General features: G+C 43.1%; 6 protein-coding genes across 8 annotated transcripts; 3 read left to right on the top strand and 3 right to left on the bottom strand.

Moving 5' to 3' along the window:
• Positions 1-14107: 14107 nt before the first annotated feature.
• NPY4R2 (neuropeptide Y receptor Y4-2) lies at positions 14108-15241 on the bottom strand. The gene has a single exon (XM_074155052.1). It carries the CDS (start codon positions 15239-15241, stop codon positions 14108-14110), a length of 1134 nt encoding a protein of 377 aa, XP_074011153.1.
• Positions 15242-34957: 19716 nt separating this feature from the next.
• On the top strand, positions 34958-35323 carry ELOB (elongin B). Its single transcript, XM_074155109.1, has one exon. The coding sequence runs from the start codon at positions 34958-34960 to the stop codon at positions 35321-35323; it is 366 nt and encodes a 121-aa protein (XP_074011210.1).
• A 5956-nt stretch (positions 35324-41279) lies between these two features.
• On the bottom strand, positions 41280-48310 carry LOC141469425 (beta-microseminoprotein-like). Its single transcript, XM_074154947.1, has 4 exons — positions 48254-48310; positions 43783-43891; positions 42515-42617; positions 41280-41409 (listed from the first exon to the last, which is right to left on the bottom strand). Exons 1-4 carry the CDS (start codon positions 48308-48310, stop codon positions 41280-41282), a joined length of 399 nt encoding a protein of 132 aa, XP_074011048.1.
• LOC141469609 (beta-microseminoprotein-like) lies at positions 47641-53687 on the bottom strand. Its single transcript, XM_074155158.1, has 5 exons — positions 53556-53687; positions 53315-53431; positions 49826-49925; positions 49447-49549; positions 47641-48924 (listed from the first exon to the last, which is right to left on the bottom strand). Exons 2-5 carry the CDS (start codon positions 53315-53317, stop codon positions 48795-48797), a joined length of 336 nt encoding a protein of 111 aa, XP_074011259.1. The 5' UTR covers positions 53318-53431; positions 53556-53687; the 3' UTR covers positions 47641-48794.
• A 6133-nt stretch (positions 53688-59820) lies between these two features.
• Positions 59821-96764, top strand: LOC141469109 (WASH complex subunit 2-like). 3 transcript variants are annotated; one of them, XM_074154432.1, is made up of 31 exons: positions 59821-59880; positions 59988-60101; positions 60558-60722; positions 62615-62680; positions 63777-63950; positions 64622-64715; positions 65111-65169; positions 65934-65981; positions 67197-67301; positions 67840-67927; positions 69083-69151; positions 69526-69638; positions 71704-71770; positions 72527-72583; positions 74565-74723; positions 75240-75376; positions 76457-76549; positions 77025-77129; positions 78712-78828; positions 80278-80441; positions 80930-81035; positions 81939-82124; positions 82656-82838; positions 85207-85335; positions 85537-85632; positions 86686-86805; positions 88397-88459; positions 89139-89351; positions 91619-92224; positions 92822-92996; positions 96281-96764. In XM_074154432.1, the coding sequence occupies exons 1-31, from the start codon at positions 59836-59838 to the stop codon at positions 96415-96417; spliced, it is 4053 nt and encodes a 1350-aa protein (XP_074010533.1). In that variant the 5' UTR covers positions 59821-59835; the 3' UTR covers positions 96418-96764. The 3 variants fall into 3 exon arrangements, with proteins under 3 accessions (XP_074010533.1, XP_074010534.1, XP_074010535.1); XM_074154433.1 differs by lacking the exon at positions 72527-72583 and having other exon boundaries at positions 80930-81026; XM_074154434.1 differs by lacking the exons at positions 72527-72583; positions 88397-88459 and having other exon boundaries at positions 80930-81026.
• A 3002-nt stretch (positions 96765-99766) lies between these two features.
• Positions 99767-121588, top strand: ZFAND4 (zinc finger AN1-type containing 4). The gene is given in 11 exon segments (XM_074154458.1): positions 99767-99799; positions 100741-101043; positions 107239-107314; positions 107410-107477; positions 108223-108410; positions 108412-108453; positions 113071-113250; positions 114026-115207; positions 115820-115874; positions 118467-118581; positions 120653-121588. Coding segments are annotated over 10 exon segments (2226 nt in total). The 5' UTR covers positions 99767-99799; positions 100741-100859; the 3' UTR covers positions 120789-121588.
• Positions 121589-121896: the final 308 nt, after the last annotated feature.

Consider the following 121896-nt stretch of genomic DNA (forward strand, 5'->3'; position numbering starts at 1 on the left):
AAAATTCTCAGCAGTCATGGAATCACTTAGGAATGGAAATCTGGGCAGATCTCAACTTAGAGTAGGTGGAAAAGGACCGCTATTTTGACAGAACAAACATAATTTGTAACAGATGCACTCGGCGATGTGTATGTAGAAAAAAAAACAACCTATTTGTTCATGCCTGAGCTCCCAATTCAGGATGCCCCAGTGAAATGAAGACTGAAACAATCTGCTAAATGTGCTCCAGGATGGTTCAAAATTGGCTGGGCCTGGACGGGGACCGAGCTTTGGCCCAGCTCCCCCCACGATAACGACTTCGTAGAGCTGCAGAATTCATTTCCCTTCGCGCAAGCGGGGCCTGTTTCACTGACTCCGACAGTGCTCTGCTCCTTCGCAGCAGCTGAAAATCTGGTTTTAATTCAACCAGATGTGAATTCCCAAAGGCTGGGCAAGTCCTGGCTGCCTGGAAATAGGCTCTTTTAAATAAAACACTCTTCCAGCCGCCCCTACTGGGGTAGCTGCCGCTTCATCTATCATAACTTCTGCCCCGCTTTCAAGATTCTTGCGAGGCTTCATTAATGCTTGCAAAAAATTGCCTCATGTTTTGCAGAAAGTAGCTCTTTTAACTCTAATGCACTTTTACTATATTTAACACTGAAAAAAAAAAAAAAAAGTCATAAAAGCACATTAATTGACGTTTATTGGGAACACCCCGAGTGTAAAATCACCAGCTGAGAGATCAGGGAATTGAGAGGTGAGAAAAATCAAAGTTCATGGTAATTGATTAAGGGTTAATTGCTAGGGAGGGGCCTGGGAGACTTGTCTTTCATTTATGTTATTTAAGGGCATGGGGCTCTCAGGTGAGTTTGAAAAGAGGCAGGAAATGAGTATATTGTTTATTACTGTAAGCCTAGCACATTTCCCCACAGAGTAACTGTTGTTGGGGATCTAACTAAAAGCTCTCTACCATTTGGGTTTTGGTGCTTTTTTTTTCTTTTAGGATTTCTATTCTGGGACACTTGATACTTACAGAAATTTGCATTTGGTGATCTGGAAGCCTCAAGGTATATTTTTATAAAAAAAAAAAAAAAAAGAAATATTTCCTGCCTTTACCTGAAGGGTGCAGGGAGTGATTGTTGTGCTGCTGTCAGCTGCCAGAAGATTTATGATGGTTCCTGAAAAAAGAGGATGTCCTAAGCTAGTGACATCTCGGGGAAGGTTGCCTACAGGTACCTTCTGTAGAATTGTTAACTTTTTTCTGTGCACCACAGAAAGATATATGGAGAGGTTAGAGACTGGGCAGGTTGCAGAAGGGAAGGAGACCTCAAGCAAGGCTGGCACTGAGGTGGTCAGGGATCACAGCTGCCTGGCAGGACTGTAAGAGCTGGCCCACAGCTACCATCTGCTACAGCACCAGGTAAGCTTCTTCCTGGCTAACCAGGTTTTATTCTTACAGGTAATATGGTTAGGAAGTGCCTCAAGGAAAGCCTTCCAGTTTCAAGCCTTACATTAGCTTGTTTTCATGCTAACTTTGCCACTTCACCTGAACTGCCTGTTCTTTCTCTCTGACTTAATTTGCCTAATGCAGGTACAAATGGCAATTGCAGCCTGAATAGCAAAGCTCTTCTAGTCATTTTTGTTATATAGATTGGCCGTTTCTCTGATCCTAGTAGTCTTACTTTGCAGCTTGGCCTGGTTTCTGTAGCTCTTTCCTCAATGTGGGTCTCTGTATTCTGCAGGAGGTCCTTGCACAACCCCATATTTGCTCTACCCATCCTCAGATTGTGTGTGTTCTTCTCATAGCTGCCTCGTGTCATGAGCTCACTGTAATGCTGGAAGGGCTGTCATCTAGCAGCACCAGTAACCGCTGGTTTCTTCCCAGGATGCTCTAGTATCTTCTAATGGTACCTCAGAAGATGGACTCAAGGCATCTGCCTTGGTGTTGTGGAGAGCAGCACCTCAATGCACCTTGTGCAGCTGGATTATAAATATTCCCAAGCCTGTGCAGGGATCAGACTCTGCTCCTCAGGGTTGTGGTAGAGAGCTTAAAGACTCCACATCCACCCAATATTGGACTAATATTGAATAAAAAGATATTGCAGTATCTCTATAGCATTCACGTGCTCAGACGTGACAATGGCAGGACGATTAGGAGAGATGTAGAGAGCTGTTAGACATGCTCGCTGGAATAATGATTGGTGGTGGACTTTGCCAATTATTCTGTTCAATGATAATTTATCAGCTCATGGCTGCTTATATATGTATTCACTCAGTTCTTATCAACTGAGTATTTGAGCTTCATGTTGCCTCCTCGTTTCTGCTCTTTTGTCACTAAAAGGCCAAAAAAAAAAAAAAAGAGTAATTTTAATAACTAAATATGTTTTTCAGATTGTTTATCCAACTCTCATTCCTTACTGAGAGTTACTTAACATCTTCCCTACACTGTTGTGTAGGACAAACTAAAAAATGAGGCTGTCATACTCTACTGTGATCCAGAGAGGAACTGAGCCAGCCAAATGCGATTATGCAAGCTGGAACACGAACAGCATCCAAAACACACAGTCGGAATTCCCCCTGGCACAGTAGCACTCAAAAGCCATGCCATACATTTGCAATAGCTGCAGAAGGTCAGGATCTCAGCTTTACAACTCATCGGAGAAAAAGGACTTGCAAGTTTATTCTCATTAGTGCTTATGCCAGGCTATCTGGCTTCTTGTGTGATGCTCAGTATGGTAAGCTGAGAAAAATCCATGGTGTCACGAGAGGAATGAAACTCTTCCAGAACTTATCATGCAAAAGTTCAACATGGGATAGTTTTCCCCCATTTGGTATGGAACTTAAACCTTCCTTTTAGAAGCTTCTTCAAAACACGCTTTGGGGTGCGCTCGTGATCATTTGCAGGCATTTTGCTCGGAGCAGTCAAAAGATTTCATCCAAATGCCATGCTATGTACCTTCTGCCTCATTGTGCCATCGTCTGCGCTGTCGGTACGGTGCGGAATGTCTCATTTCCTGCTCTGAAGGACTATTTAGCTCTACTGAACGTTGTCAAACAGATGTAGCATTTCACCCAAGAGCTGGTTGTGTTTCAATTCTGGATAAAGTGGTTCCTGTAAATAAGGCTTGCAAAATGCTTTCCGTCTGAACAAAACTATGGGCCAGTTTTTATTACATGCTATTATTATAATTATAGGATCTTCTGCTTAATCAGGATGTGCTTAATTAGGATAGCCATTTAATTGGGACATCTCCCAAGGAACCAATTTAGCTTAATGTTATTAGTACTATCTAATCAGGGCAGCTTAGGAAAAAATTTTTGCTTTTAAAAAATAAGACCCCAGCAGAGGAAAGAGATAAGCTGACGTTTTGCTGGTCTGATGCATCCAGTCTGTGCCCTAAAGGTTTGGATTGCGGCACTGCCCGAGCAGCTGTAGGGATGGTCTCCTTAAACTAACAGAAGACAAGCACTATCCTTCTGCTATGAAAGTACCAGATGTGGCCTTCACTCCTGCTGTTGACTGCCATGTCCTTACACCAGAATATCCTGGTAAATGAGCCCCAGGAACCCCACATTGTACCCAACAGGGGGAAAAGTCTCTGATAAATATAAACAGCAAAGCAGAAAATGCCACTGCAACTTAATAATGGAGGTATTTGCAAGAATATGTAATAAAGCAACAAGTAACAGGTCTTAAAAGGAGAGTTGTTCAAACGAAGGTCCCCAATGAAACAGTTTGTCACTGAGCTTTTGTTCATACTGTGGTGAAAAAAAAAATCTATCTGTTCTATCTTGGGTTTCAATGTTAATGTTATTGCAATTATACATTGGGCATTGCCCAGTGAGATACCACCACCAAACAAAAGCTGCTTCTGTAAGGAAAGATAGAATCGTGCAAGTTAGACATAAATTTCAATAAGAAGTTCAAAGGTACTGTCTTCTGTGATCAAACATGAGACTCTGTCATGGCTTGTGAGCTAACGTGATCCCAGATGGGCAATGTGAGCCTGCAGCTGAACTAGGGCTGAATCTGAGGTTTCAAACACTAGTGAGAAACCTAGAGTGGAAAAAAAACCGAAGTAGGGGACAGATTCCAGTTAATGTAAACCAGTGTCATCCCACTGTAATTGGTGCAGACGTACTGGTCTTCATGTGATGAAGATTGTAGCTTAAGATAGTGAGATGAAGTAGGTGTTTGTGCAAAGTGGGAGCACTGGAACAAGGTTGCCCAGAGAGGTGGTGGAATCTCCATCCATGGAGATATTCAAAACCCATCAGGACATGGTCCTGGGTAACTTGCTTATGGTGACCCTGCTTGAGCTCAGGGGTTAGACAAGAGGACCTCAAGGGATCCCTTCCAAACTCAGCTGCTCTGTGGTTCTGTGAAGGTTCTGACCACACTCCCTTCAGTGTGGGTAAAGGATGAATCCAGAGACTGAAGGTTTAATTGGGCACGATGTTGACTTTGGTGAAGCTGGCTTAAGAAATCCCAGTCCCCAACATTCCCCCTCCTCTGCCTTTTCCCATGCTGCAAGGTCAGGGTCTCTTTACTTCTGGCGATACAACTATTTATAGGGCCACAGCATTAACTGGATCAATGATAAGACAAGATTAAAAATAACGATTTTCTTTTTTTTTAGAATGTTTATTTTTTTTTGAGAGTTATTTTTAAATGCATGTCAGGTCAGCTATCCAGTTCCCAGCTCTGCTGGGACATACTGTCACAGCACATGAGATGATGAACAAGTGGATGGGGAGAAAGCTGGGAAGAGACCAGAATGATGTGTGGATCCAACATGTTGTATAATTGCACACTGACTTACACTGTCTCTTGCTGAAAGCAGGAATAGCTGTTACTTGATGTTAATGGATTAAAAAAAGAATCAGGTCTCTGTCTTCAGCTGAGTGTACCTCTTGGGTAGCCTTCATATAGGGATAGGCAGATACAAACCCAGGTGTGCTTTCTTTAGGTGCAGTTGAGGAGGTCTAACAGTTAACCACGTAAGAATTAATATTGCCTGAACGTATATCCAGCAAGTTTTGCACAGGTACATGTTCCTCAGGGGCTGGATGGCTTATTAGTATGACAGAGCCTACAAGAGGTGAACTCATTCAAACTAAGTTAATTATAAAACCAAGTGACTCCCCAAGAAGGGGAACTGTTCTAATTGCGTGAGTACCTATCCTTATTCAGGTCACCTTGTACAGCCCCATCTCCTTTCCAGTGCTCCTACTCCCTGAGTCTATTCTGGATTGAAGATGCTGGGGCTGCAGTTTTTGGAGGCTCAGGTACAATTTAGATGGAATCGGCTTATTGATTGGTGTGTTGGTGTGGGACTGGGTTCAACATCTGCTCAGTTACAGACTCCCTCCATGACTTTGACACATCACCTTGGAGCTGAATTTACTATCAGTAAATTGAGGACAGGTTGAGAGAGATGGGGTTGTTCAGCCTGGAGAAGAGAAGGCTCCAGGGAAACCTTAGAGCACATTTCAGGCCCTAAAGGGGCTCCAGGAGAGATGGGGAGGGACCCTTGATCAGGGAATGGAGCCATAGGACAAGGGGGAACGGTTTTAAATTGAAAGGAGGGAGATTTAGATCAGATCTTAGGAAGAAATTCTTTCCTGTGAGGGTGGTGAGACACTGGAACAGGTTGCCCAGAGAAGCTGTGGCTGCCCCATCCCTGGAGGTGTTCAAGGCCAGGCTGGATGGGGCTTTGAGCAACCTGGTCTGGTGGGAGGTGTCCCTGCCCATGGCAGGGGGGGTTGGAACTTGATGGTCTTTAAGGTCCCTTCCAACCTGAACCAATCTATGATTTAGATGGAGCTTGGGCATCTATGTTCTAAAATGAGATCCACAGAACTCTCCCTGACTTTAGACTTCTGCATTGTGCCACTTCCCTGGCCCACCTGAAATACTGCTATGGCCATGTCCAGAATCCCCTGGGTCTCATCACCACCGGTGGGAAGGTGAAGGGCTCGGTCCCTGCCGCTGTTGGCAGAGCAGGAGCTGCCCAGATGGTGCTTCCCCAAAGGCCTGCTCCATTAGATTTATATCAGCAGCTTGGGCAAGGCGATACCCTTCCCCTGAACAAATTTTAAGAAAAACTATCTACCTGTGTCTTCAGGTCTCTGAGAAGAGAAAGGTAAGGCATAAACTTATTTAATTTGCTTGTGCATTCTGTTCCCAAGGGTTAATTACCTGTGCATCATTGCTGTCTCATGTGACAAAGGGTAGGTGCTGTGGGCTTGGGGCATGTAGGAAAACGTCCAGTGGTGTCCAAATCAGAGTCTCCTCCAGCTGGAAATTGAGCTCTATGTGGCCTGCACCTAACTTCTGTGCAGCATGATGGCACTGGGAGGCCTGGAACTCCTTGTGGGAGATGCTGCTGGTAGTTATTCACAATAAATGCATGTTAACAGAGGATGCAGCACAGATATTCTTTCCTGACGGAGCAGTGATTTGTAGACCTCTATTAAAACACTTGACAGTGTTTTCCTGAATAGATATTATGAATGCCGTTTTAAAAAAAGTTTGCTAAAGAATGGATGTTCCTGGAAGCTGGTACTACTTACTGGCCCCATACCTCTTATTAGCTTTTATTTAGTTATAAAAGGAAATATTAAACATAATTTGCTCTTAGTATAAAATGGGAGATTGCCGCTGATAAGCACACTTAAAATAAGCATCACTGTGGTTATTTTCATTCCCTAAATATAATAAGAGACTGTGGAGACAAAAATGGATGCAGCCAGTCCAGCCGATGGCTGAATCATAACAGCAGCATCAGTTGACTTGTTTCCAGGTCTAAGAAAACTAATAAAGACTTCACGTAATCTCCTAGGTACAAGAGGATTAAGGTTAATGTCTTAAATCTGTTCCCTATGCTCTGTACACACAGATGCCTGCAGCTGCCTCTTTCATGTGAATTCTATTTGTAAAAAGTGATACTGAGTTAAGCTGCTTCAAATAAAGGCATGTTCCGTCTCATTATATTTAAGAGAAGCTATTAGCTGTCCTGTACTGCACAAAATCATGCTATTTATTTACAGCCCGGTCACAATAGTGCATTTGTGTGCTTTACAGTGTTTATCATTACTGTATTGTTTCTTTATGTTCTTTCTAGTGACACAAATGCATTAACCGAGGAAGTACTGCATAGTAGGAAGTCTCAAACCAAGCTACTTCTATTCCTGGTGCAGTTAACAAATTTTTTTTATGCATTCAACCTGTTTGCAGAACGAGGGACTGTTTTTCACCCTTGTACGGTGTTGCTTGGAAGTTGTCAAAATAGAAAAGTGGATTTTCGTAGCGAGTGGTTTTTATAACGTGTAGTGTACTCTTGTTCCATGGCCCAGATCCTGAGAAATCATATGGACATGCGATCCATCTTGTATATATTTTAATCTTGGAATGCTTTGCACATTGTTTTAAGAGATTATGGTTTGTGGAAATGTTTTGAAGCGTAGAGCCTCACATTGTCCCCACTTAAAGCTTAACCTTTGCAAATCGGGCATGGAGTGTATTCGTGTTGCAGTGCAAAGAACTGAGCGTGTGCCGGATTAGGGTCTTGCTTGCGAATATTCTGCCTGTTGCTCTGAGTACAGGTAGAACAATTCCTTTTGTTTCAGCCAAATAATTCCCTCCTTCCTCCCCACAAATAGTGAGATACTCCTTATTTAGGACTTCTCTGCCCGGCTGTCTGTAAGCGGCTCACCCAGACACAGAAATGCAGCTACGCTGCCACAAAGCTTTCCCTTGCCATGCATGGGGAATATACTCATCCTGCTCAGAGCCACGTTTCATAGGCTGTTTTTGAAGGAGAGGAACTATATTAGCAGTTTTTAGATTTAATAGCAGACCTTCTGGTCTGGCTTGTGGAAACGTGGGTTATTATGAAAGGACACGACAATTTGCGACAGTGTGGCTGTATTTCTGATTAACGGATTTAGGCGCACACTGAATTTTAAATGGCACCGGTGTTGTTAGATGATTTAATTGGCTTTAAAAATCTTAACCAAGGTGCCAGCCAGCTTCTGTTGTCTTTGAATCCCAAAACATAGGCCTGGGGGGTATACACGCATTCTGCTCCTGAAGCAGTCTGTCTATTTGCCCTTAATTTAAACAAAACTCTCTGCTTGACTGTATTAATTCCTGTGAGTTTAACATAAATGCCAAGGAGTCCAGAACTTTCCAGTATTTTTCTGCTGTGAACGCGGTGTGTTTCAGAAAGTGGTTACGTTGGTCTTTAGGACACCAGGAACTCTTTTACAATCTGTCTTGAAATGAAAGAAATACTTGACACGTGTAATTGCTTTTAGTCATTAAGTAAGCCTATCAGGTAGATAAATCAGTGCTCATTACCTTACTACAGACATAGCTCGGGAATAATAAAATGGAAGAATAAAATTCCATAATAAAATGGCATCAAGGCAAATATTTATGAATGATGAGGTAGTATTTGCCCACTAGCTGCCGACAGCAAGGCTTTGTATTCCTATAGTCTGGATAACAGGCTCAGTAATACATGAACTAAAATTATTATATTCAAAGGACAGAAATTTTTACCTTTTAGAACAAAACTTTGCCCTGTTTTTAAGAGTTGAAGTACAAGATTCGTGTTCTGGATGGCATCATAGCTTTGACCAAACCTTTCTTTCTACTGCCAGAAGTTGCATTTTGACGCTGTATTTATATTTGTGACACTACAAAAAAATTCTTATTCCTACTATTATGATATCGACATGTCTAGCATAGGCCATTGTATTTTGCCAATAGGTAGAAAAAAAACATGCAGAGCTATATTTTGTGTATCACAACTACATTTTTTTTATTATTATGGGTGGTAATCTGCATCATAGAAAATACCTTGTTCAATAGCAACTATCATATGGGATTAATATTATAGCACTACCTAACTAAGCAATTTTAATAAATGGGTGGTAGGGTCTCGTCAATTTAAGTTCTAAAAAAAAAAAAAAATTAGATCTCTGGAATTCCATTTCATCCCAGGTTTCCATTGTATAATCTCTGCACTGCTACTGGACTTCATGTTTACTAAGCATTTATTGGAAGGACAACAAAACAATTCTGAATAAGGCCTAATGAGCATTGTCTGGCAGGAAAAAGCATTATACAAAAGTATAAATCTCAGGCTTATTCTACTTATGACTTCCTGAGTTCCAAGAAGTGCCTCTGTAAAGCAAACTGAGAAAGTGAAGGAAGGTCATAAAAGCTCCATGGATGTGGATGCTCATAAAATATAAACCCAGACTAGCCATGGTGCTAAGCAGCAACAGTTTCCATTGAAATCCATACCGGCCTGAAAATCAGGCCAGTGTTTCATGAATGAGAAATTTTGGAGAGAATGGCCGGTAATGAAACATCAGGTGATCTCGTGAGAAAACGCACAGGTCAAAGTAAAAGAACCCATTGAGAGGTCCTTCAGATATGATGTCTTAATTTACAATAAGCTCTGTTGGACTGTCACGCTTCATATATGTGTGTGTGTGTGTGCTGCATTTGCAAATAGCAAACCTACAGAGCTGACCCTGATTCCTGTCACGACATTGTTACTGACCCTTGATGATGATGGTTACATCCCACTTATGCCATACATCAACATGCCAGACAGGCAGCAGATACGGCCATTAGCTCTTTCAGTGTGTGTCAGTATAATCATAGAATGGTTTGGGTTGGAAGGGACCTTAAAGATCGAGTTCCAACCCCCTGCCCTGGGCAGGGACACCTCCCACCAGACCAGGTTGCTCAAAGCCCCATCCAGCCTGGCCTTGAACCCCTCCAGGGATGGGGCATAATAATAAATGTAACCTGGTTACAGCACAACCTATGGTCACCTCTAGTACCTTGGGTTACTTTCTGTTGAGGCAGGTAACCCAGATCAGAGAGATTTACCCATTCTTTTAACCCAGTCAAAGCATTTCTGAGGTTCAATAAAATTTTGATAGATGTCCCACGTTAGTTTTCATCTTCTAGGAAGTCTCGGTTGCTTTCTGCTTCTGGCCAGGGTTCAGGACAGTTTGCTGTGTGGGACCCAGTTTCCTGTGCAATCGGGGAAGTCTGTGGAGGTGAGCTGAGTCCTGCCATCAGAATATTCAAATGTCCTACAATGAATTTTTGATACTTCACCTGCCCTCTCCTCCTCAACTGCCTGTGCTGCACGTTTAATGCCTGAAGCCATTCATCCTTTTTATATCAGTGGCTCTTATCATACAGGATAACTTGCTTTCTCTTCATAAACACTAATTGAGAACTAAATTTTAAGTACTTTATACTGGGAATAGCATTATGCACTTTACAGAAGCAGGCACAGAGTGAAGTAACACAGGCGATATTATTTTTATTCAACTCGCCATAGAATGCCACATACCACAGCAAAAAGTTGTTTTCCTGCTCTATAAACCTTACTGCTTTCCTACAACATGTCACAAAAGGCGAGATTATAAAAAGATATTAAAAAAAAAAAAAAAAGTCAGAGTAAGGTCTTAGAATTGTATGAATTCATTATTTACACAAATCCTGCATATTACATTGCTTTTGTAACTCAGTAGCAGAACTTTGTAAAGAGCATACTCGAAAGCATCACTGTACACAATGAACACCAGAATGCTTGATCCTTCTTAGGTATGAACCTTATTTGTTGTTTACAAATGGGTAAGACACATGTAAGCTCTTTCTGTTCTGTTACCCTCTGCTGGGACTGAAGAGCCACAAGCTCCTCTTGGTTGCGTTAAAGCCTCAAAGTGACAAATAAAAGGGCTCTTTTGCCCATGGAGGCATAATTGCATCCAGCCTTGTGCTTCTGCCTTCAAAGGGAACAGTTGCTAGAGCAGTTCTTAAAAACAGGAAGCATGATGTCCTCTACTGCATTTCTGCCCAGCTGCGTAAGCCTTGATGTCCACACAGAGAGAAGAAGCAGTGACAAAGGCAACTGGCCTCTGACAGCTCTTTGTGACAGCAGGATGTGTCCCGCTTTGGGCAAGGATGCCTACTGTGTAAATAAAAACAGGGCTTACACGTGGCATAGATACTTAGTCCTTTGGAATTTAGATTTTTTTATTATTTTTTTTTTTCCTGGGTTTACTCTAAAGTTTATTTAGTTAGCTGGGGAATTTCAGAGGTTGAAAAACGTGTACCTCAGGATGGAATGTGAGTAGATGGATAGGCAGCTGCTGGTGGGGAGTTCTGAGGATCTGCAGTTTTGCAGTTAGATGTATGGGTGCGGTTTGGGGGCTTTTAGGGTTCAAATCCTTTAGTTTATCCAGTCCAAAGTCCTGTTAGCAATAAATAGTACTTGACTCCAGACTTGACACTTCCCTTAATCACTAGAGGAAGATACATCTGTTCGTGTCTGTCTGGGTTACTGTACAGTTGGATCTGCTCACTTTGTATATTTACTTGTGATCATGGACACAAATGGCCACGTGAATTACGGTTAAACTAAGAATTACCTGTATTCCACTAATATTTCTACCCTTCGCAGAAAGAATTGGCACCCAATGCTCAGTGCAAATGCCCAGCCCTAGTGGAGGTCTCTGACATACTCCAAGGTTTCTATCAAAAAGCGGCAATGGAAGTACAAATTCTAAAGGTAACTGTGATTCCATTTAAGACACCGGTGCTTGAGACTTTGTATACTTAAGATCCTAAATTGGATAATCTTCTATGTTCATGTGTAGCAGAGTATTCTTATGATAGCTTGACATGCATCTTAGTTAATTAAATATTGGAATTATAACAAATGCAGGGAACAGGCTGAATTACTCAAGGCTACTTGGATTACTTTGATCCTAAATACAAAAACACTATGAAGTGTAAGCAGTATTTAAACCTTCTAACAATAGGACACAGTTTTGCTATCAATCAAGTTGATGAGGAGGAGTCACTGTATTTTGTACTCCTCAGCATCGCGTGGTTGTTTCAGTTACAGTACCAGATTTCACACTGCAGATAAGGTAAAACGAGAGTCCTCTTGTTCTGTGTCTCTAATAGACTCAATGTCCAGTCTAGAAATGACGGGGCACACAGACAAACAAAGAGAAACAACTTCTTATCACACTGTGGAAAGTAACAAAGGAAAAAAAAAAGGAAAGTAGAAGTCCACTCGAAAGAAGCAAAAAATGTCTTGTCAGATAATTGAGGAAGATACAAAAGGTAATCTCAGGTGAAGTGTCTTACTGAGATATGCAGGCTCTGCCCAGAAGTAGAAGGGTGGCTGCACAAAGGTGCCTTCTGCCTTAAGACTCTGCACACAAGAATTCAAGTCCAAACTTGAAGTTTTTCCACTGATTTCTGTGCCCCCAGCTCATGGCAAGGGATTAACTCTCATTTCTGCCAGCTGAGGGGATGATCTCATACTTGTTGGTAGCTCTTGCCACCCTATAGCACAAGGTTTTGCTCTTGCCTTCAGATACTCTGTCCGATATCCATATTGTCAGACCACAGCACGGAAAGAATTTTTTCCTCACCTACTTATTTACCGATGTGTCTAATCAGAGGGCTTCCAGCTAAGAGTTTTCCAGCTGTCTGCATAACTATACGCTGGATAACTTCAACTCAATGCAAGCCCATTGACTACAATGAGTAATGACTGCTTACTATAGCATCATTCAGGTTGGAAATTACCTCAGGTGGTGACCTAGTCCAGTCTTCTGCTAAAGTTAATTTAACAACTCAGATCAGAATATGCTTCTGTATTTCTTTAGCATTGACCTGGTTGGGCTCCTTTTTACACTTGCTGCCTTATTGGGTTTTTAATCCTTTCCTCAGTATGGGCTGCTTGGACGTGCCTGCTTCTTGGTTTCTCAGTAGTCACTGAGCAATGTCTTTGGCTCCAGAGGTTAAAATGAGTTTATGGTTTGTAGGTTTTGCGGACAAAGATTAAAAATACTACAGATGTGAAAAAGCATGACCGTCACTTCAGTAGAGCAATTGACAAAACTACATGTTTACATGTAGTTTGGCTTCGAGGTACGTGTCTCCACCTGAGCTGGATGCCACTTGTGTATTTTCTTTGGCCTTCTCCTGATTAGATGGAACTTCAGCTTTGCCTCTGTGGCTGACGCCGGTGAGTGGGACTGGTATCTGACATCTGGTTTGATTTTAATGGGAAACTGGAAGCCTCTGTGTATGTGCTTATTCCTTTGGGAGTGTACCCCTTCTGACACCGTTTCTACAAACATATTTTCATGCCCGTTCTGGCCTTCTGAATGAGATGCTTTGCAATTGAAGTAGCCAGAAGCTGCTGAAGCAGAAGTGACATCTTGCTGCCAAGACCTTGAACGACTCCAGCAACCCAGCCGCCTTGTGCCACCATGGCACGCAGTTTTAGCGTTGCAGAGCTTTGCAACTGACCACAGCAGGAATTAAAACGTCAGCCTAGTTTCCATGTAGATTTACAACTGTTTTTCATTTGCTTAAAAATAGCGCTGAGTGTGATCTCAATGTGTTTTAAGAGCTTAATCCACTTTCATCTGCCACCATCCCTCAATATGTAACTGTTTTCTTTACGTACTGGGGCCGTTGTTCTGTGTCCCCATTGCAGAGGCAACGGCTCTTCACAAGCCTATATGACAGAGAAGTTTCATCCAAGCATCCAGTTGCTTGACGTGAACTAGATCTGCTGAAAGTTTACTGTTGCCTAAAGGGGTGTGAGAGTTGGTAAAGCACAAAAAATTTATATATTTACATAGCTGTTCCACTGGTGTGTCAGCTGTGCGTAAAAAGTCTTACTAATACTGAAAAAACTGGAAAAGTCTTCTCTACTGCAGCTTTTGGCAGCCTCCAGTGTTGAAACTGGAGGTCTGGGTTTCTCCCACAGCCGTGTGAGCTCAGCTGAGGAACCCCATGTCAGTCTGTGTCCAGCCACAGCTCCATTACTGATCAGCTGTGGGTGCATCAGCCCAGTCTCCTCAACGGTTCCACCATCTCAATGGCATGAACCACTTGTGCACCAGAGGAGCTACTGTAAGCTTTTACGACCTTCCTTTGCCTGTTCTTCCAAAAATCAGGCAGTAATGGGTTCCTGTTGACGTCCCAGCTATGGCACCACCAGGTAATAGCTGGTGTGTGGTTGTCGGTGCACCCCTCTGAAATGTTTTCTGCTCGCTAAATCGAATTATGTCTGCAGTTCAACACCAGTGAGCCCTTGGAGATTTCAGTCTGCATGGTGGATAAAGGCAAATGATCATATTCCTCCATCGATGCAGTTACTGAATTATGCTGGCAGCTCAGAATCAGTGACTTCACCTCCTTTTTGAAGTTGCTGTTGAGGAAACCGTAGATAACAGGGTTGACACAGGTGGAAGCCATGGCTACCAGGTGGCACAATGAGAAGATCAGGTTATGGTGGCAAGGCGAAATGATTTTGTAATTCCAGTCCACGATAGTGTTGAAAACATGCAGGGGTAGCCAGCACACAGCAAAAGCAGCAACCATTGATGCTAACAAAATATTTATCCTCCTCAGCTGAACTGCTCGGTTGCTGTATTCGCTCTTCTCAAACATGTCCTTTCTCTTCTGTAGACGTAAGTAGATACGTAGGTAGCAAAGTATAATGAAGAACAGTGGGATGCAATATTGCAAGAGCAGCAAAGTGGTGGTGTAGATAAGTCTGTGTTGCTCGGAAGGCCAGGAATCGATGCATATGGCCTTGTCAGTGGAGAAATTCATGATGTGTGATAGCTGCTCGTACAAATCATTAGACAAGATGGATGTGGTCAAAAAGGGCAGGGACATGAGACACGCTAAAATCCAAATTACTCCAATTCCAAGATAAGCTTGGGAGATGCTTGGCCTCCAGCCAGTTGGGTTTATGATGAGCTGGTGTCTTTCCAGAGCAATAAGGACGAGGGAAAGAATTGACACTGTCACAGATGTGCACTGGGTGAAAGAGGTCATTTTGCACATGACTTCCCCAAATATCCAGTAGTCCATCATGGTGTAAACAACGGTGAAAGGCAGACAGACCAGACACATAAACAAGTCTGAAATGATTAAATTGGAAATTAAGATGTTGGTGACGTTGGCCTTTTCCTTCTGCCTGGCGATGACAGCAATCAGACAGATGTTCCCCACAATGCCTAGGACAGTCTCCAAGCTGTAAGAGGTGGCCAGAAAGACAGTAAGGTCAGTGATGTTCCTGCACTGATTAGAAATGTGTGCAGAGAAGCTTCGATTTGAGCTCCAGTTCTTACTGTTCAGGAAAGGAAAACCGTCATTAACAGCTCTTGTCTTATTCATCCTGTACCCCAAAACGCTTGTCCAAAAAGGTGAGAGTTAATCAGAATCTGGGTCTTCTGGGGCCAGCCTAAAAATGTTTCTCTCTCTTCTGTTTGGCTGTGCAAGATCTGGGTATGTCTGCAGAGGAAAGGAAAAAAGATTCCTTAGTAATGCCACAAGAAATAGTCAAAAGTGTAGTGGGGGAGGCAGGGAAGCAAACACCAATGATTCTGTGTGTCTTTTTCAGTTCCCTTTTGTATAGTTTATTAGATCATAAAATGGAACCATTGGCTAAAGTGTGGTATGGAAGTCTGTGTGGCTCTACTGAGTCATGATTGCATTTACTAGTTGGGAGGTTATCCCATGGATTTAAGAGTATCTTCGCTTCATCATTTAACTCAGTGCAGTATCTTGATCATCACTAATACAGTAGAGTGGTGCTTCAGGAAAACTGGATCAAAACATGCTTGGGGGTAAAAATTGTGTGTACTTCTGGTTTTGCAAGGTTCTGAGCAGAAAAACTGAGCAGAAGACACGTTGTGGGGCTGTGTTTACCTTCAATCAAGCTAAACATCAATGTGAAAATTAAGGCGTATGAGACGCATAAAGTCAACACTAAAATATCTTATGTGAGTTAATCTGTGACATGCATTTGTGATTGCAGCCAGAACCCACGTTTTCTTGAGACAATTACCATGCAAAAATTCAGGCTCATATCCTCAGGAGGGATAACATGGGACAACTTTGAAAAAGTCTAGAAGAATTCAAAAACCTTTTGACATTTTTCAGCTTCAACATAGCTGCGATAGGTCATGGGAACTGCAGTCCAAATTCCTTGCTTCCCCATTCTGGATGAACTCCGGTGCCCATGAGACATGGATGTCTCCCCCTGGGTGGCTAGTGTGGCCATGAGAGGGTTTATCAGAAATATAGTCCAGTCTCTGGATTTTGCCTGTAAGAGTGGGTGATTTTGACAATTTACATTAATTCCTTATAAGAAGCTTATTATTGATTCTTCCTCAGCATAACTTTGGTGTTTTTAACCAAGGGAGTTCAAATGTTGTATCAGGATGTGCTATCCCCTGGATAGTGTTTCTGTCTTAGCCACTGCTGCAAGCCCCGAGCATTGGTTTTCAATGGGGTCTCAGGGGTTTCTATTGAGGCTGCACGTTTTTGGGAATCTCAGCCATGGGACTGCCTGGACTCTACCAGATGGCTCCTGGGAGGCTGTCGTGATCCACCCATAGCAGAGCTTGCTTTATAATCCCAGCTCTGGAGTCCAAATCCTCTATGGTCAGGAATCAAAGAAAAAAAATATCTGACTCTGCTGGGAGTTCTCCTCAGGCCAGAGGCAGTTACATGCTGTACAAAGGCTTGTTAAGTGAAAAGTAAATAAATGCTCGGGGAACGACACTATTTACTCATTGCATGACCCTTTCCTCAGCAATAAAATGCCACTCGAACAAGTTTGTGGGGTTGTGGAAAACTTCTGAGCTTCAGAAAAACACGTGGTCAGGTTATGAATATGTAAATAAAATGGTATAGTGAGCTTATCTCCTTGAGTAGCATTTACTGCTGAGCAACTGCATGCATAAAGGTAACCAGCACGGCACAAAAAAGCATCCACCACGCTACAGTTTTTTGTTTGCCTTGTCTTTCTCCTTATGAATTGTGTCGTATGCTTCTTGATGCTGCCTTCCAGGAACTAACAAAAGCAATAGTGTAGAGTAAATGAAAAGGTGGTTTGGGATCTCGGTTCTGTGGGATGAGCAAAAATCAGTTCAGTCAATTCTTTTGTGGCTTTGCTAGATCTGTTAATTTATATATTTGTACCTATACCTACCTGTCATCTGTCTGTATCTATTGTCTGAGACAGTCAAAACAGTCACGAGTTAAATACAGTAACCTTTTCTTCCTCTTGTTCTCTCATTTCCTCAGTAGTTTAAATCTTCCTTAAAGAGGGCAAAGGAAATATTCTGAATTGCAGACATAGATATGACTCTTCACTCACTTTTGTGTTGTTACTCAACTCGTGTGAACTGATTGATTTATTTTCTGGAACTAAAAGAAGCAGCAATGGTGATGTATGGATTGCACGGTTACATATGGGGAGGGTCGGTGCAGGGAAAAAGTCTATTTTGGCATGAAAATGAATATAGAATGAAAAACCACTGACCACCCGGTTAGCTTTAAATAACTGCTGGCCAGTGGAGATTCTGCATATGAAACAGAGCAAAGGGGTCAGCAGCCTGCAATATTATGTGGTACCAGTAAAAAGAGCTCAGTCTTGGCATTTGGACAGGACAAACAGACTCTGCTGTAAACGAACAGATGAGCTTTTTACTAGAGTACCAGCCTAGTGTCCTTAGCTACAGTATCCTCGACAACAAACACATTGGTTCTCTTTTGTTGCTTGAAAAATGCTTGCCGAGTTATTACAAACATCTGTGGCCCGCAAAGTAAGCTCTCTCAAGGGTCCCAGACGCTTTTAGACGTGCCAAGGTGTCAGTGAGGAGAACTAATAAGGTTGAAGCAAAAAGTGTGAGTAGTGGAACCACCTGAAAAGCAGAAGCCAGATCCCCCAGCTTTAAGAAGCGCGTTCCCAAGAGGGATGCCGAGGGCAGAGCATGGCTGTGCACGTTGCAGATGGCAAACGTGGTGGGGACGAAGAGCATCTCTGAAGGCTTTGCAGTGCATTTTGTTGGGTTAGGAGCCCCTTTCTTTTTAACACCTTGCATTCCATGGTGTCTCCCATGAGGTGACTGTCAAGCACTTCTTGGGCTTTCCTTCTCATGGTACTGCCCAGAGGTTAATAAGGAATCATCACCCTCAGCACAGATATGGGGGCTTGAGAGAGGGAGGTGAGACAGGAGTTGTCCAGTGTCTCATGGGAACCCGTGGTGCACTGTGCAGTACTTAAAACTGCCCCCCAACCTGATGTCTTAGGGAAATTCAGAGCCTAGGTCCATAGTTCTCTGTATCTCTTATTCCCACAACCATACGGTAAAAAGCAGTTCTAGAAAAATAGAAAAATAAGCCTTGCAGTGACCTCATATATCCTTTTATGGTACCCTTGGATGGCAGATTCTCAAAGTCAGGCACTGCCAAATGCTATGTTATCTCAAGGTGGTTTACTGCCATTCAGTTTTGTCCAAGTTAAGAGCCAGTAATAAGCAATGTGTACACATTCTGTTTAAGTATTTGAATCAAAAGTTAGCTAATATACTGGATCACCAATGCAGTGGGGGGAAAAAGGGTGTTAGTCCCCTCCCTGTATCGAAGGTTTGTCAATCACCCAGTAAAATATAGCAAAAACTTTATGGGCTAAAAAAATCAGCTTTTTTTCTCCAGAAAGCGAAGCATTACTTGGCTTGTAGGAGCATGAAGCATGCCTCCTAAATCAGTTTGCTGACGGAGTGGGGGGAAAAGTTGGATTGGTTTTGTTTGCTTGTTTGTTTTTGAAGAGGAAAGAGTGATCCTGTTCAGAACCCTTAATGAACTTCAGGAAAGAGGTCAGTAACAAAAGCTAACATGCCCAAAAGGCAGGGTTTTCTTCTCTAATCGATGCAGCATGAGAGAGTTTCTCTAAAAAGTGTCAACAAAAACCTGCAATGAATTAAAAGGATAGAGAGGGGAAAAGAGGAGGAGATTTCCGTTTTAATCTTTGTGTAAGTGACGTTCCCCACATATCTTTTATAGATAGTCATCACCATGCTCTGTGTTGGATGCAAGGAAGGAGAGACTGAAGGGTCTGAGGTGTTTGTCTTTCTGAACAACACAGCCTTCTAAACTAATAAATGCCACTCAGGTTGTCTCAAAAAAAGGAAACCAACTATCACTAGTGAACTTGAAAGCCTTGCCCCAGGGGCCTATCCTGTATTTCCTGGAAAAAAATCCTCAAAGGAAAGGGAATTCTACAGAATTCACAGGGCCAGGGAAGCAAATGAAACCCTCAGTGGGTTCCAGGGAGGCTGATAGACAGTAAGTGACCCCAAGCAGTTAATGCTTTTGGGAGACCTCTGGGCTTGAAGACATGCCATGAAAACCTCTATAAAAACTTTTCCTGGAGGCATGATAAAGCAAGGGACTACTGCTGATGCTGTGCTCACGGGGAAATGCTGGGTCACTCTTGCAAAGCTAATCTTGATCATCCCCTCCTGGTCATCAAAAACCAGTCTCCATAGTTGTGATGGACGGTGTGGCTCAATGTCCACATCAGACATAAGTCAAAGAAAGAAGAATGTTTGCGGTGTTTGGCTTCATTATCTGGTACTCGGAAGCAATCGTTTGTCTGTCTCAGAACTTCACCAGTTGCTCAAGCCAAGTTTGTGGCTTTCAGACCATAAGGCTTCCTGAGAGAAGCGATTACTAAAGACGTGAAGTGATCGTATTACTCATTTAAAGAGTTACGGCAATTATCTGGAGTAAAGCAGCATTTGTCTGCCTCTTGTAAACTAGGAACAAAGGAGCAGTGGAAAGGTTTAACAGAACTCTGAAATTCATATTGCCGATATTAATTGAGGTGGTGGTGACTGACTAACAGTGGTATCTCCTTTTTGGTGGCAGTGATGTTATCGCAGTTAAATAGATCTGCCCTGTTTAGCCTTACATGTGATTCTGAGATACATCCTAGAGAAAGGTTAAAAATCACTGCAGGTTCCCAGGAAGGCAACTTTTAACTAGAAGAGGACACCTGCCACTGAGTATGCACAGACATCCCACAGTAATGTCAAATCCATCGGGGATTTGGCACAATGAAATTTAGTGGTGGACTCTTCAGCTTTGTTTTTCCATGTTGCAAAAATATTGGGAGCAACTACCTTAGGTCATTGAAAAAGCTATATACATTAAAAATTTCTAAAATCCGCATAATTTTGGTATAGAACGAGTTGTATGTATTGATGTTACAAGTCTATAACATTGGGAGGTGGTATAAATACCCAGGAAAGTTAATATTTCCCCACACACACACACATCTATATATTTTCAGAAGAAAACCTTCTAGAGTGTATGAAATTATATTACGAGTTAACCTTCTCTAATCCTGCAGAAATCAGGGAAGGTTTACAGAATTGCCTGCTCCAACTTTTTAATTTTCTGGTTAAATTCGTAACAACCTCACCAAAGACACAGACCCAGCTCACAAGGACAAAATGTGACCAGCAGCTCAGCAGACTGGAGAATGTCCAGTCCCTGATTCCTTAAGACTAAAGACCTTTATGACTTCCTGTACCTAAGAGAAAAAAAAAAAGATATTTTTACAAAGGTGATCTTTACCAAAGGAGGTGGGGAATCCATAAATCATTGTAATGGGCACCTTAGGAGGCAAACAGTTAGGATATCTGGAGGGTGACATGATGTGAACGGCCAGAAACTGCACGGGTTGTGTGAGGAATGAGTCTTGGGAACCAGGAGATAAAAAATATTTTTCCAGTGGTAACTAGGAAGGCTTTCTGTGACACCGCAAGGTGACAAGGCGCACACCTGAACCCCAAAGATCCCCTAAGAAGCTGCCATCTCCCTCCTGCACCCTGAAAGGTTGCAAAGCTCTGCTCAGTAGGTACAAGGATTGGGCCTTTCATGACAAGTCAGGCTTTTGTCCATTTGTCAAACATAGTCATTTGCTTTGGTGGAAAACGCTGGTTCAGGGTACCCATACCCTGTGAACGTTTCATGGAGCTGAAAGGTGTCCCTTCAAATGCTTTCTCTGAATCAGATGGAGGTGGGAGAACCCAGATAGACCTTGGGGTCCGTTGGGTTAAACACGAGGTTTGGTATCATCATCTCCTGTAGAGTTCAAGCCCTTTAGGTTACTAATAAAAAGCTCAGAAATTGATTATGATTATTTTGCTTCCAATGAAACAAAATGTTCTGTTCATACCAGAATCACTTTTTTTTTTTCATCTGAAAATGCCTTATTTCCCTTCAAAACATCCACTCTTTCGAAACTATACATTTAATGTTTTGGTTCAGGCGCTGACCGATAAAAGCAATTGTTTGTTCAACCTTAACCCAAGCTGAATGGTAAACAGCAAAGGCCTCCCTTCTTTTTATAGCCCTTCTTGCTAAATTACTACCATTAATAATTACATTAATGTTTATTATGGTGGTATTAAAAAACTAATTGAGACTAGGTCCTCTTGGGCTTCATGCTGTACAGGTCTAGAGGAGCAGACAAGTCTTTCTTGACCAAGATGGACAAAAGCTTAAAAACAGTACAAAGAGAACCAAGTATTTATTACTGTTTTCCTGGCCTTGTGACTGGATTCAGAGTGCGTTGATTAGAGTGGACTTTGGATCAAGTTCACTTCATATTTCTGCCCTTGTTTTCTGTATTATTCTAAAACCATAAAGAAATCTATGTTATTTTCATAGAAATGAAGGATGGTGCAAAAATTCTTTACTTTTAGGAACTGAATATGCACAAACCCTTTCAATCCATGGCTTCTCTTGAATCTAAATTTCATGTCCCTGTCAATATCAATGGATCAATTTTGGAATTTAAATGCTAACTGAATGCTTTTCATTATCTCCTGTTTACCCTAACAGTTAAATAAATGAATAATCATAACTGAACTGTTTGTAATCTTATGCTCTTCTAAAACTTGTTTCTTTATATTAATTTAATCACTACCCAGTAACTCTCCCTTAAAAGTTTCTGATATATAACTCTTGCCTCAGGTCTTAGTTAGAGTTTCAGGTGAATCCTTACTTTACATTTTCTCATCAGAAATTATCCAAAGCAGAGGAAGCTTTGAGCAGAAAGGGAATTAGCAATGATGGCATCAGCTGCCAGTCACACGAGTGAAAGTTGAGTAATTTTTTGCAATAAAAAGTGATAACTTTAATAAAGAGATCTGAGCTCTTATCGGTGTAAAACAGATAATTTAGAAAATTCTTACCTGCTACCGATTGAGAAAATCCCTGCTTTTGCTGCACATTTCTATCTTGGAAGAAAGGAGGAATGTTGTAACAGCAAAGAAATGTCCTCTGTGTCTTAGCAATCCAGAAGAGAAGCTCTCCCCGCTGTTTCTGTAGGTAATTCGGATGGCATCTCTCTCCCTCTCCCCTCCTTCCTTCCCTCCCTGCAGTTTAGCCAATGAATTCTGCTTTATGGTTATGGTCCGATTTTGAACTTCTGGCTCCCTCTGCTGTTACATAAATACAGAAATTCTACAGATATTTGAAAGGAACAGCAACTTCAGGAAGGCGTTCTGAAGCAGGGCATGCACCCGTGCTGCAGGCAAGCGTGTACTTGGTGTAAGCATCCTGAAGCAAAGGGACCAAATACAGGAACAGAGCCTAATCCTGTTCTCCTTGCTCACACAAGACTTTCTTGCAAAGAGATTTTTGCCTCATATGTATAAAAAGGTCACCGGTATCAGTTTTCTCCATTTTTCCATTCCATCACAGATTGATGTTGGAATTTTGTTTTAGAGGGATACAGGCTACAAGTCCTTAAATTGTGAAAGGGGAGGAGGGACACTGTTACTCAGGCAAAGAACTCGGAAAGGTAAGAGCACTGAGAAAGCCGGAAATAGAGGAAAAGAAGGATTCACAGAAGTTCCAGTTTTCAATGATTTTTCCCAGGTTTTTCTCGTGAAAAACCAAGGCACAAATCAGGTCTAAAAATTTTTCTCTTGCGTTGGGAAAATGCACAGAGTATTTCCAAGGGCTGAGTCAGAATAACCTAATTTCAGTCTTAAAGTGGGTTTTAAGCCATGGTAAACTACTTAACTAGTCCCTTGGTTTTTGCTATTCTGGGGCCCTTCTAGAGGTGTGGAACTAGCAAAATGTGTGTTTTCATTTGTAGTCATGTAGTATGTCAACAGAAATAAAACATTTCAATATCAAAATAAGTACAAGCGCTTATCAACTAAACTAAGTGTGGAAATAGTTTTTTGTTTGTACTGTGTTCTTTCTTTCCTTTTTTATTTTTTTTTCTGGTACCGGCTGTTACAGATGTGCCCATCTATTTCCGGCACTTACCTGATATCTTTTATCACTTAAGAAATAATCAAAGCAGAAGCAGGGGTATTTAAAGTCTTTCTAGAATATTTTGGCATTTTTCATGTCTTGTGATGCTGAGAAGCTTAAAACTGGGATCTGTGTAATGAATGGTGTGATCTGGAGAGCTGTCTGTAGTGACTGGGTTCTTTCTTCAGGGCATTCCTGAGTTGCTGCTTATTTTGTATTACTTGTCATTCCCCGGTCTCCTTTTCGGGAGCTTTATTTTTCCAGCTATTTATTTTTCTGGCTAGTTGGAACCAGCACCCCATATCCCAGCCTTTCCCTTGTACCCAGGCGCCTCAGAAGGAGACGACCTTTCTGATCTGTTAAGGAAGGGGACATGAAGTCTGTGCTTCCAGCTGAGGAGGCAGCAGCCCACACAGATCTCCAGCCTCTTGCCAGCTCCTTAGGAAGTAGAAGCTTCCTATCTTACTGGAGCCAGAAAAGCCGGAATGATTTATTTAGCTGGCCTGTTCACTTCTGTTTCTTCCTTAATTTATTTATCATATGTTTGTTTATTCTGCTGTTTAAAGCATTAAAGGAAGGGGAGGAAAACCACTAGGAAACAGGCAGTCCTTTTACTGAGGGGGTATTTTGATTCGTGAGGCTGTTCTTCTCGTCCCCCTCAGCTTGCAGCGTCCCTCAGCCAGCTTTATCTCCACACCTTCCAAACATTTAAAGATAGGCCGTGTCACTTTTCTTCTCTCAATTCGGACATCTGGGCAGAGCCTGCGAAGTAGCAAATTAGCACACGGTCTCATCTGAAAGTCAGCAGAGAAGGGCTGCAGCACTGCCCCTGAGATCAGGGATCTCACCCAGGGGTCAGGAAATTACCTAACCACCGATATTTTGCTGTGGCACCTGGGACTTTCTTCTTGACAGATTTTTTTTTAGGATGTATCAAGGTTCTGGCCAATTTCTATGAGGTGAATGGCGCTGCTTTAGAATCCTATATTCTTTCCACGTTCTGTCCAAGCAGCAGGGTTGAAAGTGTTCACTATTAACTGATGTGGGAGCAGGACTTGGGTCATTCCAACTCTGCACTGGTTTGTGTAACTGGAACTGAGTGTAAGCCAAGAGACGTGTTAGGGCTGGAGCTGCCATGGGGTAGCTGTCTGGACCTCAGCAGAGCAGGGACAATACTTGGAATGAGAATAGCTGCAGGAAGCCAGTGATGCAGATGCCTGTTCCCTCATCCAGATGGATCCTGTAGGCTTGGTTCAGCATCTTGCTGAAAGGGATACCGGTATCTGAACTGGCTGGTTTGAGTCTGGCTGTGTTTTATTTCACAATACGATGGGGACAACTGAACGTGTACCTGTGGAGAGCCCCTGTGAGGATCCTGACCTGCTAAGGCCTCTGCAGAACGCACAAGCACTATTTGTATGAGGGTGCACAAGGGTGGGAATTCCAATGTACGCAGAATGTTTGCTGCTGGGAAGCAACGTGGAAGTACCGTAGTCCCGGTAATTGTTGGTCATGTGCTGGTCAGACTGGCTGTTTCTGCTCATATCAGTAAATTTGTGTTGACTCTGGCAACCAATGGACCAGCCCCTGTTTGCTATTTATAGGGGATGGAGTAAAGAAACCGTAGCTGATACGGCAAGGGGCTGCCCCACTGCCCATGGAGTGATAAGAAGGCTCGCTCCCATTCTCTTCCACAGCATGTGCTGCTGTCACGGGAAGGCACTGGGGAACTGTTCTGTTTTCTCTGCAGTTTATTACCTAAACCAGCTGGATTCCATGGAAACAACCTGTTTCAAGAGGGTGGAGATGCATGGGGACATAGTCCTCTGTGCTGGCCAAGTAACTCCTTTCTGGAAGTGGTTATGGTGACAGTAAAGCCTCTACCGAGGAAACATTCACTGGGTGCAATTAAGCATTTCCCTGGGAGCAATAGGATTATCACAGCAGTGGAACCACCACTGCACTCTGAATGCTTTGAGGGTCTCCTCCTGTGCTCTTGTGTCAGATCTTCAGCTGTATCAACCTCCACTGATGGAGCCCTGATACTCTGCTTCTTTCTTTTCTCTGAGCATGGAGTTTGAGAGACCAATTCTCCTACAGTACATTTAGCAAATCTAATTGTGGTCCAGCATCTGGATTCCTGCTCTCTCTGGCACTGCTAAACACTGAGCAGTGTCCACAAAGAATAGGACTAGGGACTGGATGACGAAAGCATGCAGAGAAAATGTACCATGGAACAGCACATAGTCCATGTGTGTGCTAAGCTTAGCAGGTCTACGTGGTGTCCTTGTAGGTATTTTGCACAAGTTTGGCTTTGTTTTGTCAGAATCTCTACCCCTCTCTGAAGCATAATTGGTATTTTAACCATTGTCAGCCTTCTCCACTTTGTGGAGACTCTGTGGAGGGTGAAATCCTCTTATCCACCCTCAGCAAGTAGAAAAGCGAGGGCCCCTCCAGCATCTGCTACTCACAGGTTGGAAGGGTCACAGCCAGCTCCAGTGATGCCCGGTCCGTTACTCCCAAGAAGGCACAGGGGAAAATCGTCAAAGGGAGCTGCAGTTCTAACCAAGCAGTTCTAACTAATCCTGAGGGCCAAAGATTTAAGACGCTATGAGTGTATTGCTCAGTTTACCTGCTTCCTGGAATCACCTTAATGACTTTCTGGCAGTATCTGGAGCAATGGATGGGTTTTCTTCTAACCATTGGCAGGCTGTTTTGCTTAGTTTTGTACAGGTTTTCAACTTGTATACTCTCAGCACCACACTTGAAAATAGACTACGTGACTGTGATTTTCCATAACAGATACTAAAAAGAAGCTTCTGTTTCCATCAGCTGAAATATTTCCTTGTAATACGCTTCAGCAAGGAAGATGAAGAAAACACCTATGATGTCAGTGTTAAATAAACCGAACACTCAAATGATTTGTCTGGCCCTTTTAAGCTGTACAGCGCTCTTGTTATAATTGCTCTTAATATTGTATAAATATGTTTTATAGGATATTACTCATATAAACCACTTTCACGGACTTCGTACCAGGCACTGTGTAGTGCCTGAAGTCCACTGGCTAAACATGTTTTATAGTCTAGGTTTTCTGTATAAACAGCTTTCATGGGATTGTTTGTCAGTGGACTTTGATCCAAACAAGATTATTGCAGGAAATTCTACCCTGGTATGGAAGGCTACAGAGCTATTTATATGGCATTTCTTTGCAATAGGTTGGACTCTCAGGCATGGGCTTGCCTTTTTTGTAATACACCAGTCATCTCCTGGGGAATATGTTCCCTTGTGCGTCTGCACTAATGGGTTGACCTACGCAAGGCACCAGGGTGGGGGGAGGCTTTCAAAGGGATGTTTTCTGCTTTGCTTCATCCCATCCTTCAAGTACACGTATCCTGGGGGGAATGTCAATGAGAGTAATAGCATAATGAATCTGTTTGTCTGGCAACAATTTATATAATACCTGTTACTCTAAAAGCTAGATGATTTCCAAATCAATAATTAGATTTACAAACATTTACAGACACCATGAATTCTTCTGTTTTCAACAAGACCAATCAGCGTCTACTTAGAAGAAAATGCAGTGATTTGATGTACGTGAAAATTTATTTAACTCTGGAACCCAACAGGAAAAAAGTCACAAAGTTATCTGTGGTAAAGCTTGGTTACAAATGTGTATAAGACAAACCACTTAGTGTCAGAAATGAGACAGATGTGGCAGAATTAGAGCTGTGAAAGGCATGAGGCGAACCCATCCCTCCAGAGGATGTTCTCCAGAGAGATCCAGAGCATGTTCAACTTCTGGGGTAGGCGGAGAAGAGGAGAAATACATCACTTGGTCTTAACCATTTCCATTGTAGACTTTGCAGCTTATGTCAGGATTAGTCTTCTTCACCACTCGGATGGAACAGCTTTTCTTGTGGAATAGGCCAACGCAGTTCACCCTGTCATAGTTCTTGGGGATTACAACCCTGTCATTGAGAAAGGCAAAGGGAAAATCAGCAGCCAAGACCTGGGCTGAGAAGGATGCTTGCTGAGCCACAGCCATCCTGGAGAAAGCTACAGGATGGATCCATTTGGCTCATGGATTCCATTAATAAAAGCGCTATGGATTATCACAGGAGGAATACACAGCCCTGATCGTGGCTGTAACAGATGAAGTGATTTCCCAATGTTTGTGTGGTTCAAATGCAGTTCTCACTGGTCACTCTGTTAGGGATTGGTATAAATTCCCATGCAGAGACAAAATAGGGATTAATTCTGTCTTCTCCATTCAAATTAAGACGTTCTTGATAGTAACGAACCACTTAAAAGAGTAGTGAATCACCCCAGCTTGGATACCTCCCAGTTGAATCTCTTTCCAGGAAAGGCTGACTCCCTCCCTCCCATGCCTGAGGACAGCCAGGAATATTTCCCACCAAGGGTTTCCTGGGTTGTATCCTTCCTCACAGTCCTCCCTTTGTGGGACTCTCTCTCCCTCACCTCAAGAAGAATTTTTCCAGCCTTCTGAGGAGCTAATCAGTTCACACCCCTATATTCAGGAAGACACATCTGTCCTTGATGTGTCACCTGCCATTCATGAGGCAGGAACACGCAAGAAGATTTAGGAAGCAAATTTTCAGAGCAGGACATGTGTGTCCCATTTTGGTAAGCAGGAAGGGTGGGCGCTTGGCAGCATGGGAAGGTTGTGGAGCAGCTCTGGCCTGATTTGATGCTTGCAGGCAGGGCACTGCTCTGGTGCAGAGCTGCAGAAGTCCATATGTATGTCTGTTGTGGGGTGTTTGGGTATCTGGAGACAAGCTGCCGAATAGAAGGAGGAAGAAAACAGAGGCTAAAGGGAACCATACACCCAGTTAGTGTCAGAATCAAATGAAGGGCTAGGTCGTGATGAGGAAGAGCTGTGTTCTGGGAAGACCCTGACTGTGTTTCATTTTGTTTCCTCCCAAAGAAATCTATGTAATCATCAGATTATTCTACTTGCTCACGACTAGAGCTAACCGGGAAACAGGGAGAGGAATTTTGCTCATGCGAGTATGAAATTCCGATGCAGGTTTTCAATGAGGTTCTTTAAAGTCTGAACATTTCAACCAGTCCCTGAAGAAGCAAACAATAACTTGGGTGAACTTACAAGCTGCAGCAAATCATCGCAGTCATCTTACACCTGCATTGGTAACAATCGTCCGTCTTCCACACCGCGCCAAAAACATAGAGGTTTCTGTTCGAAAGGCACCCTGAATGCACACAACAGAAAGTGATAGTCAGCAGATCAATATGGACGTGTATCAATAGACACAGTCCACAGTTTTATGTCTGTGGACGAGCAATCACAGCACTGATTTCCCTCGAGCCACCCCAGGGAAGAATCTAACCCGGTGGCTGGTAGAAAGGATACGGTGTCTTTGCTCCTGAAGTGTCCCTGCGTGTGTGACACGGCATGATAACATGGCAGCAGCCACACATCAGAGTAGCACTATTCTGCTTGTGCAATGAATCCGAGAAACACCTTATCTTATGGCTGTGGTAGGATCTTTCTGCCCTTTCTCATATTCAACATACAGGTCTAGGTTTAATTTCTCCCTCCTCCCCAATTCTTATTAGACTTCAGCTTGCTCTGATTTTTTTAAACACCAGCTGTGTTGTCTTTGCTTTGATTTTAGTGGCAGGAACCCCCCCTCAGGTTAGTCAATGCTGCTTAAAAGTATATGTTTTTTGCCACCTGGGCGAGGACTTGAGTTATACGTCAGCCCAGAGGGTAACTATTGAACAGGGTAGAGTCTCTCTATGTGTGTTTCCGGAGACGCTTCCAGGTGGGTTGATTTCTGAGTATGGAGCTGTTCAGATCATTCCTCAGCAAAGACTGTATTATACTATTCCAACATTTCTAAGAAAAAAAAAGGCTTTGAAACTCTGAATTAATGCTTCAGGGATGTCTAATATATTGGCCATTCTTACCGTATTTGCTGGCTGGTCTAAAGTAACAGCGAGCATCACACAGAGTCCTCGAGAAGAGAAGGATCAAGTAAAGGAGCAGCAAGAATTTCTGGAAAAGAAACAAGAATTTTTATTTAACGTTAGGTGGTTTGTTTTTTTTTTCAAAGGTCTAGCAGATTAGCTCGATCAAAAGTAAAGATGAGTCCTACTATTCCCAATAATAAATGTTTCCAGTGGACATAAACACACACACAGAGACACACACACACATTATAAGCTGCTAACTTACCATACTTGCATGGGCTGCTCACATTTCCTAATGAGGAGTAGTGAGTATTTATATATAGTAAGGAAACAATGGCCAGTGCAAGGGGAGGTGATGTAAATGTGAGCACCCCAGGTGCCAATGGGCACTCTAACCCGTTCCGACCATCGATCAGAAGGTGGCACCTCAAAAAGTCTTGCAAAAAGCTTGTTTTGTGGACTGACGTGCATTGGCATCTTGATCTCCATTGTGCTGGTGCAAATCCGAAGAAATTCCAGCAGGCACACGAGTTACTCCACACCAGCACCGGTGTCGGCGGAAGAGTCCGACCCCCAGAAGGCTCCAGCCCCAGAACTGGCAGACCATCAAGGACCAGTGGGGAAAGGGCACGTGCTGAGCGAGGCAGCAGAGCACTATTGTTCGACTGACCTGCTCCGAGGAGATCGCCCCCAGGCCTGGAACAGGCCATTCATGCAGTGCAGTGGTGTGGAGAGTCCACTGTTCTCAGGCTGATTTATTGCCGTTTCAATTATTTCATATGAGACACGTTATTTTGTCCATATGTAGGGACCTGCAGGGACGGGCTGTAGTTTTATATCTCCCAGTTGGCAAAGCAAAGCTGGGCTTAGGGGGTAGAGACAGATCGCCATGACCAGATAGCGCCTTTTCAGCAGCAGAAGGGAGATGAGCTGTGCATTGTCTCAGTCCAGAAGCAAACACAACAGTCAGGATGATTGTCACTCATGGCTCTCCTCCTGGCAGCAGCAACAGTGAAGCTAGGGATTGGGAAGAGGCAAAGAAAGCAAAAGTTCCAGTCTTCTTTACCCATATGCACCTCTGCCTCAAACACAGCTGGAATCGGACACAAACAGCAGAGTTGTTTCTGTGACACTGAAATGAGGACATTTCCTTTAATACACATCTTGCCATAGGTGTCCGGGTCTTTGTGCAATTAGAGCATTGCAACACACTGTGTGGGGCTGCATCTCAAAACCAGGCAGGAAAAGTAGCACAGATAGAGTCATAGAATGGTTTGGGTTGGAAGGAACCTTAAAGATCATCCAGTCCCACCCCCTGTCCTGGGCAGGGACACCTCCCACCAGACCAGGTTGCTCAAAGCCCCATCCAGCCTGGTCTTGAACACCTCCAGGGATGGGGCAGCCACAGCTTCTCTGGGCAACCTGTTCCAGTGTCTCACCACCCTCACAGGAAAGAACTTCTTCCTAATACCTAACCTAAATCTCCCCTTTTTCAGTTTAAAACCATTACCCCTCGTGGCTGCCTCGGGGTCTGGAGGGATCCAAGGCTTTACTGAATTGGAGCACAGGCATAACAAGTTTTAAAAGTTACCAGAGGATTCCCAGCATAATGAGTTGCATTAATTCCATTAGCGTGGCTCTTTCAGCACACCTGGGTTTAATTAGACACCTTGATTGGTATGGCTGAACTCATTAGCTTCCACTGATTGACAAATAGCTAGAGGAAGCAAAGCTGCACTGAATGAGGTTTCTGGATAAAAGGGGCAGTGGCAGAAGGAGTGTGGTCTCTTGAGGGACCTGGAGTAAAGGGGCAGTTGTGAAGGAGGTGGCTGCTGGTTTTTGTGACAGAAGATTTGATTTACGTAAGTTCCTTTTGTTCCTTTGTTTGCATGTACTTGGTGAGAAGCTTCAAACCTTCTATTGTGGTTTGCTTTTGACTTTGCGGAGTGGCCATCGAGTTTTGTGTTAACCTTGTGATGTTGGTAGGTTATGCTCTCTGCGTGGGGTTCTGCTGCAGGAAACAGTTGTGGCATCTAATGAAGTGCCACGAGAAAAAATTCTTCTCTGGTAAGCCTTAAATGAATGAGCTTCTATCTGAAGGGAGTAATTTACTCAAAGTGACTTTGCTAGCTACGAGAAGCAATAACATGAAAATGGAACTTATCTCTTGTACTACTAAGCCTTTAAGTATGTGATATGGATTTGTTTTTATTTTAATTGAGACTATTTGATTATGGCCTAGTGTAAGTAGGGGCCAGACTCACTTCTGGCCTGTCCCTGCTGTAGCTCCTGACAAAGCTTGTGCTGTTTGAGGAGGGGTGTTATGGTTGCAAGGAAATGAACCGAGCAACCTCTGACTTGAAGGTTATGGTGCGTTCTAAATTATTCTCTTAATTAAGATGATTAATTTACTTAATTAGTTGATTATCCTTTCTTCCTTGGAGGGAAATAATTATATTAATAACTTCCTTATAATTCTTGCTGTTTCTCAGGTAGACAAATGTATAAAACGTAGAAATAAGATAGGAAGCAGAGGTGTAGCGTGATCAAGGCTGTTGCTGCCAGAAAGGCCTGGGAGCTCTACCTCCTTGACCTGGGATGTACATTAAAGCATGCTGTGTGCGTTTTTGCTGCAGTATTAAGCAAGGTTCTCTGTTGAGGGAAGGTTAAGTTGTCTTAGCCTAGCTGATGGCTGTGATGGGTGAGAAGGTCGATTACCTCTAAGACTTGGAGAGCATGGGAGCTTGTGCTTTCCCTCTACACCTTCTCCCTTGGAGTCTGTTCTGCTGGAAGGACTTGTGGCCCAGCTCTAGATGTACTGACTTAAGTTAAACAACTTCCTCCACTGGCTGTGGAGGTATGGCAGCAGTTAATGTATGGGTCTCCTCAGCTTGAGGTCTGTGAAACAATGAGAGGAACATCCAGCACTGCCTTTCCCTGTTTATCTAGCTCCCCTGTCTGTCAGGGAAGTTGCCAAACTTAACTGGTCAAATAATGTAGCCTCTTGACTAAAACAGTGACTCTGTGCCAAGTCAAGGAAGCAGTTCTGCCCTGGGAAGCTTTTGCCAATTAGAAGGACTGAGTTTTCTGAGGAGACGCCTGAAGTTGAAGGATCTGGGCTATGGCCCTTCCTCAAACCAGAGGGGTGCCTGGATGGTGGCTCCAGGTCACCAAGGTTCTGACCAGGGTATCAATTCCATAATTTGTTTAAAACTTCCTCTCATTGAAAATGTCTCTTCAGTAGCCTTTAGTGCTTTTAGACGTGGTCTGCTAGTTGTCTGTTGCTTCACCTTGTGTTTCCTGATTCAAAACTACATCAATAAACTGCTTAATTACTAAACACCATGGTGGGCTTCAAAAGTGGATTAATGCACATCAGTAAATCTGACCTGACTGCAAAATGGTTCATGTCAAACTGTTTTAAAGAGAAGCTAAGAAGGGAAACTGAGGTTCCTTATGGCTCTGACAACTGGTTGCCTCCCGTTTTAGCTGAACTCATGGGAGTGAGCCTTTAGGTAGGAGCCTTACCCGCATTCATGTGTGGGCAACTCTTGGGAAATCAAATGGATTTCATGAAATTTGATTTTTTTTTTTTTTTTTTTTTTGCCCCCCAAAAAGCACCATTGGTGTGACCTGCCCCTTGTCAGCAAGAATACAGTTTGCTGCTAATCAGAGGCACAGCAGCATCTGTGTGGCCACCACTTGTGGTGGGTAGCACTGTCTTCCCTCTGCAGGAGGGATTCGAGATTGACTCCCCCATGCTTCTAGGGTACGCAAATGCCCCCTGCCCGAATCCTTTCCCAAGTGTAAATTTTAAAAAGACATTTCTCTATTAAATCACCCTTTCTTTCCCCACTGGTTGGGGACAGATGGCAGTTGGGTCCTTTGTACGTGCGGGTTTTTGTTTGTTTTAAACTTGAAGGAATCCGAGCTGTTTAGCCTGTGTGTGTGCTTTGCCCAGCTTGGCTGTGTCTCTGAACGTGTTCCCTGCGAAGCACAAATTGAGTTCTCTAACTGCTGCACGTGCAGAAAGCCTGACTTTTTTTCTTAAACTGTTCAGCAAAATGGCATAACGCAAACGCAGTGTAACACCTCCACTGCCTTGAAGGGAGGTAAACATTGCTTTTTCCTTCCTTCAATACTAAGACTGTGGATGGGATTTTGGTCTCGGTCCACAAATTTACTTAAATCCCAGGGTCCCACTTGTCCTCAGCAGGAATTAGCCCTTGCATAAGCCCTGGGTCTGAGTCCAGAGCAGCTCCCTCTTGTCTTGTTGGCTACACTGGACTCGTGACATGTCTCTGCTCCTTTCTTCCCCTCTCCTGGAGAACACACAGCAGAACACATGGAGCTCCGGCTGGAACAGACACGTGTGTATCTCTGAGCTGGCATGACACGAGAAGCCGGTTTATGGCCATACTTAGATGACAGTGCCCAGGGATGGATGAACTGGGCTCTGCCAGGCTGGAATACTGTCTGTCTGCCTGTTAGACAGGGGAAAAAAAAATACTGGAAGAACAGAGTTATTGCATGTGTTACTATCTTTGGTGTAATCTAGCTTGTATGACCATAGAAGGGATTAACTCTAGCCTAGGTTTGTCATGGGAAGCTTGCATGTGCCAGTGATAGCAAAGTGCAGATGGCAGAGGAAAAACAAGGTTAAATCTTATTTTTTTCCCCTCTCTCTGACCTAGGGAGCAAGAGGGCTGCCTTCTTTCAACAGTGCAGGGCTGCAGGTAGCTGGCCACTGCTTGCCTTCACCCAGAGGAGTGTCTTGCCCCATTTCTCGAGGGGGTTCCAACGCGGGGGAGTGGTAACTGCTTATGACCCTCTGGAGCTCACCCTTCTCGTCCCAAAGAAAAGAGCAGCCCAGATGCCCAAAGTCCATCTATTTTTCCAGGGGGCTGGGAGTTGGGCTTGTTGTCTGTGGGAGCTAGTAATGGCAGTTCTGGGAAGATGTCCTTGACTCTTGAGCTTGTCAGAGCTGAAGTGAGCCTTTAGCCTCTTGGGTGTTGACTTGCTCTCCATGTGACAAGCAACTACACTGGCACTACTATAAAGTACTCCTAAAATGGGTAGGTTTTGAAGATTTCCCTTTAAGCTAATGCTGCCAGCCCTAATTTCCCCTCCCACTCCGCTCCTGTGCGAGTCTCTTCCACTGTAGAAAATTCTGTGGGAGAAGTTACTGGAAGCGGAGTCCCTGCTATCAGCATTGGTGCTAGGTGAAGAGCTATTTTGACAGCTAATTTCCTGGAACTGCAGTATGAGGCTAAAATATCTTAACACTAATAGTTTGACAACTCTCAAAATGTTGGTATCTATCAACTTTCCTGTCTTAACTGAACATGTGAAGGAGCCAGAGAAGTTCTTGTCTCTTGCCTAAGTAGAAGCCAACAAAGCCCAAGTGTTTTGTGTGCTGCGTTCTCCTGTGGTGAGGGAGCTGCACCCTTGGCTCCTCCTGGGATCTCGGGGAGATGCACATGGCCCAGAACAAACTCAGAATGAAACCGTTTCTGAAGTAATACAAATGCTCATTAACAGTGTTAAAAGATGTCTACTAGATGATATTTCATTAGGAACACAAAAGTACTTAATAGCTCTGCTTGTGTGGAACATGAGGATCTTGGTCTGTCTAGCAGAGAAGCTCCCTGCAGGGTTTTTTCCCCCCATCCTCGTCCCCATTGGATCCATTCATCTAATGATAGTTCTGTCTTGACTTCAGCTACTCCTGAAAATACAGGTTTCTCACTAAGAGGACTGGAATCTGTTTCGCAGTGACAGAGGACTGCTGGAAGCCCAGCGGCAGCGATGGATGTCTACTTGATGATTCGCCGTCACAAGACAACAATCTTCACCGAGGCCAAAGAGACAACAACTGTGTATGAGCTGAAAAAAGTGGTGGAGGGAATACTGAAGAGGCCACCAGAGGAACAGCGGCTCTACAAAGATGACCAGCTGCTGGATGATGATGACAGGACTTTGCTAGACTGTGGCTTGAGCAGCCAAAGCTGCCGTCCTCATGGTCCTGCCACGGTGGGCTTGGCTTTATTTAGACCTGGCAATGGCACCTTTGAACCATTGCGCATTGACCCCTTCTCAAGCACCCCCGAGCTGCCTGATGTCGTGAAGTCACAGGAGTCTGGCAGCAGCTCTAGTGATCAAGCCTTGCGTTAAAACCTGCATCTCCTGGTTTGCCTCTTGCAGACAGGGTGATGGTCTTGTCTATGTGTCCTGCATTCATCCACCCCCTTCCAAAAGTGTCTACCTGACCAATAAAGCATCACAATTTAATTCCATGATGTCAGCATGCTGTAGTGTCTAGACAGCCAACACAACTGTTTCTTGGAGTCCTTCTCCCAAGTTAGTGCTGGAGAAGAAGGGTGGCAGTGGCTGGTTGCATGGGCACCTCCTGAATTGTAAATTGGTGTGTTGTGCCCTTTGTGTTTCTTCCAGCCAATGCCTGTGGCCTTGTATGATGATGATGAGGATAAAGACACACATGGCAAGTGCTAATTGAATGAAGCGTTCATAGGTGTGTAGTTGCAAATTTAATGTCTTACTGCCTTTTTGTACCTGTGGTCTTGGGTTCTTCTGTTAAAGATGCATTTTACTGTCAACAGTAATGTGTAGCAGGAAAGTACACACACAGCCCTGAACTGCTGTGGTTTTCTGGGGGCAGAGAAGAAATGTTGCACAGACTAACCTGGTACACACATTTGTTTCTCTGTTTTCATCTTGACTCCTGACTCCTCTCTGAGGAGTTTGGCTGGAAATCTTGGGGGACAGGCGTGCGGAAGGAACTTCTAGTCCTGCCCTGCTAAAGATAGCAAAATCTTTGGGAAGACTGTAACCTTAAGGCTGAGCAGAGGTAAGGTTAGCAAATGGAGCTTGTTGCCTTCAAAGTTAAGGGATGCTGCCCTAATACAGTGCACATCAATTAATTTCTAAAGCTAACATTAAGTACGGTTACTGGCACAGACAGTTGAAAACCTCTATCAACGGGGCAAAGATTTTTTTTCTTCAAAGAATTAGGAGTTACTTTCTGATATCTGCCTTTCCATTCTTGAGAAGCAAGAAAAATACAGTGGAAAAAAAGGCAGTATAGCCAGAAACTGATACAATAAAACTGCAGTTTGAGAGGTCTGTAAGAAAGAAGTTGGTTACCACAAGCTTTAAAGCATGATTGGTCCTATCGATGCTTCTACTGTTAAGAAAGATTAAGTAGTTTCTCTTCCCAAAAATAGTTGACTGCAGTGCTATTTTTTTTTTTTTTTTTTGCTGTGAATTAACCTATTTCAGAATTAATATGAGGCTTTCCCCTTTATTCCTAGTGATGTCTTCAAGCCATCACATCTGACTCGGCGCACTGTTGTGCTGCAAGGGTAAACTCCTGGTTTTTCCTCTGTTAGCAGTCAGAGCTGCTAATGCATCTGCCCCCTGAATGGAACTCTGAAGTAGTGCTATTGCTGTCTTCCTTCTCCTGTACTAATTCAGGCAGGCTAGTCTATGTTGAAGTTCAAAAAAAAAAAAACCCTCTTAAAACTACTCGGTCCCATCTATGATACCTCCTTGGGTATGGAATATGAATATATATAGAATTAAGACACTTCTAAAATGCCACTTGCATTCTTAAACTTCACTGGAGCGAACAGGAATTGAGTCCAAGTCTGTCAGGTCAGTCAGGGTCCAGGTTTCTGTGTTCTCTGTGGCTCTGCCGGGTCCATCCACTCCCTCCAGCGCAGGAGCACTGTGGCAGAACGAGGATGCCATCTAGTGACTGTAGTCAATTTATAGGTGAGAAAAATGAACAAACCGAACAAAAACCTCAGCAGCAACAGAAAAAGAAAGTTTCAGAGCTGCCATATCTGTAGATAAATCAACTGTACTAATGTAGCTGGGATGTAACAGCGATCTGCTCAACCAAGCTCCTGATACTTCCTACTTAGTTTGCTGAAGAACTTAGGTTCTCTCTGAAATTCTGGGCTGGCAGTGAGCACTGAGCTAAGAATACTGGCATGCCACTCTCCATTATTTGTACAATTTTGGTCATTCTAATTTTTTAAGGCCCTTCTTATCTGAAGAGAGATGGAAGAATCCCCCACTTAAAAGAAGTACTCTGAAGAAAGGGAAGGGAGAAGTTAATGAGGGCTATTGGCTGCTCAACGGTAATTATATCCCAAGAACGTAGGTCTAAGGCCAGCCATGTAGCCAAGCCAGATGCTGAACTTTTGGGTGTTATGCTCACAAATGCCTCTTCCAGGATCCACAGGAATGTTACAGAGTTGATCTCATTTAACCATTTGTATAATTTGCTGTTAATATTAGAGGACAGGGCTCTGTGCTTTGAATAATCTTGTTCAGGCGTCTGCCTTACACAGCCGAATACTACAAACAGGGGCAAACAACTGAGCTGGAAAAGGGGAGTTTTGTTAAATAATCCAGTCTATGACTTCAGGAGTTCTAAAGAACATTGAATCAATACTGCACTGAGCCAGACCCCTGCTCACCTCTCCTTGACCATCATCTTTGGCGTGCAGGACGGCACCCCTTTGATCAGGAGCAGTAGAGCACTCCAATAAATTAAGCTCTTGCAGCCCCCTGTAAGCTTCCCCCATGTATGGGATGTGGGGAGACTAAGGGATAGTGCTGTTGGGGTGATCAAGGAGCATCTCTCTGATGAGGAAAGGCTGAGGGACTTGGGTCTTTTTAGTCTACAGAAGAGAAGACTGAGGGGGGGGATCTGATCAACGCCTATAAATACTTAAAAAGGGTGGGTGTCAGGAGGACGGGGCCAGTCTTTTTTCAGTGGTGCCCAGGGACAGGACAAGAGGGAATGGGCACAAACTTAAATATAAGAAGTTTCACCTAAACGTGAGGTCCAGGAACTTCTTTCCTGTGAGGGTGGCAGAGCCCTGGAAGAAGCTGCCCAGAGAGGTGGTGGAGTCTCCGTCTCTGGAAACATTCCAAACCCACCTGGACACGTTCCTGTGCAACCTGCTCTGGGTGGCCCTGCTCTGGCAGGGGGTTGGACTAGATGATCTCCAGAGGTCCCTTCCAACCCCATGTGATTCTGTGATCAAGATAGTCCCAAAACTAGGAACTGAAGAGGGGAGGCAAAGTGCCTTGGGGAGCTGTTGTTCTCTAATGAGACGGTAATTTGTCTCAGAATAGCATGTTGGGGAAGCTACACAGTCCCAAGCTGGTATTTCAGCCCTGTCCGGGGCTTGCTTTCAGCCCAGTCTGTCTTTCATACCCCAGACTGGAGTGACTTCTGTGTTATATGGCTTAGGGAATGAATTATTTCATGGTCTCTGAGCTGTTATAGTTATATATACATACATATATACACAAAAACTGCTTGTTTTTGTAGATTTAGCCTATCTGGCAGGCCAAGACAGCAATGGGAGGAGCCTCTGGAATTACGGTGGGTTTTTTGTTGGTTGGACTCGATCTCAAAGGTCCCTTCCAACCAAGAAGATTCTGTGATTCTGAAAATACTGGAATATTTTGAAGGAAGTTATCTCGTGATGGTAAAGGACTGCAACCTATCAGTGTTCCATAATGGAGATCTACCTGAAGTATTGACTTTATAAAAGCACTGAAGCCCTGGAGAAGTGTAAAAAGCACGGGTCAGCGGTTGAGACTCACACACTGAAAGAAATGAGATGTAAAAACAGAATTTAAGGGGGTGGGGAGGAGTGCTCATGTAACCAGATCTTGCTGAGTGTTTTAGATTAGTCCTATGACCTGCTTGTTCTGGAGTTTCGTGTCAATATCTGTTATAAAGCCAAACAGTTTGCCCTAAAATAAACCACAACTGGGCCCAGGGAAACACACGCACGACGAGATTTGAAGAGAAGCTTTCGAAAGGTGCCAACGCAAACTTTCCTGCATACCAACAGAAGAGGTAACCAAGAGCCAAGTCAACAAGCAAAATTGTTCTTAATTGAATTTATTTAAGTTTTCCAAAATTGGCACAAAGCAGAACGTGAACTGCAAATCTCTAGCTTCTTTGGTATGCATAATGTAAATGAGATGTGTGCTTTCCTTGTTTGTGATTGTTTGATTTGGATTTTATTTTTAAGATTGCACCAAAAATCTTAATGGAAAAAATGAATTGGGTACAAAACCATTAAGTTTTAGGTGATAAACACTGTTTAATAGGAAAACTTCCATCAGATTTATATGTGTGTTCGAGTGTTTGGTTTAAAGGACTTGGTAGCTGGTAGGATAAGTACTAGATTTCATTTTTAGGGCAAGAACATCTTTCCAGTACCCAAAAGACTTGCCTTGAAAAGAATTACTGGGGGTGGAGGTCCAGCTATCTGAAACTGCCTGGCTTCCTAGCAGGGCTACCAGGAGAACTGCGAGCTACACGGTGGGGAGCAGGGAACCTCTTCTGCTCTGCCTGGGCTGCGTTGCCTTTCAAGGTTCTGCAGAGTTTCTTAAGGCTTTAACGTGTCAGGATAATTGAGGAAACTCTGATGTGAATGTTTCCTTTCCACTATGTGGAGCTAGTGGTGTTACAATCCTAGGCTTTGAGGGTGGAGGGTTGTATTTTTTCGTGTGTGACTGTAGCTGTGTGTGTTGAAGTAGTGAAATGCCAAGACAAAACATCTCTTGGCAAAAGTGGGAAGAGCAAAGCAGAGCTGCGTACGCTCTGTTTCCGCCTTCTTGATTTTTTTGAAGGTTTTGTCATGCTCCCACAGCTAGACTTCTTGCCAAGTCTCTGCCGTGCTTCTTGTGCTTCAAAACTAGATGCCATAAGTGACATCACCTGTTTCCGTGCTGGAACTTGGAGCAGACAAGAGAAGGGCAGGCTGCTCCCTGGAGGATTTCTGGGTTTGACGTGAAATGAATCTTTCCTACTTCTGCACAGCAGACAGGGCAGATCCACGTATCGTAACAAGCCTTGGCACATGGTGGAGAAAGGTGCTTGGGTGGATTTCAAATGTGGTTAAATAGGTCTGGATCATTTAGGAGTGCCAGTAGGGCTGCTTTTCTGGAATTTGGGTGCGTAGGTCTGCTCAGCCTCAAAAAGGAAAGTAAATCTGTTGTCACAGCTTACTTAAGACTTTATATTCTCTATAGATGTGTCTTACAACTGAACCTAGACATCTTCTGCAGACAAAGACATCCACAGAATGGTTTGGGTTGGATGGGATCTCTAAAGATCATACCAAAGAAGGGAGCGCTCTGACACACTCTTCCTGTTACGGGGAAATAGAGCATGGAGACACGGAGTGCTCATAGTCACCTGTAGAAAGGGGCAAGTCAACAAATGTGCCCGTGAAGATGATGAGGCAGCACCTGAGGGAGAGCTCCTACCAGCACGTGTGTCCCTCTTGGTTATCGTTTGGGGGTTTGCTGAGTTTATTCCCTGTTTGAGCCCAATCCAGAGCAGTCTCTCCATCCACCCGCAGTCCTGTCCGTGGCCGGTGTAACAACTTGAATTTCTTAAGTGTTAATCTGAATAAAACACCCTTTCTCTTACCCAAACCCTGGGCTGAGGACTGTGGGTGCAATGGAAGTACAGTGCTGGGTCAAACTGGGCAGCTGGTGGCTCTTGTAGTTCAAAGGTTAGGCAGGCCCAGGGAACGATATAGGATAAAAGATCATCATGTAAGACATTCTACTAGAAAAGAGTGTTCAGAAAGAAAATTTTATTTTTTTTAAAGTTGCTCTTCATTTCTTTCCTGTGTTGTTTTGGAATGTTAATTCTTTAGGTTTCCATCCTCAAAGAAGAAAATAAGTCACGTGAAGTTCTGATGCTTCATCTGATTTTATTTTAGCTTTAAGATACAGCTGTGCACAGATAACAGAACATGCTCCCAGAAGTGTGACTGGAGAAGAACTAAAATTAGCAGCTACCGAGGATGTTTAAAAATATCGGCTTTAATTTCTGCTCTCAAGGAAGGAACAAATCAGTTCGTGCTTCATGGGGAAGCAGGAGGCAGCGAAACCAAGGGAGTCTGCTGTGAGTAGATATTCAGTTTTATTATGTGTTAGGTTTTATGAGTAGATTTCACTCAACAGCTGCATTTTTCAGTGTCTTTGAATTTGAGGGAGAGAAAACCCTTAAAAGAAAAAAAAAAAAAAAGGAAATATCTCCCAAATCCACAATCCTCCGTTAGCCCACCCACCCTTTGACTGGGCATTCTTTTGAGTGATCATTTTTCTTCACTACTTTATAAGTGCAGGTCTCCTTGTTGAAAATGCTCTCACACTTCTCTTTGTCATAGCCAGCTGGTGATGCAAAGCTGTCAGTGGAAAAAGAAAGACAAAGCGGTGGTGAGGCCAAGAGGTAAACAGTGTCCATGTGAGATGGCATCTATACTCTTAATAGGAAGAGGCTATCCTCAAGAGGTGCTCAGGAGCAGAAAAGGATGCTCACACAACACCCCCAGCTCAAAAATTACTTCGCCTGCTGCTTAAGCAGGGTTAGGGGAGAGCTGTTGTTTACTGATCTGACAAACACCCAAGAGATGTTTGTTGTATTTGTTTCCTAATCAAATATTATTTTTTTTTCTTTTCAACCATAATACATAACAAGAATTGCATGAGTGGTTGGGAGTCACTACAGTAAAAATTGCAGACAGGCCAGAGTATCTTGAGCTGCTTCTCAGAGTAAAGAGGGACTATGTGTGGCTTTGGGAATCATAGAATGGTTTGAGTTGGAAGGGACCTTAAAGATCATCGAGTTCCAACCCCCCTGCCATGGGCAGGGACACCTCCCACCAGACCAGGTTGCCCAAAGCCCCATCCAGCCTGGCCTTGAACACCTCCAGGGATGGGGCAGCCACAGCTTCTCTGGGCAACCTGTTCCAGTGTCTCACCACCCTCACAGGAAAGAATTTCTTCCTAAGATCTCATCTAAGTCTCCCCTCTTTCAGTTTAAACCATTACCCCTCACCCTATCACTACACTTCCTGACCAAGAGTCCCTCTCCATCTCTCCTGTGGCCCCCTTCAGATACTGGAAGGCTTCTATAAGGTCTCCCCGGAGCCTTCTCTTCTCCAGGCTGAACAACCCCAGCTCTCTCAGCCTGTCAAGATGTGGAAGACGTGGATCAGAAGCACTAAAAAAATTCTTAAGTAACTATGTGTTCTCTTTTGAATCAGTATCTTGCCTGAAGTTATAGCTTCAAGAAGAATTAAGTCCTTTTTTTAAAGTCAAGAATATTTGTCAGAGGAACTTCTTGCATGTTCAGGGATGACGGTGTTGGGTTAATGCAGAACTTTGTGATATGAAGCAAGTGAGAGAAGGTTCATTGTCGTTTCTCAGTGACCCTTTGTGTGAAGGGAAGTGTTTTGTGCTGTATCACGGCAGCGGAGGAACCCCCCCCCACTGCTGCTCTGGACTCACCTGGAGCAGCAGTGAATTCCTCGCCTGGAACAGGAACAATTGTGGCAGTCTTCTGTCTTCCAGGAACCAAATTTATGCACCTCTCCCTGTGAGTTAAGGCAGCCTGAAAACACAGTGCACAGCGCTATTGCTCGTGCAAAGATCTTTGTTGGCTTTTTACTTTAACACTCCCATATGGCAAACAGAGGGCCCCCAGCACAGCAGGACTGCTGCTATCCTAACGCATGGAGAAGGGTGTCCTGGGTCCCCCTGTTTCCTGGCAGCACCAGTTTTCCTGGAGTAGCTCATCTTTAAGCACAGAAATGGGAGCACCCAGCGGAAAGGAAATGAGACACGGACCTGGTCAGAATTAAGTAAAAGCTTTGACTTCCTCCCTCATTACCACCAAATATTGTTGACTCCTCATTTCAAGCAAGATTAACTGCCCAGAAAACTTTTCCCAATCCATGTATTGGATGTAAAGTTCCTGCCCAACAGTCATGGGAGAGAGTTCCTAAATAAATGATCTGGAAAGCAGGATTTTATTAAGAGAGGACAAGACAGAGTGGAGGATTTGGGGGTTCTAGTGTCTTTGCCTATAAATGTGTTCTGTTCCTTTGGCAATGCTACCTTATTTTTCTAGTAGTAGCACTGGCTTTCCCAGAAAAGCTCTGTTTTGGGGCATTCGGTTTATTTTGCCTACTGGCACACACCAGCTCTTCTTGTGCCCAAATAATTGCATCTTTCAAGTGTTTATTTTCCTTCAGCTCCACTCATCTGTAGAGAGGTAGACTAGCTGTGTTCAGGAAGAGCAGTCCCAGACTCAAGGGGAGTAGCCATTCCATTCTTAAGAACTTTCCTTGGGACAGGAAAACAATTAATGAGTCGATTGGTCAGGGTGCTGAGCTCTTGCCAGTCTGTTCCCTGCTTTATACTGACCCCACACACAAATAGAGAAAGGGCCTTCCCCTCCCTTCTCCTTATTTCTAAATATGTTGCCATAGTGAAAACGTGGATTGTTACTCCGTGCAGATGGATAAGCTAAGGCCTATGCTACTTCCCCAGACAAAACCCATTTGTAATTTGGCCTGTGTGATGCTTCTCAGATAAACTCTCCTTTTTTTTTATAACATATTAAAAATTCCCTGCTCTCTATACCCTATTTCTCCCCGATTTCCTAGTGGTTCCTTTCTGCTCTTTTCACTTATTTCTGAATGATGATAAATTGCACCGAACGGACAAATCAAATCAGGCACTGTCTGTCAAGTTGAGGGCAGTTGACTTCTTACCTAGGATCACACCATCAGACACCCCTGGCTTGAAACGCTCAAAGAAGCAATAAGCGTTGGACGGTGTCGCGCTAATGGCGAGAAGAAGGAGGCAGGCCAAGGTGGTTTTCTGAACAAGAAAGCAGAATTCATATGAATGCTCAAGAAACTGTTAAGATATCTTGACGATACATGGTGGTTTCAAATCAAAATCCAATTTTCTTTTGCAGTTCAGACACTTTATCACACAGAAATACTGAGATTTTGAAGAAGCGGAGGCAGAGCATCACGTGGAGACGGGGGGGAAAAACAGTGTTTAAATCAAGCATTGCCTAATACAGGACTGATAGACTCAGAGACTGTTTGTGAAAGGCATGTGTCCTATTCCTCCCCCTTCCTCACCCATTTTTCTTGTCACTATTTTCTCCATAATATTGGTCACCAACTGTCTCTGCTGCTGACTTCACTGATAGCTGTAGAAACTTCTTCACTGGAGTCTGAAGCACCCACTGTACGTTTTATCCTAATACTGAAGGATCAGGAACAAGCTGAAGAGCATTAGCTGAAGTTGAACCCTCAAGGTTGGGCCCTGCTTTGGGCCGGAGGTGGGAACAAATGACCTGCAGGTGTCCCTTCCAACCTAGATAATTCTACATTTGATGGCCTTTGTCAGCAGCTCTTTCTGGAAGCTCAGCTTAAATTCCTCAGCGAGTCCCTTATCCTTCAAATGTTTGAAGGGCTTTCACTGAGGATACAAAGGGAATAAGTGCCAGAACTCGAGTGGAATTAGCTCTGACAAATTTAAAATTTTGGTAAAAGAGGGAAGGTAGACCAGGAATAAACAATGGAATACGATATACTCAAGTATATCATATTTGTATGTGGGGGTTTTTGGACAGGGTAGAACTAGTGATTTATGAAAAGAAGTCATAGCTGAGAGCTGGGAGGAGGAAAAACTAGCATCCAGTTTTGCAGATGAGAGGTTAAACCCCCACAGAACTGCAACAGAGCTGCAAATGAGTAAAAATCAAGACAATGTTTTTGAGTTTAACTAAATGTTTGGATGTTATCCGGGTTTTTCACAAAAATGAAGGCTGGTTCCAGACTGAGCTGCTTTCTGCCAGAAAAAAGATTTTCACTTATTACATGTAATGTTTGGAGGTACAGATTATAATACAAGCCTTAGCTCTGGAATGCTATTAGACTTCTCCTGCCATACACATGCTGATATCTCTTACCCAAGGTTCTTACCTGCCTGTGCTTATCTGTCTGTCTTTAGCTTTCAAAATACAGAATTCCTACTTTCTCCAAGTTGCTTAGATCTCTGAGCACTGAGATAAATCCAACAGAACCTCCTCTAAAATCTGCAGCAAAATGCCATGATCTTTTACAGTATAAGATGTGAGGACTCACCATTTTTGCAGAATTATGAGGCTTCCAGCAAGGAGACAACCTGTGAGAAGCTCATCAGCTCAGAGCACTTATATAGGGAGGGATTTTAGGATAACAGTGCTTGAGCAAACTGAACATGCCTGAAATAACTCCAATGAGGTTTCTGCAAAATGACCTCATTTGGGTGGAAAAATGAAAAGAAGCCAATTACGTACAGGAAGGTTGGGTTCTGGAAGACACTGAGGGAACAGGTGTGGCTTTTTTGCCACAACCAGATCTGGAAGGCAGTTATGGGAGGGACTTCAAAAGGAATTTCAATCCTTTCTAGGTTTTAAAAGAGGCAAACTTTAAACCACCATCCGGCTTTCTTGTTCATCAGCTGAAGATGGAAGAAGGCTCTTTGTGGAAAAAGGGGGGTTGTTGGAAGGGTTACACATGAAGTGGGGTTTCTGTGGAGAGGGGCTGGCATCTGTAGGCCCTGAGAAAAGGCTTCTGGGTAACTCTTTTCTTCCTTGTTTAGTTTTTCATCATGTAGAAGACCTATATGCTCTAGCCCTCTGTGAGTGAGTGAGGAAAATATAGGTATTGTATATTTTCTTTTTTCACCCTTGTAGCTGGGGAGAGATTGTCCCTTTTCTGTAGAGGCTGTACGTGTCAGGGACAGGCACGCTTTCCAAAAGCTTGTGATAGCAATTTGTGATGCTGGTGTGCTGGAGTGGAAATTGTGGAATTTCTTACAGGCAAAACCCCACTCAGCTTGCTGGTTGTTCAACTCCTAAAAAAAAAAAAAAAAAAAAACAAAAAAAAAAAACAAAAACAAACAAAAAAAAATATCCAACCAAGGTGCACGTGTGTTCTCTCTCTTGACATTTCAGACCAGCAGTGTCTAGGGACAGTGGAGAAGCTTTTCATGTGAACTGTGTGCTCAGGGGACCCTAACGACCTGCTCCGGTGCTGAAACCACTCATAACAGCAAACTCTATGTAGATAGTCCATCATATATTGATTATTGAGGTTGTTTGTGGTCCATATTATGTTGCTTTTCTTCTTCACATTACTTGTTACAGGATGATAGGTTTCTTGTGCGGGGAACAGGTACCTCCAACAGACATTACTCTTGAAATCTTGTGTTGTCTTCTCAATAAGTTTATTTCTTACTAAAAACATTTGAAGTATATGAGTGCTCTGCCCAGTTCTGTGCCCTCTTTCCACTTACGCTGCTGAACAGAGTATCCCATTTCTTCCTACAGCAGGGAAAATCTTGGGGACTTTCTCAAAGTTTTACCTGTTTTACTTAGTGATTCTTCACCTGGGATTTCCGGTTACATCTCACTGATTGACCACAAAGATAAGGAGAGGAATGCAAAATGACCAGCCTTGCTTTCTCTGTACCTTTCAGTGCTGGGCAATCAACAGAGAGAAATACAGCACGAGTTCAGAGCAGTAATGTTATTTTTTTTTAAAAAAACAACAAACTAGCTAATATCTATGAAAAGCATTACTCTATGAATGACTTAAAGCAAGAAGAGAGGCACTAGAATGAAAGAAGTCCAGGAATCTTGTTTCTTAACCCAGCATTTCAGTCCTAATTTCACATTCTTGAGAGGGATCAGCTTCCTGCAGGAGAGAGTAAGTGCAGGATTCCTTATGGAAGCCAAGTTCACACGTCCAGCTATTAAAACCAGTAGGTTCGTTACCGCTGCCATTGGGAGGGGGAAAGCGAGAGGAAGCGTGAGGCATACCAGCTCACAGATCATAAGTAAAGATAATTTTACAAATATATCCGTGTCCTTAAACTGACAATGCTATGTATAATGTACACCGGTTTTACAACTGTTAAAGTCTGCCACATTTGTATATGAGAAAGGACAACTGTTTTAAGGAAAAGTAAACAGCACTAAAATATACAGTGCACTATTGACACAAACATATTGTAAATGTGCTAGAAGGAAGTTTTATCTGGTGGGAACATTTTTGATAACTCTGAGGTTCATACACTCACAAAGCTCAAAGCCTGAGGAAGGATTTCTGAAGAAGTTCTTGAAATTCGACTAGCCATCAACAAGCAGTTTCATTGCTGGGAAGGATGGAAAACTGAACTGGTACCTCTCCATGTTTCCGTCTTACACATATAACCCTGTTCCTTGTGGTACGCAAATAATGACAAGTGTTCCAAACAGGGTGAGTGATTCATCATCCTGCTTTCCTGAAGCTGGATCATCTCATGAACGCAAAAAAAAACAACCCTAAGCCCAAAATTATCTGTGGCAATGCTGTTAACGTTATGAGATAATCGATTAGTTTTCATAAGAAAACTGTAACCTTAATTTGGAAGACTATGGTAGGGCAAAACTTGGAATGCTGAAATCATTCTGTACCACCTGGCACAGTTCCAGCCTACAACGAACTGGATGTTAATTCTGAGGTGTGCAGTTCTCAGTGGTTTGAATTAAAAAATAATCCATGGGAAGCCTCCAAGCCTCTTTTGTGAGCGATACAAATGTTTATTTTTAAAACTGAGATTTTAAAAACATACACGAAAACTGCTTTTTCTCAAGAAACAGTTCTGTGAGCTATTTAGGTAGGAAGTCTTTGGATCTCCGTGCTCAAAATATTGCTTCTCCTAAGAAGCTGCAGCTGTTTGTTCTGTAAGTGAGAACATTCCTTCAAATAGCAGTTGAGGCTGAAAACTCTTTGGAGAAAATTTACCTTAAAACCTTAATCAACATAAGAACACTAATTTCCATGTGCTGCTGTTTACAGGAAATTTGAGGACTGGCATGATTAAATTGGTGAATGAAAGTCAGATTTTAAAAAAGGCATACGCGAATGTTTGTACTGGAAAAAGCTGAACTGATTCTAATTCTGGCCCCTCACATTTTTTCAGCCTTGCAGGAAGCAATTGCACAGAAACATGGAGTTACTGACTGATACCCAGTCTGTGGCGTGGAGAACTTTAAAAGGCTAAGAATGCAATACCAATGCTTGCAAAATGGTTGGATTTCTTTCCCCCAAAGGAGTCATCTTAAGTGAAGCCGTAAGGAAGTTTTAAAGAATGTTCACAGGCAAATTACCAAAAACAAAGCCAGAGAAAACATACCACGTTAAATCCTTCTGATTTTACTGTGTGCCCTGAGTAGGAGCTGTTGTACAGCATGTCCCAAACAGCACATCCCTTCCAAATGAAAATGGATTTTGATACCTGGTGAGCTAAAACATCTGCTGTGACTCTTGGCTGGAACAGAACCTGCAAAGCGTGAGCGTGGCTTGGGCCAGGGTGCTGGGGCACGGCTTGTCGGAGCAGTGGAGCAAATGCATTCCTTTCTCAAAGAAAGCGACGTTGCCCCGTGTTATTACATAAAAAGAGCCACCATTTATGAAGTGTTTCTGGATCTTTCATCTGGATTTATTGTATTCAAACAAGCTCAGTGATACCAACGCAAGTAATGACGGAAATGGGACATTGCATCTGATTAGGCGTCTTACACACTGAATTAGAACAACTGGGAGATTAGAAGCGCGATGCTGAAGTGCTCTCTCTTACAAGATCTTCCACACCTTTGAGCTTCTCTGATGGCAAAACATCTGTAGGAAGGGGAGAGGAATTCCACAGCGCAGAGAGGCTCAGAGCAGGTGGGCTGTTAGCCCACACTGGAGTAGGCAGCACACTCCTTTGAGGGGTCACTCTTCTGCACCACGTCGTAGTCACAGCTTTCCTGGTTGAAAACGACTTTACATTTCTCTTTGTCATAATCAGTAGGGGTGTGAAAGCTGTTGTTGGCGAAGAGAAAGGAGATGTTAGATTGAGAGCAATAAAAAGAAATAAGGCAGGATAAGAAGAATGGAGATAGATACTTCAGAGCAGAACCTTGTCGCTCTAGGGTCAGCGTATTCACTGGAGAAAAGCACCTCTGATGATTCAGATTGTCATAAGCCCTTTAGAGGAGCTTCACTTAAGTCCCTTTTGGAATTAATTCCCTCCCATCCCCACTTTCCCTTCTAAGGAAAGACTTAACTGCAGTGTAAGAGGAGTTCATAAGTTCCTCAAAATTAAAGGCAAACATCAACTGGATGACTCTGGAAGGGCCTGTGTCCACTCCCAGACAGCAGGAAGTGAGCTAAGCTGAACACAGACAAGGATCCAAATGATCAAGAACTGATGTGGCCTACTCTAGCTCTGGTACATGGGTGAGGAAAGGCTCTTTTGTGCCCGTAGAAACTAATTTATCCTCAGCACGTGGAAAGCTGTGGTTCTTCTATGAGGAATGATGCTAGCAAGAAGTTCAGACTTACATGGAGCAGCAACTCATCACATCTGGGCTGCAGTTGCATCGGAAGCAATTTTCTGTCCTCGCAATCTCTCCGAAGGGGTACAGTTTTCCATCCATGACACAGCCTGCGTAAGACAGCAGCAAAACAAAACACGATCTTTAAGCCTCCAAGTAAAGGCTGAAAAGTTTAAAAGTTATTCCAAGTTTTCAGAAAACGTTTTTCTTGACGACAGCAAAGTAGAAGTCATTTTATTCTCTGGGTTATTACCCAGATTATTTTGAAAGCTTGACATCTTTATGATGTCTCCTCCCTCCCTTGTATTTTGAGCCCTTCCTGGCAGCTCCACACAGAGCTGAGCTGCTGCAGAACAATCAAGTGAGAAGATTTTCCCTGTTCTTACCTTTGTTGGCCTCCCCTGGCTTGTGAATTTTCAAAAAGCAGTATGCATCACCCAGGGTCACTATGATGCCCATTGCAACAAGGAAAGCCAGAAAGCTCTTCTGTAAAAGAGACACAGAGCCCACAGCGTGAATTTAATGCCACTTTGATTATCTTTATTTTCAAACGTGAAGTCACAGAACCTGAAGCAAAAGTTAGAAATAACCTTATGTGTACGTGAAAATGTTGGAAAAGGGCACTCCAGCTATTTCACCGCACTGATGACGTTTTCCTTTATGTGGGAAGAGACAAAATGATATGACGTCAGTGCGTCAGCAGCGTCACTCCCTGCCACAGCCCAATCTCTAGAAATCACAAAAAGCTTCATTAGTATTATATACACTTGAAAGCCCTGTCAGGCTCTTATTAGTGCTTTATTTACTGCCTTTGATTCAGATTTAGCTATTTCTCCAGCAAATCACTGTCTGAATAGCAGCTCATTGCTTCACTTTTGGGTACAGCGATTTCTCCAGATTTGGCAGTGGAGTGGAGTTCTCAGACCTAATTATATTCAGTAAGTTTTCTGAAATAGGTGGCTGTCGTGGTTTAACCCCAGCCAGCAATTAAGCACCACAGAGCAGCTCATTCACTCATTCCCCCTGGTGGGATGGGGAGAGAATTGGAAGAGTAAAAGGGAGAAAACTCATGGGCTAAGATTAAGGGCAGTTTAATAGGTAAAGCATAACGAGGAATTCATGAGAGAAGTTAAGAAGAAAGACTGAAACTCCTAAACTGTGCTATTCTGTGGTGCCTGGCTGTCCTGGTTTCAGCTGGGATAGCAGCTACTAGAAAGAAAATTAATTCTGTGTTTTGGATTTAATATGAGAATAATGCTGATAACGCATATTGTTTTGGTTATTGCTAAGTGATGTTTATATTACTCAAGGACTTTTTCAGCTTCCCATAGAAGCTGAGAGGGAGCACAGACAGGGCAAACTGGCCAAAGGAATATTCCATACCACAGACCTCATGCTCAGTATAGAAATAGGGGTTGGCTGGGGGGCCGAGTATATAAATGGGGGTTACCAAGCCTGCTCGGGATGGGCTGGGCAACCAATCATTGGGTGGTGAAAGTGACTTGTGGTGTTGTGGCACTGTGCTCTCCCTGTTCCCCCCCCAGCTCCTGCTCAGGCCTTGGCCATCATGGCCATCACAACATCAGTTGCAATAACTTGCACCTGGACTTTGGGGGATGGCTGGCACCATAGCCAAAACACTGTCTGGCATGGGGATCTAGAAATTTTGTTCCCATGAGAATATGACTATAGGTCAATTATCTCACTCTATAAATAGTGGACAGCCCAAGAGCCCTTTGAGCTCTCCTGTATGGCAGCGCGCTGCATGCCAGGATCTCCCCTTTTTTGAGGACGCTCGCTTAAGGTTCTGTTCCTCGAGGTTGAGAGATTCCTTGCTGCAAGAGATTCTCGGTAAGTGACCAATAGCATGCTAAACTTTGAAATCTTAGCTAAGTAATATAAAGGGTTGATTGCGCATATATAATCTTTTAGACATAAACCGTTGACCAAGTCTGGGACTAGGATTGGATCCAGCCGCACCTAGACTCCTCTCTGAGAAGGAGTTTAGAAAGCAAGGGGGTCCTTTCTGAACCTCATGACTTAATGGGAGGGTCTCCCTGACAGCTTGTCTGACCCTGTCCTCTATGCAATAAATAATAGAGTGTGCCTTGACATCGAATCTCGTAAAACACTATCGCATTTACTACTGGTTTTATCGCACTTACGACTGATTTTGTTAAATCACTGTTTCACCTTAATAAATATTTCACTATTTCACTCTAACTAGTGAAGTTGATCACTCCGTCCACGACAGTTGTATCACTTAATTTTGTATATTATTTTACCATTATTATTATTATTGTCATCATCATTATTATTATTATTATCCTCCAACGTTACTGTTCTATTAAACTATCATTATCTCAACCCACGAGGTTTTGTTTGTTTGGGGTTTTTTTCCCCTCCTTTTTGCTCTCTTCTCCCTACCTTACTGGGGGAAGGTGAGAAAAGGGGGAGTGAGTGAAGAGCTGTGTGGTCCTAGTTGCTGACTGGGGTTAAACCACGACACTGGCCAAAGGAAAATTGTCCAAGTAACTCCTTTTCCATAAAGTTGTAGGATGTAACTTTGCAGCTGGTCTCTGCTGCAGCACAGGCCAGTTCTACCACATGGTCTTACTGCTGTCACTCATGTCTTTATAGAAAAGACTAAAATCCTTCTTTTGCTGTGCTGGGCTGTCTTCTGTGAACGTTTCATCCTTTGTTTGCTCCAACATTTGCCCTTATCTTGCTACTCCTAGATATGCTGGTCAGATGAACTTGGGCATACTCCTCTTTCTATAGCTCAAAGTTCTGGACCTGCCACCGAGTCTAAAGAGAAACAGAAGGGGAAGCCTGTGGTGTCTGATCACTGTCCGAACTGGCTTTATGTTGGACCAACCAAAGGATATGTCAGGTATGTCAGGTTATTACTGTTACGCTGATGCCAAGGGCTCTTACTTAAACATCATCGCTGTGTTGTTCTGGGTGGTCCATGAGCAAGGCACTTCAAGGAATTTTTAATTTTATTTTATTTTTCTGGTTTGCTCTCTTAAAAAGGGGATGCCACCAGCCATCTTGCAGAATAGAATCTTCCAAACTGGATTTAACAGCCTTTGAAAGTGGGTGAATTAACGCGGAATGAGATACCAGGTCTTTTTTGTTCACCTAAGTCTCGTTCGAGTATTGACAAGCGCTCAGGAAAGCTTAGGCGCAGAAAGAAGTAGATTATAATTTCTCCCTTTATGAATCTACATATATTACAGAAACTACTGCCTCTTCTGTAAAACTTATGCCATTCCTGAGATTCTCATCAAGGTAGTAATTGATGTCTGTCCCTTTGGGGATTACACGAGCATAAATTAGAGGAAAACTGGGCCATAGGGCTTTGTCTATCTATTTAGCATTAACTCACTGTTGATTCAGATTCTGCAAACATGTTTGGAGGCCTGAAGAGCTTAAACAGGGGACAACTTGACAACTTGATAGATCAAAAGAGAAATGCAGAAAAAACTCACTGTATATTACATTTTTCATTGTAAAGGGGCTATATTTTAAACTGTATTTCACATCTATAGGTTTTAAAAGCGTGGTCCTTAATGTTTAACAAACTCTGAATATTTTCACAAACTTTTCTGAGAAAAGGATAACAGCAAGTGAAAGACCAAGAGATACACGTGTACAGTTTCTTGCAGAGAATTACAAAACAAAGAATAAAATTCACAGTATTTCTTCACAAGGGTGTCTTACTTTCTCTGCACCTTGCAGTTTTAAATAGAATATATCCACATTTAAAAATGTCTAACTACATGATTCTCTTAAATATCTTTCTTTTGCAGCTTTAAAGCAAAAATAGCTATCTGTAGCCTCAGTAAAAAATCTCCAAACCTTTGACTTACCATTGTGGAATGTCTGGCTTCCAAAGAGCTCCGCGTCTCCAGAAGAAGTCTGCAAATGCTTTATGCGGAATCTGGCAGGAAATATTTTATGGTGCCTTTATGTTGAGCAATTGAAATCTAGAGGGAAAAGAAAACAAAAAACTTACTCAACTCAAATGCAGTTATGTTGAAAATTCTGAAGAAATCCCTGAAATTTTGCCAGGTGGCAATGAGAAAATGTTTGATTCTGCAGAGCACTGACCTGAGTAAAAGGAACCTGGAACTTTGTATTCCTTGGAAGCATTATAATTAGCAGAAATGCCTTTCTGATGAAATGCAAGTATTGCTAGCGAAGCTGTAGGTGATATTGTACGGTTGGGTGATTTTTAGCTGTGGCAGGAATGTGTGCTGACCATTTCTGTTATCAGTGGGCTGGAATATGCTTGGAGTAGGAAACTGGGTATTAATAGCTTCAGGAGCTTTTGCCAGATCTTTGCATACTCCTGTTTAATGCCGCGGCGTGCACTGTAAGACAACTGAAGGTACTTGCGCATCACCAGCACTAAAACCTCTTAACATTTCAGATCTTAGTCAAAGCTGGATCACAGAACAACATTTCTCTTTCCCCTCAACTCAAATAAGGTTTTCCTCAAAAAATCAAAACGCTCATGTTCCTCCTGTGGGACTCTTCAGGCTCTGACCCAAGTAACTGTGAGATAGTATATGATCACTTTCAGATACTTTCACAAGCAGTGATAAATTTCAGACTGCTAAGCAAATACTCTGCTTTCTCTTGCTCTTGCAATCTCTTTTTAGAATAAAATAACAGACCGTGGCCCTACCTGTATTTCAAAAAGAAATACTTTCTTCCAGACGATGGCAAGCAATTTGAAACATTCCTGTGGGAGATTTACCACCAGCTACAGGAAATTTGGCATGTAATTTTAAGATTACATTTAGAAACTTTGGGCAAATAAGTGCAATATAATTTGGCTGTACTACAAGCTAAATATTTTTGGGCTTTTTTTTTTTTATTAGAGTAAATTAAACAGAGTTGTAAATACTTTGGAATGGTGGAATGGTGGCAAGAAAAGTTATCATTCATTTCCTCATATGCACTATGTATTTCTGAGTACTACTAATAATTAATCCGGGTTTTGGATGTATTCAATCCAAAGAATTCAGCAGGAGCAAAAAAACCATTAAAAATTAAGTACATGATATGACATAATTCCATACCTTCTTGGAGGAAATGCTGAAGTTGAAGTCTGTGCGGGTTTGATATTCCTTCAGTAAGAAGTACATAATTCATGGAAAGTTACTAAGCATTCAGTTTTACAGACTATAGCCCTGACTTTTTTTTTATTCTTATATATTCACTGTGTTTTAAAACATCACATGAAAATCATGTTTATGTCATTGAGACCATTCAATAAATTTCCTTTCTCATCCTTTGCTTCTGGATACATGAGATAATAGTACTTTCTCATCAAAACCTTCCTCTTGCCTGTGCTTACACAGTGTCAAGTCAGTTTATAACCTCTCTCACGTTGAGTACGGTGGTTTCAGTCTTCAGTTGAGTAGCACAGGTTTCCTTTCATTCTTGTAACCCATTTCTGAGCAGTCTGCAATCTCAAACAGTATCTCATTTCAAATCTGAGTATCAAACGAAAGCTTCTAAGTCTTGTGGAAATGACCCCAGATACTATAAAGGACATGATGATTCCATGATAATGCCTTTCCTGTATATACATCCAGGGATCGCATCTGCTGCCTCAAGCACTGTATTGTTCTAGATACAAAACATCTGCTTTGCATCTCTAAATTCTTACCAGGGGCACTGTTGTTAATATAGATTTTATATTTTACAGTTATTTTAGATTCCCATTCCTACAAAATTATGAAAAATCTCCAAATCTTGGACTAAGTAAGCACGATTTATTGCGCCCTCAAGACGACCAGACTTAGTCATCATTTGTCGCATTAAGCATTGTTTACAACTCCATCAGCAATGATTTTGTATTTTTGCCCAGATCACTTGACACAAGGGTTTCATGCAAGTGTAGAGAAACTCTAGAGGATGTGCACCGACTGGCTGGCACCAGTTCTACAGCATTCCCTTCCCTTCACCTACCACGTCCAGGCTTTGCTATCCCCGGGTCACCCTGGGCTTGACTACTGAGGAAAGTTGGAAAACTCCCCATGAATTTCTTCATGATTAGATCTTAGGGCTCGAATCAAGCAAAACACTTAAATACCTCCTTAGCTTTAGCCCTGTGGGTAGTTCCATTGTTTCCAGTGGAGCCACTCCCTGTTCTCAAGCACATGCTTGGTGAAAGGCTTTGCTGTACCTAATCTGGAACATAAATTCACAGCCATCCGGGCTCTGTGTCACTTCATCAACGATGACATATCGATTTATATGTGAAGTTTTAATTTCTTGAGCTGTTTACAAAAGCGGGAGTGGAGCACGATGTCACTAGTCCTGTGAGTTTCATATTTCAAAGTTTTGCTAAAGACTGAAGTAGAAAACCATGAGACTGTGATTCTGGAGCTTTTTTTATTTTTTCATTCTGATACCGATTTGGTGCATGGCTTTGGGTGGTTCCCTTAAGTGTGCCAGAGATTCAGGCCTTATTACCTCACTGTAGAGGACCGCAGAACCCAGAGATGGAACCTCAAACTCACCTTCCCCCATTCCTCACACACTGGGCACTCCTACCCCACACCAAGGGAGCTCCAGGGGAACGGCCGTCCTCCAAGACCATGATTTTACCATGAGAGATGAACTTTTGGGATCAAAGAAGGATCAAACCCATGTTGGGGAAACCATGAGCCAATGAAGTAATGTGTGCTCAAGTCCAGGTTCCTTTAGAGGAACCAGAGCAGTTCTGCTCTGGATTTTTTTCCCCTCCGTTAGGATTTCTAGTTACCTGAACCAAGTTTATCAGCCTGATTATTTTTTTCCTGCTTGCACAACAACTCACTGCAGTAAGTAATTTGACTCAGTACACGGCAGCAAGGTCTTTTAGGTGATGTGGGTAATTATAGTCTGCCTATTTCTCACACACAGGTTATAATTAGCTATTTTAAAGGAAAGCTGATTTTGAATCCACTCAAACGAATAAATACGCTGGCAGGCAAGTGGTGTGTTCTGTCATTGCATTAATCAGCAATGAAGCCCAAGCAGAAGGGGAAGTACCTCTGGGGGCTTCAGGCTCCTGTGCTGGTCCGGTGACAGCACACGTGTACTTATTTCTAGCCATAACACTCCTTTCCACACTGGGCACCAGAGACTGAGGTATCTCCAAGCCCTGACTTCACTCGTCACCCCCAAGTCCTTCCGCAGCCTGCAGATAGCGCAGGTGCTGGGACTATCTCTCGGAGGCTGGGGAGCTCTGGTAGTCGCAGGGCTTGGATAACCAGGTCTCCCCGTATCTGTACCGAGCCACGCAGCACAACCTCTGCATGAGAATGACGAGTGGCAGGGATAAGGAAGAACAATGCACAAACTGTGTTCGGGTTCTTTCAGGTGTGATATTGAAGTTTATCTTTTAATTGTGACTTGACTTTCTCTTTTGTTTGCATCCTGTTCTGAAGTTATAAAAACATATTTAATTTCTGTTAGCTATTGGGAAAGCTGGCTGTGGTACTTTCAGGTTTCCACCTTGTAAATATTTGTGAGTTTAACCAAGTGCTGTGTCTGCTTAAGCTTTTGTTAGCATTTCCAGGATACAGCAATAGAAAACAGTACTTCTGCCAAAGTTTTTACCCACAGAAAAAAAAATTACCCAGGCTAGCTATATGGCATATCATTACACAGATTATCAAGAAGAGAGAATTATATTTAAATTTAGATTGAATGTCATGTCAAGACTCTTAAGTCTTTGTCCACTGTGAGCTGTAATTTCTCCACGGACAAATGTTGATGGGAATTTAGTAGCCACTTCACACAAACAGTTTAAAAAAATAAGTAAAAGAGAAAAAAACCACAGATCTCCTGGCCACGTACAAGTAGCAAGTGATGCCACAGAGTTAAGGATGCCTGTAAGCATGGGAATCAGCGAGCTCAGCTCTATGCAGTCACAGAATCCCAGAATGATATGGGGTTGGAAGGGACCTCTGGAGATCATCCAGTCCAACCCCCTGCCAGAGCAGGGCCACCCAGAGCAGGTTGCACAGGAACGTGTCCAGGCGGGTTTGGAATGTCTCCAGAGATGGAGACTCCACCACCTCTCTGGGCAGCCTCTTCCAGGGCTCTGCCACCCTCACAGGAAAAAAGTTCCTGGACCTCATGTTCAGATGGAACCTCCTGTGTTCCAGTTTGTGCCCGTTCCCTCTTGTCCTGTACCTGGGCACCACTGAAAAAAGACTGTCCCCATCCTCCCGACACCCACCCTTTAAGTATTTCTAGGCGTTGGTCAGATCCCCCCTCAGTCTTCTCTTCTCTAGTCCTACATGTTCTCTTTCTTAATATGCAAATTAGTCCCTGATGACATGTGATTTTTGATACCTTTACATCACATATTCATTTGGAAAGATCTGAGGGGAACAGCAAGTGATTTTTATTGTTGCCATCTTCTCTCTAACCTTTAAAAGGAACCTGTCTAGACTCCTCCCTAAAAGGAATTTTAGGACTAAAATGCTTTTTGGGACCCTGACCATAATGTTTAGGTTGGGACTTATAGAAAGCAGAATTTTATTGTGTCATCTGTAGCCCTCTCTGTCCTTTCAATGGGAACCAATCTACATGACTCCCAGACCTGAAGCTGCCTGATGGTACGATCCCACATTTTTTCAGCATCAGTACACATCGAGCATACAGACCTCATGTTTCGTAACGATCAAAGTTCTGAACTTTGCATTATCAACAAAGGACTCGTTGGATTTTATCCCACACTTCGGTGAATATGGAAAGTAACAAAAGGCAAAATTTTTCTGGTTTTTGGAATGCTGCGGAGGAAGGAACTATGGCAAAACACCAAAAGCCTTGGAGAATAATTTCAGATTAATCCCATCTGTGTGTTTTTTAACAATCTTGCTCAAGACACTGTTGTGAAACTAGCCTTGGCTAAAATGCTTCTACTTGTAGTTTGTTAAGTTTCTGCTTCATTATCAGTATATTAAAATTCTTTAAATTCGACTAGGGTTGAAGGTCTGAGCCAGTTCAGTAATGGTACCTTGCTATAGAATCACAGAAAAATAGAATCAAAAGGAATATAATGATTCTTGGCTTTTAGAATTTCCTCTGGCCCTGATCTAGCAATATCCTTCTAAGTAGCAGGATGTAGCCATTAAAATCAATACATAAGAACTTGGATATCTTGGGCATTTTTTCTTATTTAAATTGAAAACCCAAGTAAGAAGTAAATCACCCGGTGCCCTGGTTCCTCACAAGGTTTTCTATTATCAGTGTGATCAAGTGCAATAAATAAACTCCATGTGCTACCACGGGCTGATCTAAACTGACCATTTCCCAGGAATTCTCTGGTTACCAGCTGGAAGAACAGATGATTTTGTCATTTCCTTTCTGGTTAATTCACTTGTAATAAAGAACATACGAAATAGAGCGGTATGGCAAGGCTTTTTAATCCATTGGGAAAAAAAGACTTAGTGAGAAAGTGGGAAATTAGAGTGGGTGTTTAACCTGTAAAGGCCAAGGGAAAATTGGCTGTGAATCCCAGTTTGGTGATTTGCACTGTGTATTTATGTCAGCGTATATAGTGTTTTCTTCTTGCAAATTCTAGAATTCTGGTGTGGGTTTATTCACACTAACCCAGTTTAAATCAGGGGAGACTTTACCTGACTTGTAAAGTATGTCTTGTATTTACTTCTCTAAGAAAAACAGGAGGAAGGGGTCCCTCTCTACACGTAAGAGGGGGCACTGGAATTGCAGTGCTCCAGCAGGCAATGCTGCTGTGGTGCAGACCTGTTGTCACAGCCTGCTACTCCTGCCACCCTTGGCTTTGCTCCCAGCGTCAAGTAGGGCCCTTCTGTGCACGTCTGTTCCAAGTCACGAAGGGTGTCTCTGTCAATGGGGTGGGATCCTTGAGGCAGTTGCGGTGGTCGAAGTCACCTCGCACCTGGTTCTTCATTCCCCTCACCTGGGAGATAGGGTCCCCTCAACACGCTGAAAGGACGGTGTAAGCACCCCTTGCCCAACTGGGAGTGAGCTCTGCCATCTCGGCTCAGCCACCCTCCTGAGGCCGTGATGGCCGATTTAAGACCGGGTGGGTCCCCAGGTGCCTCCTCTGCTCCTCCTGCTCTGCCGGGCTGGGCCGTTCCCGGCAGGGGTTGCCCTCGGGCTTGCCACAACCCCCGTTCAGACACCGCCGAACCCCAACTCCTTCACCCGGGCGGCGGCGGGGCCGGGATTTACCTCAGGCGGGCGGACAGCCGCCTCGCGCCCAGCCCGCCCTCCGCGCGCGGGCGACGCGCCCCCTGCCGGCCCTACGTACGGACGCACGCACGCACGCACGCACATCACGCGGGGCGGGTCACGTGACGGCGCTCAGCTGATCGCCGCGCGGGCGGCGCGGCGGATGGCGCCGGCGGGCGCGGGGGCAGCGGCGCGGCCTGCGGTCACGGTGAGCGCCGGGGCCGGGGGGAGGGCCCGGGCCGGTGTACGGTCTCCGGTCACCGGCGTACGGTCTCCGGTCACCGGCTTCTCGGCTCATCTGCCCTTCTCCCGCAGATGAACGGAGCCCCGCGGGACGCGGCGGAGCCGGCAGCGGTGTGGGAGCGGCCCTGGTCGCTGGAGGAGATCCGTAAGGGCAGCCAGAGCTGGTCTTTGGCCTCGGACGCCGGGGTGAGCGGTGCGGCCGGGCCTGAGGGGTGTGTGGGCCTCCCCCGGGCTTTGGGGCCGTGTGCGGGGCGGTGCTGCCGCCCGCTGGCCCGGGCAGCGGCCGGGGGTCGGCCTGCCCGCCCTCGGGGGGCAGCAGCGCTTCGGGGTCCTCGCCGGGCGGAGGGCGGGGAGGGCGGCCCCGGTCAGCGCCCGGCGGTAGGCAGGCTCCCCCGTTGCTTTAGCCCTCTGCTCTGGGCGAGAAAACTTAAACGAGGATTTGGCACCAAAGGAGATGCAAAATGGAATGGAAACGGAGCAGGATGAAGCTTGGTCCTGGGTGTACGGGGGGGTGCTTTTGCCTAAATTGTGTTTATTTTGATGCTCGGTTGAAGTGTATGGTCAAATCTGCCTGTGTCATGAATGGTGCCGAAATAAAAAAGGAGTTGGATGCTGACCAGTGCTTTCCTCTGTTGTAAACAGCTTCTGCATTTTCTACAAGAGTTCTCACAGCAAACCATTTCCAGGACTCATGAAATCAAAAAGCAAGTAGATGGATTGATCAGTGAAACAAAAGCCACCGACTGTCGCCTTCATAATGTCTTCAATGACTTTCTTATGTTGTCCAATACGCAGTTCATAGAGAATGTGAGTATGTTCTTGTACACCACCAAGCTTGTTTATATGTGACATGGAGATCAGAGTTTTGTTTTTAGGACTATAAATGAGTTGGGATCTCTGAGATGTCTTGGTATATCTTTACAGGTAGCATGAATGTAGCATTTGGCTGCACTTGGCTGTCTAAATATGAGGAATGTTATACAATGCTTTAAATTTGCCCAGTGATATTATAGAGTCATAGAATCATAGAATTGTCTAGGTAGGAAGGGACCTTTTAAGATCATCTAGTCCAACCATCAACCTAACTGATAAAAAACCACCGCTAAACCATGTCTCTAAGCACTATGTCAACCTGTCTTTTAAATCTCTCCAGGGATGGTGACTCCACCACTGCCCTGGGCAGCCCATTCCAAGGCTTAATAACCCTTTCAGTGTAGGAATTTTGACCTAATATCCAATCTGAACCTCCCCTGGTGCAACTTGAGGCCGTTTCCTCTTGTCCCATCGCGTGTTCCTTGGGAGAAGAGACCAACCCCCCCTGGCTACACCCTCCTTTCAGGGAGCTGTAGAGAGCGAGAAGGTCTCCCCTCAGCCTCCTTTTCTCCAGGCTGAACACCCCCAGCTCCCTCAGCCGCTCCTCACAACACTTGTTCTCCAGACCCCTCACCAGCTTTGTTGCCCGTCTCTGGACCCGCTCCAGCAGAATTAGTGTTATTTTACACTAAAAGCAGTTGGTATTAAAGGTGTTGGACTGCGGGTAGTTGTCTGTTACGATTGGTCGTGATGAGCGTGTTTGTTGGTTAATGTTCCCACTTTATGAATATTGCTATTTTAGAATGGCAAAAGCTAGACATGAAAGCCCGTTTCAACATTGTATCGATAGGAGCATGTGTATAATTAAGATATAGGGCTCTAATTATCAGATTTGTGGAGGGTTTTTCAGCACTGCGAGTTTTATCAGGTTTTCCTTTGATCAGCATCGTTCTTGAGCCACGCGTGTCTCATCTGACTGAAGCTGTGATGCTGTTATTCGAAAGATGCTGGCAGAGGACAAGTCAATGGAAATCTGGATTTCTCTTGTGGGTTATTTTGATGGGGGTGGTGGGTGGGTTTTTTTTCAGAGCTGCAATGTCTTTTTTGGCCTACCTTTACCGTACAGCATATTGGCTCTGCTGAGAACAGTTTGTACCAAACATCTTAAATCTTGGGTGCTTGAAGGTGTGTGTTCCCAAATATAAGGGCACAGAAATAGGTTCTCGTTTCTAGTGCTCAGTTTAGTTAACGTGAGAGATCTGTTTCTTCCCAGGGGATAACTGCACCTGTGGTTGAGAGATTTGGATTTAGGTTTGCAGGTCCAAGGGGGAGTTTTTATTCCCCTGTCTCCTTGTAGCTGATCCTACAAAAGAGTGCTAAAAGAGCTGGGTGGGGAGGGATCATCAGGACAAACTGAAGGCTGAGGGAGGACGTGAACCTTCTCTGTAAGTACAGGAGAAGGGTAGATGCTAAAGAAGAAGTATTAAATGACAGAAAACAAAAGGAAAATAGCCTATAAAATCACGTTTGACTTCGAGGGTTTCTAGAATACCTTTGTGTTAGGGGCATTAAAACAGTGCTGCTTTTTAACACATTCAGGTCAATCTGTGAACAGTGATAAATCGTCGGTTTGTCTTCTACTAGTGCAGTGACGTTTGCAGTCAAGTTACCATCTTGAGATGGTAACTTCAGGGTGATGACTTCAATGCATGAAGGAGGCTATGAAGATGCTTGGTGTCATCCATGGCTTTTCTAAAATATGTAATAAATTAACGTCTAATTAATTGCACATTAACAGCGTATTTTATTTTGGTGGTGGTGCCTGTGGTTTCGCTCCCGCAGCAGTATGATGTTCTTACTTGGATTAATTTTGCTTGACTTTTTAGAGAGTATATGATGAAGAAGTGGAAGAGCCTGTTCCCAAAGCTGATGTTGGAGACAAAACAGAGCAGGTAGTTACCGAAGCTGCCTTGGGCGTTGGCAATATGTTTGCAGCTGGTGTCTACCTTCTCATTTTCAAGCTTATTTTGTGGGTGTTTACAGCTTACGAACCGAACTGTTTCTTCTCTCCCTGAAGTCCCTCTGTTGTATAGTGCGTGTCAGTCAAACATAAAGTTGGCGGTAGCATTGGAGGCTACTACAGTGTATAATAATTTGTTAACGCCTCCCCAAGCTCAATACTGTGTCCAGTAGACAAGACTTAAGAATCGATTTTCAAATGGTTATGCATGTTTTTTCAGCGAGAGATCTAAGGTCTTGGGCATTCTTACTGTATTTGGACATAGCGAATTGGGGAAGCAGAATCTGACTGCAATTCCCAGGAATGAAAACTCAGAGAGCTTTTTATATATCTTACATTCTAGGTGTATTATACCATAAATGTTCCTATGTTGGGCTGGGAGCACAAATAAGATAGTACCGTGCTGATGTGGATGTTTATAACATCTCTGTTTCTGGGAGTGATAAAGATGAATTAAGGCAAGCAAAAAAAGGTCCTGATGGTCTTTCTTTTACATATCACAGAATGATATGGGGTTGGAAGGGACCTCTGGAGATCATCTAGTCCAACCCCCTACCAAAGTAGGTCCACCCAGAGCAAGTTGCACAGGAACGTGTCCAGGTGGGGTTTGAGTGTCTCCAGAGACGGAGACTCCACCACCTCTCTGGGCAGCCTCTTCCAGGGCTCTGCCACCCTCACAGGAAAGAAGTTCCTCCTCATGTTTAGGTGGAACTTCCCATGTTCAAGTTTGTGCCCATTTCCTCTTGTCCTGTCCGTGGGCACCACTGAAAAAAGACTGGCCCCGTCCTCCTGACACCCACCCTTTAAGTATTTCTAGGCGTTGATCAGATCCCCCCTCAGTCTTCTCTTCTGTAGACTAAAAAGACCCAAGTCCCTCAGCCTTTCCTCATCAGAGATATTCTAAGCCCGTCATCATCTTTGTAGCCCTCTCGTTGTACTAATTTGAAGTTAAAATTTTGCATGCATGTGGCAGTAGGATTGAGTCTTGAGTAAAATGCAATGATAACGTGTTCTTCCTGTTATTAAAGGAAAAGACAAGGGAACAGAAAGAAGCTGATCTGATCCCCAAGATCCAAGAAGCAGTGAATTATGGGTTGCAAGTCCTGGACAGTGCGTTTGAACAGCTAGACATCAAAGCAGGCAACTCTGACTCAGAAGAAGAAGAAAGTAATGAAAGGGTGGAACTGATACTCGAGCCAAAGGTACAGAGACCTGTTCTGGGAGCATGGGTTTGTGTTTGGCTTATGTTGGACTTGCTTTTTGCTTCTCTCAGCAGCATCGCTGCGTTGGTATAAAATTGGTATTTGTTACCTAAAAAGAGGGTTTGATGACTGCATCAGGAGTCAGGATGCATCAGGATGAAGGAGAAGTGCTCCTTGCTGAGATGTTCCTTGTGTAGCCTCTTGTCTCACAGTTGGGTTAGCTTTAAGGTATGGCACCCTAAAGGGAGTTAGTCGTGTGTTAGGCAGTGAAATGGGAAAAAGAAGCCTCTGTTCTGGGTGGAGTGGGACCTTTATATTTCATGCTTTTTAGGTACAAACAGTATCTTCATAGGTGGTTATTCTCCCAGTAATTAAGAACCCTGAGTGCAGGATTTGGGATAAGACTGATGCCCGCAAGTCTTTGCGAGGATATTCTTCTGTTAGATGACACCTAGAAAACAAATTGGGACCACACAAATAGAAGTAGCCCCATTCTTTAACAGTGTTTAAAAAGGAATAAACCTCAGCTGGTCCACCCAGTTGCATGCTGACTTGAAGCATGTGTATGGTGGGACTCTTTTTGAAACAAGCTTGTACCTTCCTTGAGTTAAAAGAAGGGGTGTAAGAGCTGTTCCTCAATGTCAGAATGACCTGATGTTGTCTCTTTCCAGGATCTCTATATTGACAGGCCTTTACCTTACTTGATTGGCTCTCAGCAGTTTATGGAACAAGATGATGTTGGCCTTGGAGATCTCTCTAGTGAAGGTATGTGCTGGCACGACCTTTTATTCCCATGTGAGTTCCTAATTGGAGACTGGTCTGTTTTAACTCACAGCCTGGATTATACTGCGTGGTGTTCTTGCAAGTTTAGAAGCACACGCTGTAATTAGGTGGGGGAAAAATGTGCATTGTGCTGTAGCAACCACTTTACTGGGATGGAAAGCGGTAACTTCTCAGTAACTTGTGCTCCGTGTCTTAGAAACACAAAATGCGTAAATTTTAGCCACTTTCAGAGCTCTTCCAAACCACCCTCTCTTCCATCTGATTTTTGGTTCTCTTCACAAAGCCTTTAAAGTTGCTGTCAATATGTTTGGTGACCACATTGCTCTGTGTAGAGATGTCACATCTGATCTTAACTCTTCTGTTTTCGTTTACAATAGAAGGATCAGTAGATAGCGACCGAGGAAGTGTCATTGACAGTGAAGATAAGGATGAAGAGGTAAGTGACAAGTGACAGCATCAGCTACTTTGCACAAGCATTCACGAGTCCTCAGTTGTGTGTGAGGCTGTTAGTGACCTTGCTTTTTCATGTGGGGTCTCCAGATATATTGCGGTTTGTCTCTTCCCTATGTCAGTTGTGGTAAATGTGCTTTTTGTCATTATACTTTTGCAGTAGTTTCCTCTGCAGCTTTTCAGAGGGGCAATAAAGTGGTATTGGCTCTAGTTGCTATTATAGTAGAATACTTCAAACTGAAGTGTTTTATTGTGGTCTAATTTCACTTTCTGAACCAAATAAGATTCTTATAAAGAATTGCATTTATGGAGGACAAATTACAGTTACAAAGAATGGGATGGAGATTAACAGGAGCAAGTTTAAAGGTTAAGTAGTTATCAGTAATGTACCTCCAGGGTTTGCCTCATGAATCTGCTGTGTTGGGCTAGAAATTTCTGATGTGTTTCGCCTGTCTTGGCTGGGCTGTCTCTGCTTTGTAACTGTGCTGTGAAAGCACTCCTTTCATCCTGAGGAGTTTGCTTTTGGTATCTTTGCTCAATTAAATCCCTTTTGAGTTACTCAAATGTGCTATCAGTTGGAGCTTGCTGTCTTTGCTAAATTAATGACTTTCTAGCGAGCTCTGTTCATAAAGATGGTCAACGGGGGGAGAGAACCGATTCCAGTAAGAGAATCCAGAGGTTCTGAGCCCTCTCTTGACCACTGCACAAAAATAACGTGTGATACTTGTCTTTGGGTCTCTTGTGTTCCAGGAATCAGATGATGAATTTGGAAACCCTAGCGAAGATGACCAAAAGACGGTACGGTTATATACCCTGGTACAACCTGAAAGTCCTTCCACTGGTCACTCAGTGAGGGTGCAAGAAAGAGGAGATAAGAGCTCTAGATGATTAACTATTAAAAACTTTGGTTAAGCCTGATTTGTATAATTTTGTATGGGAAGGTTGTCCTGGCCGGATGGCAGCATGTTGTGAAATTGAACCTGGGTTGGGCTTAAGTACATGCTTACAGTCCATCGTTAGATGCAAATCCTATGCGGGATGCCATTGCCTGATGTGTGTTTTCCTCAGGAATAACTTTGGAGTCCTGAGAGCTTAAAGAATCTACCCCAGGAAAACAATTGTCCTGTAGGATTATTTGGTCTATAATTAAAATTATAGATTTGCTATGCAGGAAGGAAGGAGCAGCACATGAGTATGACATGAAATCAAAGATGTGAACAGTACTAGATGTTTGAAAAGTATGTCCATTTGGATAACAAATGGAAAAGGAAAATAAATGTTTAAACTGAAAAATTCAAGCCTGACTTGAGCTGTTGGTAGTAGGTGGTAACAGGAGAAAGAATCTTACCCATGTTTAGATGTGCCGCTGCAGATCCTCAATCTGAAATGATTTAGTGCCAAAAGAACAATGTTTCAAAAAGCAATTCTTTTCTTTAATCTGTGTTTTGATACAATAATGTTAGGAAAGCCCTCATATGTTACCTTAAGCTATATTGAGTATAGTATAGTATAGTTGTAGGGTAACTTTGGGTGCCTGATGTATTTTAAGGAGAGCAAGTATCTTTGGGTAGTTTGTGATTTAGGTCGCTTCTGGGCCTTTGTCTGTGCCAGCCCCCAGCTCACAATTAATTTCATCTTTTCATCCTTTTTTTCTTATTGTCGTGACTGAGGCCAAGATGCGGGGATGTATTCTCTGCTATTCTGCTGTCCACCTTAGGAATAGCTCAAGGTGATGTAATTTTTTACTAGCTGATCACAATGTTCCTGATTTAAGGCTAAATAGTCGGTCTTTAGTGGAGAGGAGGTTGTAAACCAAGGGAAGCAGCACAGTCAGAGCTAGAGGTACTCCTCCTCCCTTGCCTCTCAAAAGCTGTGAGGTACCCCAAATTGGCTGAATGTTTCCCTCCTTTCAGGAAATTTGCTTTGAATATTTTTGTCTTAAGCTGATGTAGTTTTGTGCTCGTTCTGTACGCCAACTTCAGGAGAACACAAAAGGGTATCGTTATTTTTTAGAGAACAGCACAGATAAGTGATGAAGATGATTATGACGGCTGTGATCTCTTTGACTCTGAAAAAGAGGAAGATGAGGATGGAGACTTGGAGGAAAGCACAAGGCCTGTAAGTAATTGTTGCTTGCGTGGAGAGAGATTTGACTTCCCTCATGAAAAATCTGTCTTTACAGGGATTGTAACGGTAGCTCTCAGTTACCTGGGATGGGATCCTGTTGAGAGGGCCTGTAAAAATCCTGAATTGTCTTTCAAAATGGTTGTTCAGGCTTCGCCCCCTTTAAACTCGGGGGCTCCTGAACCCTAAACTGGCATCAAAGCTGTCTTTGAAGGTCATTAAGAAACTACTTGTGCATTTGCATGTGATAAATGCTTCTTGCTTGTCCTGTTCCCAAAACGAGATGACATTAAAAATTATGTGATCATAAGGGCCTAGAAATGTGGGTGTTTTTTCTCTTGATGCCCACATAATCTTTTAATTGCTTTCTTAATAGAAGGCTGCATTGCTGCTTCTGAGGGCTTCAGTCAAAGTCTAGGCAGGACATTGTATGAGTGAGACTGGAGAGTACACTATTTATAATTGCAATTGCATCAAGTTGGTAACTGGATCGTATGTAAGGAATACGCTGGTTTTTGTCCCCACTCCTCAGAAGAAGAAGAGGCCAACATCATTTGCAGATGAGCTGGCAGCCCGAATCAAAGGAGAAGGACCAATCAAACAGGATGAAGAGCGTTCGTGTAAGTTAACTCTAGAGCTTTGATAAGCACTTGTGAGATAGTGGGGAGTCTCGTGAGGGAGCTGGACAGGAGATTCTGTGTAACAGAAGTTTCATAGATCTGTTCTTTGAATAATATGTGTTAGGTGAAAGCCCAACGAGAGGAACTAAAGACACTATTTTGTGTTCCGAGAAACTTTTTGGTCATAACTTGTAGGAATTAATTGGAATCCACTGAGTGTTACAGTGGAAAATACACTGATTTCGGGTAAGACAGGTCACTCCCCAAGTGCATGCATGGTTAGAAAGGTTTCTCTCCAGTCTGTTTCTCCCTCTACTTGTAAAACTGCATGTTTGACCACATGTTCTTCCCCCTGTTTCGGGTGAGCTGTACAGCGGAAAGCCCCTCAAACAGCAGATTTATATTTTCGTGGCGTGTAGGTTGTTTGGTTTTTCCTCTTTGTGGCTTAAATATGCTGCATTTTGAGGAACTTTTTCTTGCTACTGTTTTCAGTGATTGTTTAGACTAAATTCTGTGTTTAGTTTTGCATTGCTGTCAAAGGGAGTGGCCTCTCAAGTAGTTATTCCTGCAGCAAAGCAGCAGTTGAAAACAGCTGACTGAAATTGAGCTGGGAAATGATTGTGAGCCTGCTTTTGACCTATAATGCTGAGAGCATGAACAGACAAGAACAGTGCACGTTCTTCTGTGGTTCAAACAATCCAGCTGGGTCTGTGGGTATCAGAGTATAAAGCAGACCAGCTTATCTTGTTTGGCTACAGGGAAATCTTCTGTTCAGTGAAATAACCTTGAGATGGTAAGGCCAGAGGGAATAAAACTGAATCAAGGATAATATGTTTAGAGCCATTTGAGATTCTTAAAGGTTCTGCCTTCTCTGTGTGAGATCTGCACCATCTGGAATGCTGCATTGCCCTCTGGCATCTCAGGTGACACTAGTCTGTGTGTGGGCAACTGCGTTGAACCCACAGTGTCTGACGTAATGATGCTATTACAATTTTATGTGCAAATTTTAGAACTTCATGGAATTGGTTCAGTAGGCTGATTCATATGAAAAATGTACAGGTCAGCTTGGGTTAGGTTCTCTTTATTGTACATTGATCACAGGCTACAAGTAAAGACGGACTGTTTTATTTATGTTTTGAAATTTTCATTTTAAAGCCCTGTCACCAGAGACCAAACCAAGAAAAACCCTGAAAGAGAAGAAAGAAGTGAGAGTTCCGTCGGATGGTAGGAATTCCTCCTCTCTTGTTTGTGAATTGTGGGTTGGAATGTAAGACACTGTTTAGGAAACTGCAACGTTTAATCTAGAGACTGGGTGAGATATCAGTGAGTGTCCTTCAAGGCAAGTGTGTACACAAGTGTTGGTTGTGATGTGCATGTAAAACAAGGCTAGAAACAAGCCTAGCAAGAGTCCCTCCTTAAATGTGGTCTTTTGGAGCAACCATATACAGCCCAGTCTGATGACAGCAGCTTCTCTGTATGCCATGTTTATGAGAGAGACGGGATGGAATCAAACCAGTTTGAATTTTGGTTGTCTCTTTAATTCCCTTTCCTGAAACTTGGTCAGTTGTGCCACAGCTCTTGGCTCTTGTGCTTTCTAGATGAAGACGATGACATCTTCAAGCCTCCTAAGTTGACTGATGAAGACTTCACACCGTTTGGGTCGAGGGGTGGCCTCTTCAGTGGTGGAACGGGTCTCTTTGATGATGAAGAGGTGAGAAATGGAGTGTGTGTGTTCCCCTTTTAAAAACAGAACATAAGATCTTGACAAATTCTCACCTCTGGAAGGTAAGGGAGGGGAAACAACATTTTCTTGTTCAGTAATATTCAAGCATACTGGAAGAGTGTAGCTTTCCATTGCAGAAAGAACTACAGAAGGGAGGGACTTATGTTCTCCTTGGCACAAAGGGCTCTCTTCTGCAGTAGTGCTGCTGGGGATGCAAGTGTAGTCTTATCATTACATTAGGCAGGTTCTAACTCCACCAGAGCTTACTCAGCACCTACCTCACTTCTATCTGTGGAGATAGACCACATGCCATACTGTGTGTTTATTTTAAAACAGAAGATTTCTATTAAAATGCCTGTGAGAATACTGAGTTTTGTCATTCTCTCTTTCTCCCCAGGTGTGGGAGAAGTTTGAGAGGAAAGAGAACACGATGTCCTTTCCGTTTTATCTTTCACAAACCCTATCCCAACAGTGGTGCTGTTGGGTTTCTCTGTCTCTGTGCTGTTAGAAGTTCCCTATTGCAATTCCGTCGTGTTCTTTCATCCAGCTGTTGTACAATTCCTGCGTTACCTGCAAGAAAAGTTCACCTTAAGTTTGCTCTTGTGCTATGTACCTATAGCTGCCTTGAAGGAATGGCACAAATTGCATTTCTGACTTTATTTTAGCATCATTTGTGCACGTGGACGGGGAGAGAAACCCAACGTCGGGGTTACTTAGGATTTAAGAGTCTGAGAATGCAGCTGAGTAAAATAACTGATTGACTCTGATTTTATCACACGGCTGATACCGGTAACAGTCAAGCATAGTCCAGAATAGTAGCCAAACTGTTGCCTTTTCAGGATGTTGTGTTCCTCGTTGCAATTAGATCAAAAGTCAGGTGTTCCTTGGAGTAGAGGAGGGTATTAGAAATTTGGAAGGAGACCTTGCGTACAGCTGACCTCAAGCTTTCCATGCCAACCTGCTAGAATGTAGCCAACAAGCACCAGAGAGGGGTCGTTGTGTGAAGGGAAGAGGATAGTTCTACGCAGTGTTTTCCACTCAAATGCAGCCTTTATTGAAAGAAATATTAATTTACTTTCTTTTTAGGTGGCAAGCAAAAAAATTTAAAAAAATAATCCAATAGTGCAAGCCAGCTTTGTGTCGGTGCAAATTCAGATGAAACTATCATCAGACCCTCTTGGTTACTTACTGCCGAGACTATTTTCCTCATCCTGTAGACACAGGGCAGCCAAACAGATCTGTCTGTGATGGCTGCCTTCCTGCACACGCTTCTTCTTGGATTTCTGTTACCTGAAAGTTAATTGTCTAGGAAGGGTGACTTATCTTCACTTCCCTTCCCTTGTGCAATGAAGTCTCCATGGAGGAAACCTCTAATACCCAAACTTCCCATAAGAGGGAGGCTTTTAAGAAATTAAGTGGTCAGTACTCACAAGAAATGGAGGTTTCCTGGAGATCTCGGCTGTGATTCTCCAGGAGGATCGGCACAGGACAACTGCAGCCTGGGCACAAAGACTTTTGTAGGGAGTGTCCTGCAATACTTTTGAGCTATAATGTATATCTCTGCACCGTAGTGGTGTCTTAGAATCTCCTTAGCAATGATATAAATCATTCATCTTAACCATGTGAAGTTCAGGAGTGGTTTTATGCTTGTCCTGACCTGAATTCTTCCCTCAAACCTTACTGTATTAATTTCAATAAGAAATCTTAGAAGGGATGTAATCAGAACCTAAACAGCTGTAGATTAATTAGCGTAAGCCCTTGAAGATGTACAAATAAAAGGTCCTTCTTTGCCTGCAGTAAACAGCCTGATAATTGGTGTAAATTAAATTTTAGAAGACGGAAAGCTACTCTTCTGAATGTATGCACTCAAGTTAATGTTTGAGTACCGAGGTTTCAGTCTATATGTGCAGGCATCCTTTTGAGAAGTAAGCGGCAGTTGCCTCCTGTCTTGGCTTAGAAGTGGTTATTCTACATGGGAAAATCAGCAGCCGTCTTTTGCTACAAAACCCAAATTCACCACTTCCCCCCACTTTGTGTTTTCATCTCCAATCAGAGCGATCTCTTCGCTGAAGCACCAAAAGGAGAAGAATCAAGAGAGGAGCGAGTCCCAATAAGTGAAGGTAAGAACCAATTGTTGGCTCCTGTGTATGTTGAGATTTAGACTGTTGTGTTTGCAAACTAGAAAGTCTGGAGTAGCAATTGTTGGCAAGTCTCTTCTCCCCCTCAGTCTTAATAGAGAACAGCTGTGTTTTCCTTGAATTTTAAATGTTTTTATTCAGTATGATCTCTTACACACACCTACTCTCCTGGAGCTGAAAGGATGTCCTTGCTGATGTTGGCAGAGCTCTCTGTGTGCACTGGGTTCTTGCTTCTGAAGAGAACTTTGCAGGATCCAGTTGTGGGTTTGAGTGGAATAAAGATTTCTTCTTGCAGATTAGTCTGAGTTTGCCGTGAGCTGCGTATCTCGGCCCTTAGGGAGTCTGAGGACACGTTCTGTTCTGCAGCAGCTTTTACTGAAGCGTTGTCTTTGATGAATTTCCAGATATGAGTTGGGAGACTAAGCCATTTTTATTTGAGTGTATTGTATTGAACTGGTTTTGTGTGTGTGAATGTGAACTTTCGTGTTCATAAGCTTTAGTAGAGCTGTTTTGTGGAGTTCTAATGGAACAAAAATAGCTAGGCTGTTCTTATATATATATATAGCTGCAAAAAAACCCCAGAAGTTCAAGGAGAATGTCTAAAGAGTTCCGAGCTCTTGAGAAAAAACAATGGAGCTCAAAGACTTCTCAGATTCCTATTTCTGTGGCAGAGCTCTGAAGGATTTGACAGCATAAAACGATTTGCATCCATTTGTATTGTACTTCCTATGATTTCAGTGTCCTCTACAAAGTCCTTAAAGAAAGTTCCTGCAGGTGCAGTATCTCTGTTCCCAGGTATGATTCATTCAATAGCAAATTGCTTCATGCACAAAATGCTCTTTTCTTTAAAACCTGCTGGTTTTAAGGAAGAAAAGGGTCCAAATACAGCAGCACTGCATTGCTTGATTGTACGCTTAATGCCAAATACAGGTGCTTCTACCATGCTAAGCCTGAACTGCAGCATGCTTTATGGATAATCAGGATTCCGTAGGGGCTCTGAAGGTAGGTATTGATGGCAGATGTTAGCAGCTGGCAGCTTCCAGTGTTGTGCTGTGCACCTTTAAGGATGTGTGTTACTGTAACTGACAAACTAACTTACAAAGTTTAAGTCTGCAGTGCATGGAGTCACACCTTCCCTCTGTGCTCTGAGAGGGAAATGCATTTTGATCTTTCAGATTTGATCATGTTCCCTTAGATCAGCAGAAGAACAGTTTAAGCATCAAGGTCCTATATTTTTGTGGCACAGGTGAAAACAGTCTTGTTTCTCCAGTGTTGATTGGGAGGATCTGCATAAAAGGGGAAGGACCAGATTTCTAACTTGGGGCTGAAAAAATAAAAATAGTTATACTAAGATCCCTGTTCTATATTAGACTTCAAGCTGAGCAATGAAAAGAAACGCGTCACCAGTCTCTTTGAATCCACTGACTTTGATTTCTGTCTCTGTGTAGGGTCTTCACCTGATTGAGTTACCTTAATTTTAAGTTCTGCCCTTTATTAAGAAAGGCCTATTTTAAGACTGCGGCTTCAGTTAACTGAGCCCTCAGGCAGCATGATTTTTCGAGTAGGCTGTATACGAATACAGGGGTTTTACTCCAGGATGAAAGATACCCATCAGCAATGCTCGTTCTACATAATTCTAAGATTTGGTAGCAAAGTTCAGAAGAGCGGATTGAGGTTTTCTTTGTCCTTCGCTCTTTCTTGGAGGTACTGTTGCATAAACAGTGAATTTCCCATCATTCTAACGGTGTCCTAGTTCATCAAGAATTAAGTTACTGGTAGTATTTATTCAGAGTCTTCGGTTGCTCCCTCTCAGTAACTTGTTGACAGGCTAAAGTCACCTGAGGAAAAAAACAAGATTGAAGCTCCTTTGCTGTTCAAAATCACTTAATGAACATATTCCCAGTGAACAGTTTGTTTAGGAACTTGAGAATGTTTAATAATGAATCACAACTTTGTGGCTGTATTCCTGTCAGTCCTGTGGCATTTCCTAATTGCATGATACACTTATTTTATAATAAACTGCTGCTGTTCTGGTCAAAATTCATGCAGTCTGGTGACTTTTAACCAAATAGCAGTTGTTGGGCTCTCTGCCAACCTCGCAGTTAAAGCCATTTTTTCTTTACCACTTCTAAGCATCTACACATAAGGAGCAGGCTGCCGATTTTTACCAAAAATGTTAAAAGTCTGCAAACAGCAGACAATCTGTTCATATGCACAGATCATCCAAGCAGGACATTTCCATACCACGTAGAAGAAACAGTCGTTACCAGCTTGCTCTGGTATCTGAAGGACACAGGAGTCGCGGGACCAAACTTAGCCTCATACTGCGGTTCTGCTGGAGGTCTTGCATGACAAGTGCAGCTACTTGGGACAACTCAGTGGCCTGTCCTCCCTTCTCCTCAAGCACCTCACCACTCTTATTTGTCCACAGTGGGGCGATTTACTAGTTACTAAAGTTCGATTCTGGTTTGGGAAGCCTATAGGGGCAACAGTGTGAGACTGCTGGGTCTTCTAGTTTTAACATGGAACCTGTTTCCTAGGGGAGATGAGCAGGTTTGAGGAAGAAGTGATTGCAGTGTGAGTGCTCCGTCTGTGTCTTGGCTTTATCAGGAAGTTTGTAGCTAGTGCTTTTGATGTGGCATTATTGCAGGAGCGGATTAAAAGCTGCCGTGATGGAAACTCTGCCTGGCTCCACTTGCTATGGCACAAGTTCAGCTTTTTGGTAACTCTGTCAATCATCTCCGTGTGGCATTTTTTCTCCCCATCTGACCTGCAGGAGGAAGCGATGTGTTTGGTTCCACTGTAATTGTAGAAAAAGACAAGAAACCTGGAGCACAGAGCACAGAGAAAGCTCCTAAACAGCCTGGGAAAGTTGTTCTGTTTGACGATGACGATGACTTCTTTGCGGAAACAACTAAAAAGCCTCCAGATTCAGGTACCTCTATCCATGTGCCATGGAACGTCAAACATTAAAGGTCATCAGAATTAAAACCGATAGGAACCAATGAGTTATTCAAACCTGCATCACTGCTATTTCTGCTTGGGTTTTTGGGTTTGGCTGGTTGGGTTTTTTCCTTTTTGGTTATTGGCATTTCTTTTCCTCAGAGTGGTGTGGGACTGGTTCAGTTGTATGTGCTTTCCACTGACTTTCCTCTCTTGGAATGCTCCTTCTACTGCTAGGGCAGTATCTGGGCTCGAATCAGGGACACGGTGCAGACTTTGTTCACGCAGCCTTGAATCCCCATGCCCAGCGCTTCCTATTGGAAAGCTCTAGCCCTTTAGAGGTGCCAAACGAATACAAAACACTATGTTCTGGGATTTCTAGGTACTTCTGGTGTTGGTCAGCTTTAAAGAGGGAGCGTTGTGGTTTTTATGACTCCGGTTTCTTCTCTTCTTCAGTAGCAGCTGTTTTCTTCTACTCATTCCCTCTTTGCTTTGTCTCTTGATGTAGTCAAGTCCACGGCTGACTTATTTGATGATGATGAAGAAGAAGGTGACTTATTCAAGGAAAAACCTGCCGTTCCTCCTGTGGTCACTGGCACAACTAAAGAAACAGAAAGCCGTAGGGAGACAGTCATGGAAAAGAAGGTAATGGCATATAAATGGATCTTCTGGCTAAGGTTTTAGGAAAAAGTTACTGCTGCAGCTGAAGTGGTCTTTCCATGGAAGTGCCATATTTGTGAGATTCATAAGGTCTTCCATGACCAGGCTGCTTCAGGGATCCTTAAGTGTCTTTTGCCTCTCAAACTTTGGGTTTATTTGAGGTTTTTGTGTGTGTGGGCAGTGATTGGAGGAATGTTATTAAGGCGTGATTGAAATAAGAGCAAAATAAGAAGTCTTGGATTATATAAAATGTTTATGAAATTCATGGCTGAAATGATGCCAGTCTGACTTCAGAACCTTTGATATCACAGTTCTGTGCTGTGGAGACTGCACTTACACCAACCAGTGATAGCAACTTAACTGGTAACCCATTGCTTGTATATATTGTGGGAGAGGAGGGAGCATATCCCAGTTCTACCTAAGGATATACAATACTTGGAATGTTCAAATTAAGGTTCAGTGCGAGAGTATCCACGGTCAGGGGAACGGAAGTGGTGGTGGGAGGTCACCCAGTGCCATTGCTCTGGTCTCACAGCACTTGGCTTTCCTGGAGGAGAGGACGGGAACTGATCCAGCAGCACTGCTCCTGCTCTGTCAGGAAGCGAGGGCTGTTTTATACCCCACGCTGGCTGACAGGAGCGCTCGGGTCTGGAATCGTTCTGAGTTTAATGGCAATATAGCCGGTGGCAGGCTGGGGCTGTGCTGTGCTAATGCAGGAAATGATGGCTGGCACAAACTGCCCCCTTCCTTTACAAAGTACAGCTTGTTAAAATAATCATTTTCCTTTAACTCACGAGGCAGCCTGGTACAAGCCTCTGCATATGTCTTCTGCTGAGAAGGAGGGTGGTGGGAGGGGAGACCTATGGCAGGACCCGCAAGTCTGGCTGCTGAGAAGAGCTCTCTCAGCACATGAGTTTTGGACTTCAGCCCGTGGGTGATGAGCTTGTGTTCTGTCCCTTCAACTGCTGGGACGCTGCCAGCAGCACGCCCCTTGGGGTCAAATGATGTGCCTGCCCTTATTGAACCTAAATGAGTGCTGATGCAGTGTCTTTATTTGTCCTAAAGAGTCAACCATCTTCAGGTGACAACTTCAAGCCTTTATCTGAAACGCCTCCGATAAAACAGAGGGGCCTCTTTTCTGATGAGGAGGATTCTGAAGTGAGTATCTCTTTAATAAGTCTGTATGGAAATTCTTGGGATCTGAGTCACCCTGACTTCAGTCCGCTTGTATCTGGGGACTCCTTGTTTATCTGTAGGATCAGGAATTCTGACATCCATGCATCTGCTCCCAGCCCTCCTGAAAGTTCCTTCTTGCTCCAAATCTCTTGGAACGTTTTCCCTTTAGAAAGGCATAAATTGAAAGCCTGAAGAGGGGAGAGATAAGCAAATCGAGAACAAGAATCGTGAAAGACTGCATATGTTTAATATTGTGTCTCTGGCTTCCAGCTCGTAATTAATCTGCAAAGCTGAGGGGAAGCCCCTGCGGAGTTGCAGGTGGTTGGTACATCTGAGTAAGACAATCTTTCCCTACTTCACAGACACACTAAACACTCTTTAGAAGGAAAAATGTGAATTAAGAGTTCTTAAATGTATGGCATTGCTTTGTGAAGTGACATTTCTTTGGTTTGCACAGGACTTGTTTTCATCAAGTAAAACCGTGAAGTCCAAAGCTACGTCTCTCCCTGCCAGCAAGTCCATGACAAAGGCTGCGCTCTCCTTGTTTGATGATGATGAAGAGGTAAGAACCGCTCCCTGATGCTGCCTGTGTACGGGAACCCTCCCGCACAACCCGTTGCAAATGCAGGAGGAAATACACAGAAGTTTACAACACTAAGCTTGTAAATGGAGAACTAAATTAGAGCATTAAATTGATCTGGCATCATGTGTCGGTTCTGAGCAGGTGGACAGCATTATGGAGGAGAACGGTAGCAGGGACTCTTGCGCGTTCGTGGTGTCTTTTTAGTATTTGGCAGTCAGTGCATATCATTTCTGGACCCGAACGTGAAGAATGTTATCCCTCTGATAGGACTAGAGAATGCTGAGTAATAGAACTCACAGGAGCTTCAAGAAGCTTTTTTATTCTGGCCCGTGATACCTACTCACATGGATGACTTCTTGCTTCCTTTGTGTCGTGGCTGGGGAAGTCCTTTTTTTTTTTTTTTTTTCCTCACTTCTCAGTGTTTAAGAATTGCAGCTGCTAGTGTAGAAACTGAGATCAAAGCACAGTTCGTACAAGAAACTACTTGAATTACTGTTGTGTTTTCTTACCTGTCTTACCCTTTTCTCCCTCCCACACCTGCCAGAGAGCTCTCAACTCTGAGCTCCAACCCCCCCTGCCCTGGGCAGGGACACCTCCCACCAGACCAGGTTGCTCAAAGCCCCATCCAGCCTGGCCTTGAACCCCTCCAGGGATGGGGCAGCCACAGCTTCTCTGGGCAACCTGTTCCAGTGTCTCACCACCCTCACAGCAAAGAATTTCTTCCCAATATCTCATCTAAATCTCCCCTCTTTCAGTTTAAAACTGTTACCCCTTGTCCTATGGCTCCCCTCCCTGACCAAGAGTCCCTCCCCATCTCTCCTGTAGCCCCTTTAGGTACTGGAAGGCTGCTATAAAGAGGTTTCCTGCTCAAGAGAGGGCTGCTTCCAGCTCACTTTTCTGAACAGGGTGTATTCAGAAACAACTGTCAGAACGGTGAAACATTTTATACTGTGATAATGCCTCTGGTATTTGCCATGAAGATTGTGTTATGGAACTGAAGTGTAAGTTGGGTGGAGAAAGGCATAAGTAAGTGTTAGATAGTGAAGTCAACGTATGCTTTTCTATATTCTGATGCCTATATAATAACCTGCATGAGTGTCTTCACGTGAAAAGGTCTTGGCTCTTGCCCAGGGGTAGGGGTCAGCTTGTCTATTGCCTGTCCTGTCCTCTCACAACAGGATTTGCTCTCTATTTCGTTATGTAGCTGTAGAAACAGTGCCCCGTTGTGTTAGCTGCTGTGCAGCAGAATTGCCGTGGGGTGGTTTTTGGCTGCTGGTCAAGCCTTATGGTAGAGAATCTGTGGGCCAAAGCCAGGCTGTGTGCTTACGAGCTTCTGGTCTATCAAATGCTGTGTGCGTGGATTCCCTGTCCCAGAATATACTGTATCACACTTGAAATTGTCTCCAAAAGGGTTCACAAAACACCGTTTCTCTGTCCTACTTGTCTGAGAAGTAAGTGGCAACAGTGTCTTGCACGCTGATGACTTCTCAGGGAGATTTTCATCGCGGCTTTGACTTTTGATTTCTTTTATATATGTATTTTTTTAAACTTTTATGTTAAGGATCTCTTTGGTGTGGCACCTGCCAAGAAGCAACAGGAAAAACCTCCTGAAGAGAAAGCGAAACAGTCAGAGCCACTCAAGAAAGCCTCCAGCTTATTGTTCAGCAGTGATGAGGAGGTACTGAGGAGTAAGATTTGGGTTGAAAGGGGTTACTGGGCTTTATACTGGGCAAAGCATAAAACTCTGGAGATGGGAACCACAGCCCAACTCTGCTTGTGTGCACGTGCCGTGTCTGCCCCAATCCTCTGACTTGTTTACAGCTGAGGAAGCTGATTCTTGGCTCAAATTATCTCAGGATCTAGGTAACAGAAGTCATGTGGAAGATAAAATTAGAAAATTCAATGTAATTTATAGAAAGATCAATAGCAAGTGGAGGCTGCTGCCAAAAAATCTGATTTAAAGATGCTAAAAGGGAAAACCAAGTTTGCTCTTAATGCTTTAATTTTCTGTAAGGGAAGTTTAGCAGTTCTAGGTAGGTATGAGCTGAGTTTTTCTTTGTTTTGGGTTTTTGGGGTGGGGTTTTTTGTTTGCTTGGGTTTTTGGGGTGGTTTTGTTTTTTTTAAATCTAAGGATGGGGAAAAATGAAACATAAATGACTAGGCTTCCCAGAGAGCAGCCCTCTTCTAGCATCCATCTTCTAGGGATGGATTAGGTGTCATCTTGCATTTTAAATGAAAGCCAGAGACACTAAGTAAATTAAAAACTTGTCTGGAAAGTCTCTGAATTAACTCACATGAATAGGATCCAGACTCTTCTTAGCCTTCCCACCCCCCAAAATTACTCTTTTGTGTAGACTTGATTTTTATTACCTGTCCTGTAATTAGTTATTTAGTGGATATTAGGAATATTTTTAGATCGATTTTTATCTTGATGTAGAATAAACCAATCTCATACCTCAACGTGCCTGTAGTCCCTTTCAGAAGAGGAACAGAGGTGAGGAGTGGGGCAAACAACTTGAAATGCTGGGAATTAGAAAACACACAAGCCAGAAAACTTTCCTGACCCTGGAAACGTTTCCTGCTACTGTAGGTTTTTGACTTGTTCAGTGGGTAGACTTGATTAAATGCTGGCACTGGGGGTGGAGGAAGAAGAACTGTGGTTGAAAGTTGAGGAAATAAGAAATGCAGCATCGTGCCCTCCAGTAATGAGTGGTCTTGGGTGTGGGTGTTGTGTTTTTTTTTCTTGTTGTTTGGTGTTGAGGCGGTGGTTTTTTCCCACCCGTACATCAAACTTGCTAATTATTTAAGTGGCACAAGTCAGGTTGTACTGGGTGACCTTACTCCTGTGACTGCAGTTGACACTGTCAAGAGTCAGTTGTCAAGAGCAACTATAATAAAGTGTGTGTATTCTTGTTCTGCTGGGCAAATACCGTGCGTCGAAAGGTGGCCAAGGCCTTCTGCAAAGCCTGAGCAATGTCAGGTTACAGTGGCTAACACAAAGGCAGGAAAATAAACTAGTAGAGAGATGCAAGAACTGCAAGATACTGAAGTGTTTCTGCCCATAGAGAAGATGGGAAAGTGGCTTTAACCAAGACAAAAGAAAACTTAAGGGCTCCTTATTTTTAAGGATCACTGGAATGTCCCCAAGCCGGCTAAACTTCCTTTTGAAGATGACCGGAGAGAGGACCCTGTGAAACCAGCTAGTGCTGTCAGTCAGGCTAAAGCCGTGAAGAAGATGAGTCTCTTTGAGGAAGAGGATGAGGAGGATTTATTTGCCATCACTAAAGAGAGGTGACAGTCCTGGGAGGGGAGAGGAGGGGTGTTTTTTTCAGAACAACCCAGCAGTGCCCTCAAAACCGGACAGAGCCAGGGACATTGCAAGTGTTGTTCTTGTTGCTGAGGAGGAAGCAGAGGTGTGGGTATGGGGAGGGCTGGGCTCTTTTACCTGTTTTATATCTGTGGTGGATCATTCTCCTTAAAATCATAGAATAGTCTAGGTTGGAAGGGACCTGTGAGATCCGAGTCCGTCCTTGCCACCACCGAACTGGTTTCCGTTTCCCTGCCTGCAAGATAAAATCATCTTGGCCTCTTTTTATCTTCACTCCTGCAGACAAGAAGGGAGGGTGGTAGAGCTATTGAGACAGTGAGGAAGCTGAATCCTGCATCAGGGAACGCTTGCTGCAAATGGTGGTCCGAAGTTAGACTTTCAAACAGATGCAGCACGTGACCTCTGAAACTTTTGCACTGAATCTTCCATTTTCTCCTCTCTTTCACTGCAGCCAAAGAAAGCCACAGAAGGTGTCGTTGTTGTTTGAAGATGACGCTATTAATGGAGAATCGCTCTTCAGCTCCCCATCAACGCTACTTCCTTCAGCTGCGAAGGCTGCAGTGGTACCTCCCTTTCTTTTAAAACTAACGTGGAACACTTAGTCTTTTTATAGTCTGTCTTCCTTGTTAGGTACTGAATGTAAGTCTCACTTGGTTTAGACAATGGTAGTTCTAGTAAATTGGGAATGGGAACAGGGCAGACTGAACTCCTAATGTAGAACTTCTTACCCTCATCAGCCTAATAGAGATTTCAAAATTTTCTTGACCATTAACCCTAAATTGGTTTGGTTTATGCTAAAAGTCCTTCCTGAGGATATTTTGAGAATTCTCAACTGTAAAATACCATTAAAAGGAACAGACTAGAGCTTCGCCCTTTATGTCACCTCGGTCCGAGCTGATTCAGATGTGTCTACAGGCTTCCTACTGACCCTCTGCTGAGGTGCTTATGCTGTCCTCTGTCTCAGGAGCTTAGCCCATAGCCTGTCTGGTTGTGCTTTGGAATTGAGAGTAGGAGTGGAAAAAGCTTGAACACAGCTGTATCTGCTGTGGGGTTCCTGTATGTGTGTGTGCTGCCCCCACTCCTTTGCCTTTCTGCTGACAAGGAGAACGGTTGTTGTGGCCCATAAAGATAACAGGCTTAGGACTAGAAGAATAAATGGGCAAGCCACGGTCTGGCTGCTGAAAGTCCCAGGAAACAGGACACAAGATTCCCAGGGTATCTGTTCTAAGCTCGCAGCTGCTTCCTGCTGCTCTTCAATCGGACTCAAGAGCCTACAATACTAGAAATGAAAATCACAAACCAGATTGTCCCATGGGAGTAAAGTAGGAGAAGTCCAGCATGTTGCCAGCTTCCTAGATCCCTGCAAAAGGCAAACTGGGACTCTGCTGTCCCACAGCAGTGTATACTTCTTTTTTTTTCCTCACCAATTTTGTGTCAACAATATGATCTTAATTTTGCAGGAGAAAGTAAAACCAGCACAAGCATCACTTTTCTTTAATGAAGAAGACAAGGAGGAAAAGGAAGATCTGCCAGATAGAGCAGCAAAGTCTAACCAGGTAGAAGACACATTGTGGCGTTTGGAAGAGCCTGGAGTAGTTCCTGTGCCTGGAGGAACAGATGTTGCAGGGCAGCAAACAAAGGAAAAAGTGAGGGATTTTCTTATATTAATCTGAAGTTTGGTAAAGATTCAGTTTTAAAAAAAAAAATACACATATAATCTAACAGTGCAGTTCTGGGACAGAATTCTTTTTCTAGATTGCCTCATCTATTGCCAAGGAGAGAATAACTCTGTCTCCATTTAGCAAAATCACTTGTCAGTCAAACAGCAAATTGATTAAATGGCATTTAAAAGCTGTTTCCCAACTGACATACATGAGAGAATTGTTTGGCGGTTATTTTGGGGCAGGGGGAGGAATCTGTTTCATTCTTCCCCCAGAGTGGGTGGGTAACCTCTGTTGACATGAACAGAGCTTGCCTTTGAAAGGTCACCTGTGCTGATGTGTAGGCTCTGTTTCGAGCTCACTAACTTTGTTTCAACAATAATAATAAATTAATAATAAATGGTGTTGGTAGCTGTGGCTTTCAGGGTTGTGAATTTCTCCTGGGCAGCTCCTGAACTAAATACCAGGCTGATATGCTGAATTTTTTTAATTTTTTAATTATTTTTTTGTGTGGAGCCTTTTGCAGCAGCATCCTCAGAGCCAGATAGCAGTTCAGATCTGTTTGCAACGTCACCACCGGCTCTGGAGAAAGGCGTCAAGACCCAGGCTAAGAAAGTGTTAAGCTTGTTTGAGGAGGAGGAAGAAGAGAGACTGGAAGATGATGATGGCATGAAAAATGCACAGAAAGAAATTTGTGTGGTGAGTCCAGGGAAGTTCTTGAACACTAAGAAATAGTATTTCTACCTCTACTATTCTAGGCAAGGTTTTGGTTTTACCCTTCACTCTTTTCATAGGGGCTAATCTTTCTCCATTTCTAAGCTTATAGATTCTTGGGTGAGAAAATATTCCTGCTGTTCCCCGTGATCCTGAATCCCTTTGTAAATTTCTCCATCCCACTAACTTGAAGGCATTTTGCTGCATGGTAGTGTGAAAAGAAATTCTGTATGGATGTTTTTGTGCAGCTACTTGATGTCTGCTCTACAGAACTGATTCCCCAGTTACCCTTCAAGGTCAGAGGTACTAGGAAGTGGAAGGATGTGGAATTTGAAGCCTTGTGGTTCATCCTTTTATTTTCTTCTTATTGTTTCAGTTTGCTTGGTGGATATATGCCCGCAGACTTAGCTTCAGCAAAAATCAGCTTAATTCTATGTTTACTTCTGTTTTTTCAAGTATGTGTGTCCACTTTTTTTTTAAAAAATAAAAAAGCCTCCACTTGCCATATTCTTGCTGTCTGGCTTTCCTGATATAGCATATGCCACCAAGAAGTAGACTTTGAATCTTCAGCAGCAATATCCTTGAATCCAGGGTGATGTTATTGTTTCTACTTGATGCAGATGTACCAAAGTTTTGTTCTGTAAACCTGAAATCATGTCAAAAAGTATGTACTGTAAACCACAAGGTTTCATCATCTTAGTGTAACCGCATAACAAAAGTTGTCAACTCTAAAGGCTGAATAGACTTTATTCGGAAGACCCTGGAGCTGAATAAAATAGATGGCTCTTGGAGAAAAACCTCCTGTTTGTAGCTGCTTCTGAGTTTAAATGGATTCTTACCATTAGTGCTTATTTACCTGTTGTATCCTGCGTTTATTTTTTGGGGGGGCAGAGGGCACGTTGTGAGATGCTGCAAGAAGCCACGTTTGTCCTATGAATTTGGGAAGGTACAAATCCTTTCAAATTTTTCCCTCAAAGCACTCCGCTGTCAGCACATAACAGTCACGAAGTGATTAAGGTGCTGAAATGCATATTCATGCAAAAGTCAGAATTTAGGAACTTAATCTTTTTGATTGGCAAACCTGAAAAGTGCTACTATTTTTCTTGCTTATCTCAGCTTAATGTGCATTTCATGTGTGGGTACTGCTAGATGTGCATTAGCTTTTTGTGTAGCTGGGTATAAACAGGAGTTCCAGCGCTCTGAAAACGTGATCCAGCTTTTGATAGAAAATTAAAGCTGGTACACAGAGAGACTGAGAATGGAGCAGTAATAAAAATCATAGGACGGGATGTATGGACCAAAAATAGTGTACTGGAAACTTTAGTTAGGAAGCTTTAGCTTTGGTAGGCAGCCCTTTGGGGAGGGTCCTGGAGACTTGGACTGGGAAGGGGAGAATCGGGCTCTATTCTTACGATTTCTACTCCTGCTGCTTGGATTGCGAGTCTGATGTTGTGCTGCTGGACGTTGTCACGCTCTCAAGAGGCATCCTTTCATTTGCAGAGGTCCTGAAAAGACAAATAGGTGGTGAAACACAGATACTGGCCTTTACCTACACGTTCTGTGGGGCTTTTGCCTTTTGAAAGTCAGGCCTGAGTGCGTACAGTGCCCCTCATTGTAGAAAGGCGTTGATTTTGGTGTCCAAGCGGCTGATATCAGTTGATTTGCCAGATAGCGGAGGGCTGATAAGGTGATACGTTTGACTGTCAACCTTCCCCCCACCTCCACCAGCAAATTTGAAAGTACAAGTTCTTGCCAAAGGCAGACAGTATGTTCTGTTCTGCATTGTGGGGGTGTGTTTGCTTTAACAGGAGGAGAACAGGGAATCTAGCAACAATAATAGCTTTTACAGCCCTTCAGCTTTGGGAGAGGGGTGGTTTTTATTTTATTCTTCTTTAAAAAGGTAGCTTAGGAAGATAATTTAACCAGATTCTTTTTCTCTCACTTCTGTCCTGCACCCTCAGCTGAAAAATTCAAGGCATAAAAGTCTTACTAAAATACATCCTTACTGTACATTCAAGATAATGTACTGAAAACCTTTTTCTTTTTTTTTTTTTTTTTCCTTCCTTCTAATGAAGCTTTACAGGTAAATAGTAGTGGCTGGATCTCAGGCCAGCAGACACAGATACATTTTGGTTAATGTCATCTCATCAAATTGACATGTGAATACAAATATTTGCATTGTAAGTTTTGCAAATTTGGTCAAAGTAAAATATATAACTGGCAGTTAAAGTGGTATTTTTGTTACCAGGGTCATAGTGTAACCTCAGGTGAATTGTAACCTGCCTTATCTCTGGGCAAATAACCTCCTTAAGGAGGGAGTTTCTCACTGCGTGGACCTTCCCTCTCCTTCCAGGTTTCTGAGAAGACCGCTCGGCCCAAAAGCACCGGAGTCTTTCAAGATGAAGAGCTCCTTTTCAGTCACAAACTTCAGAAGGACAATGATCCAGATGTTGACCTCTTTGCAAGCCCCAAAAAGTCCACGGTGAGTTCAAAGTCCTCCTCCAAACCTGCTATTTAAACAATGTCTTTGATGTGTGGGGCCTACTGGTGGCCTTGTTTGAACACATAAGTCCCTGATTTCCAGGTAGGGCCAAGTGCTAATATCACTTCAGGCATCACAGGCTGAAGGAGATCGGTTTTTGATCTGTGACACATCTTTTCTTTATCTTTTTTGTCTCTTTAGTCTGCGAACCGTCTCCTGAAGCCATCATCTGGAGGAGGGCTTTTTGGGGATGACGATGAGGATGATCTCTTCAGTACTGCTAAAACAAACCTTCCGGTACCTGTTCCTCTGCTGTAAATGGCTTATATAAAAGATGTTGGAAAGAAGTGTAGGGAAGGGATTTTTTTTCCATATGTGTTTCAATAAAAAATGAAGTGACTTCTCAAATCTTTTTGAGAGAATAGAAATGGCTTTTGTGACCCTGAAGACATAGGGGACAAACAGGTGCATTATGTCTCCCAAAGATGGGATAAGAGGATGAATTCTTCTTTTTGTGAGAGAACATACCTGAGCAGAAATCAGAGTAGTAGAGTTGTATTTGTATTGTTTAATAGATTTATTGTTTAACTTGCTGATATTACTTCCCTGTAGTTCAGCCATGACTGATGAGCCTTGCTCTGTGACTTATGTCATTAATTTTTCTGCAGGCTTTCGTTTGATTTAAGGTAATTAATGCGGTATTAAAATCCTTGTGATCGCTGTGTTGTTTTTTAAAGGGTAAGCTGCTGCAGCAATGAACTAGACTGTTGCAGGTAGTCTGAGGTCTAAGTCCTAACGCGCATTTTAAACTACTCTAAATGTATTTAGCTTAATTAAATTGAGGTCAGCTTTAGTCTACATTCATGTCTATAGCTGAAAGTCAGGCTGGAAAACTGGCAATAGCTCCTGGAAACAGTTTCTTTGAGGACTGTGGAAGGGGTGGTCTTAAGTAATTAGTTCTTGACAGCTATATACAGAGCCTGTTTGCTTGAAAACGTAAAAATAGCAGTGTTCCTTAGCTAGATTTGTGCTTTTATTTTTCCCTGCTGTCCTGTGCATGAGGAAGTAAGTATGCAATTGGAATGTTATTGAAAGTCTCATTATTTATCGTTAGCATAGACAGCAAAGGCTGAAGGAGGCTAAAGGAATGGAGGAGTGGGAGGCCCTTGTTGTTGCAGAGCCAAAAGGCGATGGCTATGATGGATTGCAAAGTCAAAAGATGTGGCTAGTTTTCTTTTCAAATAGAAGCGAGAGTTTCAAAAGTTTTCGTTTGGTTGGTTTCTTTTTTTTGGATGTGCAGACCATGCTTTTTACCCAACTCATGTTGACTTGTGCTCTTAATGCTTTCAGAAAATAGCCGAGAAGAAAACACTGAAGGCCAGTACTGGCCCTTCCTTGGAGAGTGGTAACCTTCTAGAAAACACTTTAAGTGCCAAACAAGATGAAGCTCTGAAGGCAGTAACTACAGAGGCAAGTACCTAAATCCTGTGCATTGAACAACGTGCAAAGAAAAAGGAGATGTATCGTTTTGTTTTCAATAAGTCTCTTGAAAAGATCAAACCTAATGCCTGGATTCCTTGGCTGTATAGTGGCAACGTGTGGCCAAACTTGTCTCTGCTTATCAGCAGATGCGGTGTTACTGGTAAGAAGTTTAAATCTTATTGATAATGTTTTATTCATTGCCCACACACTTATACAAGGCAGTGAAGAACTACACCTCAAGTCTGTTTGGACTGAAAATGGCAGGTTTTTCTGTTCTTTTTTGAAGTGTCTATTGGAGTGTCTGTTGGAGTGAAAGGGATCTTTAAAGTAGAGGTAGGATTTCTCAGAAAGGAGATCAGGGCACGCAGCACAAATCTGTGCTGCTGAGAATCTTATCTTGGAGGCTTCATGATGAGCAAATGAGACTCCTACTCCTGTCCTTAATCTTGCAGAACGCGGGGTCCCTGAGAGAGGCAGAGAATTCTGGTTTGTGCCTCACCAGAGCTGCTTGTTGGATTTCCATCTGTAGGAGATTGGCTTTTCATTGTGGGGGGAGAGTGGTGGTTTTCCTCCCCTGGGCTGAGAAACACAGAGCAGGTCTTTAGGGCTAGTAATTAGCCTGTGTTCCCTCCTGGTGAAGTATTCCGTGAAGTGTAAAACCACACTCATCTTTCCTTTTTTGTAGCTACTGCCAGGCTGCTATAGGGATGATCTCAGCCTGTATGAGGTTCAGCTGAACATCGCATGCATTTAAGTGGAGAATGACCTCCTCAGACACTGGGATTCCTCTGTCGTGCTATCAAGACCCCCAAACCAGTGTCTTAACCCTTGCAAACCCTCAGTTACTTCAACCTGGCTGAAGGAGCTGCCCAGTCACACCACCAGCAGTACAGCCTGGCTCACAAGAACCATGATAGGCTCCAAACCTGTGGAGAGCAAAACCTGGAAAGAACATACCGGCTGATTTGGTTCATCTCTGAGTCCTAAAATTGACCCAAGTCTTCAGACCAAAGAGCTGCTCTTGCTCTTTTAATCTAATCATTTCTGGCACTGATGGTCTGCTTTCTGTAGGGGAGCACTCACTTCTCTGAAGTTTTTTTTCCTTGCAGGCTTGAGGGGTACAATTTTGTAGCCCTCTTGGCTTCCATCTGTGCTTCATCGAAGTCCATGGATCCAATACAGCCAGTCACAAAGAGCAAAGTTAATTGTATCGTGATCTGTCAATGTGGCTTCTTAGGGGAGGGAATAAGCCAGGAGGGATGGAGCTGTGACAGTTTGACTCGTGTTACGTGTGACCTGGTGGAAGTTGCTGGGTTACGATGGCAAAGTATAATATTGGGTAGAAGGAGGGTGGAATGAAATGTGATAATGAAGGTGGGGCTATGGCATGTGGGGAACTGCGGCTGAAAATGGAGTGACTGTAGCTCTGGTGGTAGAATGTGTTGCTAACGAGGTATCTTCAGAAGAAATTGAGTGAAGAAAAGCAGTGAGCTGCTATCTGGAGATGTATTAAAATGCAAACTATGGTCTGGTTGAAAGCAACGTGTCCACTTGTTTAATCCAGTGTAATTTTGTGCAGAAATCTACAGTTCCTGTTCCCATTAAAACCAAAGAGCCCTCATCTCGGATTGGAAAGCTACAAGTAATTAACTTTACTGGCATTTTGACTTTAAAAAAAAATAATCATCATCTTCCTTGCCTCACTGATGGCTCTCCCTGAAACGAAATCTTTTTACTTCCTTACCTTACTCTTGCAATTATTTTTTTCAGATGGCGTATTTTCTATTACGTTTCCTGCATTGCATGTTTAATATTATTTCCCCCTCCTGTTTCAAACCTGACTCTGAGCAGTGCTATTTACTTCATTTGGGGGCAGAGGGTGGGCTCCTCTTTGACCTGCTTTTTTTCTCGGCGCTATTTTAAGCACGTTCAGAGACTCTTAAGGGTTTGGGGGTTTGGTTCTGTCCCTCTTCTGCCACGAAATGACTAATAACTGTATCACTCTTAACGTCAGAACCATTATTGTTCTCAGACAGGATACTGAGCTACAGAGGTGTTTGGTCTGACATAACGTGGCCATGCTGTTCCTGAAGCTTTTTATACAGAATCATAGTGTTGAGTGCTCCACAGACGTAGTGAGACAGAGGATGTGGGAGGCACAGAAGTGCGTAGGTGTGAGAAAGGCCAGGGACTTGTAGGAGTAGAACTTGAATGCCTCCATAGGCTAGTTCTTGCTGCTTCTCTGGAGCCGTGCTTGCCCTTGAGCGCTATTAACACGATCTCTTTTTGTGTGTGTGTTTTTTGTTTGCTCTGTTTTGTAGGCAAACCTGGCTATTAACCCTGCAGCCTTACTACCTGGTGCAGTGCCCAAGGTCTCCATTGTGAAGTCCCCTTTACCCATTCCGGACGCTCCATTGCAGGAGCCCAAGGATGGACAGAACAGCGAAGTCTTCTCTGCTGCAGGGAACAACGAAGAATTAGGTGTAAGCTTCGATCAGCCTATGCAAGCGGACACCTTGCACAGCGCCAATAAGGTAACCTTGGTATTTAGGAGGATAAAAAGGGGGGATTAAAACCACGGTCTGTCCTCGTGCAGGAATTTGTGGTTTAGTATTCAAGTTCTGTTAACAGCGTGGTCTGTCTGAATCTAAACGGAGATGTGGAAATCTAATCTCCTCTCACTTCTGTGGACCACTGAAGAGAAAGTGAAGCCCACTACATTCTTAGCTCTGTAAGGGGCTTATGTATATGCCTAATCCTGTGCCTTTTTAAGGTATATATGGACATTCCCCAAATAGAGTGGTTTTCCCTGTAGGTTAAAGTTATTTTAGCATAACATCTTGTTTGTCCCAGGAGACACCAACCTGAAAACCATCAAAAAAGGCATCTCTCCAGGCCAATTATAAAATACTTTATGGACAGTTGCTGTGACAAGGTATCAAGAACACATCACTGCTGTAGGTTGACCTTTACCTCCTTTGTGGATAGAAATGTCATGTTGTCCTGAACTGTCACTTCCAATTCTTTTTCAGATATAAAAAAAAAAATGTTTTAAAAGAAAAAACGCACACAAAACCAAACCAAAAAGTGTTACAGCTTTTGACACGGCAGATCTCTGCCCCCTGACTCACTTGCTTTTTATTCATACCTGTTATTTTATGGACTGCAAAATGCATATTCTAATTAAAGATGTAGCGGTTCTTTAAAACAACAAACAGATTGAACGATGTAGTTAAGGTTTGATCTAAGTGTTTATGATTTCATAAGTCTTCTCGGTTTTCTGAGAGCAGCAATTTGAATGAGATAATTTAGCGTCTTTGAGTCTTTGTTTCATTATTGCTGCTGAGGCTGTTCGTTACGAGGTGAGCAGCAGAGATGACTTGGGAAGCGTGTACATCAGACTCGTGCATTAGGGCATAGGCATTGATGTTTCCAATAGCAGCGTGTCCTGCACAACAGACACAACCCTCTATCGTGATACTTTTAAATAGACAGGATTGCAAAAGAGTAGAGCTCCTGTAGCTACATATGGTCAACCTTGAATGTTCATTTTAGGACAGCAATGATGCGTGTTTGTTTACAGAAGTATCTGAGATGCATCTCAGTAACAATACAGTGAATGGTTTTGTGGCTCAGGTTACATGTTTTAATTTTGGCCTTTCATTACTGCCTGAACCTTTCAAGTTTGAGTTTAAACTGTAGATATATGCAGCCAAATGTACTTTTTTCCAAAGGCTGGAACAAAGCAACCTGCCCAGCATTCCGGCTGTCCTTTCAAAGAACAGTGCATGGAGCAGGGATCAGGATTTTTTCAAGTGCATCTCCCTTCCATCATCATTTTCCTGTTTTTTCAGCCAAGCTCTGATCAATAAAGCCCCACGCTCTGAAGGCAGATGTGCCTCTGCGATGATTCTGACAAAAGCGCATGGCTCCTTTAAGCTGTGTTACAGCATATTCTTCCACATTGTCCTTCTACTCCAACACAGCAATTAAAAAAAGAAAAAGGGAAAAGGCAGTTGTACTGATCTGTTTCCTACCTCTGTGAATACTCCTGTCCGTGTGGGATATGGTAGAGGCCATAACGGAAACTGGCAGGGGGGCTTCTTTAAAAGCAGCAGAGGAATGAACTGCAGCAAGCTATGCATAAAACGAAATTAAATGGAGAACATAATTAGTCACGACTTGGACAGACTAACTGTCCAGAAGCCCCTGGATTAGCAAGCTGTCAGACTGACTGAGGTATTACCTACAGCCGAGGGGCTAGTGTGGCTTGTTGACCTGTGCTGTGACTCTCTACTTGCCAGTGCTGCTGCTTTTGTGCCCCAATCCCACCTGCTGTGGAGTGACCAGAGGGCAGCAAATCAAAACTCCTGGGTTATTTTTCTGAATATTGCTGCAAACTACTCCAAGCTCGAATGTCCCACTTCTCCATCTTTCCCCTTTCCGAAAAATGGGGAGAATGGATGATGCCAAACTGATGATGAATGGTTCCTGCAGCTTCTCCCTATAACCTAAATCAGCGTCTGCTCAGCATTCCTTGCTCAAAATCCCCAAGGAAGCATTTGTTTAAATATACATGTAGCTGTTCAAGTTCAGTCAGAGCTGTGAGCAGAGCTTGTAGTTAATTCAGTGTCAGTGTGTGAGTACGAAATGGGTAATGCATGTTAATTGCAGTGTTGTGAAGGCGGACAAAGTGCTACAAGGAAACACAACAGGAATCCTAACCTGTTTTTTGTGAAGTGTGGGTTGGTTTTTTTTTCCTTCTATATAACCCCGCTCTGCTTCTACTCCTTTCTTGTAGACCAGGATCAAGGTTACAGGAAAACGAAGACCTCCTAGCAGAATGGCCCGCCGTCTAGCTGCCCAAGAGTCCGAAGAGAGTGAGGAGGTGGACAGTGCTAAAGAATTGCAATTTTCTCTACCAAAACAGATGCCGGCAATAGCGAACATCAAGGAGCCTCTTGCTCCTGAGGCAGAGTCCAAGGAAAACGGCTTTCTCTCTGGCCTGTCGCTACCAGCTCATGGCAGTGTTTTGTCTGGTGGGACAAACAAACTCCTTCCTCCAGAATCCACAGGCCAAGGGGACGATCTGTTTGAATCAGAAGACCTTTTTGCAAGTAGCTTGACTTCCAGACCAGCTGCGCAATCAAAGGAGGGGATGCCTGACAGCGTGGCTAACAAACCCATCAAGGGCAGGGAGAAAAAGCCTGATCTGTCTGCGCTGGGTGATCAGGACAGCAATGATCTCTTCCAGCCTGTACAGCAAAAACCTTCAACAAAAAGCAGCCCTATACCTTTTTTGGAGGAAGAGGAAGACTCTCTCTTCACCTGTCAGAAAACTGGAAAAAAGGAGCTGAAATCCGCTGCCCGGCAAGCTGCTGCCCCTGCTGCCCAAGATATCTTTGAGGTAAAGGCTGAGTCTGCCACTGTGACCTTTTTCATCCCCAGGGCCTTATGCAGACCCCTCTAATTAGACACAGGCTTAATGGAGGCTGCTGGGTAGGACAGGGTGTTCAGGTCAGGTCGTGAAGTAAAGATTTTCAATCGTGCTACTGGGCAATAGAAACACTTTTTTTGGTGTTCACTCTCTTAGTAGCAAGAGTGGATTAAAAGGTGGAACCTTAACACGGAGCAGGCAGGTCACTGAATGGGCTGTAATAACATACCTATGATTGTGATCTTTTTCAGAGTAATAAAATATTTGATTCTTACCTGTTAGCTTTCTGTTCAATGCACAGCAGCTCAAATAACTCTTTTTAAAAAGAATTAAAAGTTGGCAGGGTGAGCAGCTGATACACGGCTGTGATACAATCCCACTGTGCACAGTCCCACATGAAGGCACTTCTGCTGAGTCCTCCATGGGGAGAAGGGACTCAAACTTCTTGGCTTTCAGAAGCCCAAGGCTTATCAGTCTTCTGAGCATCTCAGCTGCTGCGTACAAATAATTTGACTGTTCTCTTGAAGCGGGTTGTGTATTGATGATCTCTCTATGCTTTGCTCCAAGGATGATATATTTGCTACCGAGGCGATTAAACCGATGAACAAAGCAAAAGAAAAAATGCCAGAGACTAACCTGTTTGATGATAACATTGATATTTTTGCGGATCTCACCGTAAAACCAAAAGAAAAGAAGACCAAGAAAAAGGTGGAACAAAAATCCATATTTGATGATGATATGGGTAAGTGTCTAATGTCTTGCTGCTGATCTTCTCTAACGCTGTCCTGAGTTGCATTCATCGGAGATGTTTTAAAGCCCTTTGCTTTCTTTTAAATTTTCAACTGCTCCGAAATCTCTGTTCATCTTTGGATTTTTAACATTGGATGAGAACTTCCCAGATTTTTAGGACGAGCAAAGCATTTAAATGGTTTAGAAGAGTGTGTAAAGTTCTTCTGAGAGAAGGAATAGTTTAATTCCTGTAGGGATTTTCTCACCTGTGGGAATTGGAAAATTATTCTTGTCTGGAGCCAGAGACTAATCTCATGTTGTTACAGCTCTAAGATTCATTCTCTGTTTCAATTTCCACAGCTTTTTGTGTCGTGCTTTCAGATGAATCACTGATACGAAGAAATTAGCATCTCTTCCCACCCCACCTTCACTCTTGTGCTGACTGCCTTGGAGCCCATAAGATTTTGTTTACATCTGTGTATACCCAGGACGATTTACAAATACTAAGCCTGAGAGCAAAAGTTTTCCCTGTATAATTTGTTGAAAAAGCAACATATAGTGATGTGAAATGATGCAAAGCTTTGCTCCCTTTTTATTCTCCATCAGTGGAGACGTAGAAAGTCATTTCATCCCCGACTGTGTCGGTCTGTTCTCATACTCTTCATGTTTGTAGCTCTTTTTTGGGTTTGCATGTATTTCTTTCCCTCTAAGACAAACAGTTTCCCTTCTCCAGCTTTGATTCTTGTCAGTCTTCATTCTTTCTAACCTCTTCAAATTGAATCTGACTTATCCCTGTTTTGCTCGGAGTGCTGTTAAGCATTCCAGCCTCATTTAATGGCCTGGCTGAAGTCTGTAAATGCGTTAGAAAATTTGGCAGAGAATGAACATCTTGAGATTTCAAAACCTTCTCAATCGATATAAAAAAATAAGGCTTAAACGTTTGCAGGCAAGGTATTTGAAATATGTATTGGATGATTAAAATATCTTTTATTTTAATCATTTACATTTTTTCAGGTAGCCTATAGCAAATGAAAGAACTTCCCTTCCAAATACTTCAGCACAAAAATCCGGACCTCACATTGGAAAAAAAAAAAAACAAAAAAAAAAAAAACAAGTCATAGAGTCCCACTTTGAAAGTTATCTGGGAAAATTCCCCACAACAGAACCTGTGGTTTGCTCTTCCGCTTCTGAACATCAGCCTGTTGTTTGGTATCGCATCTGATCTTGATACCTGGAGCATCTACAGCGCCCTGTGTCTGATAGACTTCATCTCCCTCTAGAGTGTAGACGGGTTTGAGGTGCAGCCGTAGATGCCGTGGAGCTACAGAACACCAGCAGGAGGGGAAGGGAGATGCCCGAGGGTGGGGTAGAACTGGCAATTGCTTCAAGATAAGGGCTTGTGGTAGCACTTTTATCAGGGCTCTATATTGTTGCCTTAGAAGATCCCTTCTGCTACAAATAAAACACTAAGTGGGGGCAGTTTTGGGGGATGGAGGCTGCAAGCTGCTTTCCTTCTTTGTCCTACCACGCTTCTAGTCACTATTTACTGCATTTGCGCTAGGCTTGTGGTGGCAGCATTAGAAAAACGCTTTCTCAGGTCTTCATCCTCCCTCCCAGCCTCCTCAGTGACCTCATGGCTGGTGACGCAAACGTGTTGACGTCACCTCTGTCTGGGAGAGTCTGCAGAACGGTGACTGAGCTTTCTTGTGCATCCACAAATACTGTTTTCCACAGCCAAAGCTTTCCTATTCCTTAAGCCTTGTCATAAAATGGGAGTGATAGCTCTACTGCTGATGGCACTCGCTGTACTTCCCCTCTGCTGTGAAGTTAATCCGTGTGATAGCTTTGGAGTGATGCCAGCGGGGGATTACTCTGTTTTACTGCCTTTCTAAACTGCTCTTGTGCTGAAATGCTCTCCTGGATTATTCCCGTGTAATCCCTGTGATCAGCACGGTAGCAGACACGTGTAGCGAGAAGAGAAAGGCAAGCACATTGCGACGGGCTGCTCTGTGCTTGGCCTCTGCCTGAGGTTAGGATACATGCTGGAGGCCGAAATACTAGTTTTCTCAGGATATACTGAAATACTATACTCAGGACCAGTAAATGGCTATTAATCTCTGTATATACAAAGACCTGTGTTTTCTTAAATAGGGATTGAAAACCAGTTATGTGCTGCTTATACTGGCCTTGTGAATCACTAGTGATCCACGTAGCTCAGTCCTGTAAATATTATTTTTTTATCCCCTCATAGTCCAACTGCATAATCTGAGTATCCTAAATTTCAAAACATTAGTGTGTAAGAAGAGATCTCTGTTGTATGGTCCCACGAAACCTCAGGGCAATACTTCAGCATGTGGATGATGGCAGCTCCATCTCTTCCCGTGAGCAGAGTCCTAAACTGCAGGCCTGGGAGCTCTGCCGCTGGCACAGAGTATCCGGGTTTGTTTCTACCAGTTGTTTATCCTTCAGGAGAGAACTCTGACAATTCCGTGATTCCGTGACTTAGAATCATAGAGAATTGTCTAGGTTGGAAGGGGCCTTTCAGATCATGTAGTCCAACCATCAACCTAACTCTGATAAAAACCATCACTAAACCACGTCGCTAAGCACTGTGTCAACCAGTCTTTTAAATAGCAGCATGATATTTTTCCACTTTGTGGTCCTAGTTATTCATAACAGAAATGCTTGTGCTGAGGAAGGTGGTGGGAGATCTTGGTTCAGGGCTGTAGATGGACTTTTTGAATATATTTTTTTAATATCTTGAATATTCAACCACCATTCAGGATGTGTCCTTATTGTGCCGTGGATTAAAGACTCTCGTATGGCTAGTGGATGTTGCAACAGTAGTCACTAGCAAGTACCATCTTTTCTGATTTTCTTTGGCAACTGTCTCACAGCTCTTGGATCTCTCAGGTTCCTCAGACGCTGATGTTCTAGATAAGAGGGATGTTATCTGGCACTTGCACGATGGAATTTATTGTGGAGGCTTAATTTATTAGTACTTCTCAATTGCTTATGAGAGCTTGAATGCGTTATGAAATACAAGTATTATTCTGCTCTACCAAGAAGAAAAAATACTCTTAATTTGACTTACAGCAAACAGCTCCCACGTATGTCCTTGCAAACCCATCTAGAATCACAAGCAGCAGGAAAGCATTTGTTTATCACAGAATGTCCTTGGCAGTCACTGCTGTGTGCTGGAGACTCTTATGTACAATGTTACTTCTGCTTGGCAGTCGTTTCACATTAAAATCTATCTTTTTTTCCTTTTTTTTTTTTTTTTTTTTTTTCCTTTAGATGATATCTTCTCTAGCAGCCAAGTCAAGATACCCACTCCCAAAAGCAGATCTTCCCAACCGGCCTCAGAAGTAAAATCCGAAAGCAAGACACTGAGCACGTTTGATGACCCGCTGAATGCCTTTGGAGGCCAGTAGCCAAGGCCAGTGTGGTGCAGAGAGGAGGTTCTCCCTACCCCCTGGCCAGTACTAACACTCTGGATTCTCTGATCCTGTAGAGCTGAAATGAGATGGCCGTGGATTTTTAAATGAGATTACCCATTTTAAATGGTTAGTATTCTCTTGCTGGGTCTAATTGTGCTAAATGATATATTTTTACAAAAAGACAGTACCCTCCTGCTATATTGTTTCCATGGTGCCCAAATGAATATAGCCTGTGCAATACCTGCAATGAAGTAATCTATTATACGAAGTATAGTTTGTTTTATTGAACAGATCTATAGAGAAAATAACTGATAACTAGTAAATGGAGTCTGTTAAACCAGATTTGTCTGTATGTCTGTCTTTCCTCTTTATCACTTGCTAAGGACTCCTGTGTCATGACTTGAAAACAGCCAAAACCACTGGGTCAGCGGCCAATCTACTGAGCTGATGTTAGGGTAAGGCTGGGTTCTGTTACCAGGTACAGCTTCTGCTCTTGTAAAATCAAGCAGTTAAAAAATCCTACTGCAGGACTTGATACCAGATAGAGTTGAGGTAATTCATAATGGCAGCTTATGTGGGCTATAAAAATAACAATAGTTAGAACTTCTCTGCCAGAAAGAGTGTGTTATAGATGAGCACCTGGTGCTCCAGGGAAACAACAGAAACCAAATGTTGTCTTAGAATCATTGAATTGTCTAGGTTGGAAGGGATCATCTAAGTCCAACCATTTAGTTGGACTACCATCTAGAAGGGATCATCTAGTCCAACCATCAACCTAACTCTGATAAAAACCATCACTAAACCATGTCCCTCAGCACCACGTCTGCCCATCTTTTAAATACCTCCGGGGATGGTGACTCCACCACTTCCCTGGGCAGCCTGTTCCAATGCTTAATAACCCTTTCAGTGTAGGAATATTTCCTAATATCCAATCTGAACCTCCCCTGGCACAACTTGAGGGCATTTCCTCTTGTCCCATCGCCTGCTCCTTGGGAGAAGAGACTGACCCCCCCCCCGGCTACACCCTCCTTTCAGGGAGTTGTAGAGAACGAGAAGGTCTCCCCTCAGCCTCCTTTTCTCCAGGCTGAACACCCCCAGCCCCCTCAGCCTCTCCTCACAAGACTTGTGCTCCAGACCCCGCACCAGCTTTGTTGCCCTTCTTTGGACCCGCTCCAGCCCCTCAATGTCTTTTTTTGTGGAAAGGGGCCCAAAACTGGACACAGCACCCAAGGTGGGGTCTTCTGTTCAAGTTGTGAGCCACTAAATGAGATTTTTTTTCACCTGTCTGGATTTGCCAAAGTTTCGCAAATAACGCTTTCCAAGAAGTCCATTGGTACTGAGCAGGTTTGGTCACCTCCAGGCTAACAAGTGCCAGGGACTCCCTTGTGCCCAAAGGCTTCCTCTGCTTTCCTCTCACCCGTAACATGTTGTAGGCTGTTTATAGGAGGTCACTATTTTTTGGAATCCCTTTAACTCTCCAATGCATTTTTTTGGCTTAACCTTCTTGCTTCCTGTATTTTCTAGATTGCCCTTCTGGAACTGATGCCGTTTAAACTTTAAAACTAGATGCTCTGGGTTTTTTTTATGATAGTGATGGGCTTTATCTTCAGCTCTTAAGCCTACTGTGGTCTCTGTGAATTTAAAGCATGTGCTCAGAGGACTTCTTTGAGAGCAATTCCCAAGTTCACCGAAGCCCTTGTTCTGAGACATCTGCTTCAGTCTCTTCTTTCTCAAGTTGGATTTACTTTTACCAGGCGCTGTGAGTTCTGTAGCCCAAGCATCTAGCGCTAATGAGTAGAAAGCAGAAGGAAAGGTTGGAAGGGAGAAAGGAGGAACATTGCCTCTCGATTTGCGCCATAGGTGGGCCTGGCAATGATTCATTTTAAGTGTGTGTGGGGGGGTAAGTTGGGAGTAGCAGCTTGGAAAAGAATGTGGGAGCTATTTGCAAATGGGTGTCTACAGCGAGAGCGCTTGCACTTTATTTATAGGCGTTACATCTGCTGCATATGCCTCATACACAATTTGGACTGTCTCTTTACTCCTTTTTTTTTTTTCTGGGCTTAGAAGGGCTTCAAAGACCTTTCAAAGGGGAAAAGAGGAAAAAGATGGTGAATTATTGTATTTCTTTTCTGCATCTTCCTTTCTTCTTGGCCATTCGCATTAGTAACTTCTATTAGCGTGGCTAAGAGTGCTGTTTGCAAGCTGAGAACCCCAGGGGCCAAAAGCTGTTGGGAGTAGGAAGAAAAAACCACCTCCTATCTTCAAGTGTTTCTTAAAGTTTAGTGAGCTTTCACATTACGGAGAAGCTCTTGATAGAAACTTGCGCTATGATACAGATCAAAACCTTTCCTCCCCTCCAGTCTTTCTCAGCTGGCACGGGGAGAAAATGCATGGTCCTCAATTAACTCTCCCTCATGGACCGTGAATCCTGGTCTAAGCACTTCGCTTTGGTCTGAGCAGTGGCTTTTTTTTAAGTGAGTTTTGGCTTGGTCTATTTTTGTTTGTGTTTTGGGGGTGGTTTTTTGCAAGTTTGATGACCAATGGTGGCATTTTCTGGGAAGGGCAGGGCTGGAGACTGGGTGTTAAAAGCACCCCGGGCTCGGGCTGGCGCCCCCATACCTGCTCTGGGCCTGTGAAACATCACAGTATTTATTTTATTTGTTCTGGGTGTTTTAACTGGGCCTGAAACCTAACAGCGCCTGGATAGGTCTTGCATAATTTAAAACCTAAATGGAAAGTAAAGCGGTTGACATAATTAGCACCTCGTAATAAGCTAAGCTTGTTTCCTCTAGCCTTTTGCCGGAAGATTGTGGTGACCCGAGGAAAACACCTCTGCGGGCCGGGGACGCCCCAGGCCCCTGTCCTGCCTGAGGGGACAGGGCCTCCTCCCCCTGGTGCTCCCACTGGGCCCAGCGCCGCGCTAGTAGTCCCCGAGTTCGAGGTATAAAACCTGGTTTTGCACGTTTTCCCAGAGGAAAGGCCAACACTATGGCTGGGGCGAGCCGTTAGCAGCGGCCGCCGCCGCCGCCTCCTCCTCGTCAGCCTTACCCCCCGCTCCAGAGGCGGGAGGCCACCAGGCCGCCATCATCACCACCCCCTTAGACTACAAATCCCAGGAGCCACCGCGGCCTTCCGCGTGATTGTCACGTGGCCGCCGCGGTTACCGGCGGGGCGGGGATGGGGGGGTGCGCACTGCTGCATCCGGGTCCTTCCACACGCACGCGCGGCCACCCCGCGTCTTAACGACCACAACAAGCCGGCGCGGCGCGCGGCGGACGCCCGCCCCCCGAGGGAGCTGATTGGGCGGGCGGCACGGGAACGGGCGCCGCATTGGCCCGTAGGAGGGCGCCTGGCGGGGATGTCATAAAGGCTTCAGGTAGGCGCGGGGGCTGCCGGGGAGCGAGCGGCGGCGCGGGCGGCTCCCGGGTCCTACCCCTCTCCCCCAGCGGCGGCGGCGGCTCCCGCTCCATGAGTCCCGCCGGGGTTGGCGGGCTCCTGTGAGGCGCGGCGGGCGGGGCTGCGCGGGGGGAGCGGAGCTTCGTCTCCCCCCCCGAGCGGGCCGGCGGCGGCGGCAGCAGGTGAGGTGAGACCCCACCCTCCCGTCTCCCCTCACGGACCGGCTCGGCGGCCTCCAGGCCCCTGTTCCCTCTGGGGACCTGGGGGGAGGAGCGCCGACCGGGGCGGGGAGGGGTGCGCAGCGTTCTAGCTCCTTCCCTCAGGTGTGTCCCTGGAGGGAAGGTGGGGAGGTCCCCCCCCGAGGGTGGGTTGGGGTCACGGGCGGCGGGGCCGGGGTGTGAGGCCGCCCCAAGGCGCGGTGGTGGCGGCGGCGGGGGCTGAGGTGGGGTGGGCAGCGGCTCTGGTTCCTTTGTTTGCGGGCGCTCCGCTCTGCTGGCCTGGGTCCGGCCTGCAGCACCGGGGCGGGGGCAGAGCCGCCGTCTCCTCTGCCGCCTTCCCCGAGCCCGGCCCCGGCCCCGTTTTCGTGTCTTTCTGGAGTTTCTCCTCCAGCTCTGACCCCGCTGAGGGGCTCAGCCCTTCTCAGGAGGCTTTGGGCGTTACTATCGCAGGTCGGGTTGTCGTGTCGCGGCTCAAAACAAAATAAAAACAAAAAGGTAGCGGGTAGGACCTGTAACGCTGACTGAAACTAGAGTCCTAAATCTGTGTTGTTACTAACATCATTTATGGTTAAACTCTTGCACGACTTAGATACTGTTTTCCTGCTTCTTCATAGCTATTTTATTATGCATCACGAATAAACTGAAACTCTTGTTTAGCGGCTGCGTTCAGATGTTGTGAGATCTATGCTTGTTTGCTTTGTAGGTGAAAAATCCCAAACATGAACAGCAATGCACCACACCTGTCCTCAAAGCTGACTGGGCTAGAAGTGGAACGTAGTTTCCTGACAGATCTTCTTACAAAGAAGTCGTAAATCCTTTGTAATGGCCAACAAGAAAGAGCCTCCTTTTTTCAATGAAGATAATATGGGACCGTTTCACTACAAGCTTCCTTTTTATGAAACTATGGAGCTCTTCATTGAAACGCTCACGGGAACATGCTTTGAACTGCGAGTTTCTCCTTTTGAAACAGTTATTTCTGTGAAAGCTAAAATTCAAAGACTGGAAGGTACTATTCTCTTTTACTTCAGCATAAACTTTGTCGCTTTAGGAAGTCTTGTTTTACAAATTATAATTGCTAAAATCGAGCCAGATAATTCAGTTACTTGTTCGGTAATACGTATAAGCTAGATGCTGGGTTTATGACTTAGTTTTAATTGGAATTGAGTTGTTTTTCTGTCCTTTCCTTTTCCTATCAGTTCGTGGCTTAGGCTTCACTGGAATTGATATTTTTGCTCTCTTCTTTTCTTGGGCTTTTTGCTGTGTTTTTTTTTCTTTTATGTATATATTTATTAAGAGAAATCTTTAAAAATCTATGGTAAATCATGAATAGTTTTGATGTTATGTGGGATATGGTATTTTTGTTGTCGAAAGGATTCTGTGGCTTAAATTGATTGTTAGTTAGCAAGGTTATCAACTTGAGTCTTGCAGTGTGTCTGTTTTGCAGCTGCCTGAGTATACTTTAAACTAAGTGCTAGGGCTGTTGCTTCTGAGGTTAGTCAGTTTATGGTTTGTTTCTGATGCTGCAGTCACAAGAGCAGCTGCAGTGCAGGCAAACCCCCAAGGCGGCTTGAAGTTAACTGGTTTGAATTTTGTTTGGGTGAGTGATCTTTTGCTGGTAAAGGTCTGGCCGAACGACGCTTTAAGTGATGAACTCGGCGCACCCTGCAAAGCGAAAAACCTCCTTTTAGTTGTAGGGCCAGTCCTGGTGCTGATGCAAGGAGGAGAGATGTAGGTTAGTCCTCTCTCGCCCCTTTCACTCTTCCATGAGAATGAGCCTGCGTGAAAGAATGTGATTTGAAATATGTATGTATATATACTTTAGCTACTTCGCAGCATCGCATCCTTTTTCTCGTTTTGGAGGCGTTCAAGAGCTGCACAAGCTGAAAGTGCTGGAGTTGCTAATTTTAAGAAAAGGAATCCTCTCTTTCCCCGCTTTACCTGTGTTTTTCATGTTTTTGTCTGTGCGGAACCCACCCTCTGGGAGACGTAATATAATGCTTTAGACTGGAACCTAAGATATTCTCCTCCTCTTATTGGAAATCTGCACTAATGGATGAAAAAAAAAAAAAAGAAAGGTATCTGGCACAAGCCTTAAACACAGAAGCGTTGCAAGAATAGAGGTGACTTTTTTGCTAGTAAGGTCACATAGGGGAAGCTCCACCATGCAGATAACCAGAGTTTACATCAGTGCAGCTACATTAGTGCAGTAACATGGATATGCTTTTGTTTCCTGTGGACAGTAATTAATCACAAGTCAGAGAACGTGTTGAGATGCTCCTGGAGGTGAAACGAGAAAAGGAAAGGGTATTTCTTCTCCGTGACTGAACAGAGGCGTAGGAGAGATGCAAGCAGAGATGTGACAGAATGCTAACTGAGAGTGAATTAAAAGGGAGCGGAGGCGAGAGAGTACAGGAGAAAGCAGGTTATCTGGACAGTACAGATGAAGGCGTAAACTTCAAAGGATGCACAAAGAGACCAGTGGGAGATGTGAGGAAGAGGAATTTGAATTTCTTGTAGCCCAAAATGAATGATTGCGAATAGACATGCTGAACTATACCTATGGCTTACTGCTGTTGGCTGGCTGTGCCCAGTTTACAAAAGCTTCATCATTTCTTATTAGAAGAACAGCTCAGTAATAAAGTTACAATATTGCTTATTCAGATTTTTGTTCATATATTGTAGTTCATAGGATGATAAGGTAATTAATGGCTTAGGTACCTGCTGTATAGACTTAATTATTAAGAAGTAAATTTCATTAAAACATGGAAGGTAAGAGTTCACTGGTACTTATCATTGAATTGTTAGAAGTTAGTTGAAATACCTCAGTACTCCAGGATGGAGTTAAAAGATCTGATTAATATGATTAAGGGGGGGGCAGAGTGAAAACAGATTGATCAGCAATGTGTGAAGGGGACAGCCACACAATGACAGATTAATTTTGCATTGCATTTAGTGTTGCTATTTCATGTTAAAAAATAATTAACAGCTTTTCAGTGACAAAGTTCCTATTACAGTGCACAAGTTCAAGCAATGAATCGCCCCCAGGTGGAGCGAAAATCCTAAAGTAATTTTGCAGTTGTGATTTATCATGGGAAGCAGAAACCGACATCTCTTCTTTTTTCTGCTGTTGTTTTTCACTTTTTGTCGTTGTATTGTGTCAGCTTTCATGGGGTGTGAACCTCTCTCGTTTAAGCTGCTCTTCTGGCTGGAGAAAGCCTCCTACACCCTGGGCAACTCTATGGGGTCCCTACTGTGCATATTGTCTCCATGGGCTCCTCTGTGTGTTGAGGGTGATGGTATGTAAGCATATAAAAAGATGAGTTTTGGGGAAATGATCTAAGTCCTGACGTCTCCAAGAACAAAACTTAGAATCATATCAGAAGTTTGCAGATTTTTTTTCAAATGTCACCAGTGCCTGTAATTGTAAGAGGCTGATAATAAAACTAAATCAAGACAGACTCATCTTTGTCAGCAGTTGGAATATCAATAGCTGTAGACTCTCTGCACTGTAATAAGAAAGGATAATATGGATGGCATCTGAGGAATTTTGTAGACTTCTGGTACCGTTTTGTCATTCTTGGTGCCTGTTTAATGGTCTGATGTGGAAAGGGTTTGTTTAGAAAGCTGTAGTAGAAATTGGTTCCTCACTGAGAAAGAGCTCCAGATCTCCAGCTTTCTGTTTCCAGTTGGTTTTAGTCTGGAAAGAATATGGGTAAAAATTTATTAATGCATCTGAAATTTCAGTGCACGTCTACTTGTAAATTGAAGTTAAAGCAAATCTGATGTGTGTTTGGATTGGATCCAGGCATTTGTCCTCAAATATGTTCCACGCCAAGTAAGAACATGGTGTCCAAAAATTTAGACTTGTGATAATGTTGAATTTGGAGCGACCTAGTCTCAGATTCACCGAATGAGCCTTTTAAAGTGGTACATGGAGAAGAAATAAGCTCCCTTTGTCTCTGCTGGTGGTGTAAAAGCTAGACCACACGGAGCCAGCAGTGTAGCACAGTGTTGCCAGCAGAGCTGCCTTCTCCATTGCTTTGTCTTGTTATTTGTATTTGAAAGTAAGATCGTGTGTTGATGGACATGGATGGGATGGTACCCGAGTTTCAAGGTGACGTGAAAGACTGAGGTTTAACACGTGAATGGTACTTAAAAATAGCAGGATTTCATAGAAAGAGGAAATAGCAATATATTTTTTTAACTGAGAAGATCTCTTCTTGTTTCCTTTATTGCGCAAGTCTTTATAGACACTGGGCTGGGCAAAGTTTAGTAGTCCTCATTTGGAAACAGCAATTATTTTATTGAATTTTATAGAAGGAGCATTCAGGTAGTGTATTCCTAACAGCGGTTAATTCTTTCATCTGTTAAAGAGCCATAGATAATACTTGTAAACATGGTTGTTCGGTAAGAGACAGGGTTGAGTCTCAAGGGAGGAGGTGAGGTTTGGGATTTGGTGTTGGTATTATTATTATTGTCATTATTATTTTTATTATTAACTTGCAGGAATTAATTTGCATTCTACAGTATGGAGTGTTAAGGCCTTCATTTATGTAGCTATCTTTAAAATAAGAAAACCTCAGTCATGGTTCGTTCAGTGCCTGTTTGCAACTGAATTTTATCATCTGTGTATGTGGAAACATTTACCTTTTTAAATGAAAATTTAAGTGTTTGCTTGTTCTTGTATTATTGTAAAAAGGAAAGACAACTAGCTTTCAGAGTACATCTTAATTTTGAATGCTTGTGTTCAGCAGGGAATGACAGATGCAACAATAATTTTGTTGTTGTACATGTGTGTGTACTCTCAATTCATCCTGAGTTGTTATTTTTCTTTGGTCTTTCTGCTCTCAGGGCTGGAGTGAGCGGATTGCACAAGTGAAAGAGTTTTTTTAACAGAACCAGTCTTTCTTCTGTCGACGTTTTTTCCTTTATGTCTCCTGTTTGCTTTGTCATTTCCCTGTTTACTCTGCTGATAGAGGCTAGAAGTTCATGAAGGTGTTTTTTTTTTAAGCTTAAGCTTCGCCTGAGCTGGGAAAACATTCCTGCGAACGCAAGGTCAGAGCATTATCGGGAAGGTGTAAATAAGGTCACCTTTGCCAGGAAATTCTGTGAGCCCGTATTCGGTTACTGGTGACTCGCTGTTACGGTCTCCTCTCCGCCAGTCGCTGGGATAAAGAGTAGGTCACTTCTGACAACCATTTACACCAACTGGGGGGGGTTGACAGTTATGAAACCCGTCCCGGTGGACCGTTGCACCTCTTCCTATTGTAGTGAGTTCTGTGGGAAAATAAGACTGTCAGCCCAGCCTCTCTGTAAGCAGGAACAAAACATAAATGTTTAAGAAACTCTCCAGCAATTTCAGCTTTGGCTGGAAGGTAAGTTCACTGTTTGAACTTGGGCTCTAAAATGTTGTGGTGTTTTTAAACATATTAAACTTCTACCCACAACGTAAAATCAAGTTTATTTTGAAATCTACAGGGTTTTTTTTACTGGGTCAGACTTGCCCACATGTGTTTCCCTGGTGAGCCTGCTCGTCACGCCAGAAAGAAGAGTAAAGGGGTGAAGCTTTAGGGAATATCTGATACGCTGATTGGGAGCTGGGATAGAGAACCTGCTGCTCTCATTTAGTAGGTCAGATCGTCAGGGCATCTGCAGCCCTTTCAACGGTGTGAAGACTCTGCTGTCCTCCTATAGCATTACCTATAGCCCACTTCCATTTGAGCATTGGGATGTAGTTTATTGCCCTACTTTCCTCTCCGTGCTGATTTAGGGCAGGCCAGCAGTCACCTGCTGCTTTAGGAGAGGGGACAGTGGATGGTTCTCCCACACTTCTCATTATTGTGGCCAATTTTACATGCAAATGTCTCCTCTAGAAAGCCTTACTATTATTCAGAAAGGGCACAGCTGATGCATATTTTCTTGCACCTGAACCTATAAAATACGTACAGTTTCCTCCGTGTATAAATGCAGAATTCTTAGAAAGCAGCGTAAGAGGGAATTAGTAATAACGACTTGTCTGTTTCCCATTACAGCAGAGTATAGTCTTTTCATCTGATCATTTCATCAAAAATATACTGTCATTGTTAGATGAACAAACCCATGTTTCGCCGCAGCACTGCCGGTTGCAAGCCAGCCTTTTTAACAAATACTCTCTCCGTTTATCAAAGTAATTGGAAATTGCTCCTTGGAGGCTGCCGAAACCATAACAAATACAGACAGTAATGACTGTTTGTAATCAGAAGACTGCAAAACAACACGGAAAAGAACTTCACTGCAGACTGCCTGGCTCTTGCCAGCCTTGGTCTTGTTTTGCTTATGGTGCAGACTTGAAACGTAACCAATAACGCGTTATTAAATAGCTGGCAGTGTAGTAGCAATTATATCAGTCTACTATATGAACATATTCCCCTCGTGAATGTCTTGTGGACTTCGGAGGACACAAGATTCATGTTAAATGCCATCCAAGTGAAGTAAAGTTGTGTTAGTCATTCGTAAAAGAGAAGCTCTAGGTATGAGCTGTGGTAAGAAAAGGGAAATGTCATCTTTAAAACTTAATGATAGTTCCTCCAAAGTGCACTCCCTCTTCTGCACAGGGATGAGGTTACTTTAATGTAACTTTTTGGAAAATATATTTATAGCTTTTCCTTCTTAGTCTGAGGAGTAATTTTTAGACCTTTTTGAAAAAGTAGTTCTTGGGCTCTATATGTTTTCATTTTAATTGCAATTTGTCAGCAATGCTTAATTACCTTGATTTCACTAGGCAAATTGAACAACGGTACTTCTTTTGATCCTGAAGGGAAGATTATTTTTTTTTCCAAAGGCAAAAAATACAGCTATTCGTCTTCCTATTAGACTTAATTTTTTTTTTTTTTTTTGGTGATCCAAGTTGTCTCACCCTGTCGTAACTGTCCTGGTTTGTACTCTATCCAAAATTTGAAACCCTTGTTGACCCAAAAGATTGAACTCCGAGCATGACCACAAGCCTGATGAAAACCTTAAATTTGTTCTTAAAAACTATTTGGGAGGTTGGATGTCATAAGTGAAGGCTGTTCAGGTGCCTGTCCTTGTCCTGCTTCCTTTCTTCTTTCCCCTGTGGTCCTCTTTCTCTCCTCTGTTACCTCCACATTCTTCAGAAAGCAAAACTCCCCAAAAGCCCTTCCACCAAGCTCAAATTTTAATACTCTTCGTTTGTTTGTTTTAGGTATTCCTGTCTCTCAGCAACACTTAATTTGGAATAATATAGAGCTGAAGGATGACTATTGTTTGAATGATTATAAGTAAGTATAGAATAAAATTGCAATGAACGTTTCTAAATTATTGGTGGCATAAGCAATAGAGAATGCTGCAAAAATGTATTTATTGTTATTTACAGCATTTCAGAAGGCTGCACCCTGAAGTTAGTTCTGGCTATGCGAGGTGGACCTATTAACACCAGAAGAGGTATGTGGTTTTGTTTCCATGTTTTCTTCTTTAGCATACCAAGTACACCATCCTTTTCATTTTTTTTGCCCTAACAAATATCTTCGTATGCAGGGGAGGTTTAAGATGGATACTAGGAAAAACCTTTACACTGAAAGGGTTATTAAGCATTGGAATGGGCTGCCCAGGGAAGTGGTGGAGTCACCATCCCTGGAGGGATTTAAAAGCCGGGCAGACGTGGTGCTGAGGGATGTGGATTAGTGGTGGTTTTGTCAGTGTTGGGTTGATGGTTGGACTCGATCTGAAAGGTCCCTTCCAACCTGGGCAATTCTATGTGTACAGTCATCAAGTCTTAAAATCAGAAATTTTAAGAAAAAAAAAGATCCTGCAATGTCATTACACAAACAGTTTTTAAAATCTGATTAGTAAGAACCAGGTGTTGGTTCGGTCTGATGATAAACTTGGTTATGTGGATCATGCATAGAGGAATGAAAATTACAGAATGATACGGGGTTGGAAGGGACCTCTGGAGATCATCTAGTCCAACTCCCTGCAGGCTGCACAGGAACGTGTCCAGGCGGGGTTTGAATGTCTCCGGAGATGGAGACTCCACCACCTCTCTGGAGAAATCCCCTTGATAACTTTAACTTGGAAAACACTCAGTATATCTTGTGTGGTTGTGAGTTCCCATTGTAAAATGATCTGAGCTCTCAAAGGTGATCAAAACAATAATAATCTGGTTTTATTTTGTTTTTTCTCTTTCTAGTTCCTGTGGAAGACCCAATCAGGGAAATGGCTGAATACATGGATCCCAGCAGAGATGAGATCTGGGAGAAAGCGCCATCCAACAAACAAGTGACCTTCTTAGTATATCGAGAAGGAGATCAGTTGAATTTCTTCCGTGTGGTAGATCGGGGAGATGGCACTTTAACACCATTATCTGAATCTTTGAGGTAAAGTTGGTTTTAATCTTTATATTATTCTTCAAAAGGGGGATGCTGTGTAATTTTCAACTTTATTAGTTGACTTTATCAAAAGAATATGTGGAATATTTCTGTATTGTTGTTGCAAGTTGTTCTGCATTGTTGTGCCCTAAGGGCTACTAAAATGCTGTAACTTGGTGGCCTAACAGTACAGTAGTACTTTGTGGTCAGTGGTCGTGCTGACAGTCGTCTGTCACCATGTGTGTCAGTAGAGAGAGCTAAAGCCAACCTCATGCTTCAGGCGATTCTCAACACCCCTTCCTAAAAGGAAACATTTCACAGAACAGTTGATTTGTCAATAAAGATATTAAAAACTCTTGTTACGTACTTTCTCTTCTATCTTAAGGCATTTGTTTGGGTTTATAAATATTTCTCTATCACAGCATAGACTTTCTTTCTCATACGTCCATGATTTGGCTCCATGATATGGCAGGAAGATAGTAGATTGGCAGTGCAAAATTCTGAGAAACTGGGGGATTTGGGGATTGGTTTTTTTGTTTGTTTTTTTTAATTTGTTCTGGGTGGGGTTTTTTGTCTTGTTTTGGGGTGGGGTTTTAGTTGGTGGTTTGTTGGTTTGGCTTTTTTTTTTGTTTTTGTTTTAAATATACTGAAATAATTACCAATAGAGCTAGCCTTTGGACATAATTAGGCCTCAGATGAGCTACTGTTGAGGTACCAAACTTGTCGCAATCACTGTCACTGAATCAGAAGAGCAAGCGTGTCCCTTAAGCGACTGCATTTTAGTAAACAGATTAGTAGGCTTTTTCCTAAAGCTATCAAAATCGATAATATCAAAAATTATTCAATTCTGTCTTAAACTACACAAAAGCTGCAGTATAGTTGTTTTTTTTTTATCCTCTGAAAAACTTAGTACAACCATAAGGAAAGGAGTCCCTGTTCTGGGGACTGGCTGCATCTTTTCTGAGATCGAGGCTTGCACTGTTTTAACTACCTATCCCTGTTCCTGTTTGCAAAGTGAAAGGAAGTGCTTTTACTGGGTTTATATTAAGTGCGATTCAGTGGGTTCAGAGTGATATTATTCTTACAAACTTTGATAAGAGATCTGTACTTAAAAACTACAGGCTGAATGAAATACCAAGGTTGAATTCCCACATAGTTAGAGTAGAAAGAGCTAGTGTGTGATGTACCATTACTGGATGGAAAGAAGAGGAAAACTGCAAATATTTTAGATCTGTGATCTTGTCTTTCAGTCTCTGCGCTCTTTTTCGGTGAATGGTGACATAAGGTACTGAGTGTAGATTTCAAATGGGTGAAAACCACCAAAATCAGTAAGAAGCAAGAACTGCTTCATTGGCCTAGATGCGCTTCTGGAAAGATGTAATTATAGAATCATAGAACGGTTTGGGTTGGAAGGGACCTTAAAGAGCATCCAGTTCTAATCCCCCTGGCATGGGCAGGGACACCTCCCACCAGACCAGGTTGCTCAAAGCCCCATCCAGCCTGGCCTTGAACCCCTCCAGGGATGGGGCAGCCACAGCTTCTCTGGGCAACCTGTTCCAGTGTCTCACCACCCTCACAGCAAAGAATTTTTTCCTAAGATCTCATCTCAATCTCCTCTCTTTCAGTTTAAAACTGTTCCCCATCGTCCTATGGCTCCACTCCCTGATCAAGAGTCCCTCCCCATCTCTCCTGTAGCCCCCTTCAGGGACTGCAACAGGTCTCCCCGGAGTCTTCTCTTCTCCAGGCTGAACAACCCCAACGCCCTTAGCCTGTCTTCACAGGAGACGTGCTTCAGCCCTCTGACCATCTTTGTGGCCCTCCTTTCTACCTGTTCCCAATAGGTCCGTGCCCTTCTTACGGTGGGGACTCCAGAGCTGGACACAGTGCTCCAAGTGGGGTCTCACAAGAGCAGAGTAGAGGGGTGGACTCACCTCCCTTGACCTGCTGGCCATGCTTCTTTGGATGCAGCCAAGGATTTTTTGATGCAGGCCAGAATTCCTGTTCTCACTGCTGCCCTGCCTGTTACCAAATCATTCCTTTTTACCATTTAAATCCAAAGAACATCCAAATCCATCCAAAGAGCCAGGACTGTGGGTGCAGTACTGTCAGTAGATGCAAGAACCTGTCAGGAGGAGCTTGAACTTCATCTTTTCAGTATAATCGGATCCCTGGTATCTCCCTACGTGTTCAAATTCTTGTGTGTGTGACTATTATTTTTTTCCCATTTAAAACTAACATGGATAATCATCTGAAATTCTTATTACTTGTCAATTAGGTAATTCTAGTGTATAGATTAAATAGTCATTTTCTTGAGGTTGGCTAAATTTAGCAAACTGGAGGAATAAACCACAGCCTTTTGGGTCTTTCAAGGCATCTTGGTAAGACTTTCGCAGCACAACAGCACACATGAAAATCAAATACATTATGCTTAAGAAATGGTGGCTTGTCAAATGATTCAGTTAGGTTGGAAGCCACCTGAGTTGAAAACTTTCAGCTTGAGCTGTTTCTCTTTCTCTGAGCTTTCTATACGAGTTCATTTATTAGCTTTTCTACTAAGGCAGACGGTAATTTGGCAGGTGGAGAATAATCTGAATTTTGGATTTGTTACTATGGCTGGGTCAGATTGGTGGGAAATGGAAAAAAAAAATAGCAAAGGGAGGAGAAAATGGAAACAAATGGAGCCTTTTCGTTTGATCTTTATAGAGAAAGGCTATGAATCACTCTGAATACTAGGGTTTTCCACTCTGACAGCTACATGCGTTTGTATGTGTGGATATACTGGTGACTGAGCATTTTGAGGCACTTGTTTATCAGCTTTTCTCACGTTGCTTATGTGTGGAACAGAATTTAGTGACTGCAATTTAGAAGTGAGCCATTGGTTTGGGTTATGTTTCATAGTTCTCCAGATCATTGTATTTTATCTGCGGTTAATGGTTAAAACTTGACAAGATGTAAATACTTACAATGATTATTGTCTCTGGATTAAAAGCAAGTTGTTGAAGTTGTGGTAGAGGACTGGTCAGGTGTGGGTGCCAAAAGTGTTTCAACAAGCTACCGGTGGGTTTTGAGACCCACATTTTACAATTAAGATCTCGGGAATGTTGACACCTGTTGGAAAATTGGCTGAAAGTATCATCAAGAACAAAGCCACCTTCTCTTAATTTTGCAATCACATTAAAGCAATTAAACCCTTTTGTTATGATTATTTTTTTTAATGTTTTTGGCTCCTGTTTAGCCAGAAAATGCAAGAAAAAGTATAACAATTATTTTTGCATTTTAAAAAAAAAAAAAAAAAGGCAAAACCCCAAAACCAACCAAACATGAGGCACATCACTTTTCCTTCTGTCTTTACCTTGAAGGAAGGGAAGTTCAAATAAGTGTTTTGAGTTGGTGGCTTAAGTCTTTGCAGAGTTAAAATTCTGAAATGATTCTGCAGTTTTGGATCTTTACCAGGAGAGGTGTTCAGGTTTTGGTAAGAAACCACTGGACTATTTTGCCGATTCTTACTTTGAATATGCTGCCACCTTGCTCTTAAAAGATCTGTCTCCCAGCTCTGCTGCCTTTGGAATTTTGCTACATTTTAGGAAATGGATTTGGAGAGTCAGTGCAAAAATACTGGCTCTTGACTAAGGGCAGCAGAATATTTCCAAGAATCAGGTAAGATGCCAGCTCTAATTAGTGACAATTTTAATTTTAGTTTTGGTACTTTCTCATGACCTTTAGTTCTTCCTTGATCTCTTTTTGGAGAGTAGAAACTTTAGTTAAATCTACTAAGGCATTTGCGTGAACACAGGGGAATTGCCTGATTGTCATGATTTCTAGGTGCTGACAGCCTAATGGAAGAATTAAAACACTCTTTAAAATTTTCAACACTATACACAGTGTTGAAAATGCATCAATTTGTAATGAATTGGACACTCCTAGTGGTTCTTTCATTTCACTGTCAAATGTTGGGTGTGTGTTGGTGATTAATGCTTTGTAGGAAAAACAAGTCAGATGCTGACTTTAAAACATTGAGGTTTTGCATTCTGTCAGAACGCAGAATGGAGAAAGGCAATGTGATGCTGTACATTTCCAGTGACTACTGAGTTAAAGTATTTTGTCTCGGGTCTAGCAATTCTAATCTGTTTATTTTTTTTCCAAATGTGAGTCTCTTTGGACACCTAAACTGACCCTTTTTTTATTTTTTTTTCTATTTTGAAAAGGAGAAATAGAATATCACATCCACACGGGTGACCCCTCCATTTCCATTTATGGTGAGAACACCCCTCAGGATGGATAGAAATTTGGACTTTCCTTCCATGCCAGTGTCTGGTTAATTGGAAAACTGATCAGCTTGTTGTCTGAGTCCCACAGTTAACAGCTTTGGCCATACCTTCAGGAGACATTTGTGGAACTGGATATCCCCCCTGTGGGGAAAATATATAGTGAGTGTGAACCAACTGTATATAGTATAACAACTTCCCAGAAGCGTGGCTATGTTATGATTTCAGCATCATCACTTTGCGTGAGCATCTAATAAAAAAAAAAATGCTTATGTGCTAAAATAAATGGCTTTGAAATGTCTTTGCGTACAGTTTTACATAATGCTTTGTCAACAGATCAACTACGGATATGACTTTCTAGTTGTGAGAATACTCTACATTGAAAACATGATTAAATTACTTGAGTGGAGGATAAACAAACTTTCTTTTATTTTCAGTGGTGGTTCAGTTTATAACTTATATGCTGATGATGAAGATGAGACAGAGGCGTCACCTTCTGGACAACAGATTATTGAGAATTCAATTACTATGAATAAAATGAAACTACTCAAGGCAAAGATGGAGAACATGAATCTGAGTAAAAAGGTGAAGTTGTGATTTCAATTTTTCTATTGTAAAATGACTTGCACTTCCCTAAAAAGCAGGTCGGATGCTTTGCTGTCTTGGGAAGTGATTAGGGGTAGGTGACTTCTTATCTGTTGTTTAAGTAAATGCTGTTGTATAAATGTTCTGCTGTGGGGCATTGGCTTTACTTGGATCTACCTGTCCACAGTCAAAGAATTCACCACTGGTCCTGGATTTATTTGTGCGGGTGGTTTTTTTGGATGTGTGGGGTTTTGTTTAGTTTTTTTGTTTTGTTTTCTGATATTTCAAGTAGCTCTGGTAAAAACCAATGTTCATCTTAAATGAAACTTTATAGACTTTTCAATTACAGTACTTCTGATTAAGTTAAATATGAGAATGAGATTACTTAGAAGATAAAATATTACGTTGATGTCGTGTCAGTGTAGGTTACCTAGATGTAAAATGAAGATGCTCATATGGTTTGAGATCCAAAGCTCTTCTGGATAACACATGGCATTCTGACTTCCCTTTTCTATTCCTCTCACATATGGCCTATTTACTAAAAAGCCATTTATGATTATAATCTTTGATTTTATTATTTGGATATTTAGGTGAAGCCTTGATGGCTGGTAACAGACAAGGGAGTAGAAAAAATGATTTGGCCCTTTCTGGCCTTACAGTGTCTGAATTTCTGCGATTATGATCTCTGTCAGGGCTTTCTATGCAACCATAATTCAAATACTAATTGTTGTTCTACGTGGGTTTTGTGTTTGGTTTTTGGTTTTTTTTTAAATAGCCTAAGAAAACTGTCAAGGTGAAACCTCGTCCTCCAATGGCTCCTCGACCGTCTAGTGGGTCAGTGGCTGCTACTCGTCACCGCTTTTTAAGAGTGCTCCCCCATATCGGACAGTCCTGCCTACCTCCTCCTGGGAATTCCTATCCCTCAGAGTCTTCCCAAAACGCACTTTCAGCGTTGGCTACTTTGGCCACTGCTGGTAGAACGATGCCATCCACAGCTAATGACTTTCTTAAGGAAGATGACACTTGGCAGAGCAGCTCTTGGTCTCAGTCGGTTAGTAGCATCAGATTGCCACCGAAAATATCTCGTGTCGAACTAGAAAGTGCAAAGCTACCTACAAATAGCATTCTGACTCCTGTTTCATCTCTGCCTGCAAATTCAGAAAAAGCTTCTGAAAACGTGACCTCAGCAAGTGAGGAGGACGCTGTTTTGTTTCCGAATCTAACAAACGTAGAACTCTATGGAACTGAAGAAAAACTTTTACCTGAAACAGATGCTTTTGCTTTGTTAACGGAAGCGAGCGCCACTGAACAGTGTGGTGAGATCTATGATGTAGGAAAGGTGAACCCAGAACTCGAACTGTCGGATGGAGACGAAGAACCGAAGGTTGTAGAGCAGCACAGAAAACCTATTAGCAAAGTTCTGACCACCGCGGCCATGGGGGCTGGTCTTCTCAGTACCCGTGAACTAAGTCCCCAGAAAAACCTGCTTTTGTCACCTCTTCGGTATTCAGCGCAGGTGGCCCGGCATAGTTCTCTGAAACCACAAATGCAACCCAAATGCTTCGAGGCTGGTAACTTGAGATCTCCGGCCTCCCCGAACGTGCTGCGGTCGGTGGAAGTCCGGAGTATAGCGGACTCCTCTTTTTCTAGGACTACTAGATTTCGTAGCATGAAAGTAGAGTCCCTTGGCAAAAGACCTGATGTCATTTCTAAAGCAGAGGCCAGGGACATCGCGGAGGTGGCTAACAAGGCCTCCAAAGAACCTGTGAATTCTGTGAGTAACTTGGGATTTTTGGCTTCGCTGGCCCGAAGCGCAACCAGGGAAGGTTTACAGAGTTCCTGTGGGACAGGCAGGTTTCGGACTTCTGGTATTGCACTACCTACAAACCTTCCGCATTTTCAGGAAGAAAGCTTTAGGAAAACTGCTCCTCCAAATGAAGCTGCTGAATATATTCTAGTGAGTACTAATGCTTCTGAAGAAATTGAAGTTTTCCTGTCCTTTCTGGTACTGGCCTTACGAAAACTGTGCTTTCATGCGTGTGTCTGTGTGTCTTTTCAGGAAAGGCAGATGGGGAGGGGGATATGAACTTAAATCCCTGATAGTCTTAGAACTATTTTCTAAATTCCTGTTGCTATTTGAACTGCCCGTTTATATGAACGGGCCCTAGAAATAATTTTTCATAAAAATTGAAGTGGCTGTTCAGTTCACAACTAAAATTGCTAGTTATTGTAATGATAGAGTTACGAGTGTCTGTGAAGTGTTACCTGACTTCCGCTGCTCACTAATTGTCATTTATTCCAAAGTTTGCCCTGTGACGGGCACCGTATGTGCCTAGCTTCAGATCTTTAATGTACTTTGTTGTTTTGGTGTGTTGTGAAGTACGGGGAGACTATTAAGCAGTCATTTTTGAGTAGAGCGCTGCGGGATTTTACTGTTTTGTACAGAAGTCTTCTTGGACTTTGATTGATACAACGTTGATTTCAAATAAGCTGATACCAGACTTGCCTGATTTTTCATTTAATTTCCATCTGCGAGTAATTTCCTTGTGGAAATTTTTTTTTTTTTTAGTCTACGCATGGGCTTGGAATGAATGGAAGTATTGCAGCTGTAGGGAAAAGAGTAGGTAAGTAAAGCGACTTAAATAATAATTGCAGTTGACTCTGTAGTCTTTCCTGATATATCACATATATCGAGGACAAGAATCATATATCTTTGTAAGGCATATGTCTTTCAAAGTCCTTGCTGTCTTACACTTCTATAGCATGGTAGAACTTAATATTTTAAGCAATTTTTTAACATACAGATGTCATCTAGATCTTAGGTAGACAGAACTGTGACTCTTTCCTAGCTTTTTTTAATACTTACTGAATCCTGCGTGTTACCTGTAGACAGAAACATGACTTTCTGCTCTACAGTATCCAAAAGGTCAGTTCTGTGAATACTTGTGAGCATACTAAAATCAGAGCAAAATTTATCAGTAGCATTGTCTTTAAAACTACAGCCTGAGCCAGAAGGATGTGGCAAAGGAAGAGTGGGGAGGAAGCAATAAAGCCATGGATACTGGAGATTATTGATATCGTGCAGATTTTTCTCTGTTTTTTTGTGATGGGCATCATTCTTTCTACCCTAGTCTTGGTAACTGCGGAGTGCTTATTGCATGGCATCTACTGAAAAAATGGATGTGTCGTACCTAAATATTAATTTCTTATGTGATTAATTCTCTTGGGAGGAATGGAATTGTGTAGAGTAATGCTTTAAAAACTCCTCAGACGGTGAGCTAAAGATTTTCCAGCAAAATCAACTTTTCTTCTTCGCATCTTTGACTTGCAGTTTGCAGGTTTTCTTTTCTTTCTGTATGACCTTGAGAAAAGAGAGCAGGCATGTATTCCAGGATTTTAAAATCTAGGTATAGAGAATGAGCTAGAAAATAGATCTTCAAATAGCGGCTGCAACAGGAAAAAATGATGGGGGAGCAAAAGCTTGTAAAATTGTGGATTGTGCCTTTGTTTCACAACGGGGCATGCAGCTTTGAATTGGCAGTGAATTAATAAACAGGTTTATCCTTACCTACTCCATAGTAACAAGGTGATACCCCAATAGCCACATCTACACGATGGGGAAGCCTTCTATTGTCTGTATCATTTTTGGATAGAACTACGAAGATGATGTTTCTTGGGTGTATCTTATGTCAGACAAAAGTGTATTTTCCAAATACTTCCAGACATGAGAGAGACAAAGTTGGTCTTGTCATATCATGCAGGCGCTCGAGGGAGGGGTGGCTGGTAATGATCTGTTGTACAACTGGCCAAAAGACAGGTTCAAGTTAGTTATCCAAGGCCTTCATTTAAATTTAATTGCTGTAGGTACCGTAGCTGAGAGAGTTGGGGTTGTTCAGCCTGGAGAAGAGAAGGCTCCGGGGAGACCTTAGAGCCCCTTCCAGTCCCTAAAGGGGCTGCAGGAGAGATGGGGAGGGACTCTTGATCAGGGAGGGGAGCAACAGGACGAGGGGTAATGGTTTTAAACTGAAAGAAGGGAAATTTAGATTAGATACTAGAAAGAAATTCTTTGCTGTGAGGGTGGTGAGACACTGGAACAGGTTGCCCGGGGAAGCTGTGGCTGCCCCATCCCTGAAGGGGTTCAAGGTCAGGCTGGATGGGGCTTTGAGCAGCCTGGTCTGGTGGGAGGTGTCCCTGCCCATGGCAGGGGGTTGGAACTCCATGATCTTTAAGGTCCCTTCCAACCTGAGCCATTCTATGATCCTGTGATTGTTTTTTCTGTTTAAGTATGGCCCACAGCAGGGACTCTCTTGAAGCTCTGTCTTTTTCACAGACTGGGCTAACTGATGCTCCTGAAATAGTATGCTTTTAGATAATGAAATTGATAACAGGGACAAAGATCGCCTGGAAGTTTCCGTGCTGGGTAGCAATGGGATAGCACTGGTTGGTAGTGGTGACTGCCTGGTGTGACTATTGAATGTTCCCTGCTGAGAAATGGCTGTTGGGATTAAAGGCGCACTGGATAAAAAATGCTTCTGAACTCAGGAGGTCACCTTTTGGGAGCATCCTGACAGTAATAGCGGTAGAAGCACTGAAAGAATGTTTGAGAGGATGCATTGCTGACTGGCACTGTCCTGGTAAATACACATAAGCAAGTTGTGGATGAAGAGCTTATTTCTGATGAAACCATCCAGCTAAATAGAGGCCTGTAGTCTAACAATGTACTTTTCCTGCAATTATGGAGTACCAGCAAGATTTTGAAATGTTGCGGTATTTATGTGGTTGAATTATTAGCTACTGAATATATGAGATGCGAGGTGCTTGAATGTCCCATAGATTCTTCAGAAAGCCATTGTGTGCAGTGCTTTCCCAGTCACATCATGTGTTTTCATTTTGCAATTTGGAAGACCATTAGGAGATGTGTTTCTTGATTCCTTCTGTAACTTCTTGCTTATGTGAACTTTTAACAGGCGTTAAAAAATAACGGGTTTAAGTCCTGCATTGTGCTGCCTCTTCCAAAGGGGTTCATAGGCTTGAGGTGCAGTATCTGTTTGGGCTTTGGGGTTTTTTTCCTCTCTGTTTGGGCTTTGGGGTTCCCACCTGAAGTATTGAAGAAATTCAAAATCAATCTGAGTTTCAAAAGATAACATTTAACTGGTTTGTGAGCAGGAATAAGTAAAAATAAAATGTCTTTGCTGTCTTTCTACCTCTGAAAGCAGGTGAAGCAACCCATCTTCCACCTGTGAATGGCTCAATTCAAGCAAAAAAGAAAATTACAAAGCATTGCTTTCTTTGTGGCAAGAAAACTGGATTGGCAACCAGCTATGAGTGCAGGTAGGCTGAGCGTGCAACCAGCTGTTGTTTAAAATTAATGGCTGGGTTAACCGAAAGGTTTTCTATACTGCGTGGTATTCTTTAGGCCTAGCAAAATCAAAAGACAACTTTCAAAAAAGTTGCAATTCTCAGTTCAGCAAAACTCCAGGAATTAAAGTGCAGGAATGTTGTACCTGTTCTGCTGTTGAGGTGTATTTTCTTCCAGGAAAATCAAGAAATGCGAGGTATCAGAGGGCAAGATATTAGGAAATAAAGAATGTGATTACAGAAAGAGAATGATGACATTTTATTCTGGTGTGGGGTGAATTTGCTACAGATTTATGTTCTGCGAAGTTTCTTAACAACAATTATTAACAACATGAGGAGCTTTGTTAAAAATTTTCATAAGATCTCTCTGAGATTTGGCCCTATTACACCACATGTGCACAGTTTGAATTTATATGAATTTATATTTAAAAACTTTTTGATTTTATGTCTGTTCTGTTTCTTGTGACACTTCAGCCACCTTTTAGCATCTAGAGCATCTCAAAAGCAGATCACCAGAGTGCTGGTCCCCTTAAATCAGGACTTGCAGACAATGCAATGAGACCTGGAGCTTGGTGGTGATCACTGCAGGCTTTAGAAAAACCACACACACACGGCCCTCCGCTTTTCTCTGTTGATCTTAGTTCTCAAAGTATTGTTTCCTACAAGGTATTCTTTTCTCGGTATCATTTCCCATGAGCTAGTCAAGGTTGGGAACTGCTGCCCTGGGAGGGCTGCGTTTGAAGCTGATCTTGGTTCATTCCAACCAACAGCAAAATGAAGAAGGCTCTGCCGTTGAGAAATTGTGTTGGAGAGTTCCAGGGTGACTCCTTACTGACTCTTCCGTCTTTGGTTTTTTTTAAATGATCTTGGACACAGCACACTTCCTGCTGAGCAAAGAGCTGCAAGCTCTTCTAGGAGTAACGAAGCAGCTTGCTTAAGGTTAAAAATGAAGCACAGAAAAAAAAAAAGGGGGGGGGGGAATTGCACGTCTCCAGGAATAGCATTTGTTCTAGTTTCAAAAGGAGCAACCATATGACCTTTGACTAGAATGGAGCATGAACCAAACAGAGAATACAGTTTTATGGGAGAATCGGTGATAGCGGGACCAAAAACCGAAGAAAAGTATGTTTATTGCCAGGCACACGAAGCCTCAGGAGCAGCTGCAGGGTTTATTACCAACCCAGACAGGGAGACAGATAAATAGAGGATTATAGTCTAATAGAGAGACAGTAAGCTGGACCAGTAATGCCTAATCTATTTCAAGAGAATTCTGATTTTGAATGATGTCAGCATTTTAAAGTAGCAACTTTATCAAATACTGAGACAACAGGACAATAATATCGGTCTCCACTTAAAGCACGTGTTTAGGTCAGATAACAACACCCCCCGTATGCTTTTCCCGTTAGGAGCTTTAGCTGTCGAGTTTGAAGGCAAAAATCATCATCTTAACTCATTGAAATTGCAACTGATACTGGAAAGATGTGCCCTTATCCAGTCATACAGGAAATCACGTTCCTTATAGTTAGTTCATCTGCTGTCTTTGGAGCTAAATCTGTATTTATTAATCTCAAATGACTGATTTGAGTTTGTGCCAGGCAGAGGTTGTGCTGAACTAAACATCTATTCTGGTGTCCGAATGATGTGGTGGTGTTGAATTGAAATGCATTACGTGCATTTTACCTGGTGTTATTTTAGTTCCATGGTTTTGTCCTCTGATGTTGTGTGAGGTCTTTAAAAAGAAATAAAGTAAATCAAAAGCCCATCATTCTTATTTTATAAGTGTTTGATCCTTGCTAGCTGGCTCCAGGAGTACTGATCTTCCTTAACTTCCCAGCTGGAGAGACTGTTGGGTCAAAACTGCAACGTTCGGTTACAAAAATGTCATTTTGATTATCCCCCGGTTAATGTTCTCAGTCACGGATGATTAGAATCCAAGCAGTTATGTCAAATAAACAAGACGCGGTTATGCCAAAGGGCTGCCAGCATATCAAGAGAGTTAAAAGCTTCTAAAAGCTTGTAACTTCTAATATTCTTGATTCTTCAGATGTGGAAACAACTTCTGTGCAACGCACCGCTATGCAGAGACTCACGCCTGCACCTACGACTATAAGAGTGCGGGGCGAAGGTATTTGCAGGAGACCAATCCCGTCGTTAGTGCACCAAAGCTTCCCAAAATCTAACGTGGTTGTGCTGCATGTGGCCCTTCTGCCCTTGAAGAGTTGTGTTCCACTGAGAGAAGCACTTGCTTAAACTGCATCATTTTTTTGCCATGCTTCTGTATTTAAAGATTTGCCAAGTAATAAAAGCACACGAGGATGCGTCCCTTGGAAGAATAATGTGAACACTACTGCAGTTAAAACTTTTCTTCTTTAGCGAATGAAAAGTTAAAAAATATTAGTTTTTAAAAACTTACACTATGATTTAACTGTTCCTGCACGTCTTGTGTTGTGTTTTATATATGGAAAAAGCTCTTTCACTAGACAAGTCTTCAAAAGATGCACTTTACTAACTTTATTTACTGTATAACCAGACTTGAGGGGGTGTTGTAATGAGGGTGTCATGTAATGTCTTCTGTACTCTTGCGTTTTTCGTCCATTGCGTGGTATCAGAATCCTAAGTTATTTCACTAGAAAGGTCCTACTCCCTCCCTTTTCTTCAAACAGCCCACTTTGAGATTTTTAAGGGGGGGGGGGGGGGAGGGGGTCATGTGTTCCCCCCGCTCTGTTCCATTCAGATTGGTGTTCATACACTGTGTATCCATTCTGGAAATTACATATCGTATTAATGACATTTTCTTAAAATAATACTGTTTATATGACAAGTTTGTTTTTAAATAGAAAATTCCCCCTTTGCCATTAAATATAAGGAACAACTTATTTTAACTTCTTTTGTAATCCTAGGTTTTTTTAAGCCTTCACAACCTGGTTTGTTAAGATGTTGAATGCTGTTACTGGAAGAAATTCTAATAAATATTAAATTTTATTCTGGCTTATGCTCTTCTAAGTGCAGAAAATAACTTTTCCTATCTTACAGCATGCTCCTAAATTAAAAGTTGGGGTTTGGTATGGGGGAAAGGGGATATTTTTTAATTTATTTTATTTTTGTCAGAAGCATTGGCTCATGTCTCTTCCTTCTGAAGTCGGTGGGAAAATTCCCACCACCTTCATTAGGAATAAGCGTGGCCGACACTGTGTGCTTTAAATAAACCTCCTGGAGTCTTAAGAGCTGCACTAGCAAAGCAAAATGGGTGTAAAACAAGCGGTTTATTAACCTGCAGCCTTTCTCCCC

This window comes from Numenius arquata, chromosome 10 (assembly GCF_964106895.1).
Source record: "Numenius arquata chromosome 10, bNumArq3.hap1.1, whole genome shotgun sequence".
NCBI lineage: Eukaryota > Metazoa > Chordata > Aves > Charadriiformes > Scolopacidae > Numenius > Numenius arquata.

Coding starts and splice junctions, on each gene's coding strand:
- LOC141469425 (XM_074154947.1), bottom strand. CDS start 48,310: ATGCTGTACAACAGCTCCTACTCAGGGCACACAGTAAAATCAGAAGGA. Junction 42,618..43,782: donor GTCTGATGGTGTGATCCTAG/GTAAGAAGTCAA, acceptor CTGTGTTTTCAG/GCTGCCTTAACTCACAGGGA. Junction 41,410..42,514: donor GGAATTCACTGCTGCTCCAG/GTGAGTCCAGAG, acceptor TTCCACTGACAG/CTTTGCATCACCAGCTGGCT.
- NPY4R2 (XM_074155052.1), bottom strand. CDS start 15,241: ATGAATAAGACAAGAGCTGTTAATGACGGTTTTCCTTTCCTGAACAGT.
- LOC141469109 (XM_074154432.1), top strand. CDS start 59,836: ATGGCGCCGGCGGGCGCGGGGGCAGCGGCGCGGCCTGCGGTCACG. Junction 82,839..85,206: donor CACAGAAAGAAATTTGTGTG/GTGAGTCCAGGG, acceptor CTCTCCTTCCAG/GTTTCTGAGAAGACCGCTCG. Junction 88,460..89,138: donor CTCGGATTGGAAAGCTACAA/GTAATTAACTTT, acceptor TCTGTTTTGTAG/GCAAACCTGGCTATTAACCC.
- LOC141469609 (XM_074155158.1), bottom strand. Junction 49,550..49,825: donor GCCAGGGGAGGCCAACAAAG/GTAAGAACAGGG, acceptor TGTCTTACGCAG/GCTGTGTCATGGATGGAAAA. Junction 48,925..49,446: donor GTGATGAGTTGCTGCTCCAT/GTAAGTCTGAAC, acceptor CGCCAACAACAG/CTTTCACACCCCTACTGATT.
- ELOB (XM_074155109.1), top strand. CDS start 34,958: ATGGATGTCTACTTGATGATTCGCCGTCACAAGACAACAATCTTCACC.